We start from the raw sequence: 144,179 nt of genomic DNA on the forward strand, positions 1-144,179 counted from the left end.
ATCATATCTAGCAGTAGTAAATGGTTTTTAAGTAAAAAGAAACTCTCTCTCCCTCTTAATTTCAACATTGCAATCATCTCTACCTAATAAAGAAATTTTGCAGGCATTGAACCCTATGTCACCCTCGAAGACAAATACATTGGATGGCTCAACTCAACAATCATATAATATATTCCATTTTTTTAATCTTTCAATTTCAACAACAAATGATAACAATAATATGTGAAAAGATTTCAGTGTTTCTATGCTACAACTCCATTTGGGTTTCAAACAGTATGATACCAACTCATGAACCATCCTATTCCTACAGACATTGAGCTGAAGAATGGCACATCTTGGCCATCTGTTGTTGGCATCAGGTGGTTGAGGAGTTGAAGCATACTGTTTGATGCCAAACTTTCAGCATAATAGATTTTCCATAAAAATATATTCATTGTTGCTGCTGCTGCTTGTTGAAATAACCTGCCCTTCAAAGTGCTTGTGGAACATGTTTGGTGGGTGATTGTTGTTTGTTATTTTCCTTCTCAAACAGAGCAGATTTTGCAAATTATGCCGAAACATGCTTCCGATTTTTCGGCGATAGGGTGAAGCACTGGATCACTTTCAATGAACCACACACCTTTGCCATTTAGGGCTATGATGTAGGTCTACAAGCTCAAGGAAGATGCTCTGTTCTCCTTCACCTCTTTTGTAGATCCGGAAATTCGGCTACAGAACCCTCCATTGTTGGGCATAATGTTCGTCTTTCTCATGCTACAGTTGTTGACATAAGTAGAAGAATATACGAGGTAAATATTTCACCTTTTTGGTGAAATTATACAATAAGATAGTTTGCTAAGAAGAAAACAAGAGTCGCCTGATGTGATTCGGGCGGTTGGGACCTAGTCACCTAGCGTAAAATCGGGTGGTTCGTAGTTCGCCATTGATAAAGAAAAGCCTTGTGGATAGAAATGACGCATTCAATCCTCCAATTGGTCAAAAGACTTAGTCAGAGGTAGTTTCAATCTAAAATTTTGATAACCATCTAAGAATTACTATATGATTATTTTCCGAAAAAAAAAATTTGAAATTTGATTTTTTTAACCTTTAAATCTCACCATCTAAAAAATGGATAGTCTCTGTTCAATTTCGAGATATTATTTATTTCAAGCACATAGAGGGTGCAATTAAGGATTTTTATTTATTTATTTATTGAAATTAATCTATGGGTTGAAGACGCTACATCCCCATAATTTGGAGTTCTAAAATTAATTTTACCTGAGAAAATAAATAAACATTATACTCCCATGAAATGAAATATAATATCCTTTGGCTTACATTAGATGGGTTTTGGTGTTTGTGACCACTTTATAGGAAGGGGACTGCATACACTCGGTTTTTCTTATTTACTTGTTTCTCTTTTAACGGCATTTTATTGATTGTTGAAAAATGGTGCTGAAATAATTTTCTTATCAAAATTTAGAAGATGCAGTTTCTAAAAGGTTTAGGTTTTTTTTGAAAACAAAGTAAATCCTCCCCTCAAATGCTCTCTATTATGGCTCTAAAATCAATTTCGATCACCGAGTATGAAAAACTTAACAAATTTAATGGTATAGATCTTGTGGATCCCTGAACATTTATTTTTAATGGATGGTCTAGATAATGTGTTACAATATACAATATTTTTAAGTTGTGAATCTTTTTTTTTTACAACCATAATGATCAAGGTCGAGATGATGGATTTGAGGCTTATCTGATGCCAGAACTACATTTTTTGGAGAGTTTTGATTTGGATTTGGATCTGAAACTCCACAACACCATCATCTCGACCTTGGTCATTATGATTGTGAAAATAAAAAGATTCACGACTAATTTTTCCCATTAGGATCTGGATTTGGATATGAAAAATATACATGGGATCCCGAACCAGACTTGATCTAGATCGAAAATATTCAGATCCGAATCCGAATCCAAACAGTATACATGGGATCCAGATTTAGATCCAATCGGATCCAAAAATATATTTTTATATATTCTTTTATATATAATGTAATATAAAATAATACTATATAACATAGGGAAATGTATCTATATGTAAAATAATTGGATCGGATTTGGATCGGATCCGCCTATACATGAATTCGATCTGAATTACTCTTTGGATCTAAATTTTGGATCCGGATTCAACCTATCAGATCCAACTCTTGGATTTATACCAGGATCCGGGTAAGGTCGTAAATTGTGTTTCATATCCAAAATGGGTGAGTTCTCAGCTCTATTTAATATGTCCGAGGGAATAAAATTTACTGTTTTCTCTGATCAAATCTACTGTATCCATGAGAGCTTGAAATTGGGACGTGGTTTACCTAACCAAGCGCTCAACCTGAAAAAAGGAAAAGCAACAACATTCACATCAATACGAAAAAAGTCACAACTTAAAGCTGCACACAGACCGTCCAACTTTTCTTTTCCTAGGATAGATCTAGGAACTCGAATATTTTTTCTTTTAGTATTTTAAAGTAATAATTCGGTGCTTACAAAGTGGATCCCAAAACTTCAGATAAAAAAAATCCCGTGAAGAAGGATATTTGCCCAACAGAGTTCCAACTTCTAACTATTTTTTCAATTTTCTCTATTTTTTGAATGCTATAGATAGAATATTTCTATAGATAGAATATTTCCTTACCTTCACATCCTCTTCCACTTTAATCTAAACATCTCTTCTTTCTATAATGTCTCTCTCTTAAACCTCTCTCTTGCCGTGAGTTTAAGAGAGAGAGAGAAAAAGAGATGTTTAGATAGAAGGGAGAGAAGTTTAGATAAAAAGGACACAAATAGAAAGAGGTGTGTTTGGTCAAAAGGGGCTTATTTGAGTTCAAAAGATTAGAAGATACAATAATTTGAAGTCATATGTTGTCAAAAAGATTTTGAAAGCTTGAGTCTCTTGATAAATGGTTTTTTAAAATAAGGTGTATGGAGAAATTTTCTCTTTAATTTTTTATTCCAACTCATAATCATGTATCTTACAAAAAAATTTTTTAAACTAAATAAAAAACAGTGGTAAATTGTAAAGCAATTCCTCTCCAACATATTTTGACAAATTTCCCCTTTCTATTATCCCCTTGCAATAAGCCAGGCAAAGCAACAAGGGTCCATTGGAATCTCATTTGATGTGATGTGGTATGAACCCATGTCTAATTCCTTAGAGGACATCGCTGCAACTCAAAGAGGTCAAGATTTCCAATTCGGATGGTAATTAACCTGCCCATTTGACAGTTGTATTTTTCTCTTAAATTCTCTTGAAAATGTATACAATGAGACCATTTACTTTCCATACAAGGAGGTCACAATTGTCATTGGCCGTTAGATTTGATATCAGATGGTTGAAGATGTGTCAATGTTTGGGCACAAAGTCTAAAATAAGATTTTTCGGATGTTGCAATATACTTTCATCTATTGGATTTCATAGCGCGATTGGGACCTCCTTGTATAAAAATAAATAGTCTCATATTATAGAGTCCCATTAATTAAATAATAATTTAGAACATAATTTAAATTTTTGAGAAATATTGACTGGTAATTTATTTTTTAACTATTGCTTTAGTTTAAATAAATAAAATAACTCTAAAAGTGTAATAACAAATAAAGAGATAAAGAAACATAGAAATACAAGTGATTGATTAAGCTATCTTCATTTCAAAATCTCATAAGCATGTGGTACGTTGGTGAGTTTGTGCACACGCGTGCTTATTTGCATATGAGAGAGAGAGAGGGGGGTGTGATGAAAGTATTGTGTACCAAAAAAAAAAAGAGATCATGAAAATTTTTTAAACAAGTGATAAAAATGTTTAAATTAAGTGAGCTCCTTGATCCGACTCAAGAGAGTCCGAGTTTGACCGAGAAAGTTTTGATAAGTAAAATTAAGAACTTATTTGAAACCTAGAGACTTGGGCGATCCAGGGTATTTTGGCCCCAAATCGCCTGGCACCTGATTTGGTCTGGATAGGCTAATATTGGTTAAGCGATTTTCTAAACACTAGCTCAAACCTTTAAAAGCCCATGTCAGGACTCGGGCTTGCCAAGGTCCTAAGCCCGAGTTAGAGGCCGGCCTACAAAAACAGCATGCCACTTCCATATCTCCACAGTTTTACGCTGAATCGATAGATCTATACGTGCATGTGCATGTGTGTGTGCGTGTGCGTGTACGTGTACGTGCTATGTTGTGCTGATTTTCACTAGAGTGACATCACTATAGTGACAACAAATTTCGATGAACAAATTGCAAGTTCATGGACCCTTTGTTTTTTGGGGACTATCCGAGCTCAATGAAAACCCAGGTTGGAAGCCGTTTGCCACAATTCAGCAAACCCCAATCTGCTCTGATTAAGGGTTCCATAGACTTTGTGGGCATCAATCACTACGCAACTTATTATGCCCATAAAAACACCTCTAACATTATTGGTGTCCTTCTCAATGATTCCCTATTAGACTCTGGGGCTCTCACCCTACGTAATTCTCATCTATTTGGATTTCAATTGCTTCTTTAAAATTCAATAAATTGGATTAATTTAGCTTGATTTTGGAAATTTTAATTTGGATTTATTTTGGAAATTTTGATTTTGTTTTTTTAAAAAATTTGCCTTAGTTTTTGCAAAATTAAGTGAAATTTGATCAGAGCGTATTTCACGAGGATGTGGTTGTATGAGGCAACACCTGAAATAACCATCTTGAAGATGGATTGAGGATCCAAAACACCTTTTGGTGACTTGTAGATCCATTTATGCCCTAACTGTGGAAATGAAAACTCCAAAAATTGTGCAAATCTAGTGTGTATGTATAATGACTTGAAATGGATGGTCCAGATGAAATGGTACAATATAAACTACTTTTTAAAGCTTGAAATCCATTTTTACCAGATCCATGATCATAGAAGTGGAAATGATTCATTTGTAGAGTTTCCAATGCTTTCGAAGGTGATTTTTTATGATCTAGAGGTGAACATGATGGATTTCCAGTGCTTTTACCCCTGAATTTTAGGTGTTGTCACAAGCAACCTCAGCCACACCAAAGCCTCATCAAATTTGATGGCTTTATCAATTTCAATTTTTTGTTCCCAAGTTTCCAATAACCCTATATTATGAGTGGGCAGTGCTGCTCATCTTTTGGCATTACTATTGTTGTTTTCCCTTTAAATCTTTCGAACTTCTTATTTTTGGCTTCTATGTGTATCTGTTACTCACTATTTCCTTTGATGCATTTACAGCTTTTAGAAATGGGCAACCCATTAGAGACAAGGAATGATTCCAGCTCAAACCTCGTTACTTCAATGAATATTATTAATACATAAAACAATTGGTATTGTAAGAATATTATATGCTTCCATGGTTAAGGAGCAAAATGTGCATTTGCTCTAGGAGTGAAATCAAAACCCTACCTGGTACTTTGAAGCAGCGGTTTAAAAAACAGATTGGTACTCTAGATTGGGCATGCCAAAAACCCATCTAGATTGGTGAATCAACGGTTTGGATGGGGAATCGACCGAATCGATCGGATTCAACAATAAAAAAATCCAAAAAAAATATTCAAAATCATTATAAATGTTGTTTTTTAGGAATCCAATAAGAAATTAAGGTACTACATTATTAACTTTCATTTGTTTTCATTAATATGTGACTAATGAGATATTTTTTTCCTGTATGAACTTATATTAACCATTAAATCACAAAAAAAACAAAATCATAGAATTATCATGGATGCAGTATATAATCATACATGGACTACAATAAAGAATGGATTAAATCGATAAAAAAATGGCCACTAAATCTTGAATTGGCAGAAACACTAATCCACCAGAAAAACCCCAAACTATTACAACCTAACTAACTATAATCCAAACTTATTACAACCTAACTAACTATAATCCAAACTTATTACAACCTAACTAACTATAATATTATATATTGAAATTGAAATTGTTGGTTTACATTTTATAATTATTTTGCTATACAATAATAACAAATCCAAAATATCTTATAATATCATCTAATTTAAAATATATTATTGACAACTGTAAGAAAAAATAGTACATTACATAATTTATAATGCAAAATTAATAAATAAAATATAAGATTTGGATATCAATGTAAAAATTATTAGAATACGTACCAATTTTCAAAATAACACTTTATTTTTTCAAAAATCTAATATAAAGGTTTCTAGAATAAATTTAGTGGAAGAGGTTGTTATGAGAGAGAGAGAGATTTCAAATGGCCTCATTGTATGAACCCTATCTTTAAATTAATATTCCTAAATTTATGTTAAAGACCATCATATTATAAAAATAAAAAATACAATTAGAACATTTATTCCAAGGTAAAAAAAAATCTAACAATAGGCATTCATTATAATTAGACTATTTATTTTTGGATAAAAAAAATTCTAACAGTACGCATTCTTAGATGAGAGAGAGAAAAAGAGCTAATATGCTCCAAGCCTATATTGTATGGGTGCAGTTGGCATACAGCTGCATTCGTAGCTGTAGAGGTAAGGTGGACCGTCAGATTTTATATAATTTTGAAGTAAAATGTTCTTAGGATTATCTCAAAATCTATTTTTATATCAACTTAAAATTTCAAAAATGATTGAAATCAAGTAGATTTATAAACATATGAAAATCTTGAAAATGGACAGTGTAAATAATATATCGTAAAATGCACTATTTCTACGACTTAAAATCTTTTTATTTTTCATGGTCATACATCTCAATGTCGAGATGATCAATCAAAGGGTTTTTCAACATTAAAACTACCTTTTCCGATGGCTTTTTGAGGTGCATCTGTAGTTTTGCATTATAAAGTTGCATCCTTAGGGACCGTTTGGGTACCTGAAAATCATTACGTGACAATAGATTACAAGGAAATATGACATTTCCACTGTTTGGGTACACTTAATCGTAAGGAAATGGAAAGATATTACGCTAAATTTCCCCAAAAATTAGACCCCAAAAATCAAAAAATCCATTATGCACGGTGATAGGTGAAAATCTATTACGACGAGTAATTTTGGGAAATCTTTGGCGTGCGTTTTTGCCTATTCTATTCTTGATTAAAAAAATCTTCTAAGCCCTCTCTTTATAATATCTTGGTGATCCCTCCCTTTTTAAGCTTGTCCCCTTATCTAAAGGCATCAGCTCTCATATAAAAACAAAAAAAATAAAAATACAAATCAGTAATCAATAATAAATTACACCACACAAATCATAATAAAAGTTTCACACAACATAATGTGATCCCTCCCTTCTAGTTTACTAATCAAACTTCTTCCCATTTTTTAGCTCGTATTCTACAGATTTTGAATTTAGTATCATAAATTTATTTTTTATTTGAAATTACATAAAGAGACATTTGAAAGACTTCTATAAAAAATAAATAAAAATAAGGCTTATCATAATAAAATTATGTTATTCCAATCATATTGTTCCAATGATTTATCATGTTGAAACCAATGTCATGTTAGAAAACATGTGATTGCATATAAGTGCCAAAGGCACTTAAAATAAGTAGGAAATAGTGTCATGATTGTAAAATGGTACAAGTTATTATTTGAAAATCTTTTTAGAATGGTGATAATGTTATTATTAGAAATCTTTTTGGAATGGTGTGATGATGATTTTAATTCAGTATTTTAGTGGAATTTTGTGACAAAAGAGAAGGAAATGATAATTATGCATTTTAGTGAAATTTTGTGACAAAAAGGAAAGAAATGATAGTTTATAGGCACATGCTAGTAAAATGTTGGTAATGCATTTCCTATATTTCTTCCAGACATAGCCAAACAATAACAATGTATTTCTCAGGTAGCATCTAAATATTACCCAAACAGTAACAATTTATTTACAGGTAATGTATTACGAAATATATTTCCAACTATCCAAATGGCCCCTTATATAAACTTTTTCTATTGTATTACCTTTACATGTCTAATTTGAGCTTACAATAATTGCAGCTCAAATTGCATCTTTATATAAACTTTTTCCATATTATATTACTTTTACATATCTAATATAAGCTTACAATAATCGCAGCTCAAATGCATTTATTTTTTTTGACAAGCAAAATAAGAAGATGGCGCTGCCCAGGCTCAGGCCAAGTACCTTCAATGTGTAAGAAAGACGTGATAACCAACTACACCACATGCCTACTTGTTGTATTATTCACATGAATAAAAGCCTGAAAGCCTTTATTGTATTGCCTTTGAATCACAATAAGTACCATGCTCAAATCCCACATCAAAAAAATGAAAGAAGTTTGACTTGAATAAAACCTTCCTCAGTACTACACACATTGCATGCTTGAAAGCATGATGAAGCATGACGCAGTGTGCCCAAGGATACGTGGCGCTAGGGGCTCATGGTTGATGGAGACATATGTCGCCATGTGATTGTTTCCATTTTTATTGAAAATGATAAAAATGCCTATTGTTCCCATTTTTATTGAAAATGATGAAAATGCCCTCGACCCGGCCGGATTCCGTTTTATAGCTGGATCTGAAACAGTCCAGCCGATACCCGATCCGAATCACGACACATGTGGTGATGTGATTGTTCCCATTTTTATTGAAAATGATAAAAATGCCCTCGACACGGCCGGATTCCGTTTCATAGCTGGATCTTGAACAGTCCAGCCGATATCCGATCTTAATCGCTCGGTTCCAGATTGGATCGGTGTTTTTTTGAACCCCCAAATTTCGGTGTTTTTTTGAACCCCCAAATTTGGTGATATGAGCTGCCTAATTTGGCTACCAACCTAAGAAAAAAAAAAAAGAAAAGAAAAAGAATATACGATACACACCTTAGAACTGCATGAAAAGCTTCACATTGAGGACTGCAAACAAATTGTCTAAATGGTCTGATCAAAATGATTAGCACTTAAAAACTGTTTCTTTTAATTTTATAACACTAATATGGTTATTTAAAGGAAAGTATATAATGAAATCATTTACCTTTGATAAAAGGTGGTTATAGTTAATCTTGACAATTGGATGTGAAATTGGTTGACTGCTTTTGTTTCATTGACCATGTTTAAAGTTCAAAAGAATTTTTTCAAACTTTGTCACGCACTCAAGCTATCAGATTTCCCATCATATGGATATAAGTAAGTGTGACCTCCCTATACCAAAAGATAAATGGTCTCATTGTATACAAGAGCCTAAGGTCATTGACCCTAGGAAGCATATCTAAATTTTGCTCCCAAGGGAACAAAATGTACATTTGCTCCCTTGGACCAAGACCTCATATTATTATTGCTACTTCTACTCATTCATTCGATGATAATGATGATGGTGATGTTGATAATGGAGCTAACAGTGATATTAGAAAAGGGGATGTACTTGATGTCTTAGGGGACACAATTGTTAATCTGCGTCTGCGATGTACCAAATGTCCATTGGGTCAATGCAGGTAAAAAATGGCAACTTTAAAGTTGATTATCAGATGGAAGACGTATGTACATCATTTAACTGGAGTAGGAGGTAGAATTCTAATATACATTACAGGCTTTCGCCATAAAACTTAAATAAACATTTGAAATATATAGTTTATATGTTTATTAAAGTGTCAAACACGAGTTTTTGGCATTCATGACGTATCGGCACATGCTCAAAATATTAGATATATGTGTTCCAATTGCATAGTTCCATTCAAATTAACAAGTAGGCCATGAGCACTGGTGTCTTAAAATGCGAAAAGTATACACTTATCTTTAGTACAAGGTGATCACAATTAATGTTGACCAGTAAAATGTGAAATTGGGTGATTACATGTATTGCATTGACTAAGCTCAAAATTCAAAATAATTTTTTTCAAACTTTGTGGCACACCTAGGCTTTCAGATTTACAACGGATGGTTATAAGAAATTGTATCCTTCTTGTACCAAAGGTAAATAATTTCATTGTATACAATCCCTTTAAAATATTTATTATTTTTTTACCTTGTGTGTTTATAAGGATAGATGATCCAGACAATTCCCTAATTCCCATCAAGGACACGTTGAAGGATGAGAAGAGGATCAAATACCATAATGACTACCTCACAAATTTGCTGGCTTCCATGAGGTACGTTGCTTTATTGACTTGTGAAATTCCATTATTTTTCAATTTGAATTGCAAAATTTTGTACTTTTTCCCTTTTAATTTTGGGAGAATCAAGGCTAAATAAAGGTGGCAATGGACCCTACCAGACTCGAGACCCGGTGGGTAGACCTGACCTCCGGTTCGAGTATAAGTCCAAATTTTTCGGGTCTGGGTCCAAAACCTAGACCCAAATACTATTCGGGTTCAAATCTAGCCCGACCCATTACCACTCCTAGGGCTAAAATTTTGGCATATATAAATTTCAAAATTACGCTCGTTATGAGTAACCAATGTGTACTTTGTCGACTTTTCTATTTGTACAACCCATGAAGTCATTGTGTTACATGAGTTGCCTAATGCGAAGAAAATATGGCAATCATTTAAACTTTTAAATTGTATTTTACAATATTAGACCATTTACAAGGCTGTAAGGTCCACCCACTACTTTCTGTAATCTAAAACTTTTAAATTGTTATCATTTAAATCTAATATCCCTCGCCCCGCCCCCCCCCCCCCCCCCTCCACCTCAAATTTAAATCTCATAATCCATGGCTTTTGTTGAGCCCCTTCCTAATTTGGAAAGGTAGATTGTGCGTCAGGGGGCGCACTTCTACAGTAGCCTCCCCTTAGCCATGTAACATCCATCATGGAGACGGATGCTGGAAAATGGTAGCTCCAAAAAGTTTGAAATCAATAGTGTTAAAATTATGTTAAAAAAATTATTTTTTGTGTTTTTAATTTTCCTTTTTTTAAGTTACTACTTGTCATTGTTGAGATTATACATTCCTCAAAATTTTGAATCTAAAATCTGTATCTAAAATGGATTTTAGAGGGAGGACTCATTAAAAAAGGTGACTCCGTTGACTCATAGAAACCTTGTCCTCTTAATTTTGGAAAAAGTTCATATAATTGCGATGCTCTAAAGAATCAAATTAGGGTAGATCTCAAAAATTTCACTAGAAGAGGTTGTTTTGATGCTCAAATATTCTCAAATTGATCATCTTGACCTCAAGAAGTAGAGACATGAGAAAAAAAAATGATTTCATGTTTTAGAATTAGTGTATCTTGTAATGCATTTTTTTACCGTCAATTTTCAAGTTTTCATAGATATGCTCAATCTATATTATTTTTTAAGCTTAAAATTTTATAATTAAAGTTAAAAATATGTTTTAAAGCTATCACAAAGATTTCCAGTTTTGAAAACACAATTATTGATACTATTTAAAGGTGCACTTTACTTTCATTGTTTAGAGTTTCGACTCTATAGAATCCACACTTTAATTTTTGCGTAGAACATGAAAAATGTTTTCCAAATTTGGTACAAAATACTTTGAAATTCCATAAGCTTCCAAACTTTGACAATTCCAATTTTACGAGGATGGATGCATTATAAAGGGGTATTTTGTGTGGTCTCTCTTGGACAATTGGGAATGGGCGGCCAGATTTACTTTGAGATTCGGCCTCTACGTCATAGATTATAATGATGTAACAATCCTAAAATTTCAAAAAAAAAAAAAAAGAAAAAAGGAGAAAATATGTTTATAAATAGGTGATGTTCTGTTTGAGTATGATGGTCCTTGGGGACCATCACTGTTTTCAAAAACTTTTGCTTTGAACTAACATTTGCTTGCCTTTACTTTTTCCTTTCCCCGCTTTTGCCTCCTGCTGCTTGCAGCTGGCAGTGTCCTTTAGCGGACGTGGTTTTCGTACGATAAACGTTTGCTTTTAACGCAACACCTCAGGTATGAGGTAGAGCGTAAGAAAATAATATAATAATATGTTATAAGAATTTAAATAGGGGATGTGAGCACTCCCACCCTAAAACAAAACTTTGAGATCTCCCTCTGGTCGAAACACAGAGAACTTCTCTCTCGAACCGAAAATTTTTATCGGAAGCTCCCTCTCAAATAATTGTGGGTAAGTGACATCGTCTTCCTGAAAAGTAGTCTATTTTTAATAAATAGTGATATTTCCGTCTAGGATCTTTATTTTATCAGTTTTATGTGTAAGTGACCTTATTGTCTCGAAAAATAATCCATTCTTTTTAAAAATAAAATGAAATAATTATTTCTGCTTATTATCATGAATTTTAGGCGCGATAAATTTTATGCGCACGTGACCTCATTATCTTGAAAAATAATCTTTTTAATAAAAATTGTGATATTTTATCTATGTTAGAAATTTTGAATGCTGTAAATTAGAAAAATAAATTTATTTATTTTTCTTGTCTATTGTTAGAAATAAATGTGATATTTCTGCTTTTAGTAAAATTGGGATATTTCTTTCTACTGTTTTGAATATTTAGACATTGTAAAATTCATGTGCAAATGACTGCCTTATTATTTAAAAATTGACATTTTTTCAATTGATTATAGTATTATTGTGAAATGTTTATTTGTGAATTGATATTCCATAAATTGTGATAATTCCGTATTCTTGAATTTTTATAAGAGTTTTTCTATACATATTAAATTGGCAATTATGCTAGAATGCCTTTACAAACTGCTACCTTTCTAAATTTGAGCCCAAAATATTTGATTGGTTATTTTTGAAATGTTATAGAGAGTGACTGTTATTAATGGTTTAAGTGAAATTCATATTAATGGTTTCAGTGATATGTTGAGTACATGATATTGCTGCTTTCGAATGTTTAAAGAGATTTAAAAATAATTTAAGTATGCAAGTGGACTCATCCGGTTCGCCGGTGAGATAGCAGTGGACCTATCTGGGACGCCGGTAGGGTTTAAGTGGACTCATCCGGTACGCCGGTGAGGTATAAGTGGATCTGCAGGGATTAAGTGGACCTATCTGGGACGTCGATAGGGATTAAGTGGACCCATCAGGACGCTGATGGGGTATATATGTGACCTACTTGGGACGCCAGTAGGGTATTTTTTGAAATCCTTTGAATTATATACTGTCGTTAAAAGTGTTATAAGCATTTCAATTACTCGGATTATACTTAATTATGCAATTATTGAAAGTGAAATTGTCGATGCATTTCTATTAATAGATCTCATTTTGAAAAATATTGATATCTTTCAATCATGATTATTTTTAGGATTATGATGATCACTTACTGAGTAGCCAAACTCATCAAACTATGGTGAACATTTTTTCAGGATAACTACGGATTCATTTTGAGTGCTAGTCAAGATCAACCTTGGAAGATACTGTTGTTGTGCTAGCTTTCTTTACTTACTATGTAAGACCTCGCCACTGTAAATTTGTCCTATCAATAGATGTACATATGTTTTGTCTGTCACATCTCAGGAATAACAGTACTGTAAATTCTTGGGGTGTGACAATTATGGTATCACATTTATTGTGTGTACAGACCGGGATAAAGTCAAGATCCAGAATAGCTGAAGCCAATATGGAAGGAATTCACAAAGCCTTGGAAAATATGGTTGCTTTAATGCAACATCAGATGGAAAACAACAATCCACCCAAGCAGTTAGTTACAGGAATTGGTGGGAGCAATATCGAACAATTTAAGAAATTAAACCCACCTTCTTTTAAGGGTGCTGTAAACCCACTGGAAGCCGAGGGATGGATTATGCAATTGGAAAAAATGTTCGAGGTTATGGAATGTCCTGATGATAGGAAGGTGGCCTTGGCAGTTTTTATGTTAGAAGGTGAGGCACAACACTGGTGGCGAATGGCAAAAGGAGTATTGGTCAAAGAAAATAAAATCTTGACTTGGGAAGTATTTCCAGAGGCATTTAATGAAAAGTATTTCCCAGATTTTATTCGAGACCAAAAAGAAATGGAATTTCTAGAATTAATCCAAGGAAATAAGACAGTAGCACAGTACGAGGCCAAGTTTACTGAATTGGCCAGGTTTGCACAGCATATGATTAATAATGAGGCAAGAAAGGTGAAGAAATTTGAAAGGGGTCTCAGGCCAGCTATTAGAAGCAGAATATCAGTCTTGAAATTAAGAACTTATGCTGAAATAGTGGATCGTGCCCAAATTGTCGAAAAAGATTTTGAAGATTACCAAAAGACAAAAAATCAGAACAGTCATGTTAGACCTACATCATCTAATCGACAACAGTTTGAAAGGCCAAACAAGAAGCCAAGGCCCTCGCCATTTCAAAACCCAATAGAACCATGTAGAAAATGTGGGAAAAATCATGGATCAAGCCCTTGTTATTGGAATACCGGAGCCTGTTTTAAATGTGGAAAATTGGGACACCAGATTAAACAATGTCCTAGCTTACAGACACAACAGCTTCCAAAGCAGAGAGAGATAGCTCCGAAGCCTCAGATGAAGGGAAGAGTATTTGCGATTACCGAGCAAGACGCTCAGGCCTCAAAATCAGTGATCCAAGGTACTCTTACTATCTTCCAAAAAGTAGCTCATGTTTTGATTGATCCTGGATCTACTCATTCATTTGTGTCACAACACTTTGCATGTCACTTAAAGGTAGAACAAGAACAATTAGAATACATTCTAGAGGTAGCCACACCGATGGGAGATTCAATTAACACCAATATAATATACAAATCATGTGTAATAAAGATAGAAGAAAAGGAACTGTTGGTTGATTTAATACTCCTGAAAATTCAAGATTTTGATGTAATCTTAGGCATGGATTGGCTCTCTGCATACCATGCAAGTATTGATTATTATAAGAAAATTGTTACCTTTAGTATTCCGAATCAACCAGTATTTTACTTCAATGGTGTCAAAGAAGACTCCCCATCATATTTAATCTCTTGTATTCGAGCTAATCGCCTCCTTCGAAAAGGGTGTCAAGGCTTTCTTGCCTATATCAAAGAAGATAGGAAGGAAGAAATAAATTTGGATACCACTCCGGTTATCCGAGAATTTCCCGACGTTTTTCCTGAAGAATTGCCAGGATTACCGCCTGACAGGGAAATTGAATTCTCCATTGAATTATTGCCAGGGGTAGCACCAATTTCTAAGGCACCTTCCAGAATGGCTCCTGCAGAACTTAAAGAACTGAAACAACAATTGGAAGAATTATTAGATAAAGGTTTTATCAGGCTCAGTGTGTCACCTTGGGGTGCTCCAGTACTGTTTGTCAAAAAGAGAGATGGGACTATGAGATTGTGTATTGATTATAGACAGTTGAACCAAGTGACAGTGAAAAATAAGTATCCATTACCTAGGATTGATGATTTATTTGATCAATTACAAGGATCACAAGTGTTTTCAAAAATTGATCTTAGATCTGGATACCATCAGCTTAAGATTAAAGGTGAAGATATACTCAAGACAGCTTTCAGAACAAGGTATGGCCATTATGAATTTTTAGTTAAGCCTTTTGGATTAACTAATGCACCGGCTGCTTTTATGGATTTGATGAATCGAATCTTTAGGCCCTTTTTGGATAAATTTATTGTGGTATTCATCGATGATATTTTAATTTATTCCAAGAATCAGAAGGAACATGAGCAGCATTTAAGAATGGTATTGCAAATATTAAGAGAAAATAAATTGTATGCCAAACTTAGTAAATGTGAATTTTGGCTTGAACAAGTGACATTTTTAGGACATGTCATATCAAAGGAAGGTCTATCAGTTGATCCTTCAAAGGTTGAAGCTGTTGTTAATTGGAAACAACCAAGTAATGTGACTGAAGTTCGAAGCTTTTTGGGATTGGCAGGATATTACAGAAAATTTGTAGAAGGATTTTCTCGAATCGCAATCCCATTGACTCGATTGACACAGAAAAATGTCAAATTTGAGTGGACTAGTGAATGTGAGGAGAGTTTTCAAGAACTAAAAGTTCGATTAACTTCAGCACCTATTTTAACTATTCCTGAGGGGAGTGGGGGATTTGTGATTTATAGTGATGCTTCACATAAAGGTTTGGGCTGTGTATTAATGCAATATGGGAAAGTAGTGGCATATGCATCCAGACAGTTGAAAGAATATGAGAAAAAATATCCAATTCATGATTTGGAGCTAGCTGCAATAGTATTCGCTTTGAAAATATGGAGGCATTATCTATATGGTGAGCAATTCGTAATATACACGGATCATAATAGTTTGAAATACCTTTTCTCTCAGAAGGATTTAAATATGCGGCAGATAAGATGGATGGATTTCTTAAAAGATTATGATTGTACAATCCATTATCATTCAGGAAAAGCTAACGTTGTGGCCGACGCTCTAAGTAGAAAATCTACGGGAGTCTTAGCTCATCTAATGATCCAAGAAATGCGATTGTTAGAGGAAATAGTGGATTGGCATCCAACTCCGTCCATTAATGGTGTGGTAAGTATGATTGCCAACATTAAGGCGGAACCCCAATTAATCCCACAGATTCGATTGGCACAAAAGAAAGACCCTCAGCTTATAACAATTATAGAAGAGGTGAAGCAAGGAAAAAGAGATGAATTCTCTATATGTAGTGAGGATTTGCTAAGATTCAAAGGCCGGGTTTGTGTCCCGAATGATGAGAGTGTAAAGAAAGCTATCTTAGAAGAAGCACATCATTCTCGTTATACGATACATCCCGGAAGTATTAAAATGTATCAGGACCTGAAGAAAACCTTTTGGTGGAATAATATGAAAAAAGAGGTAGCACTATTTGTGTCTAAATGTCTAACATGTCAGCAAGTAAAAGCTGAACATCAAAGGCCCGCTAGGTTGTTGCAGCCTTTACTGGTGCCAGAATGGAAATGGAAGCACATCTCTATGGATTTTGTCTCTGGCTTGCCTAGAACAAATTCAGGACATGAGAGCATTTGGGTCATTGTGGACCGGTTAACCAAAGCTGACCACTTTCTACCGATTTGCACGACGTACACTTTGGATCGACTGACTTAGTTGTACATTAAGGAAATAGTGCGGTTGCATGAAGTTCCTGTCAGTATTGTATCGGACAGGGATACTCGGTTTACTTCTAAATTTTGGGCTAGACTACAGTCAGCCATGGGGACGAGACTCACCTTTAGTACTGCCTTTCACCTCCAAACTGATGGACAATCGGAGAGGACCATCCAAACCTTGGAAGATATGCTGAGGGCCTGTGTTATTGACCTTACAGGAAGCTGGGATGACCATTTACCCCTGATTGAGTTTGCTTATAATAATAGCTTCCAAGCCAGTATTCAGCTGGCACCATATGAAGCCCTGTATGGAAGAAAATGCAGGTCACCCATATGTTGGGACGAGGTTGGTGAAAGAAAGCTTTTAGGGCCAGAAATTGTCCAGATAACTACAGATAAAATAGCATTAATTCGTGAAAGGCTCAGGACAGCTCAGTGTCGGCAAAAGAGTTATGCCGATAACCGAAGGAGAGATCTTGAATTTGAGGAAGGTGATCGAGTTTTCCTAAAAATCTCACCAATAAAGGGCATTATGAGATTCGGCAAGAAAGGAAAGTTGAGCCCACGTTACATCGGACCATTTGAAATCCTGGAAAGAATCGGAGGTGTCGCTTATAAACTTGCCTTACCACCCGAATTGGCAAATGTCCATAATGTCTTTCATGTATCTTCACTACGAAAATATCAGCCCGACCCGTCCCATATCTTAAAATATGAACCTTTACCGATCAGGAAGGACCTATCCTTCATTGAGCAGCCAATTTTGATACTGGATAGAAGGGTGCAAGTGTTGCGTAACAAGGAGATTCCTTTAGTCCGTGTATTATGGCAGTACCATTCAAGAGAAGAGTCGACTTGGGAACGAGAAAACGAAATCAGAGAAAAATACCCCTATCTTTTTCAGTAATCAGGTACACAAATTTAGAGGACTAAATTTCTTTAAGGAGGGAAGAATGTAACAATCCTAAAATTTCAAAAAAAAAAAAAAAAAAAAAAGGAGAAAATATGTTTATAAATAGGTGATGTTCTGTTTGAGTATGATGGTCCTTGGGGACCATCACTGTTTTCAAAAACTTTTGCTTTGAATTAACATTTGCTTGCCCTTACTTTTTCCTTTCCCCTCTTTTGCCTCCTGTTGCTTGCAGCTGGCAGCGTCCTTTAGCGGACGTGGTTTTCGTACGATAAACGTTTGCTTTTAACGCGACACCTCAGGTATGAGGTAGAGAGTAAGAAAATAATATAATAATACGTTATAAGAATTTAAATAGGGGATGTGAGCACTCCCACCCTAAAACAAAACTTTGAGATCTCTCTCTGGTCGAAACACAGTGAACTTCTCTCTCGAACCGAAAATTTTTATCGGAAGCTCCCTCTCAAATAATTGTGGGTAAGTGACATCGTCTTCCTGAAAAATAGTCTATTTTTAATAAATAATGAAATTTCTGTCTAGGATCTTTATTTTATCAGTTTTATGTGTAAGTGACCTTATTGTCTCGAAAAATAATCCATTCTTTTTAAAAATAAAATGAAATAATTATTTCTGCTTATTATCATGAATTTTAGGCGCGATAAATTTTATGTGCACGTGACCTCATTATCTTGAAAAATAATCTTTTTAATAAAAATTGTGATATTTTATCTATGTTAGAAATTTTGAATGCTGTAAATTAGAAAAATAAATTTATTTATTTTTCTTGTCTATTGTTAGAAATAAATGTGATATTTCTGCTTGTAGTAAAATTGTGATATTTCTTTCTACTGTTTTGAATATTTAGACATTGTAAAATTCATGTGCAAATGACTGCCTTATTATTTAAAAATTGACATTTTTTCAATTGATTATAGTATTATTGTGAAATGTTTATTTGTGAATTGATATTTCATAAATTGTGATAATTCCGTATTCTTTAATTTTTATAAGAGTTTTTCTATACATATTAAATTGGCAATTATGCTAGAATGCCTTTACAAACTGTTACCTTTCTAAATTTGAGCCCAAAATATTTGATTGGTTATTTTTGAAATGTTATAGAGAGTAACTGTTATTAATGGTTTAAGTGAAATTCATATTAATGGTTTCAGTGATATGTTGAGTACATGATATTGCTGCTTTCGAATGTTTAAAGAGATTTAGAAATAATTTAAGTATGCAGGTGGACTCATCCGGTTTGCCGGTGAGATATAAGTGGACCTATCTGGGACGCCGGTAGGGTTTAAGTGGACTCATCCGGTACGCCGGTGAGGTATAAGTGGACCTGCAGGGATTAAGTGGACCTATCTAGGACGCCGATAGGGATTAAGTGGACCCATCAGGACGCTGATGGGGTATATATGTGACCTACTTGGGACGCCAGTAGGGTATTTTTTGAAATCCTTTGAATTATATACTGTCGTTAAAAGTGTTATAAGCATTTCAATTACTCGGATTATACTTAATTATGCAATTATTGAAAGTGAAATTGTCGATGCATTTCTATTAATAGATCTCATTTTGAAAAATATTGATATCTTTCAATCATGATTATTTTTAGGATTATGATGATCACTTACTGAGTAGCCAAACTCATCAAACTATGGTAAACATTTTTTCAGGATAACTACGGATTCATTTTGAGTGCTAGTCAAGATCAACCTTGGAAGATACTGTTGTTGTGCTAGCTTTCTTTACTTACTATGTAAGACCTCGCCACTGTAAATTTGTCCTATCAATAGATGTATATATGTTTTGTGTGTCACATCTCAGGAATAACAGTACTGTAAATTCTTGGGGTGTGACAAATGATAAGCTCAAGCGATATCTAAAGGACTATATTCAATGGTTCAAAAACTTCTTAAAATGATAATGCAATTATGTTTGTCTCAAAAAGGCATATAATAAAACTGTTTACTTTTTGGTACAAAACGGTTATAATCGTCTGTAACACTCGCATACGAAATCATGCAACTGAGGGTGCACTATTGACTCGTGCTCAAAATCCGAGGAAGTAGTCCTCAAATTTGAGGGTGCACTATTGACTCGTGCTCAAAATCTGGGAAAATAGTCCTTAAGTTTTCTGTCGACAAATAACACAATCTAGCGATCCAAATTCACGCTACAAGACTCGTGACTTTTGCGATACGAAAAGTATAAGTCACATCATACAATCTCTTTTTTTGTATTATTATTTCGATGTATCTCATCATTATTTTTGTATTTTTATTTCAATGTTTTTAAAGATCCATTGTCTTTTGACCATACCGAGTTTCTATATATTGAATTTTATCCAAAAGATTAATGGTTAATAAGAATAAGAAAAATTGTAGGTACCTTCAATTTAGACTTTTTAAACAACCTCTCCCCAACCAACTTTTTTATCGCAACTTTTACCCCAAAACATACTTTTTTGACAAATACCCCACAGTCAAAACTCATATTTATTTGGATGAAGATACCCTTATCCGTACAAACTCGCGTCACATCCCCGTAGGATGCGTAATGACCAAAGCTTAAGTGTCGGGCTGCAGTAAAAAATTGTCGGACCGTTACAATAAAACCACTACCGTACCCCAATGCACAGCTACCGGACCGCATGAAAAATATGTTGGACCGATGTAAAAGAGTGCTGGACAGATATCACCTTGTGCCAGACCGAGCTAAAATCACAATCGGACCCATTGAATATTTGTCAAATCGAAGGCACCTTGTGCCTAACCACGTGCACACTATACCAGCAAAGAATACAATGCTGGACTGGCAGTTGGAAGTGCCAGACCGACAGTTGGAAGTATTGAACCGACTGCACCTCAAGTTGGGAATGTGACACGAGCTTGTACGGATAAAGGTATTTTGGTCTAAATAAATGACTTTTTAATTGGAGGGTATTTGTAAGAAAAAAATATTTTGAAATAAAAGTTACGAAATAAAATTGGTTGGGAGGGAAGTTGTCTAGAAAGTCCAAAGTAGGGGTATCTGTAATTTTCCCATAAGAATATCCATATCCTAAATATTTGTGAAACCCCTTCGACGTCTTTTAAAACTCGAAACAATTAGGTGAGTTGTCAGGTTCAATTTTTTTTGTTTTTTTTGAGAAAACTACAACTGTTGTATACTCTACACCGCATCCTCCAACAAACCACTCGGCCCTATAGGTTCTCCACGGTACAAAAAGAACTCTCTACTTGAGGATACTTAAAATATCCGAGATGCCTTTATGAATACATCAACATATATTTCTCCGTCCTTTCATAAGTCTTCAACAATCCTTGTGCGTTGCTCCCTGCCCTTCCTTGCCTGAGTAGCAACATCAGCTGCAGGATCATGCTTCCTCCTGTTAGTGGTAGCGGCTGCCCATTCCTTCAAGGTACATGCATCATGGGCAGTATGTTGGCCATGCTATCTGTTGTCGGTTGCATTTTCTTCGTTGAGCTCTTGTTGGAAGCTGAGAGCGTTGCTTCTTTTCCCGAGAGGATAATGTCGTCAGATGAGGAAGACTTGAACTCCTCATCACGCCCCAAGTCCACCACCGGCACAGATGTGCTAGGGGTATGAACTGCTGCCGTGTCGGCACCTTCTTCATTAGTATCATGGGAAGGGCCTTGAGTGACTTGGTGGTCATGCCTATTCAAAGTGACGCCACCTCCCCCTAATGCATCCCTTCCATCATTGACCCCAGTGCCAAATATGGTCTCTAAGACCTTGAAGTATAAAGGTAAAGTCTTGCCATTGTATCTTTTTACAAAACTATTCTTCTGTAAATAAAACATATGCATGTATTCAATTTGTGGGAACATTGCACTGAAACTTGCATAACCACATAGAAATAGACAATGAAAGGGTTTTCAACTCACCACTGTATACTGAGCCCATAGGACTGGTTCACCAGTCTCCATATTTCTCCCATAATCAAACCCAAAACCAGATTGTGATAAAGTTTTACTTCCATGAACTTGGTCCTAAATTTCTTGTATTTATTCTTCAATCTTTCTAAGTCATAGGAATTTCCAATTGCCCCTTTCATGAATTCTATCATTCGGAGTCATGCACCTTTTTTTAAGCCTCTACCTTTCTTGACCTCTATCAACAAGATATCAATACATTGATTCTCCTCTGCAACGTTCTACTGCGCAAATTGTCTGGTTTCGCCTTTTCGTGATTTGCTCCCCATGACAGTATTTTTACTTGCCGTTGACGATTGGTTATCCATTCCTTCGGAGACAAATAGTGCATTTATATATTTTCTAGATCGTATGGAGTGATAACACCACCTATGCACAAGGCATATGGACAATTGACCATTCATATATAAATTTGTTACAATATATCTACAATGATAACCATTCATAGTACCATGTTAACGATTTTGTTTACAATGCAAACAAGAGAGATCTTGATAGGAAGATCCCTCAGATCCGTACAACAAAATGACTTTAAAAAAGTGATAGAGAGTAAGGAAAATCAGATTCTGATTTGAGGCTAGATCTACTCAGAAATGAGTAGATCCGCTCTCAGATCAATGGCATAGCCAGCGTCGATCCAAAAAGCACGAAAGAATAAAATAAATATAAGATCCTAGATCTAACAAAATAACTAAAAAATAAAGGAAAAAGCATAAGAAAAATGCTTGGCCAGGCCAGTTGGCCCGGCAAACCCGAGGCTTCAAGGCCTCGCCCGTATCAAGACCGGCAGAGTTTATGCCGTACGTCCTTTTTTGTCTCTCTTCAAGTTTTGACCAAGCCTTGGCTTGGTTGGATTTCTTGATCTAAGGGTGGCCTAAAGCTAGGGTTTTCTTAGGTCTAAGATTTGCTAACCGGCTTTTTGTCTCTCTATCTTTCTCTCTCTCTTCCTCTCTTTCGTTTTCTCTGAGCTCTCTCTCTCTCTAAGCTTTTTTATTTCCTGGGCTCTTTCTCTCTAGATTTCCTAGCCTCCAACGTTCCACCTCTCTCTCCCAACTCTTCCCTTTCTCTCCCCTTAAACACACTAGTTTTCTTTTCTTATAGACCTAATAGGGATGTGGATTGGATAACTACTAAAACTATAGGATTTGCTCGGTGTAGAATGGATAACTACTAAAAACTATGGGATTTGCTAAGTATAGAGTAGATAACTACTAAAAACTATGAGATTTGCTAGGTCTGAGTCGTAGGATGGGGACCATGGATTATGGTGGTCTATGGTTTAGGGGTCTACTGAAATAGTGTGGTCCTATGGTTTTTTTAAGGTTAGGAAAATCATGGAATTTTACCAATTTTAAAAATGTGGTGTCTACAGTTGCCACTCTTTGGCACTCCCTGTCCTTCGAGGGACAGGTGAGTGCCAAAGAAGTAGACACTCTTTGGCACTCCCTGTCCTTCAAAGGGCAAGTGAGTGGCAAAGATAATGTAGACATTTTAATTTTCATCATGACGTATTGTAGTCAGAGGACATACCAACTATCCTTCCAAGATATTGCGCCTTCCGCTCACCCACTTAGGGTATTTTCATTTTAGGGTTTTCGGCATGAGATGTCGATGAGTTACACTAGCTTAAAACTCGAGTTGGATTTTCTGACCATGCCACTTAACTTTAAGGGTTTTTCACAATTTCAAACTCTTAAAACTGACACTTTCTTTTATTTTCTTAGGGTTTTCTAAGGTCTTCTATAGATTTATCTTGTTTAGGCAAAGGTTTACTTGGTCAATTCTGAAGAGAGAGATGAGGTGGCAACATGGTAATCATCATATATTAGTGTCGAAACTTCTTCGTTTTTAAAAGTATTTTTAGAAATAAAACCTAGAGCCTTGAACTAGTCATGATTTTAACAAAGAAATTAAAGTTCTTTTAAAACATATGGCATATGATGAAAATTTTGAAATGAGAAAGATATTTTGAAAAACAAATTTTTAGTTAGCAGTTTTAGCTCCTGCAACCATAGAGCCCTTTAAGTAGTGTAACGTCATGCAGCGATGGACAGGGTAGTTGGCAGTTATACTCATGCAAACGATGGAGTGTTTTTTAAAAGAAAAGTTTTGAAATGAAAGTTTTAAGATTTTTATTTCTTTTTAATTTTTTTTAAATGTGGGTCTTACAGTTTAACCACTTGTGAGCCCTTTGGTAGACCCTATATGAGTGTGTCGGCTCCTTGCTTGAATCTTCAGGACGAGGAATCATCAAGTATTTCATTATCTTCCAACCTCAACTCTTGTATTTCAATTCAAAGGAGAGTTCTTTGGAGTTTTCAAGCAAAACATAGTTTTGAAAATACAGGATACTGCCCCTGGGTGTTTAGAGTCTCTTTGGATTTCCGATTTAGTTCCTCCACCATTCACCTTTCAAAGTCTAGATGATCGATGTCCTTAACAAAGTTCAAACAGACTAATGCTTATTGATTTTTCTTTTGACACTATTCTGACTCAGGATGAAGGAAGAGAAGATGTTTACATATAAAAGACTTTAGAGAATAGAAGGAAAGGAGAAAACTTCTTCTTTTTCATCACTTCCAGCATTTCGGGCGTTCAGCCTGGTAGCCATTTTTCCAACACATGGGGTTCCTTTTAGAATTTAAGCCCAAATGATTTCTTTTTTTTTTTTCCTTTTTATTTCTTCCCTGGGTCCCTTTCGGGTGTTCAGCCCAGCAGATTTTATTTTATTTTATTTTTTGAAGAAGAAAATGATGATAAAAGAAGAGGAGGAGGAAGAAGAAGAGCAAACGGTGTTTTTTTTTTTTTTTTTTTTTTTTTGCCATTTTGTTTTAAGACTATGTAAGGATTTGATCATCTTTCCCTTATCCAAGTAGCAGGGAGGTTCTAATATCAGCCATCCTCTGATTTCCCTTGCCCCAGGTTGGCATCGAATATTTCTTTGACAATGGTCATCGAGCTCCCTTTGGATTTATCTATTGAATTGCCCCACTTGATCCTTGATTTTGGGACTAATAATTACTCTTAGTTTCCTAATCCCTTACATGGATGGATAAGCTCATTAGTTATTCCCCGGTAATGGGATAATTTGTATTACTCATTAAGCGTTAATGCCTTTTGAAGTTTGAGGCGTGAATGCCCTATTTGGTTTCTTGCAAGGGGTGATCACTCACCCAACTCCTTTTTTATTTTTTTTTCATTGAAGATTTTTTGCTCTTCGGAGGTTAACTCCGTAGTAGGCTCCTCCTTAGTGCTCGAGCTTGGAGGAGATTCTCGCAGGAGAAGAGTGACTAAGTTAACATTGGATGACCTTATGGCACGTTGGGAGTCTTCAAACAAGGGCTCAATCTCATTAACTGCCCCTGTTGTGCCCTCTTCATGAGAGGAGATTAACTCTATTTAGTAGTTTGATGGGGTTGCCCCTGCAGGGCTTTCTGTTCTGTTAGGAACTTGTTTTTCATGAGATGAACTTTTGTGATATGGGTGTACCCCAGTTATCGGAGTTGTGCTCCTGCCCTAGTTAAGCTCTAGAAATCTCTCCTCTTGAGGAGGTGACCCAATTTGGTCACCATATGGGTAGATCATTTAGGAAGTCTTGTGAAGAAGGCCCAGGTGGGCCTCTCAGAATTTTTAGAAGGTCAACTTCTTTTGATAGTTGAGGCAGTAAGTCTCCTTGAAGAATTTTCTCATCTGCCTTCTCTTGAGTTATTCTCCCGGAATTAAGGTTTTCTTGTCACCATGAGTTTGGAACTCCACAGTTTCTTAGTCTTGGTTAAGCTTATGCTCGAGTTCACCTTGCTTTTGCGAGTTTGATTCATTATCATACATGTGTGATTCATTTATTATGTGAATTTAGAAGTTCAGGTTGAAGGGATCATCTGCCCTAGTTTGATTACCGATGATGGGGACTTCTTGTACCTCTTTCGAGACTACATCGTGGAGTGGAATTCCACATGTGATGAGCCTTTCTCGTATGTTTTTTGGGTTAACTCCTGGGTGAGCTTATGCTCGTTTTGTTCTTCATCTACTAGACTGTCCAATTGATTTCTTCTTGTGCTCCAAGGCCATTGTAGCTGTTTTTCAGGTTTGTGTGCAGTTTGTGATTCTTCTGAGTTAATCAGGTTGACATCAGAACTGTTTGTCGAGACATCTAGAGTTTCTATTTTTTCTCTACCAATCACCTCTTTCTTGTTAACACTTATCGTATCGTTATCAATGAGGTCCTGAACTCTATGCCTGAAAGCTCGGCATTCTTCAGTATTATGAGCATAATTTTGATGCCACTCACACCATCGAGATGTATCGCCTCCATGGAAGGGAAGAATCCTGGCTACTACAGGTAATTCTATGAGCCTTGCCTTAAGCAACGTCTTAATGACATCGGTCATAAGCTCATTAATGGGAGTGAATTCCCTTGGTGTGGAAGTCTGCATTCTCCATGTGGTAAAGTAAGTTTTAGTCCTTTCTTTTGAATGGTTTGTAGAAGGGTTGCTTTTCTTGATTATGTTCACCTCTCCTTCTTGAGAGGGTCTTTCGCCAGTCGAGTTATCAAAGACTATAGCCTCATCCTCCTTAGCCCGTTCATAATGCGCTACTTTCTCAAGTATAAGGTCAAACGAGTAAGGAACCGCCCCATTGCTGAAGAACATGACATATTCTGAAGTCATGTTCTCTAATGTCATTCTTACCTTCACAGATTTAGGGAGTGGGGTTTCGACGACTCGTGTAGCGGTCTCTCTGAATCTTGTTATAAATTCAAAGGGAGACTCGTTCGACTTTTATTTGGTGGATGTTAGCTCACCAAGGGTAACGGGTCTTGGCCCCGCCTGAATATTTCGTCAGAAGTTGCTTGGGGGTTATTCTTTATGAATCTTTGGTGCCACATCAAAGGAACCTCTGATAAGTCATGCGAAAACATGACCTTAAGTTGGTTGGGTAAGTCTCGCAACATATGGACCATTAATAAGTAGGTGTTGATGTGTGCTTCAGGATCCTCTTTCCCAAAAAATTTGTTTATGAATTGTGGCATCACAAACGTTACTGGTAGATCTTCTAGGTGTCCTAGAGTTTCTTGTACATAGGTTTTAGGAGCTGAGAAGTCTCATATTCTCATTTCTCTAAAGAGTCTTGGAGGCATTTCATGTAGGTGAATTGAGACGTCGTTATAACCGTGACCTTGCTCGGCTGCATGGTCTGTTGAACCTGGATTTGTGGTATGTGGCTTGTATAGACTGGCTTTCCCATGTAGCGGGTTGCCCCAAGGATTGAGCCTAAGGATTATGTTGAACTTAGTGTGCCAGTTGTCGGCCTACAGATTCACTCGAATTGAATTGGGTAAGAACAGACCCATTACTCGGAGTTTGCACTACTTGGCTGCAAGAAGGCCTGCAGGTTAGAATAACCACTTGATTAGGATGGACGACTCAAGCTGCTATGATGACTAGACCTCTGACCTTTGACAGTGAAGTTCGCTTGTCCTTGACCTTGACTGGATGATATAACCCTAGGGTTATGATATTCTCTTGCCCCAACACTGGACTGAAAGAGTGCAGGGAGGTCATAACTCGATTGAATTGGCAGGCTTGCACCTCTAAGGTTATCATGGTTTGAGCCAAGTAGTTGGCATGGTTTATAGCATGAGCTTCTGACCTAACCTGCTTGGATTGACTACATTAGACGGTGTACCCTCGGTTCAACAGGTCTTTAAACAATACATGCACCTTATGATTGTCTTGATACCGAGTTAGGTCAAAATTTTAACTTTTACTGGTGCTGGGTTGCTTGGGTAGACTTTCTCTAGCTGTGTGTGAACCCACTTGCCCCCTAACGGGCTGATTACTAAGACTAGAATGTAACTGGCTGATTATTAAGACTAGAATGCTGGGCTGCTAATTGAACATTAGGGTTAACCCAACTGGGATTGACTGACTCATACATCTAGACCGGGGTCTTACTCTTGGTGTGCCAACTAGATTTGAGGCTAACCCCCATGTCATGGAGGATTGCCCCTGGCCTAACCCCTTGACTGTTCAGGGTATTACGACACTATTAACCTGTTGGCTCGTGGCTTTCAAATGATTGCCCTGAGGGCGCTTGGACGGCTAGATATGGTTCCATATGGGTTGAGACTCGATTCACTAACACGAGTGCTTTGGATTTGCGAGGGAGCACTATGACGATGCCTCTCGGACTGACTAGGTTCTCTAAATCTAGACTGGGTTGAAGCCATAGGGTTAGACCTTGCTTTGCTTTGATCCTGGGTCATAACTCCTAAACTTGTGCTAGACTAGAAAGGTTGGACCTAGCTTGGGCATGGAAGTAGATTAGGCTTGATGGACTTATGTTTGAATCCCAATTAGAGGTGAGCCCAGTCTAAGTCTAGGAACAACTCTGAATCTAGACCTAAGAAAAGACCAGACTTGATGGATCTTGCTATACTCGATTGGTTTCAATTTGAACCTTAAGTTAAGATGAACCTAGTCTAGTTCTAGAGGAATCTCTATACTTAGACCTAGGCTAGGACCTAGACTGAGATCTGAACTAGATGGGTACGAGTCTTGGCTCGGACCGAGGAGGCACCTAGGCTTGAACCTAGGTGTGAACCCGGTTCGGACCTGGACTAGGCTAGCCACAAGCTTGAGTTTGAACTTAGAGGGTTGGTTAACAGACCGGTTGTTGACCCGAATTGGATGAAGGTTAGGTTAAGCACGAGCCTTGGCTTTGACCAAAAGGGGGCCTAGGTTTGGACCTAGGTGTAAACCTAGTTCGGACTTGGGCTAGGCAAGGCACAAGTTTGGAGTTAGACCTAGAAGGTTTTGAAAATCAAACTGGGTGTTGACCCGGACGGGATCAAGGTTGTGTTACCAAAAGGGGGCTTTGGTTCGGACCTGGGCTAGGCTGGCTACAAGACTGGACTGAGATACAAAAAGTTTCAGCTCGGACTAAAAGAGGATCCGGACTAAGATCTAGGACTAATCAATCGAGATATGCAAACAATGCACTCGAAAACTTTGCCTTAAACTATAAGTAAGCTCGGTCTGAGTGGGTTCCTTACTATTGGAATGCGGTTAGGCTGAGTAGGTCCCCACATAGGTCCTGGCCTCCTGTTATGGAAATCAACCAAGTCCTACTATGTGTGGAATTGCTTTGAGCCTAGGGATTATGGAGGGGCGCTCACAGTTAAAGTTACATAAATCTCAACCTCCTCGGCTCTCAATGCTATCTTTCCCTCACGACCGTTAGTGCAGGATTTTTGGAGTTTTCAAAAAATTTGTTGGTTTCCCGAGCTTCCCCAGTCAGTTGTGTGCAAGAGTGTGTAAAGAATCTTGCAAGTGAAAAGAAAAATAGCAAACAGGAAAACACACAATGCAAGAAAAAAAAAGGAGTGAGCACTTGGCACAAATTGTGCCAAGTGAGGTGTGCTTCAGGTCAGGTTTTTGACCGACCAAAAGCATAGTCAGATGTGTGGGTAAGCAACGCCCAAGAAGGTATACAATTAATAAAAGTGGAACCAGACACAACCCGTGCCTAGTTGAGCGTGCCCCAAGTCAAGGGTGACTCGATCAGGGCACAATTAGATAGAGAGTGCAGGTGACCCTAAATTTTATTTATTTATTTTTTAATGAAAATAGAAAGTAGTGGCAACTATCGAATTACAAGAAAATAAATGAAAAATAGAATTATTATTTTTTTGACAAAAATTTTTCTTGTTTTGGAAAGAGGGAGAGGCCAAAGTTGAATTTTATTTTTTATGAGAAGATTCTTTATTTATTTATTTTTCTGTGAAAATGAAATGACATACAAAAAAAAACTTTTATAGCAAAATTGATTTTTTTTTTTTTAAACCAAAGAAGCTTTAAAAGTTGTTTTTTCTATCTTGCAAAGCAAATTTTTCTTTTCCAAAAATGAAAAATGCTTCAAAATTTTTTTTTTTTTTTTTTGAAAGCAAGATAGCATTTTGCCTAATTTTTAGATATGAGAAATGCCTTTAAAAAAAAAAAAAAAAAATTGAAAGCAAGATTGCCTTTAAAAGATTTCTTTTGTTTTTTAGACAAAGATGCCTAAGACATTTGCTGATTTTTTTTTTTTTTTTAGGAAAGTGATTTTTTATTTTAAAAACTAGCTAAAGATACCTTTTTTTTAGTGGATAAGAAAGATGGACTCAAACACCCACTCTTTTTCTCTCCCTTCCCCATTTTCTCTCCCTATTTTCTCTCAATCTCCCTTCCCTGTCCATCTCTAGCTAACTCTTTTATAAATTTCCTCTCAAGGGATTAGTTGCTATCTAAGTAAATCTCCTCTCAAGGAAAGAGTTTCTATCTATTCCCCAAAGTTCTCTTAAAAACTCACACACCTCATCCCACTTAACTTAAAGTCACCTATTATTGATATGAAGAACTATGCCATGAATACCAAAGAAGAAAAATTATTCCATGAATATCAAAAAAAGATTAAAGCAGAAGAGACCAAAGAATGTTTTTGAACGTGAATACCAACGGTTAACAATTAACCCACAGCGTTAACTATGGAATATCTCCAAAAAGAAAGCTCTACCTCTTAATAAAAAACTCTGCTTCTTTTAGTAAGATAAAAGAAAATGAATAAACAACAAGGAAACCTTACAAGGAAGTAAAAGAAGACAACAACAAACTAAAACAAACAAGGAAACTAAAGTCAGAATCCCAAAAGAAAATATTTATGCCCTTCTCTCTCTTTCTCTCGGTCTAAAACTCACAAAAGTTCAAGGAGATGAAAATAAAATAGAAAACATTGAAATCTGAAAATTTCTAGCCACAAACAAAGACACGCAGTCCCCCGAAACACATGAAAATTATTTGGAATAGATCCAAGCCCTTAACAAGTTGGAGTAGGTGGAGAGAGAAGAAAATAGGAAGTTGAGTAGCCTCTTTTAATAGAGATAATCACGAACCCAAAACAACTTTTTAGAAGTAGAAAAGAAACAGACACATAAACATAAACATGCTCTTATCACAAAATTCAATGAGTAATCCTATTTCTTTTTTTCTTTTTTTTCTACTTACAAACAAATATAATAATAAATGAATAAATAATGAAAAGAAATACTAACGGAAAAAGGTAACTAAAACAAGGCATATGGACAATTAAGAAATATTAAATCTTATGGAGTGATAGCACCACTTATGCACAAGGCATATGGACAATTGACCATTCATATATAAATTTGTTACAATGTATCTACAATGATAACCGTTCATAGTACCATGTTAACTATTTTGTTTACAGTGCAAATCAGATAGTCTTCATAGGAAGATCCATCAGATCCGTACTACAAACTGATTTTAAAAAAGTGATAGAGAGTGGGGAAAATCAAATTCTGATTTGAGGCTAGATCTACTCAGAAATGAGTAGATTCGCTCTCAGATCAATGGCAGAGTCAGCATCAATCCAAAAAGCAGGAAAGAATAAAATAAACATAAAATCCTAGATGTAACAAAATAACTAAAAAAATAAAAGAAAAAAAGAATGAGATCCCGAGGCTTTAAAACCTTGCCCATATCAAGACCGGCTGAGTTTATGCCGTGTGTCCTCTTTTGTCTCTCTTCAAGTTTTGACCAAGCCTTGGCTTGGTTGGATTTCTTGATCTAAGGGTGGCTTAGAGCTAGGGTTTTCCTAGGTCTTAGGTTTGCTAACCGGCTTTTTCTCTCTCTGGGCTCTCTATCTTTCTCTCTCTCCCTCTCTTTCTTTTTCTCTGAGCTCTCTCTCTCTAAGATTTCTTTTTTCTAGTTTCTTTCTCTCTCTAGATTTTCTAGCCTCCCATATCCCACCTTTCTCTCCCCCTTAGCATTCCTTTTCTTATAGACCTAATAGGGATGTAGATTAGATAACTATTAAGAACTATGAGATTTTTAGGTGTAGAATGGATAACTACTAAAACCATGGGTGTGGAATGGATAACTTTTAAAAACTATGGGATTTACTAGGTGTAGACGACTAACTACTAAAAACTATGAGATTTGCTAGGTGTGGATCATAGGATTGGGACCATGGATTATGGTGGTCTATGGTTTAGGGGCCTTCTAAAATAGTGTGGTCCTAGGTTTTTCTAAGATTAAGAAAATCATGGAATTTTGTCAATTTTAAAAATAGGGTGTCTACAGATTTATATCAATGTATGGGAAAGGCAAACAGTTCTAATCCCATTTCTTATTTCTATAGCTATTGTTTCACATTAGTGGAGCAGATAATGATATCAAAATCAGACAAAAAATAGGTGTGTTAAACACTGCTACATATTCAGCAGCATATGACCAATTATCTCATACATTTAGGATTTGACTCAAATAATGAGATCAAATGATGTTTGATCCACTTATGCAAACCAATGGCATTCTAAGTAAGCCAATGACATCATAATGACATCAAAATAATATCAAAATCAGATAACAAATAGTGTGTTAAACACTGCAGCATATTCAGCAACATATGACCAATTACCACATGCATTTAGCACCATGATTTGACTCAAAATAAGATCAAATGATGCTTGCTCTACTTCTGCAAACTAATGACATTCTAAACAAGCCAATAACATCATAATGATATCAAAATCAGATAAAAACAATGTGTTAAATACTGCTGCATATTCAACAGCATATGACTAATTATCACACGCATTTAGCACCAATATTTGGCTCAAAAAATGAGATCAAATGATGTTTGAGCTACTTCTGCAAACCAATGACAGTCTAAGCTAGCCAATGACATCAAAATCAGATAACAAAATAGTGTGTTAAGCACTTCTGCATATTCAATGGCATATGACCAATTATCACATGCATTTAGCACCAAGATTTTACTCAAAATGAGATCAAATTATGCTCTATCTATTTCTGCAAACCAACAATATTCTAAGCAAGCCAATGACATCATAATGATATCAAAATCAGATAAAAACCAATTTGTTAAACATTGCTACATATTCAACAACATATGACCAATTATCACACGCATTTAGCACTATGATTTGATTCAAAATGATATCAAATGATGCTTGATCTACTATTTCAAACCAATGACATTTTAAGCAAGCCAATAGCATCATAATGATATCACAATTAGATAAAAAATAATGTGCTAAGCACTATTGCATATTCAGGAGCATGTGGCCAATTATCACACACATTCAACACCAAGATTTGACTCAAAATGAGATCAAATGGTGCTTGATCTACTTCTGCAAACCAATAAAATTCTAAACAAGTCAATAACATCATAATGATATAAAAATCAGATAAAATAGTGTGTTAAACACTGATGCATATTCATCAGCATATGTCCAATTATTACACACAATGAGCACCAAGATTTGACTCAAAATGAGATCAAATGATGCTTGATCTACTTCCACAAACCAATGACACTCTAAGCAAGCCAATAACATCATAATGATATCAAAATCAGATAAACAATAGTGTGTTAAACATTAATGCATATTCAGTAGCATATGGACAAATCACTCACATTCAGCAACTCAAAATAAGAACAAATAGAGCTTGATCTACTTCTGCAAACCAATGACATTCTAAGCAATCTTATAACAACATAATATATCAAAATCAGCTAAAGAATAGTGTGTTAAACGCTACTACATATTCAGCAGCATATGGCCAATTATCACACACATTGAGCATCAAGATTTGACTCGAAATGAGATCAAATGATGCTTGATCTACTTCTGCAAACCAATAACATTCTAAGCAAGCCAATGGCACAGTAATAATATCAAAATAAAAAAAAAACAGTATGTGAAACATTGCTGCATATTCAACAGCATATGGCCAATTATCACTCACATTGAGCACAAGATTTGACTCAAAAAATGAATGAAGAGAGAGAGAGTCAGTTGCATAGTTCAGAATAAAGGTACAAACCAGCAGGATAATGAAATCTTCGTCAAGAAGCTCCGCGAGCGCATAGACAGGTATATATATATATCTATATCTCACACATGTTTGCTCTTCCTATCTAATGGTGGTTGGCTTTGGCTTTGGCTTTGCAGAGTGAATATAACATTGCCGGAGGTTGAGATCAGATATGAGCAACTCAGGGTGGACGCAGAGGCTTACTTGGGAGGGAGGGCTTTGCCCACTCTCCTCAATGCCACCCATAACACCCTTGAGGTGCCTACTCTCTCTACTACATGATTGTATTGGGATCCTACAGCAACTACTATATTTGAAAAGAAATATACAGAGAAAATAAATTCGAACTTAAAAATCCTTGAATTCTTAAATTGTTCTCTTGAGAGACCTATAATGGCCTTAATAATTGAAAAGAAAAAGTATATAAAGCGACAATTATTTTTAATACAAAGAGGTCAGAATCACTCTCATATGTCAGATTTTAAATGCAGTGATTATAAGCGTGTTTTGGACTAGACTTCACGTTAAAAAAAAAATAATAATGACATCCAAATTGACATCTAATAACTAGGAGTAATTATGAATTCCTCGAATGGTCTCACTTCAAACAATCGTGACCAAAAAAACCATTGGAATCACCTAAGAAAACATACAACTTTCTGCAATACCTGTGCTTTCAATTTAATATTCACTTAAGAGAGACATGTTGTTGGCAGAGCTTTATGAGTTTCCTGAAGTTGCTCAAGAGCAAGAAGAAGCCCGTGAAAATTCTCAAGGGAATTACCGTCGTGATAAAACCCGGAAGGTGGATAGACAAAACTACTTCTCTCTCTCTTTCTCCCTCTCTCTCTCTCTCTCAAACAATGTGTGTTGGTGTGCTGACAGGATGACCCTGCTACTAGGCCCACCAGGGGCTGGACAGACCACCCTCCTCTTGGCTCTCGCAGGAAAATTAGACAAAAGCCTCAAGGTGGGTTCACTCTTCCTACAATTTCATCTCCAAAATTTGGCACTTTTTAGAGAGAAACTTCAGTTCTTTGGGTGCGTTTTGACAGGTTTCGGGCAAGGTGACGTACAATGGGCACAGTATGAGGGAGTTTGTGCCGCAGAGGACGTCGGTGTACATCAGCCAAAACGATCTGCACATTGGAGAGATGACAGTCCGAGAGACCATGGATTTCTCTGCTCGATGCCAAGGCGTAGGAAACAGATATGGTTCGTCTCTCTCTAACAAACTCTATTTTTTGCTGCTGATTTTGTTGGAATGCTCTGCTTAAAAGCCACTGGTTTTTGTAGCCGTTCTTGCGGAGCTTTCAAGGAGAGAGAAGGATCAGTCCATAAAACCAGACCCTGATATTGATGTTTTCATGAAGGTAACATAGCAATGAAACAGACCTAACCCAGAAAGAAGTCATGGTATTAGCAGTCTCAATTCACCCACTGTTTCTTCTTCTTTTGTAGGCAATTACATTGGAAGGACAAAAATCAAGCATCCTGACCAACTATATACTTAAGGTTTGGCACCCCAAATAAGACACTCTCCTCTCCCTTTCTCCCTCCAACTCAAATTTAGATTAGCATATTTGGGATATGTTAAAGAGAATGAGATGTTTTAGTGAGAAAATTAAGTTAGGAAGTGTGTGCAGCTGCTTGGGCTGGAGGTGTGCTCGGAGACCATGGTCGGGGACGACATGAGGAGGGGGATATCCGGCGGTCAGAAGAAACGCGTCACGATAGGAGAGATGATGATAGGGCCCTCGACTGCTCTGTTAATGGACGAGATATCAACAACGCTCGACTCCTCCACCACTTTCCAAATCGTAAACTGCCTTCGACAATTTGTTCATGTCTTCTCTGGAAGCCTTGTTGCCTCTCTCTTGCAACCGGCACCGGAGACTTATGATCTCTTTGACGACATCATCCTTCTCTGTGAGGGACAGGTTGTGTACCATGGACCGAGAGAATCAATTCTCGACTTCTTCCACATGATGGGATTCCGATGTCCCGAAAGGAAAGGAGTGGCCGATTTCTTGCAGGAGGTAAAACCTCTCTCTCTTACTGCAAGAGTTTCAATTGCCTCTCATTCTCACTTAACCCGTCCTATTGTTAAGGCAACCTTCTGTATCCGTCTAAGAGTTTACAGTCTACATATAGAATGACTTTCAATCTAGAATCTTGCACTACAGGGACTGAGAAACCAATGATGTGTCTGAGAAGCCAACGAAACTAATTGCAGACACTATAGTCTTTCTACGAGTCATGACTTTTATTTTGTTTGGGTAAATCAGGAAGAAAGCCCGCTATCCATTTTTCATTAATAAAAGATAGAAAAAATTATATCGTACTATCTTATAACCCTACAATAATATAATTGTGTCATGAAATAAAGGAAGGTTAAAAACATTTGGAGGCCTAGAGCGCCAAATGGTGGCCTCCGCAAAAATTGTAGCCTTTTTGACAAGAACATCGACCACCAAATTAGCCTTACGGTAAACATGGCAAATGAACTGTGAATGATTCTCATAGCTTTCAACTCAGCTAATTTCAACTCAGCTATGGTGTCCACATAGGCCAGCTACTCTTAAAGATTCGAGGGATTTTCACTGAAGCAAATTGGTATTGGATTGGGATTGGGGCTCTCATGGGTTACAACGTCCTCTTCAACATCCTTTACACCTTACCTTTAAAGTATCTTGACCGTGAGTACAACATTTCAATTTTACCTTTTGTTGTTTCTACTGTTAATTGATCGAAATGAAAAGAAGTTAATTGGAAAAAAACGTAAATTGTTTCATTATGCAGCTCTTGGGAAGCCTCAGGCATCTATCACAGAGGATACATCAGAGGGGAAGCATGAAGACCAAATTAAGGTCAATGGACATCTGAATGGAAAAGTATTTGGTAAGTAGAGAAGTCATAGAGGGAGATAGGCTCGTTTTCTCAACATTGAAAGTGTAGTTTGGATCCTATTACTTACCCAGAAAAATTTAAAAGGTCTCACTCTTTGTCATGTGTTTCTCTCCTTGTAGGAGACTCTACTACAACAAATGGAATGAAAGAGAAGAAAGGAATGGTGCTACCATTCAAACCGCTTGCGTTGGCCTTCAAGGAGATCAAGTACTTTGTCGACATGCCAGCCGTATGTCAAGATCTTCTTGACCCAATTTACTAGTAGTAGTGGTAGAAGTAGTAGCAGTTAATAGTGGATACTAAAATGATCCTGATGATAATTATGTTGATAGCCCCCAAAAAAAAGATAGTGAACTGAAAGGCCTAGGTGTGCAGGAAATGAAGGCTCATGGGGAAGAACAAGACCGATTGCAATTGTTGCAAGGGGTGAGCGGAAGCTTCCGGCCAGGCGTGCTGACATGCCTGATGGGTGTGAGCGGAGCAGGGTAAACAACACTCATGGATGTCCTTGCCGGGCATAAGACTGGTGGCTACATTGAAGGATCCATTTCCATCTCTGGCTACTCAAAGAAGCAAGAGACCTTTGCCCGTATTTCTGGTTACTGTGAGCAGAATGATATTCACTCCCCTAATCTCACTGTCCATGAGTCGCTCCTCTTCTCTGCCTGGTTGCGACTCCCAGCTGATGTCCAATCGCACACTCGAAAGGTTACACTCCTCAAATTCAAAATTTGATTGTCTTGTTTTTGGAAGTTCGGCAATGGGATTTGAACCTTGGACAATGTGTTGCAGCCCCTAATATCCTAACCACCAAGCAAAGCACACCAATGTAGAACAAATTCGATTATTGCACCCTTAGGAATAAGTATTAAGAGATTTGTCTCTCCATTTAAAGCATCTAGGATTGTTCAATGGTCCAACACAAGAAAGACTATAGTGCTTGAAATTTTTCCTCAATCAACTCCATATCTTCCAAACTATATTCGACAGAAAATATCTAACTGGGATCTCTGCTAAATTAGCTATTGGCCTTTCCCTCGACTTAATTATGGGCAGTGAAATTAATCCTGGTACAAAATCTCTAAATATTTCTACAATAAAGGGTCAAATTCTAGTTTCTTTTACGGAGTTGTATTTTCTTATAAAAAATGGAGCTTTGTCTAAGTAACTAGAAATTTATCATTGTGATACCCAGGCCTTTGTCGAGGAGGTAATGGAGCTGGTGGAGCTGAACAACCTGAGGGAGGCTCTAGTGGGCGTGCCAGGGGTCAATGGACTCTCCACAGAGCAAAGGAAGAGACTGACAATTGGGGTTCGAGCTCATTGCCAACCCCTCCATCATCTTCATGGACGAGCCTACCTCGGGGCTCGATGCTAGAGCAGCCGCCATTGTCATGAGGACTGTAAGAAATACAGTGGACACAGGCCGCACCGTGGTCTGCACCATACACCAACCTAGCATTGACATATTTGAGTCCTTTGATGAGGTATGTACTCTCTCACGCGTGCGCGCGCACACGCACACAAACAAATACTTAGTTTTAGGAATTCTGCCTTTAATATGTTCTATCCATTCGTTCCTATGTAATCCTACAAACAAATTTTCATGTTCTCAGCTCTTCTTGATGAAACGAGGAGGACAAGTTATCTACGCAGGCCCATTGGGGACGAACTCACAACAACTCACCGACTACTTCCAATCAATTGAAGGTGTCCCCGAGATAACCTCAGGATATAATCCTGCAACTTGGATGCTAGAGGTCACCTCCATAGCCTCTGAGAATGGACTTCAGGCGGATTTCGCTAACATTTATGCCAATTCTCCTCTATATGAGTGAGTAGTTGCCTTAGTTCTTCTCTGTCTCTATGATGAAGTCACTCGTGATCCTCCCTTTTGATCTCCTTGGGAAATTTTAGTGTTTCGTCTTAAGATTACTACTTCCCCCATAATTGTAGGAGGAATATGGCATTGATTGAGGAGTTGAGCAAACCAACACCAGGGTCTCAAGACCTACACTTCGAGACCCAATTCTCACAGCCATTCATGGTGCAAGCTGTGGCCTGCCTCTGGAAGCAACACTGGTCCTACTGGAGAAACCCTCAATACAATGCAGTACGCTTCTTCTTCACCCTGGTAGCCGCCCTCCTGTTTGGCAGCATATTCTGGGACATGGGAAGCAAGATGTAAGCATTCTCTTCTTTCTCCATTTCTGGTCCAACAGAAAAAATTATGATTGAATTGTCTCGCAAGTTTCAAATTTTTTTTTAACAATTTTCTTTATGCTTCCATTTTTCTCAAATTTTCCAAAGCTTTTTCTTAAAATTTAACTATAAAAACTAGCAATTGAGAATGTCTTCTTAAACTACCTAACCAAGAATGTTCAAGATAGATATTTATATTGCCTTCCATGCTAGTACTTCATGCATTCCAACTCACTGTTGTTCTAACCTCACTGTGCTGCACGAATGGTCAAAACATAGAGAGCAGCAACAAGACTTCCTCAATGCGATGGGTTCCATGTTCTCTGCGGTTCTCTTCCTCGGGGTGAATAATGCATCTTCAGTTCAGCCAGTGGTCGACATAAAGAGAAGTGTATTCTATAGGGAGAGAGCAGCTGGGATGTTCTCAGCCCTTCCATATGCCTTGGCTCAGGTATGAAACAAATTCAACAACTCACAACTTTGATAAAAAGAAAATACAGGTATATCTTTTGATGGCAATGGCAATGAAAGTGAAATTGTGTTGTAGGTTTTGGTGGAACTGCCTTATGTGTTTGTACAAACAGCTGTATATGGGGTGGTGGTGTACTGTATGATCGGATTCGAGTTCACTTTGGCAAAGTTCTTGTGGTTTTTCTTCTTCATGTTCTTTACCTTCCTCTACTACACATATTACGGGATGATGACTGTGGCCTTAACTCCCAATGCTACTTTTGCCTCCATTCTTTCTTCTGCATTCTATGGTGTATGGATGCTCTTCACTGGCTTCTTGCTCCCACGCACTGTAAGTGAATTACACATCTTTCGTTTTCCTGGTTATTTAATTTAAAATATAATTGCTTCATATTTTCTTGAAACTAGGATTCCAATCCAGCCAACATAACTATGTTTTTTCCTTCAAAATATCATGTTGTATAGGTTAGCTCCAATAGAGGACCACATGAGCCTTCCTTGTATGGCTCTTTATTACTTTCATTAAACTTATGTCGAATGAAGTCTAAATTCTAAGTTCTTTCCAATTAACTTATAAAAAACAAAGGTCAAATGCTATGACATTAGCAAAATAGATAACACAACTTGCATAACAATGTATAGATCATTTGTGAAAACTTCATGGCCATTCCCATGTTTGCAGAGCATCCCCGGCTGGTGGAGGTGGTACTACTGGGGGTGTCCCGTCGCCTGGACACTTTACGGTTTGATGGTGTCTCAGTTTGGAAATGTGACAAAGCAGTTGCTCACGGCCGAGGGCAACCCCGTACCGCTACGCGACTTCCTCAATGCTTCATATGGATTTGATTATGACATGCTGCCTTGGGTTGCCTGTGTTGTTGTTGGCTATGCCATCCTCTTCGCCCTTGTCTTTGCCTTATCCATTCGCACCCTTAATTTCCAAGCTAGATGAATGTTTCATGATCCTCTCATTCACTTTATTGTTTCCTTTCTTCTCCCTTTCATTCTGGAAATGAGTGTATTCACAATTTTCTCGCATGTATTTATCCATTTTTCTCCCTTGATATAAAGTCAGGTGTATTTTGGCTTGTAATGTCCCATCTCAATTCAATGAAATATGATTGAATTTTTGTGTACTTGATCAAGATCTCGTTTCCTTTGTGCTTGGTTTCATTATATTATAATGATACGGTGACATAATATCACTCCCCTTCTTTAAATGTCTCAACCTGCATTCTTAAGAACATAAAATTCCTATTTGGTGTTGACAAAGAAAATTACCACCAGACAATAACAATAAACAATATCATAGAAAAGAAATGACGAAATATTTTGTGTTGGAGATCATAGTCGACTCCCACGGTAGAGTAGAGTACACCCGTCGTCGCAAGACACCTGCCCAGGAGGATTCCTTTTCTATAAAATTTTGCAAAACATCATCAATTCACCCAGTGTTCTAAAACCATGGCAAACTCGGGCGAGTCTTTGGGTCCAATAACAAAGAAACAAAAAAAAGGAATAATGATAAAAATTTAGAAATGACATAAATCAAGCAATTCTGAAGGTGTAACATAGACCTAGATCATCCACCCACCAATCTCAATCTGTATCGACCAATTTTGATCTGGATAGACAAGTTTTAGTTGTTTAAATTCACAATATGAATAATAATTTAATCAAAAAAAAATTACTTAAGAACCCAGCTATGAGCAGACGCTTCCTGAACCATTTGTCTTATGTAAATTTTAAATTTTTTTATTTTATTTTTTAAGATTGACAATTGGGACAAAACATAGAAAATCTACAAATTTTAACCCATATACAAATATTTACATGGGGGATTAAGTTTCCAGTATACTTCCCCTAGAGGATTGAATTGTTTTCGTTTTGTATTAATTCATAGGAGGTTTTTAATAGTTAGCCAACTAAAAAGCATTTTGGTCAAAAACCAATGATTTGAAACTTATGTAAGTTACTGGTATTGAGGGTGTGGTTGGCATCGAGGGCGTGGTTAGAAGTGGTGAGAAAAGATACGAAGACGTATAGAGTCGTCGATGGTATGGTCTAAAAAAAGCAAAATTGCGAGATGATGTTGATAATAAGATACCCGAATTGGTCAGGTTCAACCGATTTGCCGATTCTTTGGGTGACAAACAAAAAAAACAAAATAATACTTCTAAATTTTGAAAGATTAAAAAATAAAAATAACAAAAAAATAAAGTTCCTCGTGTGATTCACCTATTTCTCTCACGCAAGTCACTCTGTACCAAGCCAATTCCAGGTTATGGACAAGAACTCCCAGAGCATGATCAATGATTCATGATCTACATTGACATTTCTTGATCTGAACCTCCGATTTTTAAATCATCAAAATACAAAACCATCGTTCTTCTTCTAAATGAGGCAGAGAGGGGAGGAGGTAAAGAAGAAGCTAGAAAGTAAAAAATTCTTCTCCTTTTTTTCCTCCCTGTGAGAATGGGGACCTCATAGTCCGCAACACCAAAAACATATTCAAATTAGAACTTATCAAATGCCGAAGCTTGGGGCAGCTGAGGTCAGAAAAGAAATATCTATATAAACCTCAAAATGATGTTTTCTAGCTAATACCCATGCACAAAAAATTCACTTATCTTGAATGAAAATACCCTTCCCTCGTAGAACAAATTACTTTCGATAGAGAAGGCAGTCCGGCATTTTGAACCAGTGGTCCGGTGATTTTTTTTGCTGAAATGGGCGGTCCAGCGATTTTTTTTGTTGGAATGGGCGATCCGGTGTTTATTTTCTTTGTTGGAATGGGTGGTCAAGGCATTTGGAAGTTACTATCCGATATTTTGGAGTTGCGGTCCGGCATTTCGAAGGGGCAGTCGGTGTTTTGATATGGCAGTCCGGAATTTTGGGAGTACATTAGCTGAGGAGTCCGGCGTTGTACAAATGCGGTCCAGCGTTTCTTTTTATTGGGATTCAAAAATGATTTCTCATGTGAAAGGAGGGTATTTTTGTCAAAAAAGATGTAACTTTATGAGTTGGGTGTATTAGTTATAAAAGGTGGGTTTTGAGAAAAATAAATGCAGAAAGTTTAGGGTAGGGGTAAAGTGTCTAAAAAGTATATTTTGGGGGTTTTTAGCAATTTTCCCTATTTTTTATATAATACTTCGATGTCTATCGAAATTAAAAGTAAAAACAATATTATAGGACTATTCCAAAAAATTATACTTTTAATTTTAATAGATATCTAATTATTATGGTTGGGAGACTATGCCAAGGTAGAGAATTTGATATCTCCATAACAAAATTTGATAAATATCTAATTATTATGGAATTTGATAAGATATCTTTGAACTAGAATTTAGGGAAAATATCTCCATATCATCTATTTTTAGGTTTTATATTTGATAAATCCAAGGTTTCAAAAGATATCTTCTAACCCGGTGGTCATTTAAACTTATTTTTTAACCTAAAAAAATATGAGAAAGACATGCTCTTTTTAAACCCAATCATTTCTCTTTCCTCACTTATATATGCCGAACTTCTCTCTTTCTCTTTCTTCCTGTGTCGCTCACTCGCTCTCTCCTCCCGTGTTTTTCCAAACACCTCTCTCTCTTTCTTTCCGGTAACCTTTTACCTTCGTGAAGCCCTTCTCTCTCTCTCTAGAAGTTTGGAATGATGTCTTTTGGAAAAGACATGTCTTTTTAGCTTTGTTAGACCAAAAAAACTGGTTTAAAATAACTCAGGGGGTTAGAAGAAATAAAATCTATAATTTTTATATTCCAAGATATCTTTTAAAACCTTGGGCCTATTGTGAAACAAAACTTAAAAAGAGGGTATATAGATAATTCCCCTAGAATTTAATAGATACTTGGGGAGTTCCGGCCCTAGCCAAATTCTCAAATTGTCTTCACCAATACAATATGGCCAAATAGTAAATATGCAAATCAAATACATAATAAATCAACTTGATCCAGAATGCATGCAAAACGGCAGATGACATGGAATTTATAGGTAGTAATTTATTTACGTAATCACTAATCATTTTCTCATTACTTCAAGCCTATCCCTAGAACACAAAAAATGAGTAGACACTAAGTATGAGAAATTACAGGAAATAAACAATGAAAACGGAAAAATTGAGTATTGTTAACCTAGTAAAACTCTAATCTCATGATTGCATATTTCATAGTGGATGGAAAGGTTAAAGATTACTACAACTTCAATCAGGAAGTCACAGCACAGAGAGCTTCAGGTGAAGCACGGATGAGTGTTACCTGTGAGAGCAAAGATGGAGAGAGAGATGATGTAAACGACACAGAGAGGGAGAGATGCGTGGAGAAGGAGGATGGGGTTCGGTAAATATTGCAGTTGAGAGTGTTTTTGGAGAGGAAAATGGACAAAAGAGATAAAAGATGGAGAAATGGGTGAATAAGCAGCATCTTTGAAGCGGTTAAAAGCATACGACTTCAAACCGCCCTGAACTGTTTTATCTTTTTTCTTTTGAGAGTAGTTCATAGTTCTCAATTTTGAACCGCCATGTAGGGCTGGCAAAGGGCCGGGCCAGGCCAAGGCAGATGGGTATATGGAAGTGTTTTGTCTTGTTTATGTAATGAGATGCATAAATGATCTTCAATCTCTGTAAGGGGCCTTTAAAGTGCCAATTGAGCGACGTCTAGGTACCAAACCGAGTCATTAAATTGATTTGTGTTTATGTTAGGCATGCACATATATAGGCATGTGTATGCATGTATGCACGCATGCATGCTAGCTACTAGCTCCCTTAATAATGAACAAGGGTTGTGCTGCCAGATCTCTTACCTCACCTCCTAAAATAGGGAGTCAGAAAGTTTTATTTGCCCTTAAGGGGCATTTAGGACTCAAGCAGCAGGACATTCCAAGCCCGAGAGCGAAGCTCGAAGGGCAAGGGAGGCCCGGTTTTAAGATAGTGTGCATTGTTTCCTTTCTGGCTCCCTCTCTTATTCCCATATAGAGCTAGCCATCGACAGTATAGCCATAGCATGCTCGAGCCCAACACAACATCTAAGGCTGGGGCACAGTACCTTGGCTAGTGTCCAACCCTGAGTCCAAAAGTGATTGTTGAGTAGCCCTCTTCGGTTTTGTCGATCCGTTAATCCCTCTGTCAACATGCCAAAATCAAAATGATATGATATATAATAACCCTTCTCAACTAGGTTAGAATACAGAGGTGGAGCCAGATTGGATTTGTCGTTGCTAGATCATAACCTCCTTTGTTGGCAAGCAAGGAGTTCTAGAGTAGTGCACCAGCAAGCTTGTTTGCCATCCTGGAGGTGTATATTGTGAAAGTTCTGCTTGATGACATTCTTCCCATCAAGCAGGTGTAATAGTGCCGCCTCCAGTTTATTGATGCCATACTGGCACTTGTATGTCAACTATTTAGGTTGGTAAGTACTTTTCTCCTTGCAATATGGATGTCAAAGCATGTATGTGGCCTCCAATTCAAATGTAGTTGCATTTGTTCTTGGGCCAGGGCTGGGCCGGGCTAGGTACCTTGGTAAAATTAAAGAAAAACGAAGCAAAAAAGATAAATAAATAAGGGTTGTGCTGATCTTGCTTGGCCTAGGCTCGCTCTCCAGCCACCCGGTCCATTGCCACCCCTAACGTCATGAATTTAGTTTTTGGTCGTTTGAAAGTTTGACCCTTAAACCTTCAGCTACTTCAATGTTTTGTGGGCAGTTTGAGAACATCAAACCGCTCCACACTTTTTTTTACTCTATTTTTGGTGCAGAAAGCATTTTGAAATACGCAGCCTAAAATATTGTGGAGCGCTTCAAATTATGGTTTCTGCTCTTTTTTAATATGTAAAAAATTATTTATATTCAAAATTGATCTTTCAAATAGTTTTTACTTTCTTAGAACCTACTTGAGATATGAAACCCCAAATGCCACTTTCTTACTACCTAAAGTTCCCCTAATATTCTAATATTTTAGGATAATATAGAATCTTATGTAATTCTAATCATATGAGTTTACATGCCTTGTTTTATAAGGTCAAATCATAACTTCTAATATTAAGATAACTCCCAAATATCTGAATCTCCAAATATTCAACTTGTAGTTGAATTTTGTGAGATTTGATTTCTGTGCCTAAAATTATTGAGTCTCACTTCCTCTTTTGTCTCCTCCCCCTCCTCCTTTTTCTCTCCTCTCAATAAAGACATCCACCTGACTTCCCTTTCTCCTTCTCTCTCTCTCTCTCTCTCAATCTCAATCTCAATCTTTCTTTCACACATGGTGGATCACCCTCTCAATCTCAATCTCTGTCTTTCTCATGGTGGATCGCCACCCCCCTCCCTATATCTCTCTCAATCTCAATCTTTATCTCATAGTGGATCACCCTCTCAATCTCAATCGCTCTCTCTCATAGTGGATCACCAATGAAAACATGGTTAATCTCAAGAGAAAGCAACCCAACCTCTCTCTCTCTATATATATATATATATATAAATATTAGGGTTTCACTCTTATGCTCATCTGCTCTTCTTCTATCTTTGTTGAAGCTTGAGCTCTGAGCTTTAATGTGGATAGAAAATAAAGTGACTCAGATGTTATGCTTTTTCAAGACCAACATTATAGTGTCTTGGATGACTTCACGCTTTAGCATGACCCATTTTAAAGACCATTTAAATCCCCATTGTTGAAGACTAAGATCAGATAACTTAGAGACGAAAGACCATTGTTTCTCTGTCAAATATATGTGGGCAGTCAAACATGCATAAAAAAAATAGAATACAGATAATAGAAAATTTTAATATATGGAAAACCTATCAATGCCTTTATTCAAATTTTATAAAATTTGAATTTTAATATATGGAAAACCATCACGGGGTCGTCTTGAGATAATGACCTAGGGCTTTAACTCTTGGATTGCTCCTCTAACTATCAGCCTCTATAGTGAAGTTATATCATAAGAGACACTGATTATCTTACACTCGGGTTGGGGTCATCTTGAGTTAGCTTTCTTTATAGTTTTGACCTTTTCACTACTTTAACCACCGAGTCACACAGTGTTTGGGTTTTGAGAGACTTTCATCTCTCTCTTTCTCTTTCTCTTTCTTCTCTCCCTCGATCACTTTTAAGGAGCTCTTTGGTTTTGTGATATAATTATAGTTTCAGTCATGTAACTCCATTTTCCAAATCCTCTGGGTACCAAGGTTTCGAGGCTAGTGCTTTTCCTTGTCTCCAATAATACCTCTTGAGAGAGGTTACGCCGGGAGAGTGTCCAATTTTCCTTGAGTCATTTCCTAATTTCTTTTTACTTTTTCTTCATCTTCTTCTTCTTATCACTTCTATACCAAGTTCACATTAAGTAATTCCTATTCTCTTCTTTCTACCCTCTCTTTCTTATTTTTTTAACCACTCTACCGCCAATACTAGAACCATTAACCCATAAAGCACATTAAAAAGGAGTACATTATATTTGGATTTCATTAGCAGTTTTCAAGTGAGAGTCCAATTGAGCTGTTGAGTTTAGAGAGGGGATCGAATTCAAACCGCGCTACTGGATAGCCGGAGCGCTTTTGTTCAATGATCTAGAAGGGCAATAACCCGGGCTTATCCCACAAACTCAAACCGCGGTGAGGTAGGTGCTCGAATCCATCTCTTCATCGCTCTAAAATCCTTGACACACGAGCCGCACACACGCTGGTGAGGCTAGGCGATTGTTCGAGAGGGGTCAATCGAACCCGAGTCCTTGAGGGAGACTGAGCATGGTAGATCCAGGCCCGACTACGGACATGTAGATCTTTTGCATTTAAACGAAAAGAAGTTGTCAAATGTTCGATATACTGATCAGGGTTTTAGCTCTTTCAAACCAAAAAAACCCCATTTTGCTTTGCTTTACCGGAATGGGGTGCCCCGTTCTTCTTCTCTCTTGCTCTCTCTCTTTGCCATTTTGCCAATCTAGCACTATTTTCGCTCATCTCTAGTCAATTCGAAGCATAATCTTCTCAATTCAAAGCACAATCTTCTCAATCGAATCAGGTATGTTTCAAAAAAAAAAAAAATTGGGAAACTAAGATTTGGGAATTAGGTTTTTGGCGATAAAATAATCCCAAAATTAGTGAAAATTTTGATTAGAATTTTTTGATATTCATATTATTATTTGATTGGGTTTGAAAATTGGATTTGGGTGTTTAGGGTATTGGAGATAAAAGAACCCCACATATATATATTATTTCTTTTGAACACCCAATGGTGGTTATTTTTGTTCTTTATATTTATAATATTAGTTTTTTGTTATGTTAGTTTACAGCGTTAATTGCAATAGTGTTTGCTTAATTTGGAGTTCTCGACTTAGTATTCTTCGGATCAATCATTCATTTGTTCCTTCATGAGGAAGAAAACATTGTTAACCCCATTTCGAAGGTCCCAATATAATTGCTTGAAAGGTTACAACAAAGGACCAACGAGATTCTGACAAATTAAATGCCTTTATAACCCAAAAGGTTGTTCAAACGTAGCAATATTGTATAGTCCAAGTAGTTTGATGTTTTAACTTTCAAATTGGGGCCAATATAGAAATAAAAAAAGGGAAGTATAAATATTTTTATAAAATTTATATTTTTCTCTCTATCTAGCCGTCCATTCTGAATGGATGGCTAAGATGGCCACAATCACAATATCACGCCTCTACACTATTATATTTTTAATTTTTTATATAAAATATTTTGACACCAAATTTTGGGTGTCAACTTCTTTCTTAAACTCGCACCTGTACAAAATATTAAAAAAATCCTAAATAAAATAAAATGACCTAAATGCTTTCAAGGTATTTTGGTCATTTTATTTTTTAATACTTTTTAGGTATGCCCGATTAAAATTATGGTATGTACTAAATTTCATATTCACATAATTTGTATGAAAAAATTAAAAATAAAATTCTTTGAAGCGTTGGATCTAGATCAAACAGTCAGAGGCTCACTTGATCAAAAGCGAACAGCTGGATGGGGGAGAAGTATAAATCTTCCATACAATAATGGAAATATAGAAACCTTTCCCATGTTCAAAAAAGTAGGTCCTTATTTTAAAATAGGATTGTTTACAAAAGAACCACTTACCTTTGGGTGCGGTTTGTATAGAGATGAGGCTCTAAATAATTAAAGTAAAGTGCACTTTCAAATAATGTCAAGAAAGATGATTTCAATACTGGAAATCTTTGTGGCAGCCTTAAAATATATTTTTGTATTTAATTATAAAATTTAAAGCTTAAAAAATAGTATAGATCAAGTAGATCTATGAAAACTTGAAAATCTTGAAAATTGACAGTCAAAAAATGTGTTACAAGATACACTATCTCCAAAACTTAAAATCCATTTTTTTCTCATGTCCATGCATCTTAATGTCGAGATGATCAATTTGAGGATATTTGACCATCAAAACAACCTCTTCTAGTGAAATTTTTGAGGTGGGCTTTAATTTGGTTGTTTAGAGCCTTGGCTTTATATAAAGTTTTTTTTTTTACATTTTATACAAAGAAGTTATAATCACTCTTGTCCTTTAAATTTCAAAAATAGATGGTTGTAAAAGTGTCTTTGATAAGACACAAAACTCAAAAAAAAACAATTCTCGTGACTCAACGCAACCATTTAATTTGATATGTAATGAGTGTGACCTCCTTGTACAAAAGATAACATGTCACTTTATTGACAATCCCTTCTAAAACTTCAAACAGAAATTCAATTCCTTTAAAATTAACCGATCTATATTTAAATTTCTCTAACCATTAAGAGCCTTCATGAGGTGAGAGAGCGACACCTAAAAAAAATATATCATGAGAGAATTGATTGAATTGCGTCCACATTACGGTTGGCGACAAGCCAATGAGAACTATGGGGCGACAAGCCAATGAGAACTATGGGGAGGTGTCTTTCATAGCTTTAGATGTGTTAGTTAAGGGAAAACCATGGTTCCACGATGTTCTGTCCTTGCTGAAAGAACTATAAAAAAGGATAAAGAAGCCCTTCGAAGGCTTTCTATAGGATTCTCAGTACGAGGTGATTTCCTGCTCAAAAAGTCATTCGATGGCATCATTCTACGATACTTTGATCAGCCAGAAATTGACCAAGTATTGACAGAGTTACACAATAAAGGAGGTCATTCTGGTGTAACCGCCTTAGCTTAGAAAATCAGGCGCAAAGGCTATTACTGGACCACCATGGCTAAAGATTGTTGGAAGTTCGTAAAGAGGTGTCCCAAATGTCAGCTTTATGAATACTTCATCCATGCACCGTCCGTACCACTCAACTCAACACTGCCTGTATGGCCTTTTGCCATGTGGGGTCTTGATATCATCGGAGTATGATTTGCAATGGGTAGAGGCCGTATGATTTGTCAAAATTGAGGGACAACATGTTGCCCGTTTCATAAAGAACAATATTGTATTCAGGTTCGGTGTTCCTGAGTCAATCATTACTGACAATGAATCCAATTTCAAAAATGAAAATGTCTCTAAGGTGTGAAAAAAGTTTGGGATAACGCAGAAATTCTCCACACCTTACCACCCTCAAGGAAATAAACAAGCAGAGGCTACAAACAAATGACTTCTCAAAATTATAGACAAAGTAATAGAAGGTGGCAAAGATTGGTATGAAAAGCTAAATAACGAGTTATGGGCCTACCAGACAACTGAGAAGACTCCTATTGGCACGACCCCATACTCATTGGTGTATGGTATGGAAGCAGTGTTACCTATTAAAGTTGAGATACTGTCTCTCCGAGTACTTATTCATAAGGATTCAGATAAGGAACAAAAGATCGAAGCACGAATCGCTACCCTCGTTAATTTGGATGAAAGACGATCACGAGTAACACAAAATATTGTCGCTTACCAGTGTAAAATCGAGAAGGCATACCAAAGTAAAGTTGTTGCTCGACAGTTCAGGGAAGGGGACATGGTACTCAAGAAAATCTTCCACACTCCTACAAACCCACACCCTTTAGGCAAGTTCAAACCTATTTGGGAGTGGTCATTCGTAGTAACCTGAGTGCACGCAAGCAATTCTTACAAGATCAATAATCAGGAGGGATGCGTGCTCAACGACCCCATCAATGCGATGTATCTCAAAAAATACTACCCGTAATGGGTTCAAAAGAGTGGTGAAAACCTAAAAAGACTTCATAAAAAAATAAAAATAAATAGACGTGGTGAAAAACTGAAAGGGCATCACGGGTAAAAAACTAAAATAAAATAAAATAAAAAACTCCAAGAAGGAGCTTCTGATTTAAAAACATTCAAGTACAAAGAAGTACTTGCAAGTTCCAACAATATGGCACAAAATAGACCTTGAGGACGAAGACTCCTCCTAAACCCTATAGGTTCCCAACATAACCAACTCAGAAAAATGTGGGAGCGTGATATGAATGGAAACCCGAAGTGGCTTCGACGAATCTTGGAAGAACATCGGGACCTCTCCAAGATGAAAGCTCAGCAAGAAGTCAGATAACTCTTCATGGACCCATGAAGCACAGGATGAACGCTCCAAAGGTAAAAAGACAACTTCAAGACTTTTGAGTTCTCACGATCCCACAAGGAAATTTTTTCATCATCTTTGGATAAAATATAATAAAGAAAATGACCACCAAAGGGGTCACAGGTGGCAAAAGTGTAAGGTCAGTCCCTTTTAAAAGCGATTTTTCAATCTAATTGTTAAAACCCTCCATTTCCAAAACCTTTTTAGAAATGACTTCTTCATCACTACAAGAGGTTAAACTGTTAGTCGATCTAGCCTCGTTCTCAAAGCTAACTTCCTATGCCTATTATGAAGGTTTGAAACTAGTTAGGCACTCTACGGTTGTATGAGTATAACTACCAACTACCACATATCGAAGATGGGTGAACCTCGCCAATGACTATATTGGCTAGTCTGGGAGCGTTTTTCTCTCAACTGGATCCCCTGGTGTAACATAAAAGAGTTGAGATAGGATAAATATCAAACTTGTACAATGTAAAAGAGTCGAGACAGGATAAGCGTCAAACTTGTCCAACGTTAAAGAACCAAGACAAGAAAACAAACGTCAAACTTGTGCTACGTTAAAAGAGCCGAGACATGAAAAAACGTCAAACTCGTACGACATTAAAGAGCCAAGACAGGAAAAACATCAAACTCATGCGACGTTAAAGAGCCGAGACAGGAAAAACGTCAAACTCGTGAGACGTAAAAGAGCCGAGACATGATAAGCGTCAAATTCGTGGGATGTTAAAAAAAAGCCAAGACAAGAACGACATCAAACTCATGCGACGTAAAAAAGCCGAGACAGAGACCGTCCAGCCTAGTATGATGTGAAAGGTCGGGTGTATTCAGGGTACAACTACCCTGTTCAATGGAAAAATGTCAAACTCGTGCGTCATAAAAGAGCCAAGACAGGAACTGTCCAGCCCTGTATGATGTGAAAGGTCGGGTGTATCCAGGACACAACCACTCTATTCAATGGAAAAACGTCAAACTCGTGCGACGTAAAAGAGCCGAGACAGGTATCGTCTAGCCCTGCATGTCGGGTGTATCCAGAGCACAACCACCCTGTTTCAATGGAAAAACATGAAACTCGTGCGACGTAAAAGAGCCAGGGCAGGTACCATCTATCCCCATATGACGTGAAAGGTCGGGTGTATCCCATGCACAACCACCCTGTTCAATGGGAAAACGTCAAAATCGTGTGACGTAAAAGAGCCGAAACAGGTACCGTCTAGCCCCGTATGTTGTAAAAAGGTCGGGTGTATCCAGGGCACAACCACCCTGTTCAAAGAATTCCATTTATCCCCGTATTGACGTTCATCGCTGCATGACGCTAAACTTCTTAGAGGACTTTATGGTTGCAGGAGTTAAAACTGCTAACAAACATTGTTTTTTGAAATATCTTTCTCTTTTCAAAATTTTCACTATATGTGTTGTCTTTTCCAAAAAATTAATTCCTTTGTTAAAATCGTAACCTGTCCTTGCTCCAGGTTTCATTTCAAATCTCCCTTTACTTTTAAAAATTCTAAAAGAGTCATAAAAAAATGAAGGAGCTTGGACACCCATTTATGATGACTACCTTGTTGTCGCGATCGCATTACTGCCTTGTCTCTTACTTCTGATTTGGCCAGACAAGTCTCTTCTTATAGAAAGCATTTTCCTATAAACAACCTTAGTAAACCCTAAGGAGATCAAAGAAAATGCTTGGGTTAAAAATTCCAACTACAAAGACCCCTGAAGTTAAATGACATGGCTAGAAAATCCAACTCGAGTTTCAAGCTTGTGTAACTCGCCGACATCTCACGTCAAAAATCTTAGGAGGAAAAATGCCCTAGGTGGGTGAGCTCGGTATGCACCAAGACTTGGAGGGATAGTTGGTGTGCCACCTGACCACGTGACCTCAGGAAGAAATTTAAAATGTCTGCTTTATCTTTGTCGTTCACCTGCCTCTAGAAGGACAGGGAACACCAAAGTATCTACTTCTTTGCCATTCACCTGTCCCTCGAAAGACATGGAATACCAAAGAGGGGCAACTGTAGACACCCCATTTTAAATATGGCAAATTCTATGGTTTTTTAAACTTTTAAGATTACATTATCTTAGAAGACTCAATTTAATTACCACAAAACTACCCAAATCCTATTCCAATTTGAAGTATAGCCCAAGAGCTTTCCAACGGTCCAAGAATCGCCTGAATAAGACTTATGGAAAAAATAATATAATAAATGACAATTTAGTCCTTGTAAGACACAACTGTCAGGCCATGGGTAGGGCTGTAACAGAACCGACAGGCTTAGAAGCGGGCTGATGATTCAGTCAACGCAATCTAATGACATAGCAAACGCGTTTTTTTTAAATAGGTAAGGATAAAACATAAAGACAAATCCAAAAATTTTCAAAAAAAACTCTAAAAATTTTAGAAAAAAACACCAATTGAATCTTATAAATACCCCCTCTTCACAAGAAGAAAACCTCTACTACCTTTCCGACCCAATTCTATGCCCAATTCTATATCTAAAAGAGAAATATTTTCATAAGAAGAACTTCCAAACGAACTTAGTACTTCCAAACGAACTTATCAGCCAAATCCTCTCATCACTATCTGTAAAATCCATCTCTACGTTCAAGTGCTTGTCCATATCATGGAAAAAATTTCTCTCCTCTCTTTACTTTACTCGAATCCATTATATCTCTCCACTCTTACCGTCTTTCCCTTTTGCCCTCTTCTATATCAAGAAGAGCTTCTTCTGTCTAAGCCTCTCTGATATAGTGAAGGGCGCAGAGATACCCCTTAAACCCATAAAGCTATTAAGGGGTGATCCTCACTAGCACATCAATATAGCATCCCATAGCCCAAGTTTGATGTGCTACATGGCCTGGGATTTCAGGGATTTTCTGACCCTCTCGATTTGTACAAACCTCGCAATGGAGGAGCACATTGCTCTCCCCAGGCTTCAACTATAGTTTGGAAGATCTACAAGTCACATCCTTGGAGTTTATTTCAACCATGTTAGCTTATCCTTTACAATTTAGTGACTAGTTTTCATATATACATCGTTTAATGCTGAGCATTGGTTGTTTAGCTCCTCCAGTGGACATTGGAAAAACATAATAAGTGGTTTTGAAATGTTTTTTCATCCGCAGAAGGCTACTTATCTGTACATAAGAGGAAGATGTTACCGACTCTACAATGGCAATAGGGTTGCCATCTTGGACATGGATAGCAGGAAGCTGGAAACCCTCCGTTGCCTTTTGAAGTGAAAGCCTCGGTGGTCACTCCTCTTGATATAGACAACAGAGATGAGAAGTTCAAATTGGTGGAGGGTGGGAGTGGAGATAGAGTCTGCCTAGTTGATGAGTCCATAGAGGTAGGGCTAAGGAAATGGAACCTTTGCCTATTGGAGGAGAAAGCTGGGGCGATGATGTTCCATTGGGAGGAGAAAGCTAGGATTAGCCTTTGGAAAGATTGTGAGCCTCTCCTCTCTTTTTTCTTCTAGGGATGCAACTTGCACCAGCATTATTCATTAGTAGTGGCTATGAACCCCTCACTCTAGAGCATAAAGAATAAAATTGAGCTTTTACTCTACGATATAAGGGAAAATAAATTGGTGAAGAGGAGTAGTATTAAAGTGTAGAGGAATAAAAGTTTTCTATGGGTGGATTATAATGGCGACGATGATGAGGAGTATCTAGTTGGGGACCTTGCCAGTTTTACGGGACCCAATTCTGACCCTATAGAGAAACACCCCTCAATTGCAATTATTTGCTCCATAATTAATAATAATTGCAATTAATTCTACACTGGTGACCCGCAATTGGAATTTTCCTTTGGAAGGAATTATTGCTTTGGTTATCATTCTATTTTCATCAATTCAACCAATAATTCATTTGCATTGCTTGTTTTCTTTGTTTGTGGTTGTTTTCAATTGAGATCTTATTAACTCTATGTTATTTTTCTCTTTTTATTTTTTTGGTGTTATATCCATTTATGTGGATTCAAGTCTGGATTAAGCCTTCTTGTTCTCTTAATTGTTATAAATAGACTTTCCTTATCTATACTTTCTCCCATGAAAAATTATGAATTGTTATTGACTTCTTATAAGCTTCCATCAATTTCAATTTCCGTGACTTACTTTTCTCTTATTTCTTTTTCTTTTTTTCAATGACCAAATCACTCAAACCTAGCAAGTTACACTTTTTTTCAATGCTCAAATGAGTCACTTAGACTTGGCAAGCTGCTCTCAGGATGAGAAACATAGAATTGGGCGAGTGTAACTGAATCATTGCCTCGCATATTATGCCAGAGACCAGGCTTGAGTTAGACGTGTTTTGTACTTAACCAGGACAAGTTAGTCACCCTGCTCAGCCTCTTTGGTAGATGACATGGGCTAGTGACCCAAGTTAGTCTGAGTTGTTTTCAAATAATGTATTTTACCAAGACGAGGCATATCATACGTCTTCCTAATTATTCTTTTAAGGTGAGTCAGTGTGGAGACGGCCCCTACCCTTATTAGGACTTGAGCCGCGTTGCAAATCATCAAGTACTAACTAATTAAACCCGGGCTGTTTCCTACAGCTTCCTAATTTTACCAAAGACCAAGTCAGTCACTGACTAAACCTTGTTTGCAGTTGACTTGAGCACAGACCCGTCCTTCTTGCAAAACACTTCTTATATGTTAGAAAGGATATTTGTAAGAAAACAGGGGGAATGCCCCACCTAGCCCCAAGAGAGGGGCACACCCCATACACTAAGGCGCAAGCTTTTGGGGGGGGAGGCACACCCCAAGTATAGTTCCAAGGGTAGCTTACCACATCCCCCACCCAAGCATAGTTCCAAGGGTAGCTTACCACACTAGGTATAAAGACCTAGCCGACCAAGCCTAGGTATTGAGACATATCCTTCCAAACTAGGTACTGAGATCTAGCTTACCATACTAAGTATTGAGACCTAGTATAGCATGCACAAGCATTAAGGCCTAGTTTTGAAAAAATTTTCAACTATTGCTCTCTGATTTGAAAGTGTTGAGAGCATGAGGCCTCCCATATTTTAAATATCAGAGAAAGACCTTGAGGTAATCTTCTGCAATTTATTTTATGTTTATCCAGTTATGTGTTTCATGATTCCAAGATCAAGATTATCCAATTTTGTTTGTGCAACATAGATTTGTGAATATGACAACAAGTGAGAGTCATTAAGATTCCTTTTTTAGTGTTTGTATTGTTTCTCATAATGTATTTGGACTCTTGTAAGCAATCCAAGTAGAGAAAATAAAGAAAAAAAAGAAAAATTTTAAATTGTCTACACTTGCCTGGGTTGTATCGTCCTACTTTCAATCACCCTAACATCCAACTCTATCTTTGTAACCCACATTTGACATAGCTCCAATTTTTGGACCCTAAAATGCGATTTTTCCACGCATGATTTTTGAAGTGTGGCTAGTTACAAGAGAAAGAAATGCTACCAAGTTATCCAAATTAGGAGTCATATCAATTCCTTTTAAATATCATCCTGGTTCAATAATCAACCTTAGAGAGAGAGATGGTAGCCATACATTGCTATCAAATTTTACAAAAACTCTGTTGTTTCTTTTAAAAATACTGCAATGTAAACGATTTCCTTTTTAAATATTTTCCCTTCAAGTCATGAATATAAACAATAAAACAAATTGTTTTTTTTGAGCAATTTAGTGGGGATGACGAGCCCCTAACCGTTTTTTAAATCGTTAATGGTTTTTTAAGTTAGTAGGTGAACATGGGGTTGGGGTCGTGGTGGTAGCACCACATGTGCCCCAGCTAAGGTTACAATATAAGGAAGTTACAATCAACTCTAACCGATGGACATCAAATTAGTCCCATTAAACAAGATCAAATACATAAAAGCAAAAATCAAAAATTTATCACATACCCCTAGTTGTTAAATTTCATATTTGACAATTAGTGGTGATTGTAACCTCTAACAGTTGAATTTCGAATTTGACAAGGGTGATTGTAACCTCCTTTTACCAGAAGTAAATAGTATTATAGTAAGGATGTGGTTTCCATAAGGTTGCAACCTTAAACAATCCAACTAAGGTGGACCTTCAAATTTTATCATAATATATAATTTTGATGTAAAATGTTCTTAAGATTATCTCAAAATATATTTTTATATCTAATTATAAAATTTTAAATTCCAAAAATGGTTAAAATCAAGTAGATCTATAAACATATGAAAATCTTGAAATGGACGGTCTAGATAATATGTTGTAAGATGCACTATTTTTGAGATTCAAAATCTTATTATTTTTCATAGTCATACATGTGAATGTCGAGATGATCAATAAAATGGTTTTTCAACATTAAAATAACTTTTTTTGATGGATTTTTGAAGTGCATCCGTAGTTCTACATTTAAGGTTGCAACCTTTATATAAACTTTTTCCTTATAGTAAAGGGGAAAGTTTATATAGAGCCAGGGCTCTCAATCAAATTCGAGCCTACCTCAAAAACTTCACTAGAAGAGATTGTTTTGATACCCAAATATCATCAAATTGATCATCTCGACATCCAGATGGATAGACATGAGAAAAAAATGGATTTCAAGTTTTGGAAATAGCATCTTGTAACACATTTTTTGACCGTCAATTTTCACGATTTTCAAGTTTTCATATATTTGTTCGATCTATACTATTTTTAAATTTTTAAATTTTATAATAAAGATGAAAATATATTTTAAGGCTATGACAAAAAATTTCAGTATTGAAATCATATTTCTTGACACTATTTGAAGGTCGGCTCTAATTTGATTGTTTAGAGCCTCGGCTCTATACAAACCTCATCCTCTAGCATATAATCGTACTAAAAATTTTATAGGAATTTTTCTTTTTAATTTTTTCCCTCGAGTTATTCGACAAATGTTTTTTCGAATTTCCAAAACTAAAACTTCTTGGGAACCTTATAAAACAAATTCCTCTTAATATAAATTAATCACTATAGCACATTTATCACTGTACATAATGACTTATCTTGGTCATCATCGGAACTGGGATTTTGGGATTTTCTTTTACCTGTTTCCATCTATGAACTTGATTGTTTCCATCTATAACCTTGCTTTTTGCCGAGGGTGCGTCCAATATTCAATATTTTTGTGTTCGAAAAAGAAGTAACTTTATCAGGGAAAATGTGATCATAATATTCCTTGAACCTGCATAAATTTAGGTGACTTTTGACCACTACTTTTGATAATATTTATCTGTAATATGAAATATAATGTGTGAACTATTTCAAAATATAAATAGTCAGATCAAGAAGAATTAAACCCCCCAACCCTTCCCCCTCCAAAAAATAAAAAAACATTATTTCAAATATCTAGAGAACAAAACAACGCAATATAGACATTCTAATTAGTAGAGAATTAGAGCGACTTGAAGGAACTGGACAATTAAATATAAATAGTCAAATTTTTATAATAGAGAATTAGAGCGACTCATAGAAACTAGACAATGCAATATAAATAGTAAAATGAGCAAAGGATTGGAGTGATCCAAAATGGGACGTTTGGTTCGCGTGAAATTGTTTTCTAGAAAATATTTTCATATAAAAAAATCTCTTGTATGATTGAGTGTGGGAGTATTGTTGAAAAGATGCACTAAGACCAATTGATATGAAAATATTCCCACAGTTAACTACAGAGAGAAATATTTCATGTGAAAATATTTTCTAAAAAGTAATCTATATTTAAAATGTAGACATCGATTTTTATATTTCCAAAGTAATTCAAAAAAAGGAAAACGTCTTATAAACAAATATTACTATTATATATATATATATATATATATATATATATATATATATATATATATATATATATATATATATATATATATATATATATATATATGAAAAAGATGGAGTGCCCACTAGCTCATATGAAAATACGAGCCCAACGGCTTAGATTGAATCTGGACCGATCTGACGATCACGGATATCCGATATTATTTGCATTTTATTTTATTTTCTACAAATCCAAATCACTTGAAATTTTAGGTGTGTTCATCAAAACTAGGTGAATCTTCAAAAAATATCAAAAAAATAGGTTTGAAAAAAGATGGGATTAGCCTACTAGCTCATATGAACATATGAGCCCAACGACTCAGATTGAATCTAGGCCGATCTGATGATCACGGATATCAGGTAGTACTTGAATTTTATTTTATTTTCTACAGATCTAAATCATTTGAAATTTTATGTATGTGTTCTTCTCATCAAGGCGCACCTATTAAAAATAAATAAAAAATTTATTTGCGAAGAAAATAACCAAAATACTCCCAAAACATTATGGGGGTATTTTAGTCAATTTATTTAATGTAAAATAGTTTTTTGATATTTTTCGAATGTTCACATATTTTTGATAAATACATTCCTAAAATTTCAAGTGATTTAGATTTGTATAAAAAAAATTAAAATTCAAACACTACTAGACATTCGTGATCGTTAAAATCGGCCCATAATCAATCTGGGACGTTGGACTTATATGTTCATATGAGCTAGTGGGCTAATATCATATTTTCCCTATATATATATATATATATATATATATATATATATATATATATATATATATGAAAATTCTTCTGTGAGCCAATGGGCTCATAAGAAAATATGAGTCCAATGGCTCAAATTGAATATAGGTCGATCTAACGATCACGGATGCCCGATAGTGTTTGAATTTTAATTTTTTTTTCTACAAATCCAAATCACTTGAAATTTTAAACGTGTGTTGATAAAAAATAGGTGAATATTTAAAAATATTAAAAAAATATTTATATGAAAATAAGTAACCAAAATACCCCAATAAATTTTTGGGGTTATTTTGGTTTATTTTAATTTTTCAGATTATTTTTGTTAATTTTTATTAGGAGCGGCAAGATGAGAAAAACATTCACCTAAAAATTCAAACACACTCGACCGTTAGATCGGTCCAGATTCAAATTGGACCATTGGGCTTATACTATTATATGAACTAGTAGCATCTTCCAAATATATATATATATATATATATATATATATATATATTAGGTGAATATTCTTCTCATCTAACCAAACCTAATAAAAATATATATAAAAAAAAATCCACAAAATTAAAAATGACCAAAATATCCCTGAAAGTTTACAGGGGTATTTTGGTAATATTTTTTCATGTAAAATATTTTTTTTTTATTTTTCGAATATTCACCTATTTTTATCAATACACGTCTAAAATTTCAAGTGATTTAGATTTGTAGAAAAAAGTGATTTAGATTTGTAAAAAAAAGATTAAAATACTATCAGGTATCCGTGATCGTTAGATCAGCCTAGATTCAATCTGAACCATTGGACTCAATTTTTCTTATGAGCCCATTAGCTCACAGAAGCAATTTCCTATATATATATATATATATATATATATATATATATATATATATATATATATATATATATATATATATATATATATATATATATATATACCCATTGTCCCCATTTTTTATGGTTCTTTCCATAAAAATCTTTCAATCTTGATCACCCCTAAAATCTCTCATGCTTTCTCTCTTCCTATCCACGTTTCCCTTTTTCTCTCTCTTCTACACAAGATTCCATGAAAATCTCTCTCTTCCTATCCACGTTTCCCTTTTTCTCTCTCTTCTACACAAGATTCCATGAAAATCTCTATTACAAAAGCTTGAATAAAAATCTCTCTATCTCTTTTTAAAATCTCTCAAACTCAAGAATTATCTATATTTATATATATCTTTAATTTCAAATCTCTCCCCTCTAGGCATAAGGTTCAATAAAAATCTCTTACATAAGCTTCTACAAAAATCTCTTATATCTTCTAAAATCCATCCACGCGCATTCTCTCTCCCCACCTTTTCCTCTCTCTCTCCTACATATAATCTTTCTATAAAAAAAATATTTTATCTCTCTTAAAATCTCTCTCCATGTCTCTTTCTCTCTAGTTTCTATAACAATCTCTTATACATTCTTTCCCTTCATATCTCCTATCTCTTATACATTCTTTCCCTTCATATCTCCTTCTCTCTATATCTATCTCAAAGCCTTTAACACTCTCTCTCTAGTTTCCATAGAAATTTCTTATACATGCTTTCCCTTCATATCTCCTTCTCTCTATATCTATCTCAAAGCCATCTTGTTAGAGGGATATTTGACTTATTGAATCTTTTTCTTTTTACCCATCCAAATTTTAAAATTTAGAAATTGTCTTATCTCATTAGTCAACAAAAAAATTGTTATATCTCGTTTTTTTTTTTTTTTCAAAGTATCTATAGAAATCTATCATGCATCCTTTCCCTCTATATCTCCTTTTCTCTCCCACGCATGGTTTCTATTAGGATTCTATTGGTACATGAAGGTGATATTTATAAACTCTACTATCTACAGTGAGAATTCGTTTGTTTGCATATAGCTTAAAATATCTCTCCATTTACATATTAACTCTCTCTTCTCTGTCTCCTACAATTCCTCTCTTATGGCAACCTCTTCACAAGAAGAAATACCCCACCACCACTTTCTTCTCCCTCCCAATCCTATGCCTAAAAGAGAAACTTCTTCACATGAAGAATACTCCTGTGGACTTCCAAACGATCTTATTGAACGAATCATCCCATCGTTGCTTGTAAAATCCATATGCAAGTTTAAGTGCTTGTCAAAATCATGGAAACAATTTCTCTCCTCTCTTTACCTTGCTCGAATCTATTATATCTCTCCTCGCTTACCTTCTGCCCCTTTTGCCCTCTTCTATACCATGAAGGGCTTCTTCTGCCTACGCCTCTCTGATATAGTGAACGGCGCAAAGATACCCCTGAAACCCATCAAATTATTAAGTGGTGATCATCACAAGCAAATCAATGTAGCATCGCATAGCAACGGCTTGGTGTGCTACATGCCCTAGGCTCCCACAATGGTCTAGAAAATCTAAAGGCCGCATCCTTGGGTTTTATTTCAACCCTAGTAGCGTATCCTTCACAATTTTGGTGACCTTTTTCCTATATACAACGATTGGTGTTGAGCATTGGTTGTTTAGCTCCTCCGATGGATACTGGAAGAAAATAACATATGGTTTTGAATTGTTTCGTCATCCGGCTACTTACTTGTGCATAAAAGGAAGATGTTACCGACTCTACAATGACTATCAAACAGCTCGCATCAGGGTTGCAATCTTTGATTTGGATAGAGGGAAGTGGGTAACCCTTGCGTTGCCTTCTGAAGTGAAAGCCTCGGTGACCACTCCCCTTTATAGAGGCGACGACAAAGACGAGAAGTTCAAATTAGTGGAGGGTGGAAGTGGAGATAAGATTTGCCTGGTTGATGTGTCCATAAAAGAAGTGCTAAGGATTTGGAACCTTTGCCTGTTGGAGGGGAAAGCTGGGGTGATGGTGTTCCATTGGGAGGAGAAAGCTAGGGTTGACCTTTGGAAAGATTGTGAGCCTCTCCTCTATTTTCCTTCTAGGGATATAATCTTTCACCAACATTATGCATTAGTAGTGGCTATGGACCCCTCACTTAGGTGTATAAAGAATAAAATAGAGCTTCTACTCTACGATGTAAGGCGAAATAAATTGGTGAAGAGGAGTTCTATGAAATTGAATATGAGGAGGGGGTTTCTATGGGTGGGTTATAATGGGGAGGATGGTAAGGACTATCTAGCAGGGCACATTCATGTCTTTCCCTATCAAGAAACACTCCTCCATTGCCACTACAAGGAGTAGATGAGGATAGAAACTAAGAGCTGAAGGAAACTCCTATTTGCATAGGGTTAAAAATTGAATTGAGATTTTTTTTATGGAGGTAGAGATATTTCCTTGAAAAGAGGAGACATGAGGAGAGAGAGTGTGTCTATTTAACCAAAGTGAAACGTGGTTATAGGGAGAGATTTCCTTTTAGTTTTTTATTTTATATTCAAGTGGGGTGACTTCTCAATTTGATGAGACTTGGGTATTTTTGTAGTGAGCTTTTTATGAACGGAAAAGATAAGAGGTTTTTCTTCCCATGACTTAATTTATAAAAACTTTATTTCCTCCATAGTTGCTGAATTTTGTTGGTTTTAAGTTCGAAATAATGCCAAATTTAATTTTGCGGTCTCCTTTAACATCTTAATTGTAACTGCAATTACTTCAGCAGTAGTAACTTGTTATTGGAATTATTCTTCGGAGAGAATTATTACTTTGGCATTCATTCTCTTTTCATCAATTGAACCAATAATTTATTTGCATCCCTTGTTTTCTTTGGTTGTGGCAATTATGATTTTATTAACTCTATGTTATTTTCATTCTTTTTTTTTTTTTGGTGTTATTTCAATTTCGATTTTGGTGGCAATTTCAATCAACATATTCAAGTCCGAATTTAGCCTTCTAATCCTTGTTGTTTTCTTAGTAGAGACAAAGAGAGTCTTTTGTAGGAGAGAAAATTAGTGTGTGATACTTCTTATCATAGTTTGGTATTGGGGTCGTTGTGGTAGCATCTCTTGTGCCTAGCTAAGGTCCATGCTTCCATTATCACTTAACACATTAAAAGACCACTAACCATTTAAAAAATGGGTAGGGGCTCGTCATCCCCACTAAATTACTAAAAATAACCTCCAACATTTTCCTAAAAGTGCCTAATGCATTAAAAAACCACTAACCATTTTAAAAAATTGGGTACGGGCTCGTCATCCCCACCGAATTACCAAAAATAAGCTCCAATATTTTTCTAAAATTGTTTCACATCACTGCTAAATCTCTTGCCAAAATTAAAATCGGGTACAGGCTCGTCATACCCACTGAATTACCAAAAATAAAGTCCAATAGTTTCCTAAAATTAAATTGTTGTTTCATTAAAATCTCTTGCCAAATTAAAATCCGGTAGGTACTCATCATCCCCACTAAATTACCAAAAATAACCTCCAATATTTTTCTAAAGTTGTTGCATATCACTGTTTCATTTAAATCTCTTGCCAAAATTAAAATCGGGTAGGGACTCGTCATCCCCACTAAATTACCAAAAATGACCTCTAATATTTTCCTATTAAAATCTCTTCATTAAAATCTCTTGCCAAAATTAAAATCGGGTAGGGACTCGTCATCCCCATTGAATTACCAAAAATAACCTCTAATATTTTCCTAAAATTGTTGCATATCAATGCTTCATTAAAATCTCTTGCCAAAATTAGTGCGCGGTACTTTTTCCTTAGACTTCTAAAATTAGTGCTGGTACTTCTGAATGGACGACTAAGATGACATCAATGCTTATATACTTCCCTCTATCTAATCTCTTTTCTTTAGACTTCTAAAATTAGAGCTGGTATTTCTGAATGGACGACTAAGATGACATCAATATATATATACTTCACTCTATCTAATCTCTTGTCAAAATTAGTGCACGGTACTTCTTGCTTAGACTCCTAAAATTAGTGCTGGTATGTCTGAATGGACAACTAAGATGATCTCAATGCTTATATACTTCTTTATCTATTTCAAGAGGGATTTGGTCATTATATTTTATTAAAAAATTCTTTTTAATATTTTTGTTGGTGCGTCCTATTGAGAAGATGATAAGTACCAAATTTCATATTCATACAATTTTTAGAAAAAACTCTAAAAATAAAATTACTTTGAGACGTCGGATGGCTCACTTGATCTAAGTTGGATGGCTACATGAAGACGATAAAATCCATGTGAGATACTTTCTATATCAACAAATCAATCCTTATCTAAACATACTATATTTCTTTTTATATGTTCTAATTAGAGATAGAGAGCGATAAATAGAGTATATTGGATCGAGTTTAGATGCTTATCATATCCACGAAATCAATTTGGAGCAAACTCAATCTTATCAACGATCTCATTGCTCCCGTATTTATGGGATTATGAAGAGAGAAGAAGATGAGAGACTTTAAGATGATTTACGATTTTTTTTTTATATAAGAACTCTTGAAACAAAAGACCCATGTAGCTAATTATTAATATATATGTTGCAATATTATACGGTATCCTAGCATATATATAGAGGTTACGTATATATACTTGACCTCTATCTAAAATTCCCATTTTAAAGAAAATTTACGTCGTGTGATATTTATGTATATCAATAATAATATAATGTGAAATATCCACATATATTATAATAAATGTCAATATCATAATTACTAATAGTAATGATCAAGGTTAAAAAGACGGATTGACAATCCGGATTGTTTACCTCAAAAATCGTGTCGGATCAATGGACCCATGTCGGTCGGAGAATCATTTGAATCGACAAGTTGTCTCAAAAACTTTTCAAAAAATTACTATAAATCTCTAAAAATTGTGTTCTTTTAGTTTCTAAAAGAAATTAGGATTGGTGCTTTATGTACTTTCATTACTTTATAAAAATAGATGAATATTGAGCCGTTGTTTTCCTGTTTAAATGCTTATATAATAATTAATTATAATATAATATTATAATATTACATCAAAACAATTTAAAATATTAGAAAATACTTCCATATAATAAGATTAACAAAACAATCTATCATATAAAATAAAAATTTAGCATCACATCAAAGTATTAAACATTTATTAATTCGATTTACTCATCCAAAATTATCATAACCTAACTAACTATATTAAACATTGAACAGTTTTTTGCTACTTTTTCTTTTTGTTTCCAGCACGTTCTTATGTTAGGCCAAATGCAGCTTAAATGCCAATTTAATGTGTGAGTTTATTTTCCATAGCAACGATTCACCACCAGAACCAGCTATTGGAGTATACATTTTGAAAACCAAGTCGTTTCTCTCTCTCCATCCCAGTCAAAGACTTTTTTCTCTGAGTTTCTCTCTGTAAGACTTCTTTCTCTTAGTTGCTCTCTCGAGGCAATATAATTATTTTTTAGCCCTCTCTATGCAATATAATTATTTTTTATCCTTAAAGTTTTGTAAAACCTGAAAATCTAGGATGGGTTGCTCTTTTCTCTATAGAAAAAAGTTATGATGATAGATTTTCAGAAATTAACATTGTAAAAAAAGATTTCAAGAAATTGAACACACCCCTCTTTTTTTTTTTTCTTTTTTTCTACGTTTGTATGTTTCTCAGGAATTTTTGTTTTAACTAAATTTGCTGTTTTTGAGGGAATTCTTATTTAAACTATAATTCTTTTTTTAAAATGGAAATTCTTGTATGAGGAGAGATTTTTAACGAATGGTTTCTCTTGTTTATTTTCCATTTTGTTTTTGTGAGTATTTGGATAGAAGTGAATGTTCAGATTACATAATTATGAGTTTGTTTGGTTGATTTCTTTAGCTTGGTTTTAGTTGGTTATTGAAAAGAAAGTGATCCTTCTTGCATTAATATGTGTGGAAAATATAGAAACTTGTATTGATGTTTAAGAACAAAGTTGTGTACTACTAAAGAACTAACATAGGTAATGAACTACTTTCTTAATATGGGTATACACATAAGACTAAAGAAAATATTGTTCCTAACCTTGAGGTTTCTATATTTTCCACAATATAAATATTTTTTTTTTTTTCTTTGATTGGTTATTGAGTTACAGTGAATTTGGTTGGTTGATTTCTAGTTTTCTAATAGGGAGTCAAAAGCGGTTATTATATAAAACAGAATTAAATCAAATGATAGTCTTTAGCTATAATGTAGTCGCCACTTTATTAGATTTGATCTTAAATGGCTGAATTATTATTTTTTTCTATCAAAAAGATATTGGAGAAAGGATATTGGGTGAAGAATGGGGAAAGAAAAGGGATTTGATCTTAAATGGCTGAATTATAATTTTTTTCTATCAAAAAGATATTGGAGAAAGTATATTGAGTGAACAATGGAGAAAGAAAAGTGCATGTTACTCTGATCCTAAAGTATATGGGGTGAACGTTATGGCCGATGCAGAAGTATCTCGAGGAGTATCTGGAGAATCAGCTTCAAACTGTTAGCACATCAGTAGCAGGGGAAATGGGATCGACTCAAGATCAAACGAATGGGAAACTACTAGGATCTATTCATTTTATCTCTCATTTTTTTATTCAAATCTCTCATTTTTTTTATTCTTTCATTTGTTATGTGGACAATTGAATGAGACTAAGGAGCCGTTTGGGAACCTGCAAATGAAAATAGATTAACTTTAATGGTAAAGAAATGGAAAAAAATATCCGAGATTTCCCTAAAAATCAATAAATCTATTAAAAAAAATCTATTAGGCGCTTGACGGCTAATCGGAGAACTGTGATAACAACCAATATCTCATTTTACAAACCGAATCGCACATATATTTAAACCTCAAAAATTAAATATCTTCCTTTGGAAACCGAATCACATATATATTTAAACCTCAAAATCTAGAACAAACACATATATTTAAACCTTAAAAATCAAATATCTCTCTCTGGAAACCGAATCACATATATATTTAAACCTCAAAATCTAAAACCTAGCTATTGTTTATCTCCAGATATACAAAATTTATTTTTTTGGGTTCTACAACCAATAGCTATTATTCCAAAAAAAAATGGATTTGGGTTCTCATTCCAGATATCCAAAATTTATTTTTTGGATTCTGCAAACAATACGGATTTGGGTTCTCGGCTAAGATCAGTCTATTTATTTTTTTTGGCCTTATTTTTTCTTTTTTGGTGTTGTTTGCTAATAAATTTGAAATACTTAAGTTCACTCGTAGAGAATCGTCAAAGCAGCATATTTGAAATTTATTTTTTTTTCAGAACTTTTTTAAATTAATTTACCTCTTCAATCTCCTCCAATGCCCCAATATAGTTTGTCCTCCAATACATCTCATTTAGTCATAAAGCCTTCTAGGTTACAAGCCAAATTTCTTCAAACTTTTTTTTTCTTTTAAATTTGCCATGGCTTTAGCACAAGAAAAGAAAACATTAAAAATATGATAGCTTATCATAATAAAAGTATGTTATTCCAAATTGTTAACATCTTGAAAACATGTGATTCCAAGTCAAGACGCAAAGGCATACAAAAGTTGTGGCTAATTCTTATGTCTGATGCAATTATAAAGTTTAAGCTACATACTAATAGGGATTGTACGCTCAACCATGTCTTCGGTATAAAGCCAAAAAAGAGAAAAAAAAAATGTTGGTAATACATTTTCCATATTTCTTCTGTACATAGCCAAACGGTAATAATGTATTTTTCAGGTTCCATCTAAATACTATCCAAACAGTGACAATCCATTTGCAGGTAATGTATTACGCAGTAAATTATACGTCAGTAATATATTTTATGGACAATATATTCTAGGGATCCAAAATGTCCCTAAGTTACAATAGTTCTTGTACATAAGAATTTTTGCCCTCTCTCAATATGATATTTATTTCCTTTTTATTTGTTTCCTTTTGTAGCATTATGAAATGAAGCATTTCCAGTTTGGCCCGAGGGGTATTGAATGTGTGCTTTTATTGAGAAATTGCTGCCAAATTTCTGCAAAAATCCACGTCCATAGTGGACTTCCAAAGATTGAGATTCAACAGGTCCACTTCTAATGGCCATAAAATGGTTTTGTAATTATTTATTTATTTTAATTTAAAAATTATATTTATTTAAAATTTGGTGAGTAGATACAATTCTATAGGTGTACTTAGAAAAATAAAAAAAAAATATTTTTAACAAAAATTGACCAAAATATTTATGAAACATTAAGGGATATTCTAATTATTTTTGGCAAAATAATTTTATTATTTTTATTTTGTCTACGGTATAAAAATACATTTACTTACCAAATTTAAGAAAAATATAGTCATTATGTTTAAAAAATGGATCGGTGCCCCAGATTGCGCACCCCCCAAAACCCATCTAGAACGGTAAATTGGAGATCCGGATCAGGAATCGGCCAAACCGGTCTGATTAAGCCTTAAAACAAATCCAAAAAAATTGCTAAAATTCATTATAAATATTTTTTTTTAGGAACCCAATAAGAAATCGGGGTACTACATTATTAACTTTCATTTTTTTCATCAATATGCGAATATTGAGATTGTTTTTCCATGTATGAACTTATATTAACCATTAAATTTACATCATACAAAAGAAAAATCATAGAACTATCATGGATGAAGTATATAATCATACAAGGACTACAATAAAGAATGGATTAAATCGATGAAAAAATGGCCACCAAAATCTCGAATTGGCGGAAAACCCTAACTCGCTAAAAAAAAACCCCAAATTATTACAACCTAACTAACATAATCCAAAATTATTACAACCTAATTAACTATAATGTTATATACCGAAATTGAAATTGTTGGTTTATATTTTATAGTTATTTTATTATACAAATAATAACAAATCCAAAATATCTTGTAATATCATCTAATTTAAAATGTATTATTGACAACTATAAGAAAAAATAATGCATCACATAATTTATAATGTACATAAATTAAAATAAATGAAAGAAAATATTTGTTTATCAATGTAGAAATAAATTCTAAAGTGGTATGAGTTAATGTTATTTTTCTCTCTTAAATAAACTATTTCATTTGATAGATGTCATTGTATAAGAGAGAGATCTATTTATGAAATATTTAATTTATACACTATTATACAAATGACAGAGAGAGCTATTTATAAAGTATCTAATTTACTTTATACATATACACCATTATACAAATGACAGAGAGAGCTTATAAAGTATGTAATTTACTTCATACATATACACCATTATACATATGAGAGAGTGAGAGAGAGAGCACCAATACCTTATTTGCACGTACACCGTTTGATGGGAATTATCCTACATCGAAATTTTAGAGAAGATTTGATTGGTATAAATTGTTCGTGGTGGCTGCTTGTTAATGTGTGTGCGTTAACACATTATGAACCCCGTGCCGAGTTATGAACCCCCCATGACCGCTGAGTTATCACTACAAATTGTCGCCGGTTCGCCTTTAGACATGCACACGCTCAAATCTGAGTTATCGCTACAAATCATCGCCGGTTCGCCTTTAGACATGCACACCATGACCTTTGAGTTATTGCTACAAATCGTCGCCGGTTTCCTTTAGACATACACATCGTGACCGCTGAGTTATCACCACAAATCGTTGTCGGTTCGCCTTTAGACATGCACACTGTGACATTGAGTTATCGCTACAAATCGTCGTCGGTTCGCCTTTAGAACTGTACACATGACCGCTGAGTTATCGCTACAAATCGTCGCCGATTTGCCTTTAGTCATGAGCACCATGACCGTTGAGTTATCGCTACAAATCGCCGCCGGTTTCCTTTAGACCTTCACACATGACTGTTGAGTTATTGCTACAAATCGTCGCCGGTTGGCCTTTAGACATGCACAGCATGACCGCTGAGTTATCGCTACAAATCGTACCCGGTTTCCTTTAAACATGCACACCGTGACCGCTGAGTTATCGCTACAAAATGGTCGCCGGTTCCCCTTTAGACCTGCACACATGACCACTAAGTTATCACTACAAAACGTCGCCGGTTCACCTTTAGACATGTATACCATGACCGCTGAGTTATCGCTACAAATCGTCGTCGACTTCCTTTAGACACGCATACGCTCAATTTCCAGTTATAAGCGAATTTTTAAACCACTGGTCATCATATAAAATAAAAATATAGAAACAAAACTATTTGATAGCCATTAGATGATTTTAAATTCTATCTAAATTGTGCTCCCTTCAATGCATTCACATGATGTGAATGTCATACCTTTCCGATTAAAGCTGCTAGATCACCTGAAGAGAGAAAAATCAGGCCGGTCCAAAGAAGATAGAGAATGGAATAAGTAAAAAATATGAATATATTAACATGTTTTTTAAATAAATATTTACTCTTATAAATATTTCAAGGATATTTTTATCATTTATTTGTTGAGAATTATTTTTAATATTTTACTTATGTATGTGGTTTTTATATGTACATACGCTCCAATTTTCAAATGAATCTAATTCATAGAAAAAATATTAAAATTCAAATGCAACTTTGACATTGGATGGTGTTAAACTATTAGCGAACAACTATAAAAATTCACTCGTGAGTGTTTGTAAGTATTTTCCTTATATATTTTATACCAATATACTTTTGCTTTGCCTTTACTTTTTTCCTTTGCCCACTTTTGCCTCCTGCTGCTTGCAGCTGGCAGCGTCCTTTAGCGGACGTGGTTTTCGTACGATAAAAGTCTGCTTTTAACGCGACACCTCAGGCATGAGGTAGAGCGTAATAAAACAATATAATAATACATTATAAGAATTTAAATAGGGGATGTGAGCACTCCCACCCTAAAACAAAATTTTTAGGTCTCTCTCTCTGGTCGAAACACAATGAACTTCTCTCTCGAACCGAAATTTTTATCGAAAGCTCCCTCTCAAATAATTGTGGGTAAGTGACATCGTCTTCCAGAAAAATAGTTTGTTTTTAATAAATAGTGATATTTCCGTCCAGGATCTTTATTTTATAAGTTTTGTGTGTAAGTGACATCGTCTTTCTGAAAAATAGTCTATTTTTAATAAATAGTGATATTTTCGTTTAGGATCTTTATTTTATAAGTTTTGTGTGTAAGTGACATCGTCTTTCTGAAAAATAGTCTATTTTTAATAAATAGTGATATTTCCGTCTAGGATCTTTATTTTATAAGTTTTGTGTGTAAGTGACATCGTCTTTCTGAAAAATAGTCTATTTTTAATAAATAGTGATATTTCCGTCCAGGATCTTTATTTTATAAGTTTTGTGTGTAAGTGACATCGTCTTTCTGAAAAATAGTCTATTTTTAATAAATAGTGATATTTCCGTCCAGGATCTTTATTTTATAAGTTTTGTGTGTAAGTGACATCGTCTTTCTGAAAAATAGTCTATTTTTAATAAATAGTGATATTTCCGTCCAGGATCTTTATTTTATAAGTTTTGTGTGTAAGTGACATCGTCTTTCTGAAAAATAGTCTATTTTTAATAAATAGTGATATTTCCGTCTAGGATCTTTATTTTATCAGTTTTATGTGTAAGTGACCTCATTGTCTTGAAAAATAATCCATTCTTTTTAAAAATAAAATGAAATAATTATTTCTGCTTATTATCATGAATTTTAGGCGCGATAAATTTTATGCGCACGTGACCTCATTATCTTGAAAAATAATCTTTTTAATAAAAATTGTGATATTTTATCTATGCTAGAAATTTTGAATGCTGTAAATTAGAAAAATAAATTTATTTATTTTTCTTGTCTATTGTTAGAAATAAATGTGATATTTCTGCTTTTAGTAAAATTGTGATATTTCTTTCTACTGAATATTTAGACATTGTAAAATTCATGTGCCAATGACTGCATTATTATTTAAAAATTGACATTTTTGCAATTGATTATAGTATTGTTGTGAAATGTTTATTTGTGAATTGATATTCCATAAATTGTGATAATTACGTATTCTTGAATTTTTATAAGAGTTTTTCTATACATATTAAATTGGCAATTATGCTAGAATGCCTTTACAAACTGCTACCTTTCTAAATTTGAGCCCAAAATATTTGATTGGTTATTTTTGAAATGTTATAGAGAGTGACTGTTATTAATGGTTTAAGTGAAATTCATATTAATGGTTTCAGTGATATGTTGAGTACATGATATTGCTGCTTTCGAATGTTTAAAGAGATTTAGAAATAATTTAAGTATGCAAGTGGACTCATCCGGTTCGCCGGTGAGGTATAAGTGGACCTATCTGGGACGCCGGTAGGGTTTAAGTGGACTCATCCAGTACACCGGTGAGGTATAAGTGGACCTGCAGGGATTAAGTGGACCTATCTGGGACGCCGATAGGGATTAAATGGACCCATCAGGACGCTGATAGGGTATATAGGTGACCTACTTGGGACGCCAGTAGGGTATTTTGTGAAATCCTTTGAATTATGCACTACCGTTAAAGTGTTATATGCATTTCAATTATTCGGATTATACTTAATTATGCATTTATTGAAAGTGAAACTGTTGATGCATTTCTGTTAATAGATCTCATTTTGGAAAATATTGATATCTTTCAATCATGATTATTTTTAGGATTATGATGATCACTTACTGAGTAGCCAAACTCATCAAACTATGGTAAACATTTTTCAGGATAACTACGGATCCATTTTGAGTGCTAGTCAAGATCAACCTTGGAAGATACTGTTGTTGTGCTAGCTTTCTTTATTTATTTTGTAAGACCCCGCCACTGTAAATTTGTCCTATCAATAGATGTATATATGTTTAGTCTGTCACATCTCAGGAATAATAGTATTGAAAATTGTTGGGGTGTGACATTGGTACTCTAGATTGGGCATCCCAAAAACCCATCCAGATTGGTGAATCAACGGTTTGGATCGGGAATCGACCGAATCGATCGGATTCAACAATAAAAAAATCCAAAAAACATATTCAAAAGCATTATAAATGTTGTTTTTTAGGAATCCAATAAGAAATTAAGGTACTACATTATTAACTTTCATTTGTTTTCATTAATATGTGACTAATGAGATATTTTTTTCTTGTATGAACTTATATTAACCATTAAATCACAAAAAAAACAAAATCATAGAATTATCATGGATGCAGTATATAATCATACATGGACTACAATAAAGAATGGATTAAATCGATAAAAAAATGGCCACTAAAATCTTGAATTGGCGGAAACACTAATCCACTAGAAAAACCCCAAACTATTACAACCTAACTAACTATAATCCAAACTTATTACAACCTAACTAACTATAATCCAAACTTATTACAACCTAACTAACTATAATATTATATACTGAAATTGAAATTGTTGGTTTACATTTTATAATTATTTTGCTATACAATAATAACAAATCCAAAATATCTTATAATATCATCTAATTTAAAATATATTATTGACAACTGTAAGAAAAAATAGTACATTACATAATTTATAATGCAAAATTAATAAATAAAATATAAGATTTGGATATCAATGTAAAAATTATTAGAATACGTACCAATTTTCAAAATAACACTTTATTTTTTCAAAAATCTAATATAAAGGTTTCTAGAATAAATTTAGTGGAAGAGATTGTTATGAGAGAAAGAGAGATTTCAAATGGCCTCATTGTATGAACCCTATCTTTAAATTAATATTCCTAAATTTATGTTAAAGACCATCATATTATAAAAATAAAAAATATAATTAGAACATTTATTCCAAGGTAAAAAAAAATCTAACAATAGGCATTCAATATAATTAGACTATTTATTTTTGGGTAAAAAGAATTCTAACAGTAGGCATTCTTAGATGAGAGAGAGAAAAAGAGCTAATATGCTCCAAGCCTATATTGTATGGGTGCAGTTGGCATACAGCTGCATTCGTAGCTGTAGAGGTAAGGTGGACCTTCAGATTTTATCATGGTATATAATTTTGATGTAAAATGTTCTTAGGATTATCTCAAAATCTATTTTTATATCTAATTATAAAACTTAAAATTTCAAAAATGATTGAAATCAAGTAGATTTATAAACATATGAAAATCTTGAAAATGGACAGTGAAAATAATATATCGTAAAATGCACTATTTCTACGACTTAAAATCTTTTTATTTTTCATGGTCATACATCTCAATGTCGAGATGATCAATCAAGGGGTTTTTAAACATTAAAACTACCTTTTCCGATGGATTTTTGAGGTGCATCTGTAGTTTTGCATTATAAAGTTGCCTCCTTAGGGACCGTTTGGGTACCTGAAAATCATTACGTGACAATAGATTACAAGGAAATATGACATTTCCACTGTTTGGGTACACTTAATCGTAAGGAAATGGAAAGATATTACGCTAAATTTCCCCAAAAATTAGACCCCAAAAATCAAAAAATCCATTATGCACGGTGATAGGTGAAAATCTATTACGACGAGTAATTTTGGGAATCTTTGGCGTGCTTTTTTGCTTTCAATTCTTGATTAAAAAAATCTTCTAAGCCCTCTCTTTATAATATCTTGGTGATCCCTCCCTTTTTAAGCTTGTCCCCTTATCTAAAGGCATCAGCTCTCATATAAAAACAAAAAAAATAAAAATACAAATCAGTAATCAATAATAAATTACACCACACAAATCATAATAAAAGTTTCACACAACATAATGTGATCCCTCCCTTCTAGTTTACTAATCAAACTTCTTCCCATTTTTTAGCTCGTATACTACAGATTTTGAATTTAGTATCATAAATTTATTTTTTATTTGAAATTACATAAAGAGACATTTGAAAGACTTCTATAAAAAATAAATAAAAATAAGGCTTATCATAATAAAATTATGTTATTCCAATCATATTATTCCAATGATTTATCATGTTGAAACCAATGTCATGTTAGAAAACATGTGATTGCATATAAGTGCCAAAGGCACTTAAAATAAGTAGGAAATAGTGTCATGATTGTAAAATGGTACAAGTTATTATTAGAAAATCTTTTTAGAATGGTGATAATGTTATTATTAGAAATCTTTTTAGAATGGTGTGATGATGATTTTAATTCAGTATTTTAGTAGAATTTTGTGACAAAAGAGAAGGAAATGATAATTATGCATTTTAGTGAAATTTTGTGACAAAAAGGAAAGAAATGATAGTTTATAGGCACATGCTAGTAAAATGTTGGTAATGCATTTCCTATATTTCTTCCAGACATAGCCAAACAATAACAATGTATTTCCCAGGTAGCATCTAAATATTACCCAAACAGTAACAATTTATTTACAGGTAATGTATTACGAAATATATTTCCAAGTATCCAAACGGCCCCTTATACGTGGCGCTAGGGGCTCATGGTTGATGGAGACATATGTCGCCATGTGATTGTTTCCATTTTTATTGAAAATGATAAAAATGCCTATTGTTCCCATTTTTATTGAAAATGATAAAAATGCCCTCGACCCGGCCGGATTCCGTTTTATAGCTAGATCTGAAACAGTCCAGCCGATACCCGATCCGAATCACGACACATGTGGCGATGTGATTGTTCCCATTTTTATTGAAAATGATAAAAATGCCCTCGACATGGCTGGGTTCCGTTTTATAGCTGGATCTTGAACATTCCAGCCGATACCCGATCTTAATCGCTCGGTTCCAGATTGGATCGGTGTTTTTTTGAACCCCCAAATTTCGGTGTTTTTTTTAACCTCCAAATTTGGTGATATGAGCTGCCTAATTTGGCTACCAACCTAAGAAAAAAAAAAAAGAAAAGAAAAAGAATATACGATACGCAACTTAAAACTGCATGAAAAGCTTCACATTGAGGAATGCAAACAAATTGTCTAAATGGTCTGATCAAAATGATTAGCACTTAAAAACTGTTTCTTTTAATTTTATAACACTAATATGGTTATTTAAAGGAAAGTATATAATGAAATCATTTACCTTTGATATAAGGTGGTTATAGTTAATCTTAGAAATTGGTTGACTGCTTTTGTTTCATTGACCATGTTTAATGTTCAAAAGAATTTTTTCAAACTTTGTCACACACTCAAGCTATCAGATTTCCCATCATATGGATATGAGTAAGTGTGACCTCCTTATACCAAAAGATAAATGGTCTCATTGTATACAAGAGCCTAAGGTCATTGACCCTAGGAAGCATATGTAAATTCTGCTCCCAAGGGAACAAAATGTACATTTGCTCCCTTGGACCAAGACCTTCATATTATTATTGCTACTTCTACTCATTCATTCGATGATAATGATGATGGTGATGTTGATAATGGAGCTAACAGTGATATTAGAAAAGGGGATGTACTTGATGTCTTAGGGGACACAATTGTTAATCTACGTCCGCGATGTACCAAATGTCCATTGGGGTCAATGCAGGTAAAAAATGGCAACTTTAAAGTTGATTATCAGATGGAAGACGTATGTACATCATTTAACTGGAGTAGGAGGTAGAATTCTAAGATACATTAAAGGCTTTCGCCAAAAAACTTAAATAAACATTTGAAATATATAGTTTATATGTTTATTAAAGTGTCAAACACGAGTTTTTGGCATTCATGCCGTATCGGCACATGCTCAAAATATTAGATATATGTGTTCCAATTGCATAGCTCCATTCAAATTAACAAGTAGGCCATGAGCACTGGTGTCTTAAAATGCGAAAAGTATACACTTATCTTTAGTACAGGTGATCACAATTAATGTTGACCAGTAAAATGTGAAATTGGGTGATTGCATGTATTGCATTGACTAAGCTCAAAATTCAAAATAATTTTTTTCAAACTTTGTGACACACCTAGGCTTTCAGATTTACAACGGATGGTTATAAGTAATTGTATCCTCCTTGTACCAAAGGTAAATAATTTCATTGTATACAATCCCTTTAAAATATTTATTATTTTTTTACCTTGTGTGTTTATAAGGATAGATGATCCAGACAATTCCCTAATTCCCATCAAGGACATGTTGAAGGATGAGAAGAGGATCAAATACCACAATGACTACCTCACAAATTTGCTGGCTTCCATGAGGTACGTTGCTTTATTGACTTGTGAAATTCCATTATTTTTCAATTTGAATTGCAAAATTTTGTACTTTTTCCCTTTTAATTTTGGGAGAATCAGGGCTAAATAAAGGTGGCAATGGACCCGACCAGACTCGAGACCCGGTGGGTAGACCTGACCTCCGGTTCGGGTATAAGTCCAAATTTTTCGGGTCCTGGTCCAAAACCTAGACCCAAAGACTATTCGGGTTCAAATCTAGCCCGACCCATTACTACTCCTAGGGCTAAAATTTTGGCATATATAAATTTCAAAATTACGCTCATTATGAGTAACCAATGTGTACTTTGTCGAATTTTCTATTTGTACAACCCATGAAGTCATTGTGTAACATGAGTTGCCTAATGCGAAGAAAATATGGCAATCATTTAAACTTTTAAATTGTATTTGACAATATTAGACCATTTACAAGGCTGTAAGGTCCACCCACTACTTTCTGTAATCTAAAACTTTTAAATTGTTATCATTTAAATCTAATATCCCCCCCCCCCCCCCCCCCCCCCCCTCCCCCTCAAATTTAAATCTCATAATCCATGGCTTTTGTTGACCCCCTTCCTAATTTGGAAAGGTAGATTGTGCGTCAGGGGATGCACTTCTACAGTAGCCTCCCCTTAGCCATGTAACATCCATCATGGAGACGGATGCTGGAAAATGGTAGCTCCAAAAAGTTTGAAATCAATAGTGTTAAAATTATGTTAAAAAAATTATTTTTTGTGTTTTTAATTTTCTTTTTTTTAAGTTACTACTTGTCATTGTTGAGATTATACATTCCTCAAAATTTTGAATCTAAAATCTCTATCTAAAATGGATTTTAGAGGGAGGACTCATTAAAAAAGGTGACTCCGTTGACTCATAGAAACCTTGTCCTTTTAATTTTGGGAAAAGTTCATATAATTGCGATGCTCTAAAGAATCAAATTAGGGTAGATCTCAAAAATTTCACTAGAAGAGGTTGTTTTGATGCTCAAATATTCTCAAATTGATCATCTTGACCTCATGATGTACAGACATGAGAAAAAAAAATGATTTCATGTTTTAGAATTAGTGTATCTTGTAATGCATTTTTTTACCGTCAATTTTCAAGTTTTCATAGATATGCTCAATCTATATTATTTTTTAAGCTTAAAATTTTATAATTAAAGATAAAAATATGTTTTAAAGCTATCACAAAGATTTCTAGTTTTGAAAACACATTTATCGATACTATTTAAAGGTGCACTTTACTTTCATTGTTTAGAGTTTCGGCTCTATAGAATCCACACTTTAATTTTTGCGTAGAACATGAAAAATGTTTTCCAATTTGGTACAAAATACTTTGAAATTCCATAAGCTTCCAAACTTTGGCAATTCCAATTTTACGAGGATGGATGCATTATAAAGGGATATTTTGTGTGGTCTCTCTTGGACAATTGGGAATGGGCGGCCAGATTTACTTTGAGATTCGGCCTCTACGTCATAGATTATAATGATAAGCTCAAGCGATATCTAAAGGACTATATTCAATGGTTCAAAAACTTCTTAAAGTGATAATGCAATTATGTTTGTCTCAAAAAGGCATATAATAAAACTGTTTACTTTTTGGTACAAAACGGTTATAATAGCCTGTAACACTCGCATACGAAATCATGCAACTGAGGGTGCACTATGGACTCGTGCTCAAAATCCGAGGAAGTAGTCCTCAAATTTGAGGGTGCACTATTGACTCGTGCTCAAAATCCGAGAAAATAGTCCTTAAATTTTTTGTCGACAAATAACACAATCTAGCAATCCAAATTCACGCTACAAGACTCGTGACTTTTGCGATATGAAAAGTATAAGTCACATCGTATACAATTTCTTTTTTTGTATTATTATTTCGATGTATCTCATCATTATTTTTGTATTTTTATTTCAATGTTTTTAAAGATCCATTGTCTTTTGACCAATCCGAGTTTCTATATATTGAATTTTATCCAAAAGATTAATGGTTAATAAGAATAAGAAAAATTATAGGTACCTTCAATTTAGACTTTTTAAACAACCTCTCCCTAACCAACTTTTTTATCGCAACTTTTACCCCAAAACATACTTTTCTGACAAATACCCCACAGTCAAAACTCATATTTATTTGGATGAAAATACCCTTATCCGTACAAACTCGCGTCACATCCCCGTAGGATGCGTAATGACCAAAGCTTAAGTGTCGGGCCGCAGTAAAAAATTGTCGGACCGTTACAATAAAACCACTGCCGTACCCCAATGCACAGCTACCGGACCGCATGAAAAATATGTTGGACCGATGTAAAAGAGTGCTGGATAGATATCACCTTGTGCCAGACCGAGCTAAAATCACAATCGGACCCATCGAATATTTGTCAAATCGAAGGCACCTTGTGCCTAACCACGTGCACACTATACCAGCAAAGAATACAATGCTGGACTGGCAGTTGGAAGTGCCAGACCGACAGTTGGAAGTATTGAACCGATTGCACCTCATGTTGGGAATGTGACACGAGCTTGTACGGATAAGGGTATTTTGGTCTAAATAAATGACTTTTTAATTGGAGGGTATTTGTAAAAAGAAAATATTTTGAAGTAAAAGTTACGAAATAAAATTGGTTGGGAGGGAAGTTGTCTAGAAAGTCCAAAGTAGGGGTATCTGCAATTTTCCCATAAGAATATCCATATCCTAAATATTTGTGAAACCCCATCGACAGTCTTTTCAAACTCGAAACAGTTAGGTGAGTTGTCAGGTTCAATTTTTTTTGTTTTTTTTGAGAAAACTACAACTGTTGTATACTCTACACCGCATCCTCCAACAAGCCACTCGGCCCTATAGGTTCTCCACGGTACAAAAAGAACTCTATACTTGAGGATACTTAAAATATCCGAGATGCCTTTATGAATACATCAACACATATTTCTCCGTCCTTTCGTAAGTCTTCAACAATCCTTGTGCGTTGCTCCCTGCCCTTCCTTGCCTGAGTAGCAACATCAGCTGCAGGATCATGCTTCCTCCTGTTAGTGGTAGCGGCTGCCCATTCCTTCAAGGTACATGCATCATGGGCAATATGTTGGCCATGCTATCTGTTGTCGGTTGCATTTTCTTCGTTGAGCTCTTGTTGGAAGCTGAGAGCGCTGCTTCTTTTCCCGAGAGGATAATGTCGTCAGATGAGGAAGACTTGAACTCCTCATCACGCCCCAAGTCCACCACCGGCATAGATGTGCTAGGGGTATGAACTGCTGCCGTGTCGGCACCTTCTTCATTAGTATCATGGGAAGGGCCTTGAGTGACTTGGTGGTCATGCCTATTCAAAGTGACGCCACCTCCCCCTAATGCATCCCTTCCATCCGTGACCCCAGTGCCAAATATGGTCTCTAAGACCTTGAAGTATAAAGGTAAAGTCTTGCCATTGTATCTTTTTACAAAACTATTCTCCTGTAAATAAAACATATGCATGTATTCAATTTGTGGGAACATTGCACTGAAACTTGCATAACCACATAGAAATAGACAATGAAAGGGTTTTCAACTCACCACTGTATACTGAGCCCATAGGACTGGTTCAGCAATCTCCATATTTCTCCCATAATCAAACCCAAAACCAGATTGTGATAAAGTTTTACTTCCATGAACTTGGTCCTAAATTTCTTGTATTTATTCTTCAATCGTTCTAAGTCATAGGAATTTCCAATTGCCCCTTTCATGAATTGTATCATTCGGAGTCATGCACCTTTTTTTAGGCCCCTACCTTTCTTGACCTCTTTCAACAAGATATCAATAAATTGATTCTCCTCTGCAACGTTCTACTGCGCTAATTGTCTGGTTTCGCCTTTTCGTGATTTGCTCCCCATGACAGTATTTTTACTGGCCGTTGACGATTGGTTATCCATTCCTTCGGAGACAAATAGTGAATTTATATATTTACTAAATCGTATGGAGTGATAACACCACCTATGCACAAGGCATATGGACAATTGACCATTCATATATAAATTTGTTACAATATATCTACAATGATAACCGTTCATAGTACCATGTTAACGATTTTGTTTACAATGCAAACAAGAGAGGTCTTGATAGGAAGATCCCTCAGATCTGTACAACAAAATGATTTTAAAAAAGTGATAGAGAGTAAGGAAAATCAAATTCTGATTTGAGGCTAGATCTACTCAGAAATGAGTAGATCCGCTCTCAGATCAATGGCATAGCCAGCATCGATCCAAAAAGCACGAAAGAATAAAATAAATATAAAATCCTAGATCTAACAAAATAACTAAAAAATAAAGGAAAAAGCATAAGAAAAATGCTTGGCCAGACCAGTTGGCCCGGCAAACCCAAGGCTTCAAGGCCTCACCCGTATCAGGACCGGCTGAGTTTATGTCGTACGTCATTTTTTGTATCTCTTCAAGTTTTGACCAAGCCTTGGCTTGGTTGGATTTCTTGATCTAAGGGTGGCCTAAAGCTAGGGTTTTCCTAGGTCTAAGATTTGCTAACCGGCTTTTTGTCTCTCTATCTTTCTCTCTCGCTTCCTCTCTTTCGTTTTCTCTGAGCTCTCTCTCTCTCTAAGCTTTTTTATTTCCTGGGCTCTTTCTCTCTAGATTTCCTAGCCTCCAACGTTCCACCTCTCTCTCCCAACTCTTCCCTTTCTCTCCCCTTAAACACGCTAGTTTTCTTTTCTTATAGACCTAATAGGGATGTGGATTAGATAACTACTAAAACTATAGGATTTGCTCGGTGTAGAATGGATAACTACTAAAAACTATGGGATTTGCTAAGTATAGAGTAGATAACTACTAAAAACTATAAGATTTGCTAGGTCTGAGTCGTAGGATGGGGACCATGGATTATGGTGGTCTATGGTTTAGGGGTCTACTGAAATAGTGTGGTCCTATGGTTTTTTTAAGGTTAGGAAAATCATGGAATTTTACCAATTTTAAAAATGTGGTGTCTACAGTTGCCACTCTTTGGCACTCCCTGTCCTTCGAGGGACAGGTGAGTGCCAAAGAAGTAGACACTCTTTGGCACTCCCTGTCCTTCAAAGGGCAAGTGAGTGGCAAAGATAATGTAGACATTTTAATTTTCATCATGACGTATTGTAGTCAGAGGACATACCAACTATCCTTCCAAGATATTGCGCCTTCCGCTCACCCACTTAGGGTATTTTCATTCTAGGGTTTTCGGCATGATATGTCGATGAGTTACACTAGCTTAAAACTCGAGTTGGATTTTCTGACCATGCCACTTAACTTTAAGGGTTTTTCACAATTTCAAATTCTTAAACCTGATACTTTCTTTTATTTTCTTAGGGTTTTTTAAGGTCTTCTATAGATTTATCTTGTTTAGGCAAAGGTTTACTTGGTCAATTCTGAAGAGAGAGATGAGGTGGCAACATGGTAATCATCATATATTAGTGTCCAAACTCCTTCGTTTTCAAAAGTATTTTTAGAAATAAAACATAGAGCCTTGAACTGGTCATGATTTTAACAAAGAAATTAAAGTTCTTTTAAAACATATGGCATATGATGAAAATTTTGAAATGAGAAAGATATTTTGAAAAACGAATTTTTAGTTAGCAGTTTTAGCTCCTGCAACCATATAGCTCTTTAAGTAGTTTAACGTCATGCAGCGATGGACAGGGTAGTTGGCAGTTATACTCATGCAAACGATGGAGTGTTTTTTAAAAGAAAAGTTTTGAAATGAAAGTTTTAAGATTTTTATTTCTTTTTAATTTTTTTTAAATGTGGGTCTTACAGTTTAACCCAGCGTTTTAAAAAACGCCGAGTCGAACCGGACTCGCCCGGTTCGACTCGGAAATAGTGAAAAAGGAACCGGATCGCCCCGAAAATCGGAAATCGTCCGGTTTTAGAGAGAACCGGACGATTCTGTACAGTGAATCGCCGATTCACTGTACGGAATCGGCGAGTCCGAACAGTGAATCGGCGATTCGTACGGAATTTTTTTTTTTTTTTTTTTTTTTTTTTTTTTTTTGGGTAATCCATGATAGATTTTTTTTGTAATCCATGATCGAATTTTTTGGTTTTTTGTAACCCATAATAGAATTTTTTGTAATCCATGATCGAAATGTTTGTTTTCTTTTCTTGTAATCCATGATCGATTTTTTTGTTTTTTTTTTTTTTTTTGTAACCCATGATAGAATTTTTTGTAATCCATGATCGAATGTTTTGTAATATATGATCGAAATGTTTGTTTTTTTTTTGTAATCCATGATTGAAATGTTTGTTTGTTTTTTTTTAATCCATGATTGAATTTTTTGTTTTTTGCTTTTTTTGTAACCCATGATAGAGTTTTTTGTAATCCATGATTGAATTTTTTGTAATCCATGATCGAACTATTTTTTTCTTTTTTTGTAATCCACGATTGAATTTTTTGTTTTTTTTGTTTGTTTTTTTTTGTAATCCATGATCGAATTTTATGTAATCCATGATCGAATTTTATGTAATCCATGATTGAATTTTTTGAAAATTTGTGATTTTTTTTGTTTAATCCATGATCGAATTTTTTTTTGTAATCCATGATAGAATTTTTTGAAAATTTGTGATTTTTTTTTTAATCCATGATAGATTTTTTTGAAAATTTGTTTTTTTTTTTTTTTAATCCATATTATTCAAAGAGAAAACGAGAGAGATGATGATTCCGAGGCCACCCTATCCCAACCATATTATTCACATATCGAGTCCCAACAGCAACAGTGTAGGGATGAGCACGAAATACTGTAAATTAAATGCTGAACGGCGGTTCATGCAGGGAAAGAACATATCAATATTTGCATATTCATTCAAAAACATGAAAATTCTTAATGGAGTACCCTCATTTTTTATTGAATTCCTAAAAACCAATATTTATAATGAATTTTAATAATTTTTTTGAATTTTTTTGAAGCTTTATTCTGACCGATTCACCCGATTCCGATCCGGATCGCCGATTCGCCGATCCGGATCGCCGATTCGCCGATCCGGATCGGTTTTTGAAAAGCCCGATCCGGGTCACCGATCCGGTTTTTAAACCATTGGTTTAACCCCTTTGGTAGACCCCATATGAGTGTGTCGGCTCCTTGCTTGAATCTTCAGGACGAGGAATCATCAAGTATTTCATTATCTTCCAATCTCAACTCTTGTATTTCAATTCAAAGGAGAGTTCTTTGGAGTTTTCAAGCAAAACATAGTTTTGAAAATACAGGATACTGCCCCTGGGTGTTTAGAGTCTCTTTGGATTTCCGATTTAGTTCCTCCACCATTCACCTTTCAAAGTCCAGATGATCGATGTCCTTAACAAAGTTCAATCAGGCTAATGCTTATTGATTTTTCTTTTGACACTATTCTGATTCAGGATGAAGGAAGAGAAGATGTTTACATATAAAAGACTTTAGAGAATAGAAGGAAAGGAGAAAACTTCTTCTTTTTCATCACTTCCAGCATTTCGGGTGTTCAGCCTGGTAGCCATTTTTCCAACACATGGGGTTCCTTTTAGAATTTAAGCCCAAATGATTTCTTCTTTTTTTTTCCTTTTTATTTCTCCCCTGGGTCCCTTTCGGATGTTCGGCCCAGCAGATTTTATTTTATTTTATTTTTTGAAGAAGAAAATGACGATAAAAGAAGAGGAGGAGGAAGAAGAAGAGTCAACGATGTTTTTTTTTTTTGGCATTTCGCTTTAAGACTATGTAAGGATTTGATCATCTTTCCCTTATCCAGGTAGTAGGGAGGTTCTAATATCAGCCATCCTTTGATATCCCTTGCCCCAGGTTGGCATCGAATATTTCTTTGACAATGGTCATCGAGCTCCCTTTGGATTTATCTATTGAATTGCCCCACTTGATCCTTGATTTTGGGACTAATAATTACTCTTAGTTTCCTAATCCCTTACATGGATGGATAAGCTCATTAGTTATTCCCCGTTAATGGGATAATTTGTATTACTCATTAAGCGTTAATGCCTTTTGAAGTTTGAGGCGTGAATGCCCTATTTGGTTTCTTGCAAGGGGTGATCACTCACCCAACTCCTTTTTTATTTTTTTTTCATTGAAGATTTTTTGCTCTTCGGAGGTTAACTCCGTAGTAGGCTCCTCCTCAGTGCTCGAGCTTGGAGGAGATTCTCGCAGGAGAAGAGTGACTAAGTTAACATTGGATGACCTTATGGCACGTTGGGAGTCTTCAAACAAGGGCTCAATCTCATTAACTGCCCCTGTTGTGCCCTCTTCATGAGAGGAGATTACCTCTATTTAGTAGTTTGATGGGGTTGCCCCTGCAGGGCTTTCTGTTCTGTTAGGAACTTGTTTTTCATGAGATGAACTTTTGTGATATGGGCGTACCCCAGTTATCGGAGTTGTGCTCCTGCCCTAGTTAAGCTCTAGAAATCTCTCCTCTTGAGGAGGTGACCCAATTTGGTCACCATATGGGTGGATCATCTAGGAAGTCTTGTGAAGACGGCCCAGGTGGGCCTCTTAGAATTTTTAGAAGGTCAACTTCTTTTGATAGTTGAGGCAGTAAGTCTCCTTGAAGAATTTTCTCATCTGCCTCCTCTTGAGTTATTCTCCCGGAATTAAGGTTTTCTTGTCACCATGAGTTTGGAACTCCACAGTTTCTTAGTCTTGGTTAAGCTTATGCTCGAGTTCACCTTGCTTTTGCGAGTTTGATTCATTATCATACATGTGTGTTCATTTATTATGTGAATTTAGAAGTACAGGTTGAAGGGATCATCTGCCCTAGTTTGATTACTGATGATGGGGACTTCTTGTACCTCTTTCGAGACTACATCTTGGAGTGGAATTCCACATGTGATGACCCTTTCTCGTAAGTTTTTTGGGTTAACTCCTGGGTGAGCTTATGCTCGTTTTGTTCTTCATCTACTAGACTGTCCAATTGATTTCTTCTTGTGCTCCAAGGCCATTGTAGCTGTTTTTCAGGTTTGAGTGCAGTTTGTGATTCTTCTGAGTTAATCAGATTGACATCAGAACTGTTTGTCGAGACATCTAGAGTTTCTATTTTTTCTCTACCAATCACCTCTTTCTTTTTAACACTTATCGTATCGTTATCAATGAGGTTCTGAACTCTATGCCTGAAAGCTCGACATTCTTCAGTATTATGAGCATAATTTTGATACCACTCACACCATCGAGATGTATCGCCTCCATGGAAGGGAAGAATCCTGGCTACTACAAGTAATTCTATGAGCCTTGCCTTAAGCAACGTCTTAATGACATCGGTCATAAGCTCATTAATGGGAGTGAATTCCCTTGGTGTGGAAGTCTGCATTCTCCATGTGGTAAAGTAAGTTTTAGTCCTTTCTTTTGAATGGTTTGTAGAAGGGTTGCTTTTCTTGATTATGTTCACCTCTCCTTCTTGAGAGGGTCTTTCGCCAGTCGAGTTATCAAAGACTATAGCCTCATCCTCCTTAGCCCGTTCATAATGCGCTACTTTCTCAAGTATAAGGTCAAACGAGTAAGGAACCGCCCCATTGCTGAAGAACATGACATATTCTGAAGTCATGTTCTCTAATGTCATTCTTACCTTCACAGATTTAGGGAGTGGGGTTTCGATGACTCGTGTAGCGGTCTCTCTGAATCTTGTTATAAATTCAAAGGGAGACTCGTTCGACTTTTATTTAGTGGATGTTAGCTCACCAAGGGTAATGGGTCTTAGCCCCGCCTGAATATTTCGTCAGGAATTGATTGAGGGTTATCCTTCATGAATCTCTGGTGCCACATCAAAGGCACCTCTGATAAGTCATGCGAAAACATGACCTTAAGTTGGTTGGGTAGGTCTCGCAACATATGGACCATTAATAAGTAGATGTTGATGTGTGCCTCAGGATCCTCTTTTCCAAAAAATTTGTTTATGAATTGTGGCATCACAAACGTTACTGGTAGATCTTCTAGGTGTCCTAGAGTTTCTTGTACATAGGTTTTAGGAGCTGAGAAGTCTCATATTCTCATTTCTCTAAAGAGTCTTGGAGGCATTTCATGTAGGTGAATTGAGACGTCGTTATAACCGTGACCTTGCTCTGCTGCATGGTCTGTTGAACCTGGATTTGTGGTATGTGGCTTGTATAGACTGGCTTTCCCATGTAGCGGGTTGCCTCAAGGATTGAGCCTAAGGACTATGTTGAACTTAGTGTGCCAGTTGTCGGATGGATAGCCAAGTAGTTGGCATGGTTTGAGCCAAGTAGTTGGCATGGTTTATAGCATGAGCTTCTGACCTAACCTGCTTGGATTGGCTACATTAGATGGTGTACCCTCGGTTCAACAGGTCTTTAAAGAATACATGCACCTTATGATTGTCTTGATACCGAGTTAGGTCAAAATTTTGACTTTTGCTAGTGCTGGGTTGCTTGGGTAGACTTTCTCTAGCTGTGTGTGAACCCACTTGCCCCCTAACTGGCTGATTACTACGACTAGAATTTAACTGGCTGATTACTACGACTAGAATGCTGGGCTGCTAATTGAACATTAGGGTTAACCCAGCTGGGATTGACTGACTCATACATCTAGACCGGGGTCTTACTCTTGGTGGGCCAACTAGATTTGAGGCTAACCCCCATGTCATGGAGGATTGCCCCTGGCCTAACCCCTTGACTGTTCAGGGTATTACGGCACTATTTAACCTGTTGGCTCGTGGCTTCCAAATGATTGCCCTGAGGGCGCTTGGACGGCTAGATATGGTTCCAAATGGGTTGAGACTCGATTCACTAACACGAGTGCTTTGGATTTGCGAGGGAGCACTATGACGATGCCTCTCGGACTGACTAGGTTCTCTAGATCTAGACTGGGTTGAAACCATAGGGTTGGACCTTGCTTTGCTTTGATCTTGGGTCATAACTCCTAAACTTGTGCTAGACTAGAAAGGTTGGACCTAGCTTGGGCATGGACTTAGATTAGGCTTGATGAACATATGTTTGAATCCCAAATAGAGGTGAGCCCAGTCTAAGTCTAGGAACAACTCTGAATCTAGACCTCAGAAAAGACCAGACTTGATGGATCTTGCTATACTCGATTGGTTTCAATTTGAACCTTAAGTTAAGATGAACCTAGTCTAGTTCTAGAGGAATCTCTATACTTAGACCTAGGCTAGGACCTAGACTGAGATCTGAACTAGATGGGTACGAGTCTTGGCTCGGACCGAGGAGGCACCTAGGCTTGAACCTAGGCGTGAACCCGGTTCGGACCTGGACTAGGCTAGCCACAAGCTTGAGTTTGAACTTAGAGGGTTGGTTAACAGACCGGTTGTTGACCCGAATTGGATGAAGGTTAGGTTAAGCACGAGCCTTGGCTTTGACCAAAAGGGGGCCTAGGTTTGGACCTAGGTGTAAACCTAGTTCGGACTTGGGCTAGGCAAGGCACAAGTTTGGAGTTAGACCCAGAAGGTTTTGAAAATCAAACTGGGTGTGGACCAGGACGGGATCAAGGTTGTGTTACCAAAAGGGGGCTTTGGTTCGGACCTGGGCTAGGCTGGCTACAAGACTGGACTTAGATACAAAAAGTTTCAGCTCGGACTAAAAGAGGATCCGGACTAAAATCTAGGACTAATCAATTGAGATATGCAAACAATGCACTCGAAAACTTTGCCTTAAACTATAAGTGGGCTCGGTCTGAGTGGGTTCCTTACTATTGAAATGCGGTTAGGCTGAGTAAGTCCCCACATAGGTCCTGGCCTCCTGTTATGGAAATCAACCAAGTCCTACTATGTGTGGAGTTGCTTTGAGGCTAGGGATTATGGAGGGGCGCTCACAATTAAAGTTACATAAATCTCAACCTCCTCGGCTCTCAATGCTATCTTTCCCTCATGACTGTTAGTGCAGGATTTTTGGAGTTTTCAAAAAATTTGTTGGTTTCCCGAGCTTCCCCAGTCCGTTGTGTGCAAGAGTGTGTAAAGAATCTTGCAAGTGAAAAGAAAAATAGCAAACAGGAAAACACACAATGCAAGAAAAAAAAAGGAGTGAGCACTTGGCACAAATTGTGCCAAGTGAGGTGTGCTTCGGATCAGGTTTTTGACCGACCAAAAGCATAGTCAGATGTGCTGGTAAGCAACGCCCAAGAAGGTATACAATTAATAAAAGTGGAACCAGACACAACCCGTGCCTAGTTGAGCGTGCCCCAAGTCAAGGGTGACTCGATCAGGGCACAATTAGATAGAGAGTACAGGTGACCCTGAATTTTATTTATTTATTTTTTAATGAAAATAGAAAGTAGTGGCAACTATCGAATTACAAGAAAATAAATGAAAAATAGAATTATTATTTTTTTGACAAAAAATTTTCTTGTTTTGGAAAGAGGGAGAGGCCAAAGTTGAATTTTATTTTTTATGAGAAGATTCTTTATTTATTTATTTTTCTGTGAAAATGAAATGACATACAAAAAAAAACTTTTATAGCAAAATTGATTTTTTTTTTTTTAAACCAAAGAAGCTTTAAAAGTTGTTTTTTCTATCTTGCAAAGCAAATTTTTCTTTTCCAAAAATGAAAAATGCCTCAAAATTTTTTTATTCTTTTTTTGAAAGCAAGATAGCATTTTGCCTAATTTTCAGATATGAGAAATGCCTTTAAAAAAAACAAAAAAAAAAATTGAAAGCAAGATTGCCTTTAAAAGATTTCTTTTGTTTTTTAGACAAAGATGCCTAAAACATTTGCTGATTTTTTTTTTTTTTTTAGGAAAGTGATTTTTTATTTTAAAAACTAGCGAAAGATACCTTTTTTTTAGTGGATAAGAAAGATGGCCTCAAACACCCACTCTTTTTCTCTCCCTTCCCCATTTTCTCTCCCTATTTTCTCTCAATCTCCCTTCCCTGTCCATCTCTAGCTAACTCTTTTATAAATTTCCTCTCAAGGGATTAGTTGCTATCTAAGTAAATCTCCTCTCAAGGAAAGAGTTTCTATCTATTCCCCAAAGTTCTCTTAACAACTCACACACCTCATCCCACTTAACTTAAAGTCACCTATTATTGATATGAAGAACTATGCCATGAATACCAAAGGAGAAAAATTATTCCATGAATATCAAAAAAAGATTAAAGCAGAAGAGACCAAAGAATGTTTTTGAACGTGAATACCAACGGTTAACAATTAACCCAAAGCGTTAACTATGGAATATCTCCAAAAAGAAAGCTCTACCTCTTAATCAAAAACTCTGCTTCTTTTAGTAAGATAAAAGAAAATGAATAAACAACAAGGAAACCTTACGAGGAAATAAAAGAAGACAACAACAAACTAAAACAAACAAGGAAACTAAAGTCAGAATCCCAAAAGAAAATATTTATGCCCTTCTCTCTCTTTCTCTCGGTCTAAAACTCACAAAAGTTCAAGGAGATTGAAATAAAATAGAAAACATTGAAATCTGAATAAACAAAGACACGCAGTCCCCCGAAACACAAGAAAATTATTTGGAACAGATCCAAGCCCTTAACAAGTTGGAGTAGGTAGAGAGAGAAGAAAATAGGAAGTTGAGTAGCCTCTTTTAATAGAGATAATCACGAACCCAAACAACTTTTTAGAAGTAGAAAAGAAACAGACACATAAAAATAAACATGCTCTTATCACAAAATTCAATGAGTAATCCTCTTTCTTTTTTTCTTTTTTTTCTACTTACAAACAAATATAATAATAAATGAATAAATAGTGAAAAGAAATACTAACGGAAAAAGGTAACAAAAACAAGGCATATGGACAATTAAGAAATATTAAATCTTATGGAGTGATAGCACCACTTATGCACAAGGCATATGGACAATTGACCATTCATATATAAATTTGTTACAATGTATCTACAGTGATAACCGTTCATAGTACCATGTTAACTATTTTGTTTACAGTGCAAATCAAATAGTCTTCATAGGAAGATCCATCAGATCCGTACTACAAACTGATTTTAAAAAAGTGATAGAGAGTGGGGAAAATCAAATTCTGATTTGAGGCTAGATCTACTCAGAAATGAGTAGATCCGCTCTCAGATCAATGGCAGAGTCAGCATCAATCCAAAAAGCAAGAAAGAATAAAATAAACATAAAATCCTAGATGTAACAAAATAACTAAAAAAATAAAAGAAAAAAAGAATGAGAAAAATACCTGGCCAGGCCAGTTGACCTTGCAAACCTGAGGCTTTAAAACCTTGCCCATATCAAGACCGGCTGAGTTTATGCCGTGTGTCCTCTTTTGTCTCTCTTCAACTTTTGACCAAGCCTTGGCTTGGTTGGATTTCTTGATCTAAGGGTGGCTTAGAGCTAGGGTTTTCCTAGGTCTTAGGTTTGCTAACCGGCTTTTTCTCTCTCTGGGCTCTCTATCTTTCTCTCTCTCCCTCTCTTTCTTTTTCTCTGAGCTCTCTCTCTCTAAGATTTCTTTTTTCTAGTTTCTTTCTCTCTCTAGATTTTCTAGCCTCCCATATCCCACCTCTCTCTCCCATCTCTTCCCTTTCTCTCCCCCTTAGCACGCTAGTTTCCTTTTCTTATAGACCTAATAGGGATGTAGATTAGATAACTATTAAGAATTATGAGATTTTTATGTGTAGAATGGATAACTACTAAAACCATGGGTGTGGAATGGATAACTTCTAAAAACTATGGGATTTACTAGGTGTAGATGACTAACTACTAAAAACTATGAGATTTGCTAGGTGTGGATCATAGGATTGGGACCATGGATTATGGTGGTCTATGGTTTAGGGGCCTTCTAAAATAGTGTGGTCCTAGGTTTTTCTAAGATTAGGAAAATCATGGAATTTTGTCAATTTTAAAAATAGGGGTGTCTACAGATTTATATCAATGTATGGGAAAGGCAAACAGTTCTAATCCCATTTCTTATTTCTATAGCTATTGTTTCACATTAGTGGAGCAGATAATGATATCAAAATCAGACAAAAAATAGGTGTGTTAAACACTGCTACATATTCAGCAGCATATGACCAATTATCTCATGCATTTAGGATTTGACTCAAATAATGAGATCAAATGATGTTTGATCCACTTATGCAAACCAATGGCATTCTAAGTAAGCCAATGACATCATAATGATATCAAAATGATATCAAAATCAGATAACAAATAGTGTGTTAAACACTGCAGCATATTCAGCAACATATGACCAATTACCACTTGCATTTAGCACCAAGATTTGACTCAAAATAAGATCAAATGATGCTTGCTCTACTTCTGCAAACCAATGACATTCTAAACAAGCCAATAACATCATAATGATATCAAAATCAGATAAAAACAATGTGTTAAATACTGTTGCATATTCAACAGCATATGACTAATTATCACACGCATTTAGCACCAATATTTGGCTCAAAAAATGAGATCAAATGATGTTTGAGCTACTTCTGCAAACCAATGACAGTCTAAGCTAGCCAATGACATCAAAATCAGATAACAAAATAGTGTGTTAAGCACTTTTGCATATTCAATGGCATATGACCAATTATCACACGCATTTAGCACCAAGATTTTACTCAAAATGAGATCAAATGATGCTCTATCTATTTCTGCAAGCCAACAATATTCTAAGCAAGCCAATGACATCATAATGATATCAAAATCAGATAAAAACCAATTTGTTAAACATTGCTACATATTCAGCAACATATGACCAATTATCACACGCATTTAACACTATGATTTGATTCAAAATGATATCAAATGATGCTTGATCTACTATTTCAAACCAATGACATTTTAAGCAAGCCAATAGCATCATAATGATATCACAATTAGATAAAAAATAATGTGCTAAGCACTATTGCATATTCAGGAGCATGTGGCCAATTATCACACACATTCAACACCAAGATTTGACTCAAAATGAGATCAAATGGTGCTTGATCTACTTCTGCAAACCAATAAAATTCTAAACAAGTCAATAACATCATAATGATATCAAAATCAGATAAAAAATAGTGTGTTAAACACTGATGCATATTCATCAGCATATGTCCAATTATTACACACAATGAGCACCAAGATTTGACTCAAAATGAGATCAAATGATGCTTGATCTACTTCCACAAACCAATGACACTCTAAGCAAGCCAATAACATCATAATGATATCAAAATCAGATAAACAATAGTGTGTTAAACATTATTGCATATTCAGTAGCATATGGACAAATCACTCACATTCAGCAACTCAAAATAAGAACAAATAGAGCTTGATCTACTTCTGCAAACCAATGACATTCTAAGCAATCTTATAACAACATAATATATCAAAATCAGCTAAAGAATAGTGTGTTAAACGCTACTACATATTCAGCAGCACATGGCCAATTATCACACACATTGAGCATCAAGATTTGACTCGAAATGAGATCAAATGATGCTTGATCTACTTCTGCAAACCAATAACATTCTAAGCAAGCCAATGGCACATTAATAATATCAAAATAAAAAAAAAAACAGTATGTGAAACATTGCTGCATATTCAACAGCATATGGCCAATTATCACTCACATTGAGCACAAGATTTGACTCAAAAAATGAATGAAGAGAGAGAGAGTAAGTTGCATGGTTCAGAATAAAGGTACAAACCAGCAGGATAATGAAATCTTCGTCAAGAAGCTCCGCGAGCGCATAGACAGGTATATATATATATCTATATCTCACACATGTTTGCTCTTCCTATCTAATGGTGGTTGGCTTTGGCTTTGGCTTTGCAGAGTGAATATAACATGCCGGAGGTTGAGATCAGATATGAGCAACTCAGGGTGGACGCAGAGGCTTACTTGGGAGGGAGGGCTTTGCCCACTCTCCTCAATGCGTGCCTACTCTCTCTACTACATGATTGTATTGGGATCAGAGAAAATACATTCGAACTTAAAAATCCTTGAATTCTTAAATTGTTCTCTTGAGAGACCTATAATGGCCTTAATAATTGAAAAGAAAAAGTATATAAATCGACCATATATTTTTAATACAAAGAGGTCAGAATCACTCTCATATGTCAGATTTTAAATGCAGTGATTATAAGCGTGTTTTGGACTAGACTTCAAGTTAAAAAAAAAAAAATATGACATCCAAATTGACATCTAATAACTAGGAGTAATTATGAATTCCACGAATGGTCTCACTTCGAACAATCGTGACCAAAAAAACCATTGGAATCACCTAAGAAAACATACAACTTTCTGCAATACCTGTGCTTTCAATTCCATATTCACTTAAGAGAGACATGTTGTTGGCAGAGCTTTATGAGTTTCCTGAAGTTGCTCAAGAGCAAGAAGAAGCCCGTGACAATTCTCAAGGGAATTACCGGAGTGATAAAACCCGGAAGGTGGATAGACAAAACTACTTCTCTCTCTCTTTCTCCCTCTCTCTCTCTCTCTCAAACAATGTGTGTTGGTGTGATGACAGGATGACCCTGCTACTAGGCCCTCCAGGGGCTGGAAAGACCACCCTCCTCTTGGCTCTCGCAGGAAAATTGGACAAAAGCCTCAAGGTGGGTTCACTCTTCCTACAATTTCATCTCCAAAATTTGGCACTTTTTAGAGAGAAAAAGAGAGAAACTTCAGTTCTTTGGGTGTGTTTTGACAGGTTTTGGGCAAGGTGACGTACAATGGGCACAGTATGAGGGAGTTTGTGCCGCAGAGGACGTCGGTGTACATCAGCCAAAACGATCTGCACATTGGAGAGATGACAGTCCGAGAGACCATGGATTTCTCTGCTCGATGCCAAGGCGTAGGAAACAGATATGGTTCGTCTCTCTCTAACAAACTCTATTTTTTGCTGCTGATTTTGATGGAATGCTCTGCTTAAAAGCCACCGGTTTTTGTAGCCGTTCTTGCGGAGCTTTCAAGGAGAGAGAAGGATCAATCCATAAAACCAGACCCTGATATTGATTTTTTCATGAAGGTAACATAGCAATGAAACGGACCTAACCCAGAAAGAAGTCATGGTATTAGCAGTCTCAATTCACCCACTGTTTCTTCTTCTTTTGTAGGCAATTGCATTGGAAGGACAAAAATCAAGCATCCTGACCGACTATATACTTAAGATTTGGCACCCCAAATAAGACACTCTCCTCTCCCTTTCTCCCTACAACTCAAATTTAGATTAGCATATTTGGGATATGTTAAAGAGAATGAGATGTTTTAGTGAGAAAATTAAGTTAGGAAGTGTGTGCAGCTGCTTGGGCTGGAGGTGTGCTCGGAGACCATGGTCGGGGACGACATGAGGAGGGGGATATCAGGCGGTCAGAAGAAACGCGTCACGACAGGAGAGATGATGGTAGGGCCCTCGACTGCTCTGTTAATGGACGAGATATCAACAGGGCTCGACTCCTCCACCACTTTCCAAATCGTAAACTGCCTCCGACAATTTGTTCATGTCTTCTCTAGAAGCCTTGTTGCCTCTCTCTTGCAACCGGCACCGGAGACTTATGATCTCTTTGACGACATCATCCTTCTCTGTGAGGGACAGGTTGTGTACCATGGACCGAGAGAATCAATTCTCGACTTCTTCCACATGATGGGATTCCGATGTCCCGAAAGGAAAGGAGTAGCCGATTTCTTGCAGGAGGTAAAACCTCTCTCTCTTACTGCAAGAGTTTCAATTGCCTCTCATTCTCACTTAACCCGTCCTATTGTTAAGGCAACCTTCTGTATCCGTCTAAGAGTTTACAGTCTACATATAGAATGACTTTCAATCTAGAATCTTGCACCACAGGGACTGAGAAACCAATGATGTGTCTGAGAAGCCAACGAAACTATTACAGACACTATGGTCTTTCTACGAGTCATGACTTTTATTTTGTTTGGGTAAATCAGGAAGAAAGCCCGCTATCCATTTTTCATTAATAAAAGATAGGAAAAATTATATCGTACTATCTTATAACCCTACAATAAGATAATTGTGTCATGAAATAAAGGAAGGTTAAAAACATTTGGAGGCCTAGAGTGCCAAATGGTGGCCTCCGCAAAAACTGTAGCCTTTTTGACAAGCACATCGACCACCAAATTAGCCTTACGGTAAACATGGCAAATGAACCGCGAATGATTCTCATAGCTTTCAACTCAACTTATTTTGCTTTTAAACATAAAACTTTATCCAGTGGTTAATCTACTTTTACTAAAGAGATGAGTATCCATGATTCAACACTTTGTGAACCTAAAGAGTTCCAATATTTTGGAACTCGGCATGGGCCCCGGAATTGGCTATTGCTACAGCCGAAGCCGAATTACTCAAGTGAGTCCAAGTGAACACGTGTAAGTAGTGCACACAGATAAAAGAGCCCTTAAAAAACCCAAAAAAAAGAAAATAAAAATAGGGAAAAACTCAAACTAAACTAAAAACAATATAAAATTTCAAAATAATCTAAAATATATATATAAAACAGGGACATAGAAATATTCATTTAAAAGTTAAGATATTCAAAATAATTCAAATATATATATATATATATATATATATAAAACCTTACTTTTTGGGTAGTTCAGTGGGGAAGGGATCCCCTACTTGTGGCATGAACAGAACTAAAGACATTATGTTGTTGTGCCTAGCCACCTTGACCCCTGGACTTCAGCCAAATTCCTAGAAAATATGAAAATCGAGCAAGAAAAACTCACAGATCATTGTCATACATCCAAATCACACAAACAGGATTTATACATGGATTCGCTATCGAATAAAATTATCATACTTTTTAGTTTCTCAATTACCCTGAGCTTTAACCGTGTACTCAGCTGAATTTTTGAACACTGAACAATACCTTAATAACAAAAAACTGGACTGTAGGACACCTAGAAAATTTTGAATCAGTGTAATTCCTAATATCTTCTGTCACTCTCATTTCTTGCAAGAGGTCCTCTCTCTCTCTCTCTCTCTCTCTCTCTCTCTCTCTCTCACTTGACTGCCAATACAGGTGACATCAAGGAAGGATCAAGAGCAATACTGGTTCGACAAGAATCAACGCTACAGATATATCCCAGTACAAGAATTTGCAGATGCATTCGAGTCCTTCCATGTCGGCAGGGAGATGCAATCTGGTCTCTCGGTGCCCTATGACAAGTCCAAGTGCCACCCTGCCGCCCTAGTTAGAAACAAGTATGGCCTAACCAAGATGGAGCTCTTCAAGGCTTGCTTTGATAGAGAAGTGCTCCTTATGAAGAGAAGTGCCTTCATCTTCATCTTCAAAGCTATTCAGGTCCAACCATTCACTCTTATGTTCTTTCTCTGGTTTCATTTTAGATAGATATATAGGAGGACAGATAGAGAAACAGAGAGAGGATACTAATGGTTTCTCTCTCTTTCCCTTGATATTGAATGAAAGAGTTGGTGAATCATACGGTTTATCTATGAAAATCATTCATTTGATGGACCTTGTATTGCTCTTCACAGATAGCCATTGTCGCTACCATGACTACGACAGTCTTCCTCCGCACAGAGATGGGAAACAAGACCTTATGGAATGGGTCCAAGTACATGGGAGTTTTGTTCTTTGGGCTCGTGAACGCGATGTTTAATGGTCTAGCAGAATTGCAAATGACGATAGTGAAGCTGCCTGTATTTTACAAGCAAAGAGATGCAAAGTTCTTCCCTGCTTGGGCCTATACTCTCCCCACATTTCTCATGAGGATACCCATCTCTTTACTGGAGTCCTTCGTATGGGTAGCTATAACCTATTACTCAGTTGGATTAGCACCAAACCCGAGCAGGTTAATTCATCCTCCTCTGCCCTACCAAAGCTCATGAATTTTATTTTTTTTAATTTAAATTAATCTTGTGAATTTTGTTTGCTCTTTTTGTCTTTCTTTTGTTAATTGTAATGTTAGAATTGACAATGAATTGCCTATGGTTTTCCTGTTTTCAGATTCTTTAGGCAATTCTTTTTGCTATTCAACCTGCATCGTCTTTGTCTCTCTTCCGCTTTATCGGGGCACTAGGTCGAAACCAAATCATTTCGAACACATTTGGAGCATTTGCGCTATTGGTGATATTTGTCTTGGGAGGCTTCATTGTCTCAAGAGGTAATGTATCATGGATGTAGTAACATTTGATTATGTACAATGTTCATATTGTAACTGTCTCTGCGCTATTTTGCTTTAGTTTATATTACAAAAGTATGCACACCATTATAAATAAATTATTATCCAAATTTTGGCAGAGGACATCTACAACTGGTGGAAATGGGGATACTGGTCTTCTCCTCTCATGTATGCTCAGAATGCTGTGGCTGTAAATGAGTTCCTATCAAATAGATGGATACAGGTTAACATGAAATACGCAAAAAATCCCTTTAAAACTTTTTTGGTTCATGTAGATTAGGATAAAAGAGTGCATGGAGGAACTAGCTAACTATCTTGTACATGTGCAATAGAATGGTGTCCACATAGGCCAGCTACTCTTGAAGATTCGAGGGATTTTCACTGAAGCAAATTGGTATTGGATTGGGATTGGGGCTCTCATGGGTTACAACGTCCTCTTCAACATCCTTTACACCTTAGCTTTAAAGTATCTTGACCGTGAGTACAACATTTCAATTTCACCTTTTGTTGTTTCTACTGTTAATTGATCGAAATGAAAAGAAGTTAATGGGAAAAAAACATAAATTGTTTCATTATGCAGCTCTTGGGAAGCCTCAGGCATCTATCACAGAGGATACATCAGAGGGGAAGCATGAAGACCAAATTAAGGTCAATGGACATCTGAATGGAAAAGTATTTGGTAAGTAGAGAAGTCATAGAGGGAGATATGCTCGTTTTCTCAACATCGAAAGTGTAGTTTGGATCCTATTACTTACCCAGAAAAATTTAAAAGGTCTCACTCTTTGTCATGTGTTTCTCTCCTTGTAGGAGACTCTACTACAACAAATGGAATGAAAGAGAAGAAAGGAATGGTGCTACCATTCAAACCGCTTGCGTTGGCCTTCAAGGAGATCAAGTATTTGTCGACATGCCAGCCGTATGCCAAGATCTTCTTGACCCAATTTACTAGTAGTAGTGGTAGAAGTAGTAGCAGTTAATAGTGGATACTAAAATGATCCTGATGATAATTATGTCGATAGCCCCCAAAAAAAAGATAGTGAACTGAAAGGCCTAGGTGTGCAGGAAATGAAGGCTCATGGGGAAGAACAAGACCGATTGCAATTGTTGCAAGGGGTGAGCGGAAGCTTCCGGCCAGGCGTGCTGACATGCCTGATGGGTGTGAGCGGAGCAGGGAAAACAACACTCATGGATGTCCTTGCCGGGCGTAAGACTGGTGGCTACATTGAAGGATCCATTTCCATCTCTGGCTACTCAAAGAAGCAAGAGACCTTTGCCCGTATTTCTGGTTACTGTGAGCAGAATGATATTCACTCCCCTAATCTCACTGTCCATGAGTCGCTTCTCTTCTCTGCCTGGTTGCGACTCCCAGCTGATGTCCAATCGCACACTTGAAAGGCTACACTCCTCAAATTCCAAATTTGATTGTCTTGTTTTTGGAAGTTCGGCAATGGGATTTGAACCTTGGACAATGTGTTGCAGCCCCTAATATCCTAACCACCAAGCAAAGCACACCAATGTAGAACAAATTCGATTATTGCACCCTTAGGAATAAGTATTAAGAGTTTTGTCTCTCCATTTAAAGCATCTAGGATTGTTCAATGGTCCAACACAAGAAAGACTATAGTGCTCGAAATTTTTCCTCAATCAACTCCATATCTTCCAAACTATATTGGACAGAAAATATCTAACTGGGATCTCTGCTAAATTAGCTATTGGCCTTTCCCTCGACTTAATTTTGGGCAGTGAAATTAATCCTGGTACAAAATCTCTAAATATTTCTACAATAAAGGGTCAAATTCTAGTTTCTTTTACGGAGTTGTATTTTCTTATAAAAAATGGAGCGTTGTCTAAGTAACTAGAAATTTATCATTGTGATACCCAGGCCTTTGTCGAGGAGGTAATGGAGCTGGTGGAGCTGAACAACCTGAGGGAGGCTCTAGTGGGCGTGCCAGGGGTCAATGGCCTCTCCACAGAGCAAAGGAAAAGACTGACAATTGGGGTCGAGCTCATTGCCAACCCCTCTCCATCATCTTCATGGACGAGCCTACCTCGGGGCTCGATGCTAGAGCAGCCGCCATTGTCATGAGGACTGTAAGAAATACAGTGGACACAGGCCGCACCGTGGTCTGCACCATACACCAACCTAGCATTGACATATTTGAGTCCTTTGATGAGGTATGTACTCTCTCACGCGTGCGCGCGCACACGCAGACAAACAAATACTTAGTTTTTGGAATTCTGCCTTTAATATGTTCTATCCATTCGTTCCTATGTAATCCTACAAACAAATTTTCATGTTCTCAGCTCTTCTTGATGAAACGAGGAGGACAAGTTATCTACGCAGGCCCATTGGGGACGAACTCACAACAACTCACCGACTACTTCCAATCAATCGAAGGTGTCCCCGAGATAACCTCAGGATATAATCCTGCAACTTGGATGCTAGAGGTCACCTCCATAGCCTCTGAGAATCGACTTCAGGAGGATTTCGCCAACATTTATGCCAATTCTCCTCTATATGAGTGAGTAGTTGCCTTAGTTCTTCTCTGTCTCTATGATGAAGTCACTCGTGATCCTCCCTTTTGATCTCCTTGGGAAATTTTAGTGTTTCGTCTTAAGATTACTACTTCCCCCATAATTGTAGGAGGAATATGGCATTGATTGAGGAGTTGAGCAAGCCAACACCAGGGTCTCAAGACCTACACTTCGAGACCCAGTTCTCACAGCCATTCATGGTGCAAGCTGTGGCCTGCCTCTGGAAGCAACACTGGTCCTACTGGAGAAACCCTCAATACAATGCAGTACGCTTCTTCTTCACCCTGGTAGCCGCCCTCCTGTTTGGCAGCATATTCTGGGACATGGGAAGCAAGATGTAAGCATTCTCTTCTTTCTCCATTTCTGGTCCAAAAGAAAAAATTATGATTGAATTGTCTCGCAAGTTTCAAATTTTTTTTTAACAATTTTCTTTATGCTTCCATTTTTCTCAAATTTTCCAAAGCTTTTTCTTAAAATTTAACTATAAAAACTAGCACTTGAGAATGTCTTCTTAAACTACCTAACCAAGAATGTTCAAGATAGATATTTATATTGCCTTCCATGCTAGTACTTTATGCATTCCAACTCACTGTTGTTCTAACGTCACTGTGCTGCACGAATGGTCAAAACATAGAGAGCAGCAACAAGACTTCCTCAATGCGATGGGTTCCATGTTCTCTGCGGTTCTCTTCCTCGGGGTGAATAATGCATCTTCAGTTCAGCCAGTGGTCGACATAGAGAGAAGTGTATTCTATAGGGAGAGAGCAGCTGGGATGTTCTCAGCCCTTCCATATGCCTTGGCTCAGGTATGAAACAAATTCAACAACTCACAACTTTGATAAAAAGAAAATACAGGTATATCTTTTGATGGCAATGGCAATGAAAGTGAAATGGTGTTTGTAGGTTTTGGTGGAACTGCCTTATGTGTTTGTACAAACAGCTGTATATGGGGTGGTGGTGTACTGTATGATCGGATTCGAGTTCACTTTGGCAAAGTTCTTGTGGTTTTTCTTCTTCATGTTCTTTACCTTCCTCTACTACACATATTACGGGATGATGACTGTGGCCTTAACTCCCAATGCTACTTTTGCCTCCATTCTTTCTTCTGCATTCTATGGTGTATGGATGCTCTTCACTGGCTTCTTGCTCCCACGCACTGTAAGTGAATTACACATCTTTCGTTTTCCTGGTTATTTAATTTAAAATATAATTGCTTCATATTTTCTTGAAACTAGGATTCCAATCCAGCCAACATAACTATGTTTTTTCCTTCAAAATATCATGTTGTATAGGTTAGCTCCAATAGAGGACCACATAAGCCTTCCTTGTATGGCTCTTTATTACTTTCATTAAACTTATGTCGAATGAAGTCTAAATTCTAAGTTCTTTCCAATTAACTTATAAAAAACAAAGGTCAAATGCTATGACATTAGCAAAATAGAGATAACAACTTCCATAACAATGTATAGATCATTTGTGAGAACTTCATGGCCATTCCCATGTTTGCAGAGCATCCCCGGCTGGTGGAGGTGGTACTACTGGGGGTGTCCCGTCTCCTGGACACTTTACGGTTTGATGGTGTCTCAGTTTGGAAATGTGACAAAGCAGTTGCTCACGTCCGAGGGCAACCCCGTACCGCTACGCGACTTCCTCAATGCTTCATATGGATTTGATTATGACATGCTGCCTTGGGTTGCCTGTGTTGTTGTTGGCTATGCCATCCTCTTCGCCCTTGTCTTTGCCTTATCCATTCGCACCCTTAATTTCCAAGCTAGATGAATGTTTCATGATCCTCTCATTCACTTTATTGTTTCCTTTCTTCTCCCTTTCATTCTAGAAATGACTGTATTCACAATTTTCTCGCATGTATTTATCCATTTTTCTCCCTTGATATAAAGTCAGGTGTATTTTGGCTTGTAATGTCCCATCTCAATTCAATGAAATATGATTGAATTTTTGTGTACTTGATCAAGATCTCGTTTCCTTTGTGCTTGGTTTCATTATATTATAATGATACGGTGACATAATATCACTCCCCTTCTTTAAATGTCTCAACCTGCATTCTTAAGAACATAAAATTCCTATTTGGTGTTGACAAAGAAAATTACCACCAGACAATAACAATAAACAATATCAAAGAAAAGAAATGACGAAATATTTTGTGTTGGAGATCATAGTCGACTCCCACGGTAGAGTAGAGTACACCCGTCGTCGCAAGACACCTGCCCAGGAGGATTCCTTTTCTATAAAATTTTGCAAAACATCATCAATTCACCCAGTGTTCTAAAACCATGGCAAACTCGGGCGAGTCTTTGGGTCCAATAACAAAGAAACAAAAAAAAGGAATAATGATAAAAATTTAGAAATGACATAAATCAAGCAATTCTGAAGGTGTAACATAGACCTAGATCATCCACCCACCAATCTCAATCTGTATCGACCAATTTTGATCTGGATAGACAAGTTTTAGTTGTTTAAATTCACAATATGAATAATAATTTAATCAAAAAAAAATTACTTAAGAACCCAGCTATGAGCAAACGCTTCCTGGACCATTTGTCTTATGTAAATTTTAAAATTTTTTATTTTATTTTTTAAGATTGACAATTGGGACAAAACATAGAAAATCTACAAATTTTAACCCATATGCAAATATTTACATGCGGGATTACGTTTCCAGTATACTTCCTCTAGAGGATTGAATTGTTTTCGTTTTGTATTAATTCATAGGAGGTTTTTAATAGTTAGCCAATTAAAAAGCATTTTGGTAAAAAACCAATGATTTGAAACTTATATAAGTTACTGGTATTGAGGGTGTGGTTGGCATCGAGGGCATGGTTAGAAGTGGTGAGAAAAGATACGAAGACGTATAGAGTCGTCGATGGTATGGTCTAAAAAAAGCAAAATTGCGAGATGATGTACCCGAATTGGTCAAGCTCAACCGATTTGCCGATTCTTTGGGTGACAAACGAAAAAAACAAAATAATACTTCTAAATTTTGAAAGATTAAAAAATAAAAATAACAAAAAAATAAAGTTCCTCGTGTGGTTCACCTATTTCTCTCACGCAAGTCACTCTGTACCAAGCCAATTCCAGGTTATGGACAAGAAGTCCCAGAGCATGATCAACGATTCATGATCTACATTGACATTTCTTGATCTGAACCTCCGATTTTTAAATCATCAAAATACAAAACCATCGTTCTTCTTCTAAATGAGGCAGAGAGGGGAGGAGGTAAAGAAGAAGCTAGAAAGTAAAAAATTCTTCTCCTTTTTTTCCTCCCTGTGAGAAGGGGGACCTCATCGTCCACAACACCAAAAACATATTCAAATTAGAACTTATCAAATGCCGAAGCTTGGGGCAGTTGAGGTCAGAAAAGAAATATCTACGTAAACCTCAAAATGATGTTTTCTAGCTAATACCCATGCACAAAAAATTCACTTATCTTGAATGAAAATACCCTTCCCTCGTAGAACAAATTACTTTCGTTAGAGAAGGCAGTCCGGCATTTTGAACCAGTGGTCCGGTGATTTTTTTTGCTAGAATGGGCGGTCCAGCGATTTTTTTTGTTGGAATGGGCGATCCGGTGTTTATTTTCTTTGTTGGAATGGGCGGTCAAGGCATTTGGTAGTGACTGTCCGATATTTTGGAGTTGCGGTCCGGCATTTCGAAGGGGCAGTCGGTGTTTTGATATGGCAGTCCGGAATTTTGGGAGTACATTAGCTGAGCAGTCCGGCGTTGTACAAATGCGGTCCAGCGTTTCTTTTTATTGGGATTCAAAAATGATTTCTCATGTGAAAGGAGGGTATTTTTGTCAAAAAAGATGTAACTTTTTGAGTTGGGGGTATTAGTTATAAAAGGTGGGTTTTGAGAAAAATAAATGCAGAAAGTTTAGGGTAGGGGTAAAGTGTCTAAAAAGTATATTTTTGGGGGTTTTTAGCAATTTTCCCTATTTTATATATAATATCAAAATTATTTATATGAATTTTTTTAAAAAGTCTTGAGTCTTTCCCCTAGTCGGCCAAAACACCGAGTTGCTGCATTTTTTTCACCAAATCGAAGAAATCTCGTAAGCGAATCTGACAACATTGGGAAAATGATGGTCCCTGGTCAAAAATACAGGTGCTAATAGGTAAGGTATACGACCACGAACTGATAGATCTGGTAGGTCAGGTCTGAGTCGACTTCAGGCCTTGGTCTGCTTGACTCAGACTTGACCTAGGGTGGAAACGGGTCCCGAACTAAGAAGTGACATGTGTGCATATTCTAGTGGCATATGTGTATACATGATATTAAATATGGTTCGCTTTGCATAGAGCCGAGGCTCTGAACAAGCAAAGTAAAGCACACCTTCAAATAGTGTCGAGAAAATGTGGTTTTAATACTGGAAATCTTTGTGATAGCCTTAAAATAAATTTTCATCTTTAATTATAAAATTTAAAGCTTCAAAAATAGTGTAGATCGAGCAAATCTATGAAAACTTGAAAATCTTGAAAATTAACAATCCAAAAATGTGTTACAAGAGCAATATTTCTAGAGTTTAAAATCCAAATTTTTCTTATGTCCATGCATCTTGATGTTGAGATGATCAATTTGAGGATATTTGGGTATCAAAACAACCTCTTCTAGTGAAATTTTTGACTTTTGTCCTAATTTGATTATTTAGACCCTCGCTCTTGTACAAACTTTTTCCAAATACATACGCTAATTATCAAAGCTCACCCTTCCCTGAAGAATATGCACTAGTTCTTGGGAAGATTGCAAAACCAAATTCAAAGATGAATAAAATTTATTAATTGAAGCCTTTATTCCAAAAGTATATTCTTTGTTCTCTAAATTCTTCAATGTATCTTTCACGGTCCTGGTGTTTGGTTCCTAAAATAAAAATAAGGAAATATTAGATTAAGAAATACTTGCAAGTAGTGAACTTAATTTTATAATCAAGTTCTATATTCTGAACATATATTGATATGTTTACAGTAGAACAGTCTAGCTATTTCACTTGTAGTCCAACCTCATTAAATAACTCTTATTCAATAGAAAAAAGTTTATATAAGTGTGAGGCTCTAAACAATCAAATTAGGGCGCACTTCAAAAATTTCATTAGAAGATGTTGTTTTGATGCTCAGATGTCCTCAAATTGATCATCTCAACCTCAAGATGCATGGACATGTGGAAAAAATAGATTTCAAGTTTTAGAAATAGTATATATTGTAATGCATTTCTAGACCGTCAATTTTAAAAAATTTCAAGATTTCATAGATGTGCTCAATCTACACTAGTTTTTAAGATTTAAACTTTATAATTAGAAATAAAATATATTTTAAGACTATCTCAAATATTTATGGTCTTAAAACCACATTTTTCGACACTATTTCAAGGTGTGGTTTACTTTGATTGTTTAGAGCCTTAGCCCTATACAAACCACACCCTATTAAATATTATGTCTTATTATAGTAATTAATATAATTCTTGTAAAATGCTATTAGATATAACTAAATTTGTTACTTAAAAGTTCAATGAAAAACAATAATACTTCGATGTCTATCGAAATTAAAAGTAAAAACAATATTATAGGACTATTCCAAAAAATTATACTTTTAATTTTAATAGATATCTAATTATTATGGTTGGGAGACTATGCCAAGGTAGAGAATTTGATATCTCCATAACAAAATTTGATAAATATCTAATTATTATGGAATTTGATAAGATATCTTTGAACTAGAATTTAGGGAAAATATCTCCATATCATCTATTTTTAGGTTTTATATTTCATAAATCCAAGGTTTCAAAAGATATCTTCTAACCCGGTGGTCATTTAAACTTATTTTTTAACCTAAACAAATATGAGAAAGACATGCTCTTTTTAAACCCAATCATTTCTCTCTCCTCACTTATATATGCCGAACTTCTCTCTTTCTCTTTCTTCCTATGTCTCTCACTCGCTCTCTCCTCCCGTGCTTTTCCAAACACCTCTCTCTCTTTCTTTCCGGTAACCTTTTACCTTCGTGAAGCCCTTCTCTCTCTCTAGAAGTTTGGAATGATGTCTTTTGAAAAGACATGTCTTTTTAGCTTTGTTAGACCAAAAAGACTGGTTTAAAATAACTCAGGGGGTTAGAAGAATTAAAATCTATAATTTTTATATTCCAAGATATCTTTTAAAACTTTGGGCCTATTGTGAAACGAAACTTAAAAAGAGGGTATATAGATAATTCCCCTAGAATTTAATAGATACTTGGAGCGTTCCGGCCCTAGCCAAATTCTCAAATTGTCTTCACCAATACAATATGGCCAAATAGTAAATATGCAAATCAAATACATAATAAATCAACTTGATCCAGAATGCATGCAAAACAGCAGATGACATGGAATTTATAGGTAGTAATTTATTTACGTAATCACTAATCATTTTCTCATTACTTCAAGCCTATCCCTAGAACACAAAAAATGAGTAGACACTAAGTATGAGAAATTACAGGAAATAAACAATGAAAAAGGCAAAATTGAGTATTGTTAACCTAGTAAAACTCTAATCTCATGATTGCATATTTCATAGTGGATGGAAAGGTCAAAGATTACTACAACTTCAATCAGGAAGTCACAGCACAGAGAGCTTCAGGTGAAGCAGGGATGAGTGTTACCTGTGAGAGCAAAGATGGAGAGGGAGAAGATGTAAACGACACAGAGAGGGAGAGATGCGTCGAGAAGGAGGATGGGGTTCGGTAAATATTGCAGTTGAGAGTGTTTTTCGAGAGGAAAATGGACAAAAGAGATAAAAGATGGAGAAATGGGTGAATAAGCAGCATCTTTGAAGCGGTTAAAAGCATACGACTTCAAACCGCCCTGAACTGTTTTATCTTTTTTCTTTTGAGAGTAGTTCATAGTTCTCAATTTTGAACCGCCATGTAGGGCTGGCAAAGGGCCGGGCCAGGCCAAGGCAGATGGGTATATGGAAGTGTTTTGTCTTGTTTATGTAATGAGATGCATAAATGATCTTCAATCTCTGTAAAGGGCCTTTAAAGTGCCAATTGAGTGACGTCTAGGTACCAAACCGAGTCATTAAATTGATTTGTGTTTATGTTAGGCATGCACATATATAGGCATGTGTATGCATGTATGCACGCATGCATGCTAGCTACTAGCTCCCTTAATAATGAACAAGGGTTGTGCTGCCAGATCTCTTACCTCACCTCCTAAAATAGGGAGCCAGAAAGTTTTATTTGCCCTTAAGGGGCATTTAGGACTCAAGCAGCAGGGCATTCCAAGCTCGAGAGCGAAGCTCGAAGGGCAAGGAAGGCCCGGTTGTAAGATAGTGTGCTTTGTTTCCTTTCTGGTTCCCTCTCTTATTCCCATATAGAGCTAGCCATCGACAGTATAGCCATAGCATGCTCGAGCCCAACACAACATCTGAGGCTGGGGCACAGTACCTTGGCTAGTGTCCAACCCTGAGTCCAAAAGTGATTGTTGAGTAGCCCCCTTCGGTTTTGTCGATCCGTTCATCCCTCTGTCAACATGCCAAAATCAAAATGATATGATATATAATAACCCTTCTCAACTAGGTTAGAATACAGAGGTGGAGCCAGATTGGATTTGTCGTTGCTAGATCATAACCTCCTTTGTTGGCAAGTACGGAGTTCTAGAGTAGTGCACCAGCAAGCTTGTTTGCCATCCTGGGGGCGTATGTTGTGAAAGTTCTGCTTGATGACATTCTTCCCATCAAGCAGGTGTAATAGTGCCGCCTCCAGTTTATTGATGCCATACTGGCACTTGTATGTCAACTATTTAGGTTGGTAAGTACTTTTCTCCTAGCAATATGGATGTCAAAGCATGTATGTGGCCTCCAATTCAAATGTAGTTGCATTTGTTCTTGGGCCGGGCTAGGTACCTTGGTAAAATTAAAGAAAAACGAAGCAAAAAAGATAAATAAATAAGGGTTGTGGGCAGTTTGAGAACATCAAACCGCTCCACACTTTTTTTTACTCTATTTTTGGTGCAGAAAGCATTTTGAAATACGCAGCCTAAAATATTGTGGAGTGCTTCAAATTATGGTTTCTGCTCTTTTTGAATATGTAAAAAATTATTTATATTCAAAATTGATCTTTCAAATAGTTTTTACTTTCTTAGAATCTACTTGAGATATGAAACCCCAATTGCCACTTTCTTACTACCTAAAGTTCCCCTAATATTCTAATATTTTAGGATAATCTAGAATCTTATGTAATTCTAATCATATGAGTTTACATGCCTTGTTTCATAAGGTCAAATCATAACTTCTAATATTAAGATAACTGCCAAATATCTGAATCTCCAAATATTCAACTTGTAGTTGAATTTTGTGAGATTTGATTTCTATGCCTAAAATTATTGAGTCTCGCTTCCTCTTTTGTCTCCTCCCCCTCCTCCTTTTTCTCTCCTCTCAAAAAAGACATCCACCCGACTTCCCTTTCTCCCTCTCTCTCTCTCTCTCTCAATCTCAATCTCAATCTTTCTCTCACACATGGTGGATCACCCTCTCAATCTCAATCTCTGTCTTTCTCATGGTGGATCGCCACCCCCCTCCCTTTATCTCTCTCAATCTCAATCTTTCTCTCATAGTGGATCACCCTCTCAATCTCAATCGCTCTCTCTCATAGTGGATCACCAATGAAAACATGGTTAATCTCAAGAGAAAGCAACCCAACCTCTCTCTCTCTCTCTATATATATATATATATATAAATATTAGGGTTTCACTCTTATGCTCATCTGCTCTTCTTCTATCTTTGTTGAAGCTTGAGCTCTGAGCTTTAATGTGGATGGAAAATAAAGTGACCCAGATGTTATGCTTTTTCAAGACCAACATTATAGTGTCTTGGATGATTTCACGTTTTAGCATGACCCATTTTAAAGACCATTTAAATCCCCATTGTTGAAGACTAAGATCAGATAACCTAGAGACGAAAGACCATTGTTTCTCTGTCAAATATATGTGGGCAGTCAAACATGCATAAAAAAAATAGAATACAGATAATAGAAAATTTTAATATATGGAAAACCTAACAATGCCTTTATTCAAATTTTATAAAATTTGAATTTTATTATATGGAAAACCATCACGGGGTCGTCTTGAGATAATGACCTAGGGCTTTAACTCTTGGATTGCTCCTCTAACTATCAGCCTCTATAGTGGAGTTATCATAAGAGACACTGATTATCTTACACTCGGGTTGGGGTCATCTTGAGTTAGCTTTCTTTATAGTTTTGACCCTTTCACTACTTTAACCACCGAGTCACACAGTGTTTGGGTTTTGAGAGACTTTCATCTCTCTCTTTCTCTTTCTCTTTCTTCTCTCCCTCGATCACTTTTAAGGAGCTCTTTGTTTTTGTGATATAATTATAGTTTCAGTCATGTAACTCCATTTTCCAAATCCTCTGGCTACCAAGGTTTCGAGGCTAGTGCTTTTCCTTGTCTCCAATAATACCTCTTGAGAGAGGTTACGCCGGGAGAGTGTCCAATTTTCCTTGAGTCATTTCCTAATTTCTTTTTACTTTTTCTTCATCTTCTTCTTCTTATCACTTCTATACCAAGTTCACATTAAGTAATTCCTATTCTCTTCTTTCTACCCTCTCTTTCTTATTTTTTTAACCACTCTACCGCCAATACTAGAACCATTAACCCATAAAGCGCATTAAAAAGGAGTACATTATATTTGGATTTTATTAGCAGTTTTCAAGTGAGAGTCCAAATGAGCTGTTGAGTTTAGAGAGGGGATCGAATTCAAACCGCGCTACTGGATAGCCAGAGCGCTTTTGTTCAATGATCTATAAGGGCAATAACCCGGGCTTATCCCATAAACTCAAACCGCGGTGAGGTAGGTGCTCGAATCCATCTCTTCATCGCTCTAAAATCCTTGACACACAAGCTGCACACACGTTGGTGAGGCTAGGCGATTGTTCGAGAGGGGTCAATCGAACCCGAGTCCTTGAGGGAGACCGAGCATGGTAGATCCAGGCCCGACCACGGACATGTAGATCTTTTGCATTTAAATGAAAAGAAGTTGTCAAGTGTTCGATATACTGATCAGGGTTTTGGCTCTTTTAAACAAAAAAAACCCCATTTTGCTTTGCTTTACCGGAATGGGGTGCCCCGTTCTTCTTCTCTCTTGCTCTCTCTTTGCCATTTTGCCAATCTAGCACTATTTTCGCTCATCTCTGGTCAATTCGAAGGATAATTTTCTCAATTCAAAGCACAATCTTCTCAATCGAATCAGGTATGTTTCAAAAAAAAAATAATTTGGGAAACTAAGATTTGGGAATTAGGTTTTTGGCGATAAAATAATCCCAAAATTGGTGAAAATTTTGATTAGAATTTTTTGATATTCATATTATTATTTGATTGGGTTTGAAAATTGGATTTGGGTGTTTAGGGTAATGGAGATAAAAGAGCCCCACATATATATATTATTTCTTTTGAACACCCAATGGTGGTTATTTTTGCTCTTTATATTTATAATATTAGTTTTTTGTTATGTTAGTTTACAGCGTTAATTGCAATAGTGTTTGCTTAATTTGGAGTTCTCGACTTAGTATTCTTCGGATCAATCATTCATTTGTTCCTTCATGACGAAGAAAACATTGTTAACCCCATTTCGAAGGTCGCAATATAACTGCTTGAAAGGTTACAACAAAGGGCCAACGAGATTCTGACAAATTAAATGCCTTTATAACCCAAAAGGTTGTTCAAAAGTAGCAATATTGTATAGTCCAAGTAGTTTGATGTTTTAACTTTCAAATTGCGGCCAATATAGAAATAAAAAAAGGGAAGTATAAATATTTTTATAAAATTTATATTTTTCTCTCTATCCAGCCGTCCATTCTGAATGGATGGCTAAGATGGCCACAATCACAATATCACGCCTCTACACTATTATATTTTTAATTTTTTATATAAAATATTTTGACACCAAATTTTGGGTGTCAACTTCTTTCTTAAACTCGCACCTGTACAAAATATTAAAAAAATCCTAAATAAAATAAAATGACCTAAATGCTTTCAAGCTATTTTGGTCATTTTATTTTTTAATACTTTTTAGGTGTGCCCGATTGAAATTATGGTATGTACTAAATTTCATATTCACATAATTTGTATGAAAAAAATTAAAAGTAAAATTCTCTGAAGCGTTGGATCTCGATCAAACAGTCAGAGGCTCACTTGATCAAAAGCGAACAGCTGGATGGGGGAGAAGTATAAATCTTCCATCCAATAATGGAAGTATAGAAACCTTTCCCATGTTAAAAAAAGTAGGTCCTTATTTTAAAATAGGATTGTTTACAAAAAAACCACTTAGCTTTGGGTGCGGTTTGTATAGAGATGAGGCTCTAAATAATTAAAGTAAAGCGCACTCTCAAATAATGTCAAGAAAGATGATTTCAATACTGGAAATCTTTGTGGTAGCCTTAAAATATATTTTTGTATTTAATTATAAAATTTAAAGCTTAAAAAATAGTATAGATCAAGTAGATCTATGAAAACTTGAAAATCTTGAAAATTGACAGTCAAAAAATGTGTTACAAGATGCACTATGTCCAAAACTTAAAATCCATTTTTTTCTTATGTCCATGCATCTTAATGTCGAGATGATCAATTTTAGGATATTTGAGCATCAAAACAACCTCTTCTAGTGAAATTTTTGAGGTGGGCTTTAATTTGGTTGTTTAGAGCCTTGGCTTTATATAAAGTTTTTTTTTGCATTTTATACAAACAAGTTATAATCACTCTTGTACTTTAAATTTCAAAAATAGATGGTTGTAAAAGTGTCTTTGATAAGACACAAAACTCAAAAAAAAACAATTCTCGTGACTCAACCCAACCATTTAATTTGATATGTAATGAGTGTGACCTCCTTGTACAAAAGATAACATGTCACTTTATTGACAATCCCTTCTAAAACTTCAAGCAGAAATTTAATTCCTTTAAAATTAACCGATCTATATTTAAATTTCTCTAACCATTAAGAGCCTTCATGAGGTGAGAGAGCGACACCTAAAAAAAATATATCATGAGAGAATTGATTGAATTGCGTCCACATTACGGTTGGCGACAAGCCAATGAAAACTATGGGGAGGTGTCTTTCATAGCTTTAGATGTGATAGTTAAGGGAAAACCATGGTTCCACGATGTTCTGTCCTTGCTGAAAGAACTATAAAAAAGGATAAAGAAGACCTTCGAAGGTTTTCTATGGGATTCTCAGTACGAGGTGATTTCCTGCTCAAAAAGTCATTCGATGGCATCATTCTACGATACTTTGATCAGCCAGAAACTGACCAAGTATTGACAGAGTTACACAATAAAGGAGGTCATTCTGGTGTAACCGCCTTAGCTTAGAAAATCAGGCGCAAAGGCTATCACTGGACTACCATGGCTAAAGATTGTTGGAAGTTCGTAAAGAGGTGTCCCAAATGTCAGCTTTATGAATACCTCATCCATGCACCGTCCGTACCACTCAACTCAACACTGCCTGTGTGGCCTTTTGCCATGTGGGGTCTTGATATCATCGGAGTGATCTCATCGAAAGCCTCAAATGGCCACCGTTTTCTATTAACGGCTACAGAGTACTTCACCAAATGGGTAGAGGCCGTATGATTTGTCAAAATTGAGGGACAACATGTTGCCCGTTTCATAAAGAACAATATTGTATTCAGGTTCGGTGTTCCTGAGTCAATCATTACTGACAATGGATCCAATTTCAAAAATGAAAATGTCTTCAAGGTGTGAAAAAAGTTTGGGATAACGCAGAAATTCTCCACACCTTACCACCCTCAAGGAAATAAACAAGCAGAGGCTACAAACAAATGACTTCTCAAAATTATAGACAAAGTAATAGAAGGTGGCAAAGATTGGTATGAAAAGCTAAATAACGCGTTATGGGCCTACTGGACAATTGAGAAGACTCCTATTGGCACGACCCCATACTCATTGGTGTATGGTATGGAAGCAGTGTTACCTATTGAAGTTGAGATACCGTCTCTTCGAGTACTTATTCATAAGGATTCAGATGAGGAACAAAAGATCGAAGCACGAATCGCTACCCTCGTTAATTTGGATGAAAGACGATTACGAGTAACACAAAATATTGTCGCTTACCAGTGTAAAATCGAGAAGGCATACCAAAGTAAAGTTGTTGCTCGACAGTTCAGGGAAGGGGACATGGTACGCAAGAAAATCTTCCACACTCCTACAAACCCACACCCTTTAGGCAAGTTCAAACCTATTTGGGAGCGGTCATTCGTAGTAACCTGAGTGCACGTAGGCAATTCTTACAAGATCAATAATCAGGAGGGATGCGTGCTCAACGACCCCATCAATGCGATGTATCTCAAAAAATACTACCCGTAATGGGTTCAAAAGAGTGGTGAAAGCCTGAAAAGACTTCATAAAAAAATAAAAAAAAATGGACGTGGTGAAAAACTGAAAGGGCATCACGGGTAAAAAACTAAAATAAAATAAAATAAAAAATCTCCAAGAAGGAGCTTCTGATTTAAAAACATTCATGTACAAAGAAGTACTTGCAAGTTCCAACAATACGGTACAAAATAGACCTTGAGGACGAAGACTCCTCCTAAACCCTATAGGTTCCCAACATAACCAACTCAGAAAAATGTGGGAGCGTGATATGAATGGAAACCCGAAGTGGCTTCGACGAATCTTGGAAGAACATCGGGACCTCTCCAAGATGAAAGCTCAGCAAGAAGTCAGATAACTCTTCATGGACCCATGAAGCACAGGATGAACGCTCCAAAGGTAAAAAGACAATTTCAAGACTTTTGAGTTCTCACGATCCCACAAGGAAATTTTTTCATCATCTTTGGATAAAATATAATAAAGAAAATGACCACCAAAGGGGTCACAGGTGGCAAAAGTGTAAGGTCAGTCCCTTTTAAAAGCGATTTTTCAATCTAATTGTTAAAACCCTCCATTTCCAAAACCTTTTTAGAAATGACTTCTTCATCACTACAAGAGGTTAAACTGTTAGTCGATCTAGCCTCGTTTTCAAAGCTAACTTCCTATGCCTATTATGAAGGTTTGAAACTAGTTAGGCACTCTATGGTTGTATGAGTATAACTACCAACTACCACATATCGAAGATGGGTGAACCTCGCCAATGACTATATTGGCTAGTTTGGGAGCGTTTTTCTCTCAACTGGATCCCCTGGTGTAACATAAAAGAGCTGAGATAGGATAAACGTCAAACTTGTACAATGTAAAAAAACCGAGACAGGATAAGCGTCAAACTTGTCCAACGTTAAAGAACCAAGACAAGAAAAAAAACGTCAAACTTGAGCGACATTAAAAGAGCCGAGACATGAAAACGTCAAACTCTATAGCCATTGGATTTGGAATCCAATAAATGACAGTGTGTCGCAACATTTGAGAAATTTTGACGTGCCTAAACAATGACACATCCTCAACTACCTGATTTCAAATCTAATGGTCAATATAACATCTTTATATTAAAAGTAAATGATCTCGTTGCATTCATTTTCTTTTCTTATTTCTTACCACAACTATGTGTGTAAAGTTTGACCAGATTTGAGTTATGTAATCCACTTTCAAAATTTCTTTTTTTTTGAGTTGGAGTTATGGTAGTGTTAAAATATATGCAAACATGTACATTGGACGAAATCCTAAAATAATAGAATATTAGAAAACCTACATTATAGAAAGCAATAAATCCACTCTTTTCAAAATATAAATTTATGATAATTTTTTTAAAAAAATGAAATGATATGCAATAAAGAATTTTAAAATGCAGGTGTAAGCTCATACACAAAATCAAAGGTTAGTGAGTTTGTGCTGCTTGTGTGGGTGTATATGTGAAGTTATCTAACATGGATATATGTTTGTATAACTGTTTGCTCGTGTTGAAACACCAAAGACACTGAGGACATGATACCCATGTTGATACCCATGTTAACTTTTCTATTTGAAATCTTGCTACAAGAGTACTTGATCTTATTTAAAAGTTCACCTATCCATTCATTAGATGGAGTACGAACTTGACATGTCGTAAAAGTAATTTTGAAATTGATTTTTCTGATACTCGTATTTGTATTTAACGTAGACATATTATTTATATCATCTATGTAACCTAGGTATGAAAGAATTTAATTACCACAAAACTATCCAAATCCTATTCGAATTTGAAGTATAGCCCAAGAGCTTTCCAACGGTCCAAGAATCGCCTGAATAAGACTTATGGAAAAAATAATATAATAAATAACAATTTAGTCCTTGTAAGACCCAGCTGTCGGGCCATGGGTAGGGCTGTAACAGGCCCGACAGGCTTAGAAGCGGGCTGATGATGCAGTCAACACATCTAATGACATAGCAAACGCGTTTTTTTTAAATAGGTAAGGATAAAACATAAAGACAAATCCAAAAATTTTCAAAAAAACTCTAAAAATTTTAAAAAAAATCACCAATTGAATCTTATAAATACCCCCTCTTCACAAGAAGAAAACCTCTACTACCTTTCCCACCCAATTCTATGCCCAATTCTATATCTAAAAGAGAAATATTTTCATAAGAAGAACTTCCAAACGAACTTAGTACTTCCAAACGAACTTATCAGCCAAATCCTCTCATCACTATCTGTAAAATCCATCTGTACGTTCAAGTGCTTGTCCATATCATGGAAAAAATTTCTCTCCTCTCTTTACTTTACTCGAATCCATTATATCTCTCCACTCTTACCTTCTTTCCCTTTTGCCCTCTTCTATATCAAGAAGAGCTTCTTCTGTCTAAGCCTCTCTGTTATAGTGAAGGGCGCAGAGATACCCCTTAAATTCATAAAGGTATTAAGGGGTGATCCTCACTAGCACATCAATATAGCATCCCATAGCCCAAGTTTGATGTGCTACATGGCCTGGGATTTCAGGGATTTTCTGACCCTCTTGATTTGTACAAACGTCGCAATGGAGGAGCGCATTGCTCTCCTCAGGCTTCAACTATAGTTTGGAAGATCTACAAGTCACATCCTTGGAGTTTATTTCAACCATGTTAGCTTATCCTTTACAATTTAGTGACTAGTTTTCATATATACATCGTTTAATGCTGAGCATTGGTTGTTTAGCTCCTCCAGTGGACATTGGAAAAACATAATAGGTGGTTTTGAAATGTTTTCTCATCCGCAGAAGGCTACTTATCTGTACATAAGAGGAAGATGTTACCGACTCTACAATGGCAATAGGGTTGCCATCTTGGACATGGATAGCAGGAAGTGGGAAACCCTCCGTTGCCTTTTGAAGTGAAAGCCTCGGTGGTCACTCCTCTTGATATAGACAACAGAGATGAGAAGTTCAAATTGGTGGAGGGTGGGAGTGGAGATAGAGTCTGCCTAGTTGATGAGTCCATAGAGGTAGGGCTAAGGAAATGGAACCTTTGCCTATTGGAGGAGAAAGCTGGGGCGATGATGTTCCATTGGGAGGAGAAAGCTAGGATTAGCCTTTGGAAAGATTGTGAGCCTCTCCTCTCTTTTTTCTTCTAGGGATGCAACTTGCACCAGCATTATCCATTAGTAGTGGCTATGAACCCCTCACTCTAGAGCATAAAGAACAAAATTGAGCTTTTACTCTACGATATAAGGGGAAATAAATTGGTGAAGAGGAGTAGTATTAAAGTGTAGAGGAATAAAAGTTTTCTATGGGTGGATTATAATGGCGACGATGATGATGAGTATCTAGTTGGGGACCTTGCCAGTTTTACGGGACCCAATTCTGACCCTATAGAGAAACACCCCTCAATTGCAATTATTTGCTCCATAATTAATAATAATTGCAATTAATTCTACACTGGTGACCCGCAATTGGAATTTTCCTTTGGAAGGAATTATTGCTTTGGTTATCATTCTATTTTCATCAATTCAACCAATAATTCATTTGCATTGCTTGTTTTCTTTGTTTGTGGTTGTTTTCAATTGAGATCTTATTAACTCTATGTTATTTTTCTCTTTTTATTTTTTGGTGTTATATCCATTTATGTGGATTCAAGTCTGGATTAAGCCTTCTTGTTCTCTTAATTATTATAAATAGACTTTCCTTGTCTATACTTTCTCCCATGAAAAATTATGAATTGTTATTGACTTCTTATAAGCTTCCATCAATTTCAATTTCTGAGACTTACTTTTCTCTAATTTCTTTTTCTTTTTTTCAATGACCAAATCACTCAAACCTAGCAAGTTACACTTTTTTTCAATGCTCAAATGAGTCACTTAGACTTGGCAAGCTGCTCTCAGGATGAGAAACATAGAATTGGGCGAGTGTAACTGAATCATTGCCTCGCATATTATGCCAGAGACCAGGCTTGAGTTAGACGTGTTTTGTACTTAACCAGGACAAGTTAGTCACCCCGCTCAGCCTCTTTGGTAGATGACATGGGCTAGTGACCCAAGTTAGTCTGAGTTGTTTTCAAATAATGTATTTTACCAAGACGAGGCATATCATACATCTTCTTAATTATTCTTTTAAGGTGAGTCAGTGTGGAGACGGCCCCTACCCTTATTAGGACTTGAGCCGCGTTGCAAATCATCAAGTACTAACTAATTAAACCCGGGCTCTTTCCTACAGCTTCCTAATTTTACCAAAGACCAAGTCAGTCACTGACTAAACCTTGTTTGCAGTTGACTTGAGCACAAACCCGTCCTTCTTTCAAAACACTTCTTATATGTTAAAAAGGATATTTGTAAGAAAACAGGGGGAATGCCCCACCTAGCCCCAAGAGAGGGTCACGCCCCATACACTAAGGCGCAAGCTTTTGGGGGGGGGGGGGGGGGCACACCCCAAGTATAGTTCCAAGATTAGCTTACCACATCCCCCACCCAAGCATAGTTCCAAGGGTAGCTTACCACACTAGGTATAAAGACCTAGCCGACCAAGCCTAGGTATTGAGACATATCCTTCCAAACTAGGTACTGAGATCTAGCTTACCATACTAAGTATTGAGACCTAGTATAGCATGCACAGGCATTAACGCCTAGTTTTGAAAAAATTTTCAACTATTGCTCTCTGATTTGAAAGTGTTGAGACCCTCCACCAATTTGAACTTCTCATCTCTGTTGTCTATATCAAGAGGAGTGACCACCGAGGCTTTCACTTCAAAAGGCAACGGAGGGTTTCCCACTTCCTGCCATCCATGTCCAAGATGGCAACCCTATTGCCATTGAAGAGTCGGTAACATCTTCCTCTTATGTACAGATAAGTAGCCTTCTGCGGATGAGAAAACATTTCAAAACCACCTATTATGTTTTCCAATGTCCACTGGAGGAGCTAAACAACCAATGCTCAGCATTAAACGATGTATATATGAAAACTAGTCACTAAATTGTAAAGGATAAGCTAACATGGTTGAAATAAACTCCAAGGATGTGACTTGTAGATCTTCCAAACTATAGTTGAAGCCTGAGGAGAGCAATGCGCTCCTCCATTGCGAGGTTTGTACAAATCGAGAGGGTCAGAAAATCCTTGAAATCCCAGGCCATGTAGCACATCAAACTTGGGCTATGGGATGCTATATTGATGTGCTAGTGAGGATCACCCCTTAATAGCTTTATGGGTTTAAGGGGTATCTCTGCGCCCTTCACTATATCAGAGAGGCTTAGACAGAAGAAGCTCTTCTTGATATAGAAGAGGGCAAAAGGGAAAGAAGGTAAGAGTGGAGAGATATAATGGATTCGAGTAAAGTAAAGAGAGGAGAGAAATTTTTTCCATGATATGGACAAGCACTTGAACGTACAGATGGATTTTACAGATAGTGATGAGAGGATTTGGCTGATAAGTTCGTTTGGAAGTACTAAGTTCGTTTGGAAGTTCTTCTTATGAAAATATTTCTCTTTTAGATATAGAATTGGGCATAGAATTGGGTGGGAAAGGTAGTAGAGGTTTTCTTCTTGTGAAGAGGGGGTATTTATAAGATTCAATTGGTGATTTTTTCTAAAATTTTTAGAGTTTTTTTGAAAATTTTTGGATTTGTCTTTATGTTTTATCCTTACCTATTTAAAAAAAACGCATTTGCTATGTCATTAGATGCGTTGACTGCATCATCAGCCCGCTTCTAAGCCTGTCGGGCCTGTTACAGCCCTACCCGTAGCCCGACAACTGGGTCTTACAAGGACTAAATTGTCATTTATTATATTATTTTTTCCATAAGTCTTATTCAGGCGATTCTTGGACCATTGGAAAGCTCTTGGGCTATACTTCAAATTGGAATAGGATTTGGGTGTGTTTTGTGGTAATTAAATTGAGTCTTCTAAGATAATGTAATCTTAAAAGTTCAAAAAACCATAGAATTTGCCATATTTAAAATGGGGTGTCTACAGTTGCCCCTCTTTGGTATTCCATGTCTTTCGAGGGACAGGTGAGTGGCAAAGAAGTAGACACTTTGGTGTTCCCTGTCCTTCTAGGGGCAGGTGAACGACAAAGATAAAGCAGACATTTTAAATTTCTTCCTGAGGTCACGTGGTCAGGTGGCACACCAACTATCCCTCCAAGTCTTGGTGCTTACCGAGCTCACCCACCTAGGGCATTTTTCCTCCTAAGATTTTCGACGTGAGATGTCGGCGAGTTACACAAGCTTGAAACTCGAGTTGGATTTTCTAGCCATGCCATTTAACTTCAGGGGTCTTTGTAGTTGGAATTTTTAACTCAGGCATTTTCTTTGATTTCCTTAGGGTTTACTAAGGCTGTTTATAGGAAAATGCTTTCTATAAGAAGAGACTTGTCTGGCCAAATCAGAAGTAAGAGACGAGGCAATAACGCGATCGCGACAACACGGTAGTCATCATAAATGGGTGTCCAAGCTCCTTCATTTTTTTATGACTCTTTTAGAATTTTTAAAAGTAAGGGGAGATTTGAAATAGAACCTGGAGCAAGGACAGGTTACGATTTTAACAAAGGAATTAATTTTTTGCAAAAGACAACACATATAGTGAAAATTTTGAAAAGAAAAAGATATTTCGAAAAACAATATTTGTTAGCAGTTTTAACTCCTGCAACCATAGAGTCCTCTAAGAAGTTTAGCGTCATGCAGCGATGAACGTCAATACGGGGATAAATGGAATTCTTTGAACAAGGTGGTTGTGCCCTGGATACACCCGACCTTTTTACAACATACGGGGCTAGACGGTACCTGCTTCGGCTCTTTTACGTCACACGATTTTGACGTTTTCCCATTGAACAGGGTGGTTGTGCATGAGATACACCCGACCTTTCACGTCATATGGGGATAGATGGTACCTGCCTTGGCTCTTTTACGTCGCACGAATTTCATGTTTTTCCATTGAAACAGGGTGGTTGTGCCCTGGATACACCCGACATGCAGGGCTAGAAGATACCTGTCTCGGCTCTTTTACGTCGCACGAGTTTGACGTTTTTCCATTGAATAGAGTGGTTGTGTCCTGGATACACCCGACCTTTCACATCATACAGGGCTGGACAATTCCTGTCTTGGCTCTTTTACGACGCACGAGTTTGACATTTTTCCATTGAACAGGGTAGTTGTACCCTGGATACACCTGACCTTTCACATCATACTAGGCTGGACAGTCTCTGTCTCGGCTTTTTTACGTCGCATGAGTTTGATGTCGTTCTTGTCTCGGCTTTTTAACATCGCACGAATTTGACGCTTATCCTGTCTCGGCTCTTTTACGTCTCACGAGTTTGACGTTTTTCCTGTCTCGGCTCTTTAACATCGCATGAGTTTGATGTTTTTCCTGTCTTGGCTCTTTAATGTCGTACGAGTTTGACGTTTTTTCATGTCTCGGCTCTTTTAACGTCTCACAAGTTTGACGTTTTTTTTCTTGTCTTGGTTCTTTAACGTTGGACAAGTTTGACGCTTATCCTGTCTCGGCTCTTTTACATTGTACAAGTTTGACGTTTATCCTATCTCAGCTGTTTTATGTTACACCAGGGGATCCAGTTGAGAGAAAAACGCTCACAGACTAGCCAATATAGTCATTGGCGAGGTTCACCCATCTTCGACATGTGGTAGTTGGTAGTTATACTCATACAATTATAGAGTGCCTAACTAGTTTCAAACCTTCATAATAGGCATAGGAAGTTAGCTTTGAAAACGAGGTTAGATCGACTAATAGTTTAACCTCTTGTAGTGATGAAGAAGTCATTTCTAAAAAGGTTTTGGAAATGGAGGGTTTTAACAATTAGATTGAAAAATCGCTTTTAAAAGGGACTGACCTTACACTTTTGCCACCTGTGACCCCTTTGGTGGTCATTTTCTTTATTATATTTTATCCAAAGATGATGAAAAAATTTCCTTGTGGGATCGTGAGAACTCAAAAGTCTTGAAGTTGTCTTTTTACCTTTGGAGCGTTCATCCTGTGCTTCATGGTTCCATGAAGAGTTATCTGACTTCTTGCTGAGCTTTCATCTTGGAGAGGTCCCGATGTTCTTCCAAGATTCGTCGAAGCCACTTCGGGTTTCCATTCATACCACGCTCCCACATTTTTCTGAGTTGGTTATGTTGGGAACCTATAGGGTTTAGGAGGAGTCTTCGTCCTCAAGGTCTATTTTGTACCGTATTGTTGGAACTTGCAAGTACTTCTTTGTACTTGAATGTTTTTAAATCAGAAGCTCCTTCTTGGAGATTTTTTATTTTATTTTATTTTAGTTTTTTACCCGTGATGCCCTTTCAGTTTTTCACCACGTCCATTTTTTTTTATTTTTTTATGAAGTCTTTTCAGGTTTTCATCACTCTTTTGAACCCATTACGGGTAGTATTTTTTGAGATACATCGCATTGATGGGGTCGTTGAGCACGCATCCCTCCTGATTATTGATCTTGTAAGAATTGCCTGCGTGCACTCAGGTTACTACGAATGACCGCTCCCAAATAGGTTTGAACTTGCCTAAAGGGTGTGGGTTTGTAGGAGTGTGGAAGATTTTCTTGAGTACCATGTCCCCTTCCCTAAACTGTCGAGCAACAACTTTACTTTGGTATGCCTTCTCGATTTTACACTGGTAAGCGACAATATTTTGTGTTACTCGTAATCGTCTTTCATCCAAATTAACGAGGGTAGCGATTCGTGCTTCGATCTTTTGTTCCTCATCTGAATCCTTATGAATAAGTACTCGGAGAGACGGTGTCTCAACTTCAATAGGTAACACTGCTTCTATACCATACACCAATGAGTTTGGGGTCGTGCCAATAGGACTCTTCTCAGTTGTCCGGTAGGCCCATAACGCGTTATTTAGCTTTTCATACCAATCTTTGCCACCTTCTATTACTTTGTCTATAATTTTGAGAAGTCATTTGTTTGTAGCCTCTGCTTGTTTATTTCCTTGAGGGTGGTAAGGTGTGGAGAATTTCTGCGTTATCCCAAACTTTTTTCACACCTTAGAGACATTTTCATTTTTGAAATTGGATCCATTGTCAGTAATGATTGACTCAGGAACACCGAACCTGAATACAATATTGTTCTTTATGAAACGGGCAACATGTTGTCCCTCAATTTTGACAAATCATACGGCCTCTACCCATTTGGTGAAGTACTCTGTAGCCGTTAATAGAAAACGGTGGCCATTTGAGGCTTTCGATGAGATCACTCCGATGATATCAAGACCCCACATGGCAAAAGGCCATACAGGCAGTGTTGAGTTGAGTGGTACGGACGGTGCATGGATGAAGTATTCCTAAAGCTGACATTTGGGACACCTCTTTACGAACTTCCAACAATCTTTAGCCATGGTGGTCCAGTAATAGCCTTTGCGCCTGATTTTCTAAGCTAAGGCGGTTACACCAGAATGACCTCCTTTATTGTGTAACTCTGTCAATACTTGGCCAATTTCTGGCTGATCAAAGTATCGTAGAATGATGCCATCGAATGACTTTTTGAGCAGGAAATCACCTCGTACTGAGAATCCCATAGAAAACCTTCCAAGGGCTTCTTTATCCTATTTTATAGTTCTTTTAGCAAGGACAGAACATCATGGAACCATGGTTTTCCCTTAACTAACACATCTAAAGCTATGAAAGACACCTCCCCATAGTTCTCATTGGCTTGTCGCCAACCGTAATGTGGACGCAATTCAATCAATTCTCTCATGACATATTTTTTTTAGGTGTCGCTCTCTCACCTCATGAAGGCTCTTAATGGTTAGAGAAATTTAAATATAGATCGGTTAATTTTAAAGGAATTAAATTTCTGTTTGAAGTTTTAGAAGGGATTGTCAATAAAGTGACATGTTATCTTTTGTACAAGGAGGTCACACTCATTACATATCAAATTAAATGGTTGGGTTGAGTCACGAGAATTGTTTTTTTTTGAGTTTTGTGTCTTATCAAAGACACTTTTACAACCATCTATTTTTGAAATTTAAAGGACAAGAGTGATTATAACTTCTTTGTATAAAATGTAAAAAAAAAACTTTATATAAAGCCAAGGCTCTAAACAACCAAATTAAAGCCCACCTCAAAAATTTCACTAGAAGAGGTTGTTTTGATGCTCAAATATCCTCAAATTGATCATCTCGACATTAAGATGCATGGACATGAGAAAAAAATGGATTTTAAGTTTTGGACATAGTGCATCTTGTAACACCTTTTTTGACTGTCAATTTTCAAGATTTTCAAGTTTTCATAGATCTACTTGATCTATACTATTTTTTAAGCTTTAAATTTTATAATTAAATACAAAAATATATTTTAAGGCTACCACAAAGATTTCCAGTATTGAAATCATCTTTCTTGACATTATTTGAAAGTACACTTTACTTTAATTATTTAGAGCCTCATCTCTATAAAAACCGCACCCAAATGTAAGTGGTTTTTTTGTAAACAATCCTATTTTAAAATAAGGACCTACTTTTTTGAACATGGGAAAGGTTTCTATATTTCCATTATTGTATGGAAGATTTATACTTCTCCCCCATCCAGCTGTTCGCTTTTGATCAAGTGAGCCTCTGACTATTTGAGCTAGATCCAACGCTTCAGAGAATTTTATTTTTAATTCTAATCACAATTTTCACCAATTTTGGGATTATTTTATCGCCAAAAACCTGATTCCCTAATCTTAGTTTCCCAATTTTTTTTTTTTTTGAAACATACCTGATTCGATTGAGAAGATTGTGCTTTGAATTGAGAACATTATGCTTCGAATTGACCAGAGATGAGTGAAAATAGTGCTAGATTGGCAAAATGGCAAAGAGAGAGCAAGAGAGAAGAAGAACGGGGCACCCCATTCCGGTAAAGCAAAGCAAAATGGGGTTTTTTTGGTTTGAAAGAGCCAAAACCCTGATCGGTATATCAAACACTTGACAACTTCTTTTCGTTTAAATGCAAAAGATCTACATGTCCGTGGTCGGGCCTGGATCTACCATGCTCGGTCTCCCTCAAGGACTCGGGTTCGATTGACCCCTCTCGAACAATCGCCTAGCCTCACCAACGTGTGTGCGGCTCGTGTGTCAAGGATTTTAGAGCGATGAAGAGATGGATTCGAGCACCTACCGCACCGCGGTTTGAGTTTGTGGGATAAGCCCGGGTTATTGCCCTTATAGATCATTGAACAAAAGCACTCCGGCTATCCAGTAGCGCGGTTTGAATTCGATCCCCTCTCTAAACTCAACAGCTCATTTGGACTCTCACTTGAAAACTGCTAATGAAATCCAAATATAATGTACTCCTTTTTAATGTGCTTTATGGGTTAATGGTTCTAGTATTGGCGGTAGAGTGGTTAAAAAAATAAGAAAGAGAGGGTAGAAAGAAGAGAATAGGAATTACTTAATGTGAACTTGGTATAGAAGTGATAAGAAGAAGATGATGAAGAAAAAGTAAAAAGAAATTAGGAATTGACTCAAGGGAAATTGGACACTCTCCCGGCGTAACCTCTCTCAAGAGGTATTATTGGAGACAAGGAAAAGCACTAGCCTCGAAACCTTGGTACCCAGAGAATTTGGAAAATGGAGTTACATGACTGAAACTATAATTATATCACAAAACCAAAGAGCTCCTTAAAAGTGATAGAGGGAGAGAAGAAAGAGAAAGAGAAAGAGAGAGATGAAAGTCTCTCAAAACCCAAACATTGTGTGACTCGGTGGTTAAAGTAGTGAAAGGGTCAAAACTATATAGAAAGCGAACTCAAGATGACCCCAACCCGAGTGTAAGATAATCAGTGTCTCTTATGATATAACTTCACTATAGAGGCTGATAGTTAGAGGAGCAATCCAAGAGTTAAAGCCCTAGGTCATTATCTCAAGACGACCCCGTGATGGTTTTCCATATACTAAAATTCAAATTTTATAAAATTTGAATAAAGGCATTGTTAGGTTTTCCATATATTAAAATTTTCTATTATCTGTATTCTATTTTTTTTATGCATGTTTGACTGCCCACATATATTTGACAGAGAAACAATGGTCTTTCGTCTCTAGGTTATCTGATCTTAGTCTTCAACAATGGGGATTTAAATGGTCTTTAAAATGGGTCATGCTAAAACGTGAAATCATCCAAGACACTATAATGTTGGTCTTGAAAAAGCATAACATCTGGGTCACGTTATTTTCCATCCACATTAAAGCTCAGAGCTCAAGCTTCAACAAAGATAGAAGAAGAGCAGATGAGCATAAGAGTGAAACCCTAATATTTATATATATATATAGAGAGAGAGAGAGAGGTTGGGTTGCTTTCTCTTGAGATTAACCATGTTTTCATTGGTGATCCACTATGAGAGAGAGCGATTGAGATTGAGAGGGTGATCCACTATGAGAGAAAGATTGAGATTGAGAGAGATAAAGGGAGGGGGGTGGCGATCCGCCATGAGAAAGACAGAGATTGAGATTGAGTGGGTGATCCACCATGTGTGAGAGAAAGATTGAGATTGAGATTGAGAGAGAGAGAGAGAGGGAGAAAGGGAAGTCGGGTGGATGTCTTTATTGAGAGGAGAGAAAAAGGAGGAGGGGGAGGAGACAAAAGAGGAAGCGAGACTCAATAATTTTAGGCATAGAAATTAAATCTCACAAAATTCAACTCCAAGTTGAATATTTGGAGATTCAGATATTTGGGAGTTATCTTAATATTAGAAGTTATGATTTGACCTTATGAAACAAGGCATGTAAACTCATATGATTAGAATTACATAAGATTCTATATTATCCTAAAATATTAGAATATTAGGGGAACTTTAGGTAGTAAGAAAGTGGCATTTGGGGTTTCATATCTCAAGTAGGTTCTAAGAAAGTAAAAACTATTTGAAAGATCAATTTTGAATATAAATAATTTTTTACATATTCAAAAAGAGCAGAAACCATAATCTGAAGCGTCCACAATATTTTAGGCTGCATATTTCAAAATGCTTTCTGCACCAAAAATAGAGTAAAAAAAAGTGTGGAGCGGTTTGATGTTCTCAAACTGCCCACAAAACATTGAAGTAGCTGAAGGTTTAAGGGTCAAACTTTCAAACGGCCAAAAACTAAATTCATGACGTTAGGGGTGGCAATGGACCGGGTGGCTGGAGAGCGAGCCTAGGCCAAGCAAGATCAGCACAACCCTTATTTATTTATCTTTTTTGCTTCGTTTTTCTTTAATTTTACCAAGGTACCTAGCCCGGCCCAGCCCTGGCCCAAGAACAAATGCAACTACATTTGAATTGGAGGCCACATACATGCTTTGACATCCATATTGCTAGGAGAAAAGTACTTACCAACCTAAATAGTTGACATACAAGTGCCAGTATGGCATCAATAAACTGGAGGCGGCACTACTACACCTGCTTGATGGGAAGAATGTCATCAAGCAGAACTTTCACAACATACGCCCCCAGGATGGCAAACAAGCTTGCTGGTGCACTACTCTAGAACTCCTTACTTGCCAACCAAGGAGGTTATGATCTAGAACCGACAAATCCAATCTGGCTCCACCTCTGTATTCTAACCTAGTTGAGAAGGGTTATTATATATCATATCATTTTGATTTTGGCATGTTGACAGAGGGATGAACGGATCGACAAAACCGAAGAGGGCTACTCAACAATCACTTTTGGACTCAGGGTTGGACACTAGCCAAGGTACTTTGCCCCAGCCTCAGATGTTGTGTTGGGCTCGAGCATGCTATGGCTATACTGTCAATGGCTAGCTCTATATGGGAATAAGAGAGGGAGCCAGAAAGGAAACAAAGCACACTATCTTACAACCGGGCCTTCCTTGCCCTTCGAGCTTCGCTCTCGGGCTTGGAATGCCCTGCTGCTTGAGTCCTAAATGCCCCTTAAGGGCAAATAAAACTTTCTGGCTCCCTATTTTAGGAGGTGAGGTAAGAGATCTGGCAGCACAACCCTTGTTCATTATTAAGGGAGCTAGTAGCTAGCATGCATGCGTGCATACATGCATACACATGCCTATATATGTGCATGCCTAACATAAACACAAATCAATTTAATGACTCTGTTTGGTACCTAGACGTCGCTCAATTGGCACTTTAAAGGCCCTTTACAGAGATTGAAGATCATTGCTGCATCTCATTACATAAACAAGACAAAACACTTCCATATACCCATCTGCCTTGGCCTGGCCCGGCCCTTTGCCAGCCCTACATGGCGGTTCAAAACTGAGAACTATGAACTACTCTCAAAAGAAAAAAGATAAAACAGTTCAGGTCGGTTTGAAGTCGTATGTTTTTAACCGCTTCAAAGATGCTGCTTATTCACCCATTTCTCCATCTTTAATCTCTTTTGTCCATTTTCCTCTCCAAAAACACTCTCAACTGCAATATTTACCGAACCCCATTCTCCTTCTCGACGCATCTCTCCCTCTCTGTGTCGTTTACATCTTCTCCCTCTCCATCTTTGCTCTCACAGGTAACACTCATCCCTGCTTCACCTGAAGCTCTCTGTGCTGTGACTTCCTGATTGAAGTTGTAGTAATCTTTGACCTTTCCATCCACTATGAAATACGCAATCATGAGATTAGAGTTTTACTAGGTTAACAATACTCAATTTTGCCTTTTTCATTGTTTATTTCCTGTAATTTCTCATACTTAGTGTCTACTCATTTTTTGTGTTCTAGGGATAGGCTTGAAGTAATGAGAAAATGATTAGTGATTACGTAAATAAATTACTACCTATAAATTCCATGTCATCTGCCGTTTTGCATGCATTCTGGATCAAGTTGATTTATTATGTATTTGATTTGCATATTTACTATTTGGCCATATTGTATTGGTGAAGACAATTTGAGAATTTGGCTAGGGCCGGAACGCTCCAAGTATCTATTAAATTCTAGGGGAATTATCTATATACCCTCTTTTTAAGTTTCGTTTCACAATAGGCCCAAGGTTTTAAAAGATATCTTGGAATATAAAAATTATAGATTTTAATTCTTCTAACCCCCTGAGTTATTTTAAACCAGTTTTTTTGGTCTAACAAAGCTAAAAAGACATGTCTTTTCCAAAAGACATCATTCCAAACTTCTAGAGAGAGAGAAGGGCTTCACGAAGGTAAAAGGTTTCCGGAAAGAAAGAGAGAGAGGTGTTTGGAAAAACATGGGAGGAGAGAGCGAGTGAGAGACACAGGAAGAAAGAGAAATAGAGAAGTTCGGCATATATAAGTGAGGAGAGAGAAATGATTGGGTTTAAAAAGAGCATGTCTTTCTCATATTTGTTTAGGTTAAAAAATAAGTTTAAATGACCACCGGGTTAGAAGATATCTTTTGAAACCTTGGATTTATCAAATATAAAACCTAAAAATAGATGATATGGAGATATTTTCCCTAAATTCTAGTTCAAAGATATCTTATCAAATTCCATAATAATTAGATATTTATCAAATTTTGTTATGGAGATATCAAATTCTCTACCTTGGCATAGTCTCCCAACCATAATAATTAGATATCTATTAAAATTAAAAGTATAATTTTTTGGAATAGTCCTATAATATTGTTTTTACTTTTAATTTCGATAGACATCGAAGTATTATTGTTTTTCATTGAACTTTTAAGTAACAAATTTAGTTATATCTAATAGCATTTTACAAGAATTATATTAATTACTATAGTAAGACATAATATTTAATAGGGTGTGGTTTGTATAGGGCTAAGGCTCTAAACAATCAAAGTAAACCACACCTTGAAATAGTGTCGAAAAATGTGGTTTTAAGACCATAAATATTTGAGATAGTCTTAAAATATATTTTATTTCTAATTATAAAGTTTAAAGCTTAAAAACTAGTGTAGATTGAGCACATCTATGAAATCTTGAAATTTTTTAAAATTGACGGTTTAGAAATGCATTACAATATATACTATTTCTAAAACTTGAAATCTATTTTTTCCTCATGTCCATGCATCTTGAGGTTGAGATGATCAATTTGAGGACATCTGAGCATCAAAACAACATCTTCTAATGAAATTTTTGAAGTGCGCCCTAATTTGATTGTTTAGAGCCTCACACTTATATAAACTTTTTTCTATTGAATAAGAGTTATTTAAGGAGGATGGACTACAAGTGAAATAGCTAGACTGTTCTACGATAAATATATCAATATATGTTCAGAATATAGAACTTGATTATAAAATTAAGTTCTCTACTTGCAAGTATTTCTTAATCTAATATTTCCTTATTTTTATTTTAGGAACCAAACACCAGGACCGTGAAAGATACATTGAAGAATTTAGAGAACAAAGAATATACTTTTGGCATAAAGGCTTCAATTAATAAATTTTATTCATCTTTGAATTTGGTTTTGCAATCTTCCCAACAACTAGTGCATATTCTTCAGGGAAGGGTGAGCTTTGATAATTAGCGTATGTATTTGGAAAAAGTTTGTACAAGTGCGAGGGTCTAAATAATCAAATTAGGACGAACGTCAAAAATTTCACTAGAAGAGGTTGTTTTGATGCCCAAATATCCTCAAATTGATCATCTCAACATCAAGATGCATGGACATAAGAAAAAACTGGATTTTAAGCTCTAGAAATATTGCTCTTGTAACACATTTTTGGATTGTTAATTTTCAATTTTCAAGTTTTCATAGATTTGCTCGATCTACAATATTTTTGTAGCTTTAAATTTTATAATTAAAGATGAAAATTTATTTTAAGGCTATCACAAAGATTTCCAGTATTAAAACCACATTTTCTCGACACTATTTGAAGGTGTGCTTTACTTTGCTTGTTCAGAGCCTCGGCTCTATGCACAGCGCACCATATTTAATATCATATATACACATATGCCACTAGAATATGCACACATGTCACTTCTTAGTTCGGGACCCGTTTCCACCCTAGGTCAAGTCTGAGTCAAGCAGACCAAGGCCTGAAGTAGACTCAGACCTGACCCACCAGATCTATCAGTTCGTGGTCATATACCTTACCCATTAGCACCTGTATTTTTGACCAGGGACCATCATTTTCCCAATGTTGTCAGATTCGCTTATGAGAGTTCTTCGATTTGGTGAAAAAAATGAAGCAATTCGGTGTTTTGGCCGACTAGGGGAAAGACTCAAGACTTTTTTAAAAAATTCATATAAATAATTTTGATATTATATATAAAATAGGGAAAATTGCTAAAAACCCCCAAAAATATACTTTTTAGACACTTTACCCCTACCCTAAACTTTCTGCATTTATTTTTCTCAAAACCCACCTTTTATAACTAATACCCCCAACTCAAAAAGTTACATCTTTTTTGACAAAAATACCCTCCTTTCACATGAGAAATCATTTTTGAATCCCAATAAAAAGAAACGTTGGACCGCATTTGTACAACGCCGGACAGCTCAACTAATGTACTCCCAAAATTCCGGACTGCCATATCAAAACACCGACTGCCCCTTCGAAATGCCGGACCGCAACTCCAAAATATCGGACAGTAACTTCCAAATGCCTTGACCGCCCATTCCAACAAAGAAAATAAACACTGGATCGCCCATTCCAACAAAAAAAATTGTTGGACCGCCCATTCCAGCAAAAAAAATCACCGGACCACTGGTTCAAAATGCCGGACTGCCTTCTCTAACGAAAGTAATTTGTTCTACGAGGGAAGGGTATTTTCATTCAAGATAAGTGAATTTTTTGTGCATGGGTATTAGCTAGAAAACATCATTTTGAGGTTTATATAGATATTTCTTTTCTGACCTCAGCTGCCCCAAGCTTCGGCATTTGATAAGTTCTAATTTGAATATGTTTTTGGTGTTGCCGACGATGAGGTCCCCCTTCTCACAGGGAGGAAAAAAAGGAGAAGAATTTTTTACTTTCTAGCTTCTTCTTTACCTCCTCCCCTCTCTGCCTCATTTAGAAGAAGAACGATGGTTTTGTATTTTGATGATTTAAAAATCGGAGGTTCAGATCAAGAAATGTCAATGTAGATCATGAATCGTTGATCATGCTCTGGGACTTCTTATCCATATCCTGAAATTGGCTTGGTACAGAGTGACTTGCGTGAGAGAAATAGGTGAATCATACGAGGAACTTTATTTTTTTGTTATTTTTATTTTTAAATCTTTCAAAATTTAGAAGTATTATTTTGTTTTTTTCGTTTGTCACCCAAAGAATCGGCAAATCGGTTGAGCCTGACCAATTCGGGTATCTTATTATCAACATCATCTCGCAATTTTGCTTTTTTTAGACCATACCATCGACGACTCTATATGTCTTCGTATCTTTTCTCACCACTTCTAACCACGCCCTCGATGCCAACCACACCCTCAATACCAGTAACTTATATAAGTTTCAAATCATTGGTTTTTGACCAAAATGCTTTTTAATTGGCTAAGTATTAAAAACCTCCTATGAATTAATACAAAACGAAAACAATTCAATCCTCTAGAGGAAGTATACTGGAAACTTAATCCCGCATGTAAATATTTGCATATGGGTTAAAATTTGTAGATTTTCTATGTTTTGTCCCAATTGTCAATCTTAAGTAATTTTTTTTTGATTAAATTATTATTCATATTGTGAATTTAAACAACTAAAACTTGTCTATCCATATCAAAATTGGTCGATACAGATTGAGATTGGTGGGTGGATGATCTAGGTCTATGTTACACCTTCAGAATTGCTTGATTTATGTCATTTCTAAATTTTTATCATTATTCCTTTTTTTTGTTTCTTTGTTATTGGACCCAAAGACTCGCCCGAGTTTGCCATGGTTTTAGAACATTGGGTGAATTGATGATGTTTTGCAAAATTTTATAGAAAAGGAATCCTCCTGGGCAGGTGTCTTGCGACGACGGGTGTACTCTACTCTACCGTGGGAGTCGACTATGATCTCCAACACAAAATATTTCGTCATTTCTTTTCTATGATATTGTTTATTGTTATTGTCTGGTGGTAATTTTCTTTGTCAACACCAAATAGGAATTTTATGTTCTTAAGAATGCAGGTTGAGACATTTAAAGAAGGGGAGTGATATTATGTCACCGTATCATTATAATATAATGAAACCAAGCACAAAGGAAACGAGATCTTGATCAAGTACACAAAAATTCAATCATATTTCATTGAATTGAGATGGGACATTACAAGCCAAAATACACCTGACTTTATATCAAGGGAGAAAAATGGATAAATACATGCGAGAAAATTGTGAATACACTCATTTCCAGAATTAAAGGGAGAAGAAAGGAAACAATAAAGTGAATGAGAGGATCATGAAACATTCATCTAGCTTGGAAATTAAGGGTGCAAATGGATAAGGCACAGACAAGGGCGAAGAGGATGGCATAGCCAACAACAACACAGGCAACCCAAGGCAGCATGTCATAATCAAATCCATATGAAGCATTGAGGAAGTCGCGTAGCGGTACGGGGTTGCCCTCGGCCGTGAGCAACTGCTTTGTCACATTTCCAAACTGAGACACCATCAAACCGTAAAGTGTCCAGGCGACGGGACACCCCCAGTAGTACCACCTCCACCAGCCCGGGATGCTCTGCAAACATGGGAATGGCCATGAAGTTCTCACAAATGATCTATACATTGTTATGGAAGTTGTTATCACTATTTTGCTAATGTCATAGCATTTGACCTTTGTTTCTTATAAGTTAATTGGAAAGAACTTAGAATTTAGACTTCATTCGACATAAGTTTAATGAAAGTAATAAAGAGCCATACAAGGAAGGCTTATGTGGTCCTCTATTGGAGCTAACCTATACAACATGATATTTTGAAGGAAAAAACATAGTTATGTTGGCTAGATTGGAATCCTAGTTTCAAGAAAATATGAAGCAATTATATTTTAAATTAAATAACCAGGAAAACGAAAGATGTGTAATTCACTTACAGTGCGTGGGAGCAAGAAGCCAGTGAAGAGCATCCATACACCATAGAATGCAGAAGAAAGAATGGAGGCAAAAGTAGCATTGGGAGTTAAGGCCACAGTCATCATCCCGTAATATGTGTAGTAGAGGAAGGTAAAGAACATGAAGAAGAAAAACCACAAGAACTTTGCCAAAGTGAACTCGAATCCGATCATACAGTACACCACCACCCCATATACAGCTGTTTGTACAAACCCATAAGGCAGTTCCACCAAAACCTACAAACACAATTTCACTTTCATTGCCATTGCCATCAAAAGATATACCTGTATTTTCTTTTTATCAAAGTTGTGAGTTGTTGAATTTGTTTCATACCTGAGCCAAGGCATATGGAAGGGCTGAGAACATCCCAGCTGCTCTCTCCCTATAGAATACACTTCTCTCTATGTCGACCACTGGCTGAACTGAAGATGCATTATTCACCCCGATGAAGAGAACAGCAGAGAACATCGAACCCATCGCATTGAGGAAGTCTTGTTGCTGCTCTCTATGTTTTGACCATTCGTGCAGCACAGTGAGGTTAGAACAACAGTGAGTTGAAATGCATGAAGTACTAGCATGGAAGGCAATATAAATATCTATCTTGAACATTCTTGGTTAGGTAGTTTAAGAAGACATTCTCAAGTGCTAGTTTTTATAGTTAAATTTTAAGAAAAAGCTTTGGAAAATTTGAGAAAAATGGAAGCATAAAGAAAATTGTTAAAAAAAAATTTGAAACTTGCGAGACAATTCAATCATAATTTTTTCTGTTGGACCAGAAATGGAGAAAGAAGAGAATGCTTACATCTTGCTTCCCATGTCCCAGAATATGCTGCCAAACAGGAGGGCGGCTACCAGGGTGAAGAAGAAGCGTACTGCATTGTATTAAGGGCTTCTCCAGTAGGACCAATGTTGCTTCCAGAGGCAGGCCACAGCTTGCACCATGAATGGCTGTGAGAATTGGGTCTCGAAGTGTAGGTCTTGAGACCCTGGTGTTGGCTTGCTCAACTCCTCAATCAATGCCATATTCCTCCTACAATTATGGGGGAAGTAGTAATCTTAAGACGAAACACTAAAATTTCCCAAGGAGATCAAAAGGGAGGATCACGAGTGACTTCATCATAGAGACAGAGAAGAACTAAGGCAACTACTCACTCATATAGAGGAGAATTGGCATAAATGTTGGCGAAATCCTCCTGAAGTCGATTCTCAGAGGCTATGGAGGTGACCTCTAGCATCCAAGTTGCAGGATTATATCCTGAGGTTATCTCGGGGACACCTTCGATTGATTGGAAGTAGTCGGTGAGTTGTTGTGAGTTCGTCCCCAATGGGCCTGCGTAGATAACTTGTCCTCCTCGTTTCATCAAGAAGAGCTGAGAACATGAAAATTTGTTTGTAGGATTACATAGGAACGAATGGATAGAACATATTAAAGGCAGAATTCCAAAAACTAAGTATTTGTTTGTCTGCGTGTGCGCGCGCACGCGTGAGAGAGTACATACCTCATCAAAGGACTCAAATATGTCAATGCTAGGTTGGTGTATGGTGCAGACCACGGTGCGGCCTGTGTCCACTGTATTTCTTACAGTCCTCATGACAATGGCGGCTGCTCTAGCATCGAGCCCCGAGGTAGGCTCGTCCATGAAGATGATGGAGAGGGGTTGGCAATGAGCTCGACCCCAATTGTCAGTCTTTTCCTTTGCTCTGTGGAGAGGCCATTGACCCCTGGCACGCCCACTAGAGCCTCCCTCAGGTTGTTCAGCTCCACCAGCTCCATTACCTCCTCGACAAAGGCCTGGGTATCACAATGATAAATTTCTAGTTACTTAGACAAAGCTCCATTTTTTATAAGAAAATACAACTCCGTAAAAGAAACTAGAATTTGACCCTTTATTGTAGAAATATTTAGAGATTTTGTACCAGGATTAATTTCACTGCCCAAAATTAAGTCGAGGGAAAGGCCAATAGCTAATTTAGCAGAGATCCCAGTTAGATATTTTCTGTCCAATATAGTTTGGAAGATATGGAGTTGATTGAGGAAAAATTTCGAGCACTATAGTCTTTCTTGTGTTGGACCATTGAACAATCCTAGATGCTTTAAATGGAGAGACAAAACTCTTAATACTTATTCCTAAGGGTGCAATAATCGAATTTGTTCTACATTGGTGTGCTTTGCTTGGTGGTTAGGATATTAGGGGCTGCAACACATTGTCCAAGGTTCAAATCCCATTGCCGAACTTCCAAAAACCAGACAATCAAATTTGGAATTTGAGGAGTGTAACCTTTCGAGTGTGCGATTGGACATCAGCTGGGAGTCGCAACCAGGCAGAGAAGAGGAGCGACTCATGGACAGTGAGATTAGGGGAGTGAATATCATTCTGCTCACAGTAACCAGAAATACGGGCAAAGGTCTCTTGCTTCTTTGAGTAGCCAGAGATGGATATGGATCCTTCAATGTAGCCACCAGTCTTACGCCCGGCAAGGACATCCATGAGTGTTGTTTTCCCTGCTCCGCTCACACCCATCAGGCATGTCAGCACGCCTGGCCGGAAGCTTCCGCTCACCCCTTGCAACAATTGCAATCGGTCTTGTTCTTCCCCATGAGCCTTCATTTCCTGCACACCTAGGCCTTTCAGTTCACTATCTTTTTTTTGGGGGCTATCGACATAATTATCATCAGGATCATTTTAGTATCCACTATTAACTGCTACTACTTCTACCACTACTACTAGTAAATTGGGTCAAGAAGATCTTGACATACGGCTGGCATGTCGACAAAGTACTTGATCTCCTTGAAGGCCAACGCAAGTGGTTTGAATGGTAGCACCATTCCTTTCTTCTCTTTCATTCCATTTGTTGTAGTAGAGTCTCCTACAAGGAGAGAAACACATGACAAAGAGTGAGACCTTTTAAATTTTTCTGGGTAAGTAATAGGATCCAAACTACACTTTCAATGTTGAGAAAACGAGCCTATCTCCCTCTATGACTTCTCTACTTACCAAATACTTTTCCATTCAGATGTCCATTGACCTTAATTTGGTCTTCATGCTTCCCCTCTGATGTATCCTCTGTGATAGATGCCTGAGGCTTCCCAAGAGCTGCATAACGAAACAATTTACGTTTTTTTCCCATTAACTTCTTTTCATTTCGATCAATTAACAGTAGAAACAACAAAAGGTGAAATTGAAATGTTGTACTCACGGTCAAGATACTTTAAAGCTAAGGTGTAAAGGATGTTGAAGAGGACGTTGTAACCCATGAGAGCCCCAATCCCAATCCAATACCAATTTGCTTCAGTGAAAATCCCTCGAATCTTCAAGAGTAGCTGGCCTATGTGGACACCATTCTATTGCACATGTACAAGATAGTTAGCTACTTCCTCCATGCACTCTTTTATCCTAATCTACATGAACCAAAAAGTTTTAAAGGGATTTTTTGCGTATTTCATGTTAACCTGTATCCATCTATTTGATAGGAACTCATTTACAGCCACAGCATTCTGAGCATACATGAGAGGAGAAGACCAGTATCCCCATTTCCACCAGTTGTAGATGTCCTCTGCCAAAATTTGGATAATAATTTATTTATAATGGTGTGCATACTTTTGTAATATAAACTAAAGCAAAATAGCGCAGAGACAGTTACAATATGAACATTGTACATAATCAAATGTTACTACATCCATGATACATTACCTCTTGAGACAATGAAGCCTCCCAAGACAAATATCACCAATAGCGCAAATGCTCCAAATGTGTTCGAAATGATTTGGTTTCGACCTAGTGCCCCGATAAAGCGGAAGAGAGACAAAGACGATGCAGGTTGAATAGCAAAAAGAATTGCCTAAAGAATCTGAAAACAGGAAAACCATAGGCAATTCATTGTCAATTCTAACATTACAATTAACACAAGAAAGACAAAAAGAGCAAACAAAATTCACAAGATTAATTTAAATTAAAAAAAATAAAATTCATGAGCTTTGGTAGGGCAGAGGAGGATGAATTAACCTGCTCGGGTTCGGTGCTAATCCAACTGAGTAATAGGTTATAGCTACCCATACGAAGGACTCCAGTAAAGAGATGGGTATCCTCATGAGAAATGTGGGGAGAGTATAGGCCCAAGCAGGGAAGAACTTTGCATCTCTTTGTAAAATACAGGCAGCTTCACTATCGTCATTTGCAATTCTGCTAGACCATTAAACATCGCGTTCACGAGCCCAAAGAACAAAACTCCCATGTACTTGGACCCATTCCATAAGGTCTTGTTTCCCATCTCTGAGCGGACGAAGACTGCCGTAGTCATGGTAGCGACAATGGCTATCTGTGAAGAGCAATACAAGGTTCATCAAATGAATGATTTTCATAGATAAACCGTATGATTCACCAACTCTTTCATTCAATATCAAGGGAAAGACAGAGAAACCATTAGTATCCTCTCTCTGTTTCTCTATCTGTCCTCCTATATACCTATCTAAAATGAAACCAGAGAAAGAACATAAGAGTGAATGGTTGGACCTGAATAGCTTTGAAGATGAAGATGAAGGCACTTCTCTTCATAAGGAGCACTTCTCTATCAAAGCAAGCCTTGAAGAGCTCCATCTTGGTTAGGCCATACTTGTTTCTAACTAGGGCGGCAGGTTGGCACTTGGACTTGTCATAGGGCACCGAGAGACCAGATTGCATCTCCCTGCCGACATGGAAGGAGTCGAATGCATCTGCAAATTCTTGTACTGGGATATATCTGTAGCGTTGATTCTTGTCGAACCAGTATTGTTCTTGATCCTTCCTTGATGTCACCTGTATTGGCAGTCAAGTGAGAGAGAGAGAGAGAGAAAGAGAGAGAGAGAGAGAGAGAGGACCTCTTGCAAGAAATGAGAGTGACAGAAGATATTAGGAATTACACTGATTCAAAATTTTCTAGGTGTCCTACAGTCCAGTTTTTTGTTATTAAGGTATTGTTCAGTGTTCAAAAATTCAGCTGAGTACACGGTTAAAGCTCAGGGTAATTGAGAAACTAAAAAGTATGATAATTTTATTCGATAGCGAATCCATGTATAAATCCTGTTTGTGTGATTTGGATGTATGACAATGATCTGTGAGTTTTTCTTGCTCGATTTTCATATTTTCTAGGAATTTGGCTGAAGTCCAGGGGGTCAAGGTGGCTAGGCACAACAACATAATGTCTTTAGTTCTGTTCATGCCACAAGTAGGGGATCCCTTCCCCACTGAACTACCCAAAAAGAAAGGTTTTATATATATATATATATATATATATATATATATATATATATATATATATTTGAATTATTCTGAATATCTTAAATTTTAAATGAATATTTCTATGTCCCTGTTTTATTTATATTTTTTAGATTATTTTGAAATTTTATATTGTTTTTAGTTTAGTTTGAGTTTTTCCCTATTTTTATTTTCTTTTTTTTGGGTTTTTTAAGGGCTCTTTTATCTGTGTGCACTACTTACACGTGTTCACTTGGACTCACTTGAGTAATTCGGCTTCGGCCGTAGCAATAGCCAATTCCGGGGCCCATGCCGAGTTCCAAAATATTGGAACTCTTTAGGTTCACAAAGTGTTGAATCATGGATACTCATCTCTTTAGTAAAAGTAGATTAACCACTGGATAAAGTTTTATGTTTAAAAGCAAAATTAGTTGAGTTGAAAGCTATGAGAATCATTCACGGTTCATTTGCCATGTTTACCGTAAGGCTAATTTGGTGGTCGATGTTCTTGTCAAAAAGGCTACAGTTTTTGCGGAGGCCACCATTTGGCACTCTAGGCCTCCAAATGTTTTTAACCTTCCTTTATTTCATGACACAATTATCTTATTGTAGGGTTATAAGATAGTACGATATAATTTTTTCTATCTTTTATTAATGAAAAATGGATAGCGGGCTTTCTTCCTGATTTACCCAAACAAAATAAAAGTCATGACTCGTAGAAAGACTATAGTGTATGTAATTAGTTTCGTTGGCTTCTCAGACACATCATTGGTTTCTCAGTCCCTGTGGTGCAAGATTCTAGATTGAAAGTCATTCTATATGTAGACTGTAAACTCTTAGACGGATACAGAAGGTTGCCTTAACAATAGGACGGGTTAAGTGAGAATGAGAGGCAATTGAAACTCTTGCAGTAAGAGAGAGAGGTTTTACCTCCTGCAAGAAATCGGCTACTCCTTTCCTTTCGGGACATCGGAATCCCATCATGTGGAAGAAGTCGAGAATTGATTCTCTCGGTCCATGGTACACAACCTGTCCCTCACAGAGAAGGATGATGTCGTCAAAGAGATCATAAGTCTCCGGTGCCGGTTGCAAGAGAGAGGCAACAAGGCTTCTAGAGAAGACATGAACATATTGTCGGAGGCAATTTAAGATTTGGAAAGTGGTGGAGGAGTCGAGCCCTGTTGATATCTCGTCCATTAACAGAGCAGTCGAGGGCCCTACCATCATCTCTCCTGTCGTGACGCGTTTCTTCTGACCGCCTGATATCCCCCCTCCTCATGTCATCCCCGACCATGGTCTCCGAGCACACCTCCAGCCCAAGCAGCTGCACACACTTCCTAACTTAATTTTCTCACTAAAACATCTCATTCTCTTTAACATATCCCAAATATGCTAATCTAAATTTGAGTTGGAGGGAGAAAGGGAGAGGAGAGTGTCTTATTTGGGGTGCCAAACCTTAAGTATATAGTCGGTCAGGATGCTTGATTTTTGTCCTTCCAATGCAATTGCCTACAAAAGAAGAAGAAACAGTGGGTGAATTGAGACTGCTAATACCATGACTTCTTTCTGGGTTAGGTCTGTTTCATTGCTATGTTACCTTCATGAAAAAATCAATATCAGGGTCTGGTTTTATGGATTGATCCTTCTCTCTCCTTGAAAGCTCCGCAAGAACGGCTACAAAAACCGGTGGCTTTTAAGCAGAGCATTCCATCAAAATCAGCAGCAAAAAATAGAGTTTGTTAGAGAGAGACGAACCATATCTGTTTCCTACGCCTTGGCATCGAGCAGAGAAATCCATGGTCTCTCGGACTGTCATCTCTCCAATGTGCAGATCCTTTTGGCTGATGTACACCGACGTCCTCTGCGGCAAATACTCCCTCATACTGTGCCCATTGTACGTCACCTTGCCCGAAACCTGTCAAAACACACCCAAAGAACTGAAGTTTCTCTCTTTTTCTCTCTAAAAAGTGCCAAATTTTGGAGATGAAATTGTAGGAAGAGTGAACCCACCTCGAGGCTTTTGTCCAATTTTCCTGCGAGAGCCAAGAGGAGGGTGGTCTGTCCAGCCCCTGGAGGGCCTAGTAGCAGGGTCATCCTGTCATCACACCAACACACATTGTTTGAGAGAGAGAGAGAGAGGGAGAAAGAGAGAGAGAAGTAGTTTTGTCTATCCACCTTCCGGGTTTTATCACGCCGGTAATTCCCTTGAGAATTGTCACGGGCTTCTTCTTGCTCTTGAGCAACTTCAGGAAACTCATAAAGCTCTGCCAACAACATGTCTCTCTTAAGTGAATATGAAATTGAAAGCACAGGTATTGCAGAAAGTTGTATGTTTTCTTAGGTGATTCCAATGGTTTTTTTGGTCACGATTGTTCGAAGTGAGACCATTCGAGGAATTCATAATTACTCCTAGTTATTAGATGTCAATTTGGATGTCATATTGTTTTTTTTTTTAACTTAAAGTCTAGTCCAAAACACGCTTATAATCACTGCATTTAAAATCTGACATATGAGAGTGATTCTTACCTCTTTGTATTAAAAATATATGGTCGCTTTATATACTTTTTCTTTTCAATTATTAAGGCCATTATAGGTCTCTCAAGAGAACAATTTAAGAATTCAAGGATTTTTAAGTTCGAATGTATTTTCTCTGATCCCAATACAATCATGTAGTAGAGAGAGTAGGCACGCATTGAGGAGAGTGGGCAAAGCCCTCCCTCCCAAGTAAGCCTCTGCGTCCACCCTGAGTTGCTCATATCTGGTTTCAACCTCCGGCAATGTTATATTCACTCTGCAAAGCCAAAGCCAAAGCCAACCACCATTAGATAGGAAGAGCAAACATGTGTGAGATATAGATATATATATATATACTTGTCTATGCGCTCGCGGAGCTTCTTGACGAAGATTTCATTATCCTGCTGGTTTGTACCTTTATTCTGAACTATGCAACTTACTCTCTCTCTCTTCATTCATTTTTTGAGTCAAATCTTGTGCTCAATGTGAGTGATAATTGGCCATATGCTGTTGAATATGCAGCAATGTTTCACATACTGTTTTTTTTTTTATTTTGATATTATTACTCTGCCATTGGCTTGCTTAGAATGTTATTGGTTTGCAGAAGTAGATCAAGCATCATTTGATCTCATTTCGAGTCAAATCTTGATGCTCAATGTGTGTGATAATTGGCCATGTGCTGCTGAATATGTAGTAGCGTTTAACACACTATTCTTTAGCTGATTTTGATATATTATGTTGTTATAAGATTGCTTAGAATGTCATTGGTTTGCAGAAGTAGATCAAGCTCTATTTGTTCTTATTTTGAGTTGCTGAATGTGAGTGATTTGTCCATATGCTACTGAATATGCAATAATGTTTAACACACTATTGTTTATCTGATTTTGATATCATTATGATGTTATTGGCTTGCTTAGAGTGTCATTGGTTTGTGGAAGTAGATCAAGCATCATTTGATCTCATTTTGAGTCAAATCTTGGTGCTCATTGTGTGTAATAATTGGACATATGCTGATGAATATGCATCGGTGTTTAACACACTATTTTTTATCTGATTTTGATATCATTATGATTTTATTGACTTGTTTAGAATTTTATTGGTTTGCAGAAGTAGATCAAGCACCATTTGATCTCATTTTGAGTCAAATCTTGGTGTTGAATGTGTGTGATAATTGGCCACATGCTCCTGAATATGCAATAGTGCTTAGCACATTATTTTTATCTAATTGTGATATCATTATGATGCTATTGGCTTGCTTAAAATGTCATTGGTTTGAAATAGTAGATCAAGCATCATTTGATATCATTTTGAATCAAATCATAGTGCTAAATGGGTGTGATAATTGGTCATATGTTGCTGAATATGTAGCAATGTTTAACAAATTGGTTTTTATCTGATTTTGATATCATTATGATGTCATTGGCTTGCTTAGAATATTGTTGGCTTGCAGAAATAGATAGAGCATCATTTGATCTCATTTTGAGTAAAATCTTGGTGCTAAATGCGTGTGATAATTGGTCATATGCCATTGAATATGCAGAAGTGCTTAACACACTATTTTGTTATCTGATTTTGATGTCATTGGCTAGCTTAGACTGTCATTGGTTTGCAGAAGTAGCTCAAACATCATTTGATCTCATTTTTTGAGCCAAATATTGGTGCTAAATGCGTGTGATAATTAGTCATATGCTGTTGAATATGCAACAGTATTTAACACATTATTTTTATCTGATTTTGATATCATTATGATGTTATTGGCTTGTTTAGAATGTCATTGGTTTGCAGAAGTAGAGCAAGCATCATTTGATCTTATTTTGAGTCAAATCTTGGTGCTAAATGCAAGTTGTAATTGGTCATATGTTGCTGAATATGCTGCAGTGTTTAACACACTATTTGTTATCTGATTTTGATATCATTTTGATATCAATATGATGTCATTGGCTTACTTAGAATGCCATTGGTTTGCATAAGTGGATCAAACATCATTTGATCTCATTATTTGAGTCAAATCCTAAATGCATGAGATAATTGGTCATATGCTGCTGAATATGTAGCAGTGTTTAACACACCTATTTTTTGTCTGATTTTGATATCATTATCTGCTCCACTAATGTGAAACAATAGCTATAGAAATAAGAAATGGGATTAGAACTGTTTGCCTTTCCCATACATTGATATAAATCTGTAGACACCCCTATTTTTAAAATTGACAAAATTCCATGATTTTCCTAATCTTAGAAAAACCTAGGACCACACTATTTTAGAAGGCCCCTAAACCATAGACCACCATAATCCATGGTCCCAATCCTATGATCCACACCTAGCAAATCTCATAGTTTTTAGTAGTTAGTCATCTACACCTAGTAAATCCCATAGTTTTT

At 36.5% G+C, this 144,179-nt stretch overlaps 3 pseudogenes across 3 annotated transcripts; 2 read left to right on the forward strand and 1 right to left on the reverse strand.

Annotated features, from left to right (window-relative positions):
• The first annotated feature begins 33,657 nt into the window (after nucleotides 1-33,657).
• On the forward strand, nucleotides 33,658-102,751 carry LOC148779379 (ABC transporter G family member 39-like; annotated as a pseudogene). Its single transcript, XR_016046179.1, has 22 exons — nucleotides 33,658-33,755; nucleotides 33,834-33,954; nucleotides 34,413-34,501; nucleotides 34,582-34,666; nucleotides 34,752-34,911; nucleotides 34,993-35,069; nucleotides 35,158-35,211; nucleotides 95,387-95,779; nucleotides 97,122-97,403; nucleotides 97,598-97,914; nucleotides 98,070-98,226; nucleotides 98,364-98,467; nucleotides 98,544-98,721; nucleotides 98,825-98,923; nucleotides 99,052-99,160; nucleotides 99,307-99,630; nucleotides 100,100-100,419; nucleotides 100,549-100,766; nucleotides 100,889-101,116; nucleotides 101,414-101,585; nucleotides 101,683-101,937; nucleotides 102,289-102,751. The product of XR_016046179.1 is annotated as an ABC transporter G family member 39-like (transcript).
• LOC148779380 (ABC transporter G family member 39-like) lies at nucleotides 36,297-40,415 on the forward strand (annotated as a pseudogene). The gene is made up of 9 exons (XR_016046433.1): nucleotides 36,297-36,395; nucleotides 36,499-36,597; nucleotides 36,726-36,835; nucleotides 36,982-37,314; nucleotides 37,802-38,093; nucleotides 38,223-38,440; nucleotides 38,563-38,790; nucleotides 39,088-39,610; nucleotides 39,962-40,415. The product of XR_016046433.1 is annotated as an ABC transporter G family member 39-like (transcript).
• Nucleotides 102,752-133,229: 30,478 nt separating the features above from the next.
• LOC148779381 (ABC transporter G family member 39-like) lies at nucleotides 133,230-141,115 on the reverse strand (annotated as a pseudogene). The gene is made up of 19 exons (XR_016046609.1): nucleotides 141,040-141,115; nucleotides 140,882-140,958; nucleotides 140,740-140,793; nucleotides 140,215-140,608; nucleotides 138,565-138,846; nucleotides 138,058-138,370; nucleotides 137,746-137,902; nucleotides 137,505-137,608; nucleotides 137,252-137,429; nucleotides 137,081-137,148; nucleotides 137,038-137,041; nucleotides 136,812-136,921; nucleotides 136,333-136,665; nucleotides 135,553-135,845; nucleotides 135,206-135,423; nucleotides 134,856-135,083; nucleotides 134,387-134,558; nucleotides 134,035-134,289; nucleotides 133,230-133,683 (listed from the first exon to the last, which is right to left on the reverse strand). The product of XR_016046609.1 is annotated as an ABC transporter G family member 39-like (transcript).
• Nucleotides 141,116-144,179: the final 3,064 nt, after the last annotated feature.

The sequence above is a fragment of the Amborella trichopoda genome, chromosome 12 (assembly GCF_054954075.1).
Source record: "Amborella trichopoda isolate Santa Cruz 75 chromosome 12, AtrichopodaSantaCruz75HAP2 v2.0, whole genome shotgun sequence".
Taxonomy (NCBI): Eukaryota; Viridiplantae; Streptophyta; class Magnoliopsida; order Amborellales; family Amborellaceae; genus Amborella; species Amborella trichopoda.